The sequence below is a fragment of the Bufo gargarizans genome, unplaced genomic scaffold (assembly GCF_014858855.1).
Source record: "Bufo gargarizans isolate SCDJY-AF-19 unplaced genomic scaffold, ASM1485885v1 original_scaffold_909_pilon, whole genome shotgun sequence".
In the NCBI taxonomy this organism is placed as follows: Eukaryota; Metazoa; Chordata; class Amphibia; order Anura; family Bufonidae; genus Bufo; species Bufo gargarizans.
The window spans coordinates 87668-231846 of NW_025334753.1; the positions used below are offsets into that span (position 1 = coordinate 87668).

Below are 144179 nucleotides of genomic sequence, written 5' to 3' on the forward strand. Positions count from 1 at the left end.
GGACGAGCATTTCTAAGGCTCAAAATGGGCCACTTTATAGCTTTTTTTTAATAGAAATGTGCGATTTCAGTAATTTAGTTATATTACAAAAGATGGTCAGTATCACTGCCCCTATACATTACAAAAGTAAAAAAAAAGAATGACAGTTACACTTTACATTTTAGTCACCACTAGATGATGCTACAATATCTTATATGAGGAACAGGCCATTCACAGGAAGTTAATTAATAAGTTGAGGAGTTAGGTGGAGGACAGGAGAGTGTAAGATCAACATGTAGCTGCTGATTTGTGTCTCCTTGGCCTTTGCCAGCCTGGCAAAGCTTCTAAAGGAACTAAGATCTTTGTAGCACAGACCCAGGGTATAAGAATACTGCTTTACAGTACCACAGTCTAACATTGATGCCTGCCGCTAAGGAGACTGCCCTGTAGGTTGCAGAAACAAGCAAGGATTTGCTAGAGGTTCAAGTACCTGGAAGTCTAGTGTGATCAAATGAAGCAGGTTAAATATGATTAAAGATGTCTCTTATAATGAGAAGCTTAAAAAATTTGTCTTGTTCACCTTGGATGCCTTAGAAGTGATCTCATTACATATATAAATGCACATGTGGTCAGGACAAAGAACTGGGACATGATTTATTAATTCCTAGAACTTTGTAAAGGACCACGGGACACTGATTTTATGTGGACCCAATCCCCTAGAGAACACCACCTGAAGGAGCACTGCTGGACCCGTCCTTCACCTTTGCAGACAGTACTCATAACTGCAAAAGCCTGTTGTGCATGTACAGGTCCTTCTAAAAAAATTAGCATATTGTGATAAAGTTCATTATTTTCTGTAATGTACTGATAAACATTAGACTTCCATATATTTTAGATTCATTAAACACACAACTGAAGTAGTTCAAGCCTTTTATTGTTTTAATATTGATGATTTTGGCATACAGCTCATGAAAACCCAAATTTCCTATCTAAAAAAATTAGCATATCATGAAAAGGTTCTCTAAACGAGCTATTAACCTAATCATCTGAATCAACTAATTAACTCTAAACACCTGCAAAAGATTCCTGAGGCTTTTAAAAACTCCCAGCCTGGTTCATTACTGAAAACCGCAATCATGGGTAAGACTGCCGACCTGACTGCTGTCCAGAAGGCCATCATTGACACCCTCAAGCAAGAGGGTAAGACACAGAAAGACATTTCTGAAGGAATAGGCTGTTCCCAGAGCGCTGTATCAAGGCACCTCAGTGGGAAGTCTGTGGGAAGGAAAAAGTGTGGCAGAAAACGCTGCACAACGAGAAGAGGTGACCGGACCCTGAGGAAGATTGTGGAGAAGGACCGATTCCAGACCTTGGGGGACCTGCGGAAGCAGTGGACTGAGTCTGGAGTAGAAACATCCAGAGTCACTGTGTACAGGTGTGTGCAGGAAATGGGCTACAGGTGCCGCATTCCCCAGGTCAAGCCTCTTTTGAACCAGAAACAGCGGCAGAAGCGCCTGACCTGGGCTACAGAGAAGCAGCACTGGACTGTTGCTCAGTGGTCCAAAGTAATTTTTTCGGATGAAAGCAAATTTTGCATGTCATTCGGAAATCAAGGTGCCAGAGTCTGGAGGAAGACTGGGGAGAGGGAAATGCCAAAATGCCTGAAGTTCAGTGTCAAGTACCCACAGTCAGTGATGGTCTGGGGTGCCATGTCAGCTGCTGGTGTTGGTCCACTGTGTTTTATCAAGGGCAGGGTCAATGCAGCCGCCATCAGGAGATTTTGGAGCACTTCATGCTTCCATCTGCTGAAAAGCTTTATGGAGATGAAGATTTCATTTTTCAGCACGACCTGGCACCTGCTCACAGTGCCAAAACCACTGGTAAATGGTTTACTGACCATGGTATTACTGTACTCAATTGGCCTGCCAACTCTCCTGACCTGAACCCCATAGAGAATCTGTGGGATATTGGGAAGAGAAAGTTGAGAGACGCAAGACCCAACACTCTGGATGAGCTTAAGGCCGCTATAGAAGCCTCCTGGGCCTCCATAACACCTCAGCAGTGCCACAGGCTGATTGCCTCCATGCCACGCCGCATTGAAGCATCCTGGGCCTCCATAACACCTCAGCAGTGCCACAGGCTGATGGCCTCCATGCCACGCCGCATTGAAGCAGTCATTTCTGCAAAAGGATTCCCGACCAAGTATTGAGGGCATAACTGAACAAAATTATATAAAGGTTTACTTTTTTTGTATTAAAAACACTTTTCTTTTATTAGTCGGATGAAATATGCTAATTTTTTGAGATAGGAATTTTGGGTTTTCATGAGCTGTATGCCAAAATCATCAATATTAAAACAATAAAAGGCTTGAACTACTTCAGTTGTGTGTAATGAATCTAAAATATATGAAAGTCTAATGTTTATAAGTACATTACAGAAAATAATGAACTTTATCACAATATGCTAATTTTTGGAGAAGGACCTGTATAGTAAACTTAATGGCACCACTATCACTGAGGCTATGAAAATAATCAAAAGGGACCAAAAATTATGTTTGTGATACGTCACCTACAGGGCACCAGGAAATGTTTAATGCTTAAAAGCTGTTTTCAGAATAAAGATCTACTACTCTTCTGGAAACCATATGCCAGGCCTACAAAATAAACCATTATATCTGCTAAAGTGTTATATGCTGCTAGATGTGGATACAGGCAGCCTGTTCTTCTTCATATTGTGGTATCATTGTTCTGGATTTATCGTATGACATCACATGATCACATCATCTGCGTCTTCCCTCCAGTAATTGTGATCTTGCATTGAGTTCAGGTCTCCACAGGATAATGTAGCATTTTGGGAAGAATATACACCCTAAGACTCCAGCACTTGAGGTCAGTATGGCGAATATCTCCACAGCCACCACGTATTTACCTCTGGTGCTGAGATAAGCTGGGATCATGGCAATCCAGACACTGCAGAACACCAGCATGCTGAAGGTGATGTACTTGGCCTCATTAAAACTGTCCGGTAATGTCCGAGCTAAAAAAGCCATAATAAAACTAATAACTGCCAAGACCCCCATAAAACCCAGGACTGAGTAGAACCCAATAACGGAGCCTTCATTACACTGCACAATGTTCTTTCCCTGACTGGACTTAGTGTCCAGCTCTGAGAAGGGAGGTGCTAGAGTCAACCAAACCATACAGATTATTACTTGGATGGACGAGCAGAACACCACCAGAGAATTAGACCACTTGCTTCCAATCCAGCGTTTCCAGGAGCTGCCGGGCTTGGTGGCTATGAAAGCAATGCAAACCATGATGGTTTTGGCCAAGACACAAGAAACAGCTACTGAGAAGAGGATTCCAAATGAGACCTGACGTAGCATGCAAGTGAGATCCACTGGATGTCCGAGGAACAAGTAGACACAGAGGAAGCTCAGCATGATGGAGACCAGGAGAAGGAAGCTCAGGTTTCTGTTATTGGCCTTCACAATGGCCGTGTCTTGGTGCAAAATAAAAGTAATAAGAATCATGAATGTAAGGAAAGAAAGTATAGTAGAAACCAGAGAAATAACCAGGACGATTGTATCATCTGTGTAGGAGAGGAATTCCAGCAGCTTTGGAACACAACGATCCTTCTTCTCATTGGGCCAATCAAGGTCAGAACATTTCATGCATTTTTCACTGTCTGAAAATCATAAAAGCATACTTTCATGAGATATGGAACAAAGAACAACTCTTATCTATATAAATACATTGGGGGAGATTTATCAAACTGGTGTAAAGTAGAAGTGACTTGGTTGCCCATAGCAACCAATCAGATTCCACCTTTCATTTTTCACAGCTTCTCTGGGAAATGACAGTAGAAATCTGATTGGTTGCTATTGGCAACTAAGTCAGTTCTACTTTACACCAGTTTGATAACTCTCGCCCATTATTCTTGTAAATCTTATAAAATATTCTTCTGAATATCTCTATAAAAAACATTTTTATTATTTGTCATTGCCATTAGAGGGGTTTCCTGGTATTTTTATACTGATGGCCTATCCTCAGGACACGGATAAAGACCAGGTTCAGCAGATTTTCACCAATTCACTCATCTCTATCCACACAGCCAACATAGTCAAAGTCAACATTACTTTTTGAGAGACCAGTAGAGCGTAGAATTTACAGGAATGGGGTGGGTTGAGGAGGATTAATTGTTTAAGAACGTAGGTTAAGCTGCTTTGGTTTTCCCACAATGTGGAAACTTCTAGGATAGAGACTTTAAAATTTGTCTTCTCAGAAACATAGCAGAGCAAATCTCTGCAGCTGAATGATGATAAGACAGCAAAACCAACAAAATAATTGCTTAATTTGTCTAAATGGAATAAAACTTGAAGCAGATGAAAGAGTACTAATGTCTTTATACCGGTGGAGTTAGAGATTTCTCCTGAGGAGCACTGGACACAATCATAGCAGCAGGAATAGATTCTGGACTTTGAGACTTTCCGGGTTCCTGGTAAACAGTTCTCTGAACACTGAGATCTAGGGATCTAAGAAAACAACAGTGACAACATGTTGGTGAGTGAGCTTCTGGAATGATCCACAACTCTGATCTACGACCTACTGTCTCATTTCTAGTAGCCCATAGTGTTGAGCATAAATATTCGAATAGCAAATTTTTATCGCGAATATCGCCACTTCAAGAATTTGCAAATATTTTGAATATAGTGCCATGTATTCGTTATATCGAATATTTAGCATTTTTTTTCATCTGAACACATAATTCCTCTCTGCTTCTTGTTTGTGGGCCAATGAGAAGGAAGCAATGTCAAGTTCACAACAATACTTAGTCCGATAAAATATTCTAATCACTGCCGATTAGCACAATCGCAAATATATTGAAGCACTTGACTCTATCTGCATATAAAGTTCTGCCGTGCCAACCATTTTCTTCAGTCTCAGGAAACGTCTAGAAACTTGAAAAATGTAGCCAAAGTGACCCACGCCTGTATTTCGCGTTATGAATTTGCATTACACGATTTTTACATTGCTGATTTTTCGCATTCAATAAAATAATCTTGAATTCTCAAAATTTGCTAATATATGACGAATATTCTACAAAATATTTGTGAAATATCGCGAATTCGAATATAGCCCCTGCCACTCATCACTGGTAGCTCACTAGATAGGTAAGTACAGTATTTTTGTCAATAGAAATCAAGACTCGAGAAACTCATTTATCCCCTTCCTGACCAAACCTAATTTTGCAAAAAAAAAATTTCATGACACAATGTATATCATGTTAATGGTAAATTTGAGTCAATATGTTTTACCTTTATTTGTAAAAAAAATCACAAATTTACTGAAAAATCCATTCTTTTCTAAATTTGAATCTCTCTGCTTTTCAAACAGAAAGTGATATAATAAAAAAAACTTATTAATTAACATTCATCATATGTCTAATTTTTGTTAGCATTGTGTTGGTAATGTTATTTTATTTTTTTAGCACTTTAAAAGGTTTATAATTTTAGAAACAATTTTTGAAATTTTCAAGAGAATTTCTAAAATCAACTTTTTTAAAGACCAATTCAGTTCTGAAGTCGCTTTGAGGAGCTTACATAATAGAAACCACCCATAAATTACCCATTTTACAAACTACACCCCCAAACTATTAAAAACTGATTTTAGAAATGTTAACCCTTTAACCTCTTAAGGACACAGGTCGTACAGGTACGCCATGATGTCCTGGTACTTAAGGACACAGGGAGTACCTGTACCTGCTCGCTCAAATCATTCAGCAGGCACCTTGGTACAGTCCCAAGGGGGGTCCTGTGACCCCCCCCCCCCCGTGTCGGCGATCGCAGCAAACCGCCGGTCAATTCAGACCTGCGGTTTTCTGCGTTTCCGCCTCTGGTGACCCGATAACCCGGAATAAGACGGTGATCGGTGGTGTGATAATACACCACCAATCACCGTCCTTAGATTCTGAGAGGTGGCCATCACGCCACCTCTGAGGATCGCTTCTGATTGGTTGGCTGGGCAGGTGGGCGGAGCGGCAGATTTGAATTGCTGGAGCTCCTCTCCCTGCTCATACACGTACCGTGGAGCGGGTAGAGAGAGGAGCCTTCGGCTGCAGAAAACAGCATTTTAGGGACAGTGAGGGAAAGGTAGGGGGAGGTAGATTAGGCAGGGATAGTGAGGGAGAGTTAGGGGGAAAAAAATGTTTTATTTTGTAGTTTAGCACCTGGGTCGGGTTTCTGGGGTCCACAGCACTCAGCTGTGTGACCCTAGACCCCCCCAGGGGTGCTGCAGCTTGCTCCCCCACTGTCATGGTCTTACCTTCTTGCTGTTCTCCTTCGTTTGACATGTGCTGGCGGCCATCTTGGTTTCTGGGTTTCTTGTAGCCTCCCACCCTGCGGCTTCTCCTTCCCACTGGGAGGAGCTGGATGCCCAGCTCATATATATAGGAGGTCTGTGTCTTCAGTTCCCTGCTTGGTCCTCCTGTGTTCACATGCTTCTAAGACTGCTGCTGCTTCTGGTTCCTGATCCTGGCTTCGTCTGACTACCCTTCTGGTTCCTGATCCTGGCTTCGTCTGACTACCCTTCTGGTTCCTGACTTCTGGCTTGGCAAGACCCTGCTTCGGTTTAGCCATCCGCTTGGACTTTTGCCTTACAGCTTGAGTTTCAATAAAGCCTTCTTATTTCCACCTATCTCTTGTTGTACGTCTGGTTCATGGTTCCATGACATTAGGACCAAGCCATGAATTCTGACGGTACAGGGCCATCCTCGCTACCTACGCTGGTTGCCAGACTTGATCAGCAGGATCACCTGTTGGGTCGGTTCGCTGTGGCGTTGCAAACCCTGCTTGAACGCACGGCTCATTTAGCTTCCGTTGCCGATGGGTCGGTTATCGCTCCTGGGCCCGCTCCTACTGCCGCTCCGGTTGTTGCGCCAGAGTCTACCCCGACACCTGTTGCTGCGCCTGCGGTGTTTCGGGGTATGACCGGTTCTGCCCCCCTTCCACAGCACTTTGGGGGAGAGCCAACTCAGTGCCGAGGTTTCCTTAACCAGGTGGGCATTTATTTCGAGTTGCTGCCACATGCCTTTCCTACTGAGAGATCAAAGGTGGGCTTCTTGATCTCGCTGCTCTCGGACAAGGCCTTGGCCTGGGCCAGCCCTTTATGGGAGAACAACAATCCGGTGGTTGCCGAGTTTTCCGGTTTTGTTGCTTCTCTTCGGAAGGTATTCGATGTGCCGGCTCGTGCTGCCTCTGCTGCGAAGCTCCTTATGTCCATCAGACAGGGTTCACGATCCGTAGCTGAATACGCCATTGAGTTTCGTACCCTGGCAGCAGAGGTGGGCTGGAATAATGAGGCTCTGGTCGCTGCTTTCTCTCATGGTCTCTCGGATGCTTTGAAGGATGAGGTTGCAGCTAAGGACCTACCAGTGGAGCTCGAGTCCCTTATTTCTTTCCTGATTTTGATTGACACCAGACTCAGGGAGAGACCTTCCTTTAAGGAGAGCCTGCGGAGGTCTTCTAACAGATTGGCGCCTACGTTTGCTGTCCCACCCGTGCCTCCCTCTCCTCCCACGCCTCCTGGGGATGACTTGTCTGGGGGTGAACCCATGCAGCTGGGGTTTGCTCGCCTGTCCGAGGGGGAGAGGGTACTCCAGAAGCATAATCCGACTTTCGATTGGAGATCGGCCGAGATCCTCTCGTGGTCACCGCAGTGTGGGGCTAGTTGCATCCATGGGCCTGTCAAGTTGCTGTGTACTTCCTCGGACTCTCTGTTGCCTCCTGAATACGAGGAGTACCGGGATGTATTCGATAAGGTGCGTGCGGTTGCCCTACCTCCGCACCGCCCATACGATTGTGCCATAGAGTTACAATCTGGTGCCGTTCCTCCTCGTGGCAAAGTCTATCCACTGTCGGTAGCGGAGAATGAGGCCATGGAGGAGTACGTGAGGGAGGCGCTTTCACGCGGACACATTCGCAAATCCTCGTCCCCGGCAGGGGCTGGATTTTTCTTTGTGAAAAAGAAGGGCGGTGAGTTGAGGCCTTGCATCGACTACAGGGGTCTCAATCGCATCACGATCAAGAACGCTTACCCGATACCCTTGATTTCCGAGCTGTTCGATCGCCTCAAAGGGGCCACGGTCTTTACCAAACTCGACCTGAGGGCGGCATATAACCTGGTAAGGGTCAAGGCGGGCGATGAGTGGAAGACCGCGTTTAACACCAGGACCGGTCATTATGAATCCTTGGTTATGCCCTTTGGGTTGTGCAATGCGCCCGCAGTCTTCCAGGAATTCATCAACGATGTTTTCCGTGACCTGTTGCAGCAGTGTGTGGTGGTCTATTTGGATGACATCTTGGTATATTCTGAATCCATGGAGGCCCACATTCTGGATGTCAGACGAGTGTTGCAACGCTTACGAGAGAACAAGCTGTTCGGTAAGCTTGAGAAATGCGAATTTCACCGATCCCAGGTAACCTTCTTAGGTTACATCATTTCCGCTGAGGGGTTCTCCATGGATCCTGAGAAGGTTTCAGCTGTCTTACAGTGGCCCCAGCCCAGTGGGCTTCGTGCCCTGCAGCGCTTTTTGGGCTTCGCCAATTATTATCGGAAGTTCATCAGGGACTTTTCCATGCTAGCCAAGCCTCTCACGGATCTGACCAGGAAGGGCAGTAATCCCCAGGTCTGGCCGCTCGAGGCCATCCGAGCTTTTGAGGCTCTAAAGTCCGCCTTTGTGTCGGCTCCAATTCTGTCGCATCCCAACCCTGGGTTGCCTTTTGTCCTCGAGGTGGACGCGTCTGAGACGGGAGTAGGCGCCCTCCTGTCTCAGCGTAGAACACCAGAGGGTCCTCTGCTTCCTTGTGGGTTTTACTCCCGGAAACTGTCTTCCGCGGAGTGCAACTATCAGATTGGTGACAGGGAGTTATTGGCCATCGTGCAGGCCCTTAAAGAATGGAGGCACTTGCTCGAGGGCTCGGTGGTTCCGGTTCTCATCCTGACGGACCACAAGAATCTGACCTACCTCTCTGAGGCCAAGAGATTGACACCACGTCAGGCCAGATGGGCTCTGTTCTTGTCACGTTTTAATTACGTGGTCTCCTACCTACCCGGTTCCAAGAACATCAGAGCGGATGCTTTATCACGGCAGTACTCCGAGCTGTCCGGGGAGGAGTCGATTCCGACTTCGGTCATACCTCCGAATCAGATCCTGGCCGCTATTCGCACCAGCCTGACCTCTCCCCTGGGTGAGCAGATTTTGGCGGCTCAATCTGGTGCTCCCTCTGGGAGACCCAACGGCAGATGTTTTGTGCCTGAGGAGTTGCGCACTCGGTTGTTGCGAACCTACCATAACTCCAAGGCCGCGGGGCATCCTGGAAAGAATCAGCTGTCCTGGGCTGTTTCACGTCTGTTCTGGTGGCCTTCTCTACGTTCCGACATCGCTGCATATGTAGCGGCATGCTCCGTTTGTGCCCAGAGTAAGTCCCCTCGGCACCTTCCGTTGGGCCTTTTGCAACCCATAGCCACCGGGGAGCGTCCATGGTCACACCTGGGGATGGATTTCATTGTGGACCTCCCTGCATCCCGAGGCCATACGGTCATTCTCATGATTGTGGATCGGTTTTCCAAAATGTGCCACTGTGTTCCTCTCAAGAAGTTACCCTCTGCACAAGAGTTGGCCTCGATTTTTGCCAGGGAGGTCTTCCGGTTGCACGGTTTGCCCAAGGAGATTGTGTCGGATCGGGGGAGTCAGTTTGTGTCCAGGTTCTGGCGCGCCTTTTGCTCCCAGTTGGGGATTCATCTCTCTTTCTCCTCGGCCTACCACCCTCAGTCCAATGGGGCCGCAGAACGATCCAATCAGGCCTTGGAGCAATTCCTTCGTTGCTATGTCTCCGATCACCAAGACAATTGGGTTGACCTCCTGCCTTGGGCTGAGTTTGCCAGGAACACGGCGGTGAACTCTTCCTCTGGGACGTCTCCCTTCATGGCCAATTATGGGTTCCAACCTGCCGTGTTACCGGAGGTATTCTCTCCCCAGGATATTCCGGCTGTGGAGGATCACCTTTCCGTCCTACGTGCTTCTTGGGTACAGATCCAGAGGTCCCTTGAGGTCTCTGCGCAGCGCCAGAGACTCCAGGCTTATCGCAGACGAGCGCCCGCTCCTTCCTACCAGGTCGGAGACCGCGTATGGTTGTCCACCCGCAACCTCAACCTTCGAGTGCCCACTCCCAAGCTGGCGCCTCGCTTTGTTGGTCCCTTCCGAGTGCTTCGCAGGGTAAACCCGGTAGCCTATGCCCTCGCGCTTCCTCCTGGCATGCGGATCTCCAACGTGTTTCATGTCTCCCTGTTGAAGCCACTGGTGTGTAATCGTTTCACTTCCTCGGTTCCTCGGCCTCGTCCGGTCCAAGTGGGCAATCGTGAGGAGTATGAGGTGAGCAATATCCTGGACTCACGCCTGGTCCGCGGTCGGGTGCAGTTTTTGGTCCATTGGCGTGGTTATGGTCCAGAGGAGCGTTCCTGGGTTCCCTCCGCAGATGTCCATGCTCCTGCTTTGCTCCGAGCCTTCCACGCACGCTTCCCTCAGAAACCGTTCCTTACTCCGCGGAGGAGGGGCCCTTGAGGGGGAGGTACTGTCATGGTCTTACCTTCTTGCTGTTCTCCTTCGTTTGACATGTGCTGGCGGCCATCTTGGTTTCTGGGTTTCTTGTAGCCTCCCACCCTGCGGCTTCTCCTTCCCACTGGGAGGAGCTGGATGCCCAGCTCATATATATAGGAGGTCTGTGGCTTCAGTTCCCTGCTTGGTCCTCCTGTGTTCACATGCTTCTAAGACTGCTGCTGCTTCTGGTTCCTGATCCTGGCTTCGTCTGACTACCCTTCTGGTTCCTGATCCTGGCTTCGTCTGACTACCCTTCTGGTTCCTGATCCTGGCTTCGTCTGACTACCCTGCTGGTTCCTGATCCAGGCTTCGTCTGACTACCCTGCTGGTTCCTGATCCAGGCTTCGTCTGACTACCCTTCTGGTTCCTGACTTCTGGCTTCGCAAGACCCTGCTTCGGTTTAGCCATCCGCTTGGACTTTTGCCTTACAGCTTGAGTTTCAATAAAGCCTTCTTATTTCCACCTATCTCTTGTTGTACGTCTGGTTCATGGTTCCATGACACCCACCCCCACACACAAATTTTTGAGGGCACAATTTATTTTTATTTTTTGCATGCGCTGACTGTGGCTGGCACTCTTAGCATCCGGCCACTGCATATCGCCCACCCCACCGCTGATTAGCTTCGTACCGCTGATCAGCGCGTTTGAATTGTTTTATTATTTTATTTTTTATTACACTTTTTGGGGCTTTCAATTTTTTTTGTTAGTTTTTATTTTTTTTCTGTTAGGTGTAGGGCAAAGTACGCGAACACCCATCCCCCCACACACACGCACACTAAATAAAGATTTCCACACATGCACACACACACGCACACAGACTCCCCTATGGCCCGCTGAACGTTCTCGGCCAAGGAGGCATACGCCCTGCTTGCCTCCGAATCCGAGAGCTCTAGTGAGGACGGGGATGACCCCACTTTCCTCTTGTCATCCGCGTCCTCCTCATCATCTAGGGATGTGATGAGCCCCCAAGGCGGCAGAGACGCCGCCAGGCGGAGCAAGGGGACCGCCATGCCAGGGACCCTGTGGCCCACACTAATACGAGCAGCTCTGGGGCTCGTACTAGTTTTCCGGCTCACTAGATAAGTCCACCTGAGCCCCCTACCGGTAAACTTGCATGGTGTACCCCAGAGGATTTTGAGCCTGTGATTCCTAATTTTGTTGGACAACCAGGAATCCAGATTCACACAGTGGGCTTCACTGAATATGACTATTTTAGTTTTTTTTCAGTGACCACTTTGTGAATCTGATGGTGGAGCAAACGAACTTGTACGCCCAACAGTTCATTGCTCAACACCGGGCACCTTTTTGGCTAGGGCCGGTGGCTGGACTCCGGTCAGTGCAGCCGAGATGAGGACATTTTGGAATCTCGTGCTGCATATGGGCCTAGTAAAAAAAAAACAGTTTCAGGCATTACTGGAGTGAGGACGTCCTCTACCTGACCCCACTTTATAGTACGGCCATGACACGTACCCGGTTTGAGGCCATTCGGAAGTGCCTGCACAAAATCAGGCCGGTCTGAAAAAGCTTTTATGCAGACAGATCTTCGGATCCGTCTGTATGAAAGTAACCTACGGACACGGATCACGGACACGGATGCCAATCTTGTGTGCATCCGTGTTCTTTCACGGACCCATTGACTTGAATGGGTCCGTGAACCGTTGTCCGTCAAAAAAATAGGATAGGTCATAGTTTTTTGACGGACAGGATACACGGATCGCGGTCTCGGCTGCAAAACGGTGCATTTTCCGATTTTTCCACGGACCCATTGAAAGTCAATGGGTCAGCGAAAAAAAACGGAAAACGGCACAACGGCCACGGATGCACACAACGGTCGTGTGCATGAGGCCTAAGGCAGATTTTGATGGCCTTTTTTTTCGGCACCATGTCCCTTTTGAAGAACCCCTGATGCATCCCTAGAGTAGAAACTCCATAAAAGTGAGCCCATCTAAGAAAGCAAAATGGAGGTCAAATTTTGAACATTTCACTTTTTATTTTTTTACAGATTTGCCATAAATTTTTTTCCCTGTAACGCATCACGGGTTAACAGCAAAACAAACCTTAATATTTATTACCCTGATTCTGCAGTTTATAGAAACGCCCCATATGTGGTCAAAAAAACTTCTGTATGGTCACACAGCAGGGCTCAGAAGGGAAGGAGCCCTATATGGATTTTCTAACATGGAATTCGCTGAAAGAGCCATAATTTTTGTTGTTGTTGACTTTGCTGTGTGAGGGCTTTGTTTTTCTGGGACAAGCTGTAGTTTTTATTGGCACTATTTTCAGGTATATTTTCCTTTCTGATAGCTTTTTATCTCATTTTTTGGGTGGTGAGGTGGGCCAAAATTTTAATTCTGTCGGATTTTTATTTTTTATTAGGTTCACTATGTGATTTATATGATATAATAACTTTATTCTGCAGGTTGATATGATTATGGCAATACCAAATGTATATCTTTTTTTCATGTTTTACTACTTTTGTATAAAAAATCCATTGTTATATTTTGTATTGGCATATACTAACATCCATAAATTTTTCATTTTTTTGCCAACGTAGATGTCCAAGGGCTTGCCTTTTGCAGGTTAGTCTGTACTTTCTATCGGTACAATTTTTGGGTACATTAGACTTTTTGGTGACTTGATATTTTGTTTTTAGGAGGTTAGAAAAATGTATTTTGGTATTTTTTTATTTTATTAGGGCGTTCACCTGATGGTGTAAATCATGTGATATTTTTATAGAGCCGGTTGTTACACACACGGTAATGCCAAATATGTCTATTTTTTATTCATTTATTAAAGTAAAACATTTTTTATTTGAGAGACATGTTTTTTAAATTATTCTGGCTACGGTCTTGTGTGAGATCTCATTTTATGCAGGATGAGTTGACGTTTTTGATATTACCATTTTAGGTGCATACTTTTTTTGACGCTTGTTTTTTGGGTAGTGAGATGACAAAAAAAATAGCTGTTTTGGCATAATTATTATTTTTTTTTTTTAAACACCGTTTACCTGATGGGATAGATCATGTGATATTTTTATAGAGCCGATTGTTATGGAGGCAGCAATACCAAATATGTCTATTTTTTTTATTTTCTTTCAATTTTTTTTTGTAATTGTAATTTTTTTTTTATGTGAAACTTTTTTTTATTTTTTATTTTACACTTTGCTTCCCCCATAAGGTCATACCAGATCTCTCGGGGACATTTAAATGACATTTATTTATATTTTATTACTATTCATTCCTCCTGTCATTGGAGCTGACATAGTAGCCTCAGTTACAGGGGAGATACACCCCCAGAGAGACTGTACAGGAGTATACAGCACTGTACAGCCTCAGTGCAGGCCTGATTGAGGTCTATGAAAGACCCTACAGCCCATGTACATTGCTTCCTCAGCTGAATACACAACACTCATTCGGTGCTGTGTATTCAGTAGTCTAGAAGGGGTGCCCTTCTGTCTTCTCTATGGGGTGCCCTGCTGTCACTGGCAGTGGGCCCCCCCGCTCAGTAGCTACATGATTAGTGTGCAGCTGCAATCTCTAAATGGCCAAATGGCCATTCAGAGATAAATCCCGACCCCAGGACGTTTATAGTCTATGGGCAGTCACAAAGTCGCAGAGTTTTATGCTTTTTAATTTGAACTATTGAATAGTAACATCTTTCAGAAATAACATATTTGAGTTCCAAAGTAATAGAATGAGCTGAACCTGGTTTAGAAGGAAGAACATTGTTAGAATGGTTGTATCCCCGAGACTGGGACTAGCCGGTTTGATGCACATCACTTGATTGGTGCTTGTGCTGAATTTGGTGGTGCAGAGATTCCTTAAAAAATACCCCGATATGTCAGAGCTGCTGCATAAAGTCTGTGCACACTTTCGGTGTTCTCACCCTGCTGCTGCTCGCCTGTCAGCGCTGCAGCGTAACTTCGGCCTTCCCGCTCACCGCTTCATATGCGACTTGCCCACAAGGTGGAACTCCACCTTGCACATGCTGGCCAGACTGTGCGAGCAGCAGAAGGCGATAGTGGAGTTTCAGCTGCAGCACACATGGGTGAGTCGCTCTGCGGAACAGCACCACTTCACCACCAATGACTGGGCCTCCATGCAAGACCTGTGTTCCTTGTTGCGCTGTTTCGAGTACTCCACTAACATGGCCAGTGCCGATAACGCCATTCTCAGCGTAACTTTCCCACTTCTATGTCTCCTTGAAAAAATGCTGCTGCCAATGATGGAAGAAGATGTGGCACAGGAGGAGGAAGAGGGATCATTTCGTAGGGTTTCCGGCTAGTCATTCACAAGTGGCTCCGAGGGTGGGTTCCTGCACCCACAAACGCCAGGTACACAATTGTCCAGCCAGGGCACAGTTCTGGAGGATGATGAGGTGGAGTATAAGGAGGAGGAGATTGAGGAGGAGTAACCATGTTCACAGTAGGGTGGCACCCAGACCAGCTTATGGCCATCACTGGTGTGTGGCTGGGGGGATACAGAGAATACAGATGATCCACCTCCCACAGAGGGCAGCTTTTCGTTGCCTCTGGGTAGCCTGGCACACATGAGCGATAACATGCTGCAGTGTGTCCGCAGCACAGTGGAAGCTCAAGGCAAAGGCAGAGGACGAGGAAGAGGTCACCAATGCAGCTGGGGCACTGCCAGCACCTTTAGAAGGCAGGATTAGCATGTCCGAAATCTGGAAAAGCTTTGTCAGCACGCCACAACAACCAGCACCACCAGCTGATATGGAACGTCTTAGCAGGAGGCAGCATTTCACCAATATGGTGGATCAGTATGTGTGCACATGCCTACACATACGGAATGACGGGTCTGCCCCCTTCAACTTCTGGGTCTCCAAATTGGGCACATGGCCTGAGCTTGCCCTTTACCCCTTGGAAGTGCTGGCCTTCCCTGCAGCCAGTGTATTGTCTGAATGTGTGTTTAGCACGACTGCAGGGGGTTATCACAGGTTATATTTCCCAATGTTTTGGGGTGTACTCTAATTTAAAAAAATGTAAATAAATTTAAAACCAAAAAGCAGTGTAGGCTACCTCCTCCTCCTCCACCGCCGTTTCCACCGCCACCGCCACACCCACCCCCTCCTCAACCTCCTACTCCATATGGACCTCGTCCTCCTAGATCAAGATTTTTTATTTATTTTTTTACGTATTTTATGTTATTTAAAGTCATTTCTCTATCCACATTTATTTGCAGAGCACTTGCCCTTTCCTCTAGCCCTTTCCATGACATTTTTACAGCCATTTTAGTGCTCCAAAGTTCGGGTCCCCATTGACTTCAATAGGGTTCGGGTTCGGGGTCAAGTTCGGGTCCCGAACTCAAACTTTTTTCCGAAGTTCGGCCGAACCCGTCAAACCCAAACATCCAGGTGTCCGCTCAACTCTAACCCTGATGCGTGGCCTAGTGTCACAAAGAGGGAAAATTTTTGCCAGATGGTGAAGGAGTACGTAGCAGACCGTGTCAGCGTCCTCAATGACCTCTCTGTGCCTTACAACTACTGGGTGTCCAAGCTGGACACGTGGCATGAACTGGCACTCTACGTCTTGGAGGTGCTGGTCAGCCCTGCCACCAGTGTTTTGTCAGAGTGGGTATTTAGTGCTGCTGGGGGCATAATAACTGATAAGCGCATCCGCCTGTCAACTAAAAATGCTGACAGGTTTATAAAAATGAACAAGGCCTGGAATGCCCCTGACTTCTCTACTCCACCAGAGGAAAGCGGCTGAACATAAAGGCACTCTAAATGTGTTTTTTATAATGTACTGAATACATTGTATTCCCATGCACCCCTTCCACCACAAAAAAGGGTATATAGTTAAATCTTCCTTTTCTCATCCTCCTCCATCTCCTCTTCCATCATATCAACATGCTTATTAGTCTGCCCTCGCTTCTAATGTTTTAGAGGGTAATAGCTCACCATAGGCCCTCACCTACAATCTTTTAGAGGGTCAGCTTCCCAGCAGGTCCTCGCATATAATGTTTTAGAGGGTCAGATCACCAGCAGACCCTTAACCATAATGTTTTACAGGGTCAGCACGCCAGCAGGCACTCACCTACAATCTTTTAGAGGGTCAGATCACCTGCAGTCCTTTGCATATACATTTTTTGAGGGTCCGTTCACCAGCAGGCCCTCAACCATAATGTTTTACAGGGTCAGCTCACCAGCAGGCCCTCACCTACAATCATTTAGAGGGTCATCTCACCTGCAGGCCCTCACATATAAGGTTTTAGGGGGTCAGCTTACCAGCAGGCCCTCACCTACAATCTTTTAGAGGGTCAGCTCACCTGCAGGCCCTCAACCATAATGTTTTACAGGATAAGCTCACCAGCAGGCCCTCACCTACAATCTTTTAGAGGGTCAGCTCACCAGCAGGCACTCGACCCTAATGTTTTAGATAGTCAGCTCTGTAGCAGACACTCACCCCTAATGTTTTAGATGGTCAGCTCACCAACAGATCCTCGCCCGTAATGTTTTAGAGGGTCACCAGCAGGCCATTGCTCCTAATGTTTTTGAGGGTCACCAGCAGGCCATCAATCATAATTTTTCAAGGGTGTATGATGCCTTCCTTTATGTGTATTAAAGGGTGTATTGGAGTGCTGGTTCCTTGTAATTTTGGAGTCCTTTTCACTTAGTGAATAGGCTTTATGAGTGTAGGAGTCCCACTACCTGAACAATTGTACCGCAATGAGGCCCTCCATTATGTGATATACAGGTTGTATCTCAGTGCCTCTTACTTGAAATTTTTGGCAGCACTTGCACTTTATGTACAAGTAAATATACAGGAAAGAATGTTTCCTAACAATTTTTCCTCTGTCTAAAATCGATTTTATCTTCGGTTTTGTGCGTATTATTGTCAGTCTGTAAAAGTGGCGTACTATTCAGACACCATCGTTCCTAGCAGCGACCTGGGAGTTCAAGATGCCTCCAGACATCCTGCCCATGCTGTTCCCTAACCATTTCGGTGGTGTTTCCATCAATTTCTGACCTTTTCCTATGAACCAGACACCCTCCCCTCTTCAGAGCAGGGGGTGCCTGGTTTAATGATTGGGTTCTCCCATTGACTTCCATTGTGCTCGGGTGCTCGGTGCCCTCAACCATAATGTTTTACAGGGTTAGCTCACCAGCAGGCCCTCATCTACAATCTTTTAGAGGGTCAGCTCACCAGCAGGCCCTCGCATATAATGTTGTCACGATCAGTTAGGGGTGGAAACTTCACACTAAACACAGGAGGGAAGGGGAACAGTAACTGGGCCTGGAAACTAGGAAAGGAACAGGTCACCTCCTAAACAACCCTAATCCTGGCCCTAACTACCTATTAATATGAATAGACCTTAAAGGTAGGAATATTCATATGCTGTATACTTAGGTCCTTATATCCCTATAAGGCCCTGGAATGAGGTTAGGACCAGAGACAACCCATTCCTCCTCAGATAGATGAATGGAAGTCTCTGTCTCAGGCCCAGATACAAACAACAGGGAATATAACAAACACAATACAATAAGAAAAGACAAACTTAGCTGAAAGTAGAAAACTGGCAACCCCAGAAACACCACAGGATACAACTGACCAGCTAGTTAGAAGTCAGTAAGAAAATCTATAAACCGTACCTTCAAGAGTAAGAAGTTGCTACCTATGGGAAAGGTGATTTACCAACAAGCAACACCTATAGCAAGGGGTGTGGCATTCACCAAAACACAGACACAGCAAGATCCACAGGGAACTTGTCAATGTAACCCATGAGTTGCCAGTCTCTCCCATCTCCTGGTACCTGCCACGGGAACGTCCGTGGCAAATGTTTTTGAGGGTCAGCTCACCAGCAGGCCCTCACCCACAATCTTTTAGAGGAGCAGCTCACCAGCAGGCCCTGGTATATAATGTTTTTGAGGGTCAGCTCACCAGCAGGCCCTCAACCATAATGTTTTACAGGGTCAGCTCACTAGCAGGCCCTGACCCACAAACTTTTAGAGGGGCAGCTCACCAGCAGGCCCTTGTATATAACGTTTTTGAGGGTCAGCTCACGAGCATGCCTTCAACCATAATGTTTTACAGGGTCAGTTCACCAGCAGGCCCTCACCTACAATCTTTTAGAGGGTCAGCTCACCTGCAGGCCCTCGCCTATAATGTTGTCACGATCAGTTAGGGGTGGAAACTTCACACTAAACACAGGAGGGAAGGGGAACAGTAACTGGGCCTGGAAACTAGGAAAGGAACAGGTCACCTCCTAAACAACCCTAATCCTGGCCCTAACTACCTATTAATATGAATAGACCTTAAAGGTAGGAATATTCATATGCTGTATACTTAGGTCCTTATATACCTATAAGGCCCTGGAATGAGGTTAGGACCAGAGACAACCCATTCCTCCCCAGAGGGATGAATGGAAGTCTCTGTCTCAGGCCCAGATACAAACAACAGGGAATATAACACAATACAATAAGAAAATACAAACTTAGCTGAAAGTAGAAAACTGGCAACTCCAGAAACACCACAGGATACAACTTACCAGCTAGTTAGAAGTCAGGAAGAAAATCTATAAACTGCACCTCCAAGAGTAAGAAGTTGCTACCTATGGGAAAGGTGATTTACCAACAAGCAACACCTGTAGCAAGGGGTGTGGCATTCACCAAAACACATACACAGCAAGATCCACAGGGAACTTGTCAATTTAACCCATGAGTTGCCAGTCTCTCCCATCTCCTGGTACCTGCCACGGGAACGTCCGTGACAAATGTTTTTGAGGGTCAGCTCACCATCAGGCCCTCACCTACAATCTTTTAGAGGAGCAGCTCACCAGCAGGCCCTCGTATATAATGTTTTTGAGGGTCAGCTCACCAGCAGGCCCTCAACCATAATGTTTTACAGGGTCAGCTCACCAGCAGGCCCTGACCCACAAACTTTTAGAGGAGCAGCTCACCAGCAGGCCCTTGTATATAACGTTTTTGAGGGTCAGCTCACCAGCATGCCTTCAACCATAATGTTTTACAGGGTCAGTTCACCAGCAGGCCCTCACCTACAATCTTTTAGAGGGTCAGCTCACCAGCAGGCCCTCATGTATAATGTTTTTGAAGGTCAGCTCACTAGCAGGCCCTCAACCATGTTTTACAGGGTCAGCTCACCTGCAGGCCCTCACCTACAATCTTTTAGAGGGTCAGCTCACCAGCAGGCCCTCACCTACAATCTTTTAGAGGGTCAGCTCACCTGCAGGCCCTCGCATAAAATGATTTTGAGTGTCAGCTCACCAGCAGGCCCTCAGCCATAATGTTTTACAGGGTCAGCTCACCAGCAGGTCCTCACCTACAATCTTTTAGAGGGTCAGCTCACGAGCAGGCACTTTCCCCTAATGTTTTAGAGAGTCGGCTCTGCAGCAGACTCTCATCACTAATGTTTTAGATGGTCAGATCAGCAGCAGGCCTTCGACTGTAATGTTTTAGAGGGTCACCAGCAGGCACTTGCTCCTATTGTTTTTGAGAGTCACCAGCAGGCCATCAATCATAAGTTTTAATGGGTGTATGATGCCCTCATTTGAAAGGGTGTATTGGAGTGCCGGTTCATTGTAATTTTTGGAAGCCCTTTCACTTAGTGCATAGGCTTTATGATTGTAGGAGTCCCACTACCTGAACAATTGTACCGCAATGTGGCTGAGGCCCTCCTTTATGTGATATACAGGTTGTATCGGAGTGCCTCTTCCTTGTAATTTTTGGCAGCACTTGCACTTTATATACAAGTAAATATACAGGAAAGAATGTTTCCTAACAATTTTTCCTCTGTCTAAAATTGATTTTATCTTCGGCTTAGTGCGTATTATTGTCAGTCTGTAAAAGTGGCTTACTACTCAGACACCATCGTTCCCAGCAGCGACCTGGAAGTCCAAGATGCATCCAGACATCCTCCCCATGCTCTTCCCTAACCATTGTGGTGGTGTTTGCATGAATTTCTGACCTTTTCCTATGAACCAGACACCCTCCTCTCTTCAGAGCAGGGGGTGCCTGGTTTAATGCTCTGGTTCTTCCATTGACTTCCATTGAGCTCGGGTGCTCGGTAGAGCACCTGAGCATCCCGAGGTGTTCGACCCAAGCACCCAAACTCCCAAACACACTACTTTCTTCCTCTTTCTATATTCTCAAGATCCTCCAATTTGACCCAGAGCAGACTCCATTTTACCTTGTTGATGCTGTTCTTCCATATGATCCCCTCAACTTTAATATTAAATATAGGAAGATTTTGTACTGTTTTTGTGGATCCAATATAATTTAAGGCAAGAGATTCATTCTGTAAAATGACCCAATTCACTATGTAATATTGAGTGATGAAATCTCCATTTTTATAGAAGAGGTGATTTCCAGCAATATCCTTCTGGTTTTCCAGGAATCGGTGAAGCTGGAAGAAAGAAAGAAGGAAATTTGTCTAGTTATTTCCAAGAAACCTGTCATGGTGGGGAGTGGGTGAAACCCCCCACCGTACAATGCAAAGGGATAAAGGGTAGCTGCTAGGCCAGGACTCCGGGATCAGGGAGCAGGTCACCTCCTATTGCATCCCTAATCCTCACCCAAGCTCCTAACTGTATGAGCGGACCCTGATGGTGGGACGGCTCATACCCTGGATACCTAAAATCCTGAGTCGCCCTGGAAATCCCTCACTTTGAAGCAGGGGAGAGACAACCTGTTCATCAACAACACGGAGGAACAGGAGTCTCTAAAAGCCGAGAAGCAGGCAAAGGGAAGCCCATACACAGCATAAGGAGATGGCAGGTAAGCGAAACCAATAACACACTTACCTGCCACAGATACACTGACTGGAACCCGTGCACTAGTGCTGCTGTCCAGACCAACATTAAAGGACACAGCACACACCACAAACCACACAGGAACCCAGGACAACCATAGCTGCAATAAACATGAGACAGGGGAATGTCTAGCAACCATGCTGGACACCAAACACCACCAGACATGTAACACCAAACTAGACATACAAACACCCTGAACATAACCCACTCCATACAAATAGGGACAGGAAGGGAAGGAGACACCTGGATGACATTGATGACCACAAGGGTGGCCCTCACTGGACAGATGGAACAACCAGACAGAGCATAACTCCAGCACACACCAAGGCTGGAGTACAACTGACTCCTGGACAAAAGCCACAGGTATAAGAAGCACAAGTGACCACACCCAGTCAGGGAGTTAACCCTTACAGCACCAGACAGAGGGAGGCTACAACTTAAAGGGGAAGTGCATACACAAGCATACAAAACCATACGTTACCACCTGCAACAGCATGCGTGGCAACCATGTCACGGCAATCAACTAGAAGGCCGAGACACTGCCACCGCATGCTCTCACAGCAACACGTTGCCGCGGGCAACCGCAAGTCTTGCAACAGTGTCACAGCGTACACCATAGGCCGTGACAAAACCATTCACATATGGTAATGTCTACTGGAGAAGTACAAGAGCAGTACCCCAGACTTCGGGGTATCTGCAAAGTTTGTGTTTGTAATGTAATGTTTTTGACATGCTATGCCAGAAGCCTGACTAATAAAACTGGGGAGCTGGAATTAGTGATGTGTGAGGAGAACTATGACATAGTGGGAATAACTGAGACATGGCTGGATGATGGCTATGACTGGGCAGTTAATGTACAAGGTTACAGTCTGTTTAGAAAGGATCGTCAAAACCGGGGAGGGGGTGTGCCTTTATGTAGAGTCATGTCTAAAGCCCACACTCCGCGAAGATATAAGTGAGGGACATGAACATGTGGAGTCACTGTGGGTAGAGATACATGGAGCTAAAAACAATAATAAATTACCAATAGGAGTTTACTATAAACCACTTAATATACCAGAGTCCACAGAAAGTCTACTACTAAACGAGATAGACGAGGTGGCAAATCATAATGAGGTGGTTATTATGGGGGACTTCAACTACCCAGATATAGACTGGGAAACTGAAACTTGTATATCTCATAAAGGAAACAGGTTCTTGGCAATAACCAAAGACAATTACCTCTCCCAACTGGTTCAGGACCCGACTAGAGGGACGGACATACTCAACTTAGTATTAACCAATAGGCCTGACAGAACAACAGACATGCAGGTTGGGGGGCACCTGGGAAATAGTGACCATAAAGTAATAACCTTCCAATTATCATTCAAAAGAGCGTTTCTACAGGGAGGAACAAAAATACCAATCTTCAAAAAAGCTAAATTTAGCCAACTAAGAGATGTCATAGGCCTAACTAACTGTGACAGTTAGTTAAAAATAGAAATACAGCCACAAAATGGGATATCTTTAAAAGCATCCTAAAATCTCTTTGTGAGAGGTACATACCTTATGGGAATAAAAGGTTAAGGAACAAAAGGAAACCAATGTGAATAAATAGAACTGTAAAGAAAGCAATAAATGACAAAAAGAGGCAAAAAATAGAACATGTAAAAAACAAATAAAAGCGGCCAAACTAGAGACTGAGAGATTAATTGCCAAACAGAGTAAAACTAAACCTAAAATGTTCTTCAATTATATAAATGTTAAAAAGTATAAATCTGAAGGTGTCGGCCCTTTAAATGAGGGGGGAGTCGCAGAGAGCGACGAGGAGAAATCAAAGCTGTTAAATATTTTTTTCTCCAATGTATTCACTGAGGAAAATTTAACTGTCAGATGACATGCAGAATGTAAAAATAAATTCCCCATTAAAAGTGTCCTGTCTGACCCAGGAAGAAGTACAACAGCGACTTAAAAAGATTAAAATAGACAAATCGCCAGGACCGGATGGCATACACCCCTGTATCCTAAGGGAATTAACTAGGCCCAAAAGCTAGGGAGAAAAGGGTCACCTCCTAGCGATCCCTAAGGCTTTCCCTATACTGCTGTGCACATGTGCATACCCTAATGGTGGATATGCATATGCTCTTGTGACTAAGTCTATACACCCTGGGAAAACCCTGAGCCGTAGGGAAAAGGGAAGAGGTCATCTGCTTCTTCAAACAGGAGGAAGCAAGCGTCTCCCTAGAGGCCTAGATAAAAGACACCAAGGGAAGAAACAGAGAGGACTTCTCTTGAGCTGAGCTGGAGCAGACAATCCACAACACATCCAAAGCCCACAGGAATGAACTATAACCCGCACAGACCACTGGGAGAAGGAGGAATAAATAGCCTCGCTAACAATCAACCCAGTACACCTGAGGGAAGGTGGATCCAGCTCAAACCCAAACCAAAACAAAGAGAAGAGTCAGACATATGCAGCCAGTCTGACAGATCTCCGCACATTCACAGGGCAAGGCGTGACAGCGGGTTAAGAAAGCTGCTCATCATCGACTAGACTCAGTCTGCTGCTGATGGAGCTGGTACTGCTCCTACCACCCCACCCTTCCCCAGCAGCCATGGCAGTGGAACATGAGCGCAGAGGGCCCCCCGGGTCAGACCTGCAAGAGGATAAATATTGGTCCAGATAGGCAGTGGCCATCTGACTACATAGAATGTCTCTATAGTAGTTCAATTTGTCCTCTCTCTCAGTGGGTGTAAAAAAGTTCCCCATTTTGGACCGGTAGCGAGGGTCCAACAAGGTGGAGAGCCAGAAGTCATCCCTTTACCGAATGGTGACAATTTGGCTGTTACTATGCAAGCAAGTAAGCATGCAGCGGGCCATTTGCGCAAGTGACTTGGAGGGACTCACTGCCTCCATCTCCACTGCATAGTGCCACTGTGTTCCTGGGTCATCTGCTTTGTCTTCCTCATCTCCCTCTGTGTAGACAAAACACCTATTTCGCTACACATTGCTTGTGCTCTAATGTCCTTCTCCTCCTTCAGTTCAGCCCCCACAGGGCTCATGTGGCTGGGAGATGTAGGTGCCAAGTCTCCATTCCCCTGACCAGCCAGATTTACCAGCATCTGTTCCAGGACATGAAGCAGTGGAATGATGTTGTTCATCTCGCAGTCCTGGTGACTGACAAATAACATGGCCTCCTCAAAGGGCCTGAGCAAACGGCAGGTGTCACACATGAGCTGCCTCTGGCTCACATCAAAGTTACACAGGGGAGTACTCCTGTCCGCTTGGATCATCAAGAAATCGTTTACGGCCTTTCTTTGTTCGTACAGTCGGTCCAAAATATGGAGGGTGGAATTCCAATGGGTGAAAACGTCGCATATCAGACTATGTTGCGGGATGCAGTTCTGCTGCTGCAGCTCAAGGAGGGTGTGCTTTGTGGTGTACGAATGGCTGAAGTGCATGCAAAGTTTCCTGGCCATTTTTAGGTTGTCTTGCAGATGGGTGAAAGACTTCAGGAACCGCTTGACAACCAGTTTGAACACATGTGCCAGACAAGGTCATTAGCTCAGCCCTCCTTGACGCAGAGCCGACACCTTGTTCTTCCCGTTGTCGGTCACCATGGTTCCGATTTTCAGTTGTCGAGGAGAAAACCAGGATTCAATTTCTTTATGAAGGACACGGAGCAGTTCCTTCACTGTGTGACTCCTTTCGCCCATGTAAACGAGGTGCAGAACAGCATGACACCGCAGTGTTCTGCACATGTGGTATTCTGGAGGAGCACTGTGAATTGTCCCTGCAGTGAAGGCTGAGGACACGGTGGAGGACAATGTCGCAGGACCAACGGCGGGAGAACGTGGAGGCGGGAGCGGGGTCAACTGGCCAAGTTGCTGGTGTGGGTGTGCAGGAACCATATTCACACAGTTGGCCGTAAAGAACATGTATTGTCCCTGACCGTAGTTACTAGTGTATAATGGAAGTCAATGGGGAGAACCCGAGCATTAAACCATGCACCTCCTGCTCTGAAAAAGGGAGGGTGCCTGGTTCAAAGAAAAAGGTCAGAAATTGATAGAAACACCACTGAAATGGTTCGAGAACAGCATGGGAAGGATGTTTGGATACATCTTGGACTCCCAGGTCGCTGCTGGGAATGATGTTGTCCGAGTAGTACGCCACTTTTACAGACTGACAATAATATGCACAAAACCGAAGATGAAATCGATTTTAGAAGAAAAATTGTTAGGAAACATTCTTTCCTGCATAGTTACTTGTTTATAAAGTGCAAGTGCTGCCAAAAATTACAAGGAAGAGGCACTCCAATACAACCTGTATATCACATAAAGGAGGACCTCATTCACATTGTGGTACAATTGTTAATGTAGTGGGACACCTACACTCATAAAGCCTATGCATTAAGTGAAAGGGCTGCCAAAAATTAGAAAAGGAGCGCATCATACACAGCCTTGAAAAATTTTGATTGATGGCCTGCTGGGGACCCTCAAAAACATTTGGAGCAAGGGCCTGCTGATCTGACCCTCTAAAACATTATGTGCAAGGGCCTGCTGCCACTTTGGTTACTCTAGATAACTTGGGGCCGGTCGCATGTGACCGTGACGGCGACGATCCATCAACTTTCGATGTTATTTTCAGCCCAAACCATGTAGACCATGGGTAACGGGGGAATCATGGTTCGATTCCGGAGAAGAAGCATGAGAAAAAGCTACGGCTACCACATCCAAGCAAGGCAGCATACATGCAAATTACCTTTTAGGTATAATTAGATGATCTAACACTGTAAAAGATTTTAGGTGCGGGCCTGCAGGTGAGCTGAACCTGTAAAAGATTGTAGGTGAAGGGCTGCTGGTGAGCTGACCCTGTAAAAATGATATGCAATGGCCTGCTGGTGAGCTGACCCTGTAAAATATTTTAGGTGCGGGCCTGCAGATGAGCTGACCCTCTAAAACATTATATGCAAGGCCCTTCAGCTGAGCTGAACCTATAAAAGATTGCAGGGGAAGGCCTGCTGGTGAGCTGACCTTGTAAAAAAGCTGCCTTTATGTTCATCAGCTTTCCTCTGGTGGAGTTGAGAAGTCATGGTCAATCCAGGCCTTATTCATTTTTATAAGAGTCAACCTGTCAGCATTTTCAGTTGACAGGTGGATACGCTTATCTGTTATAATGCCACCAGCAGCTCTAAATACACGCTCAGACAAAACGCTGGCGGCAGGGCAGGCCAGCACCTCCAAGGCGTAGAGCGCCAGTTCGTGCCATGTGTCCAGCTTGGACACTCAGTAGTTTTAAGGCACTGAGGGATCATTGAGGACACTGACATGGTCTGCTATATATTCCTTCACCATCTTCCCAAATTTTTTTTCCTTGTGACAGTAGGCTGCGCATCAGGGTGAGGTTGCTGGTGGGGTGTCATGAAACGGCCCCAGGCTTTGGAGAGTGTTGCCCTGCCTCTGTTGGAACTGCTGTGTGTTCCCCTTGTCTTCCCTCCTCGGTTAGCCAAGGAACTATGAACTCTGCCGCCAGTGTTGTCAGATGGAAATTTTTGGAGCAATCTTTCAACAAGGATGTTCTGGTATTGCACCATTTTGCTCATCCTTTCCACCAGAGGAATGAGAGATGAGAAGTTCTCTTTTTAGCATGGGTTGAGAAGGGTGAACAACCATTAATTCGTGTTGTCTAAAATGCGTATAACGCGCGTGTTGCTTGAAAGGCAGCCTAACACGAAGTCAGCCATGTGTGCCAGAGTACCAACACGCAAGACTTCGCTGTCTTCATGAGGAGGATCACTCTCAATCTCCTCATCCTCTATCTCCTCTTACTACCCTCTGTAGCTGAGGCAACCGTCTCCTGCTCCTTCTCCTCCTCTTCATCGTCCAATTTGCGCTGAGAAGACGTACTGAAGGTGAGCTGGCTATCACCGTGTGTACTGTCTTCCTATATTTCCACCTCTTCCACATGCAAAGCGTCGTCCTTAATTGTGAGCAGCGAGCGTTTAAGTAGACACAGAAGTGGGATGGTTACGCTGATAATAGCGTTATCGCCGATCACCGTCTGTGTTGATTCCACAAAGTTTCTTAAAACCTCACAGAGGTCAGTCATCCATGCCCACTCCTCGCTTGTGAATAGTGGAAGCTGACTGCCCTCTGCTGCTCACAAAGCCTGGCCAACATGTGGAACGTGGAGTTCCAGCTCGTGCTCACATTGCACAACAGCCAGTGAGCTGGCAATTTCAAGCGCTGCTGCAGCGTTGACAGACCGGCTGAAGCTGTCGATCACTTGCGGAAATGTGCGCACACGTGGTGCACCTTCAACAGTAGCTCAGGCAAATTGAGGTAGGTTTTGAGAAACAGCTGAACAGCAAGGTTTAACACATGGGCTAGGCATAGGATGTGTCTGAGCTTGCCGAGCTCCAAAGCCACCACCAAGTTACAGACATTATCAGACACAACCATGCCTGGTTGTAGGTTGAGTGGTGAGAGCCACAGCTCAGTCTGGTCTCTTATCCACTGCCACAGCTCTGCGGCGGTGTGCTGTTTGTGCCCTAAGCATATCAGCTTCAGCGATGCCTATTGCCGCTTCCCCACTTCAGTGTTACACTGCTTCCAGCTACCAACTGATGACTGACTGGTACTGCACGCAGATAAATCGGAGGTGGAAGTGGAGGAGGACGCAGAGAACGTAGGTGCTGGTGGAAACCCTGATCGACGTAGGGCCCGCAATCCTTGGCACCTGTGCCATCCCAGGGAACGACTCTCTCCCGGCCTCCACAATATTCACCCAGTGTGCCGTCAGGATAATGTAGCGTCCCTGGCCGAATGCACTTGTCCATGTGTCCATGATTAAGTGGACCTTCCCAGTAACTGCGTTGGTCAGGGCACGTGTGATGTTACGAGACCCATGTTGGTGTTAGGCGGGGACGGCGCACCGGGAAAAATAGTGGTGGCTGAGGACTGAGTAACGAGGGATGGCTGCCGACAACAGGCTGCAAAAGGCCTCAGTGTCCACAAGCCTAAATGGCAACTTTTCCAGGGCCAGTAATTTGGAAAGCTGCACATTAAGTGCCATTGCCTGTGGGTGGGTGGGTGGCTGGGTATTTTCTCTTGCATTCAAAGGCCTGGGGTAAGGACATTCGGACGCTGCTCTGGGACACGGAAGTGGATGTGGTTGCCGATGGTGCTTGCGAAGGTCCGGGTGCAGGGCGGGAGGTATCCGGGCCTGTGCCTTCGACAGGTGAATGGCCAACACGTAGCATAGGGAAAGAGGAGGCATTGGTGTGACCCACAAACACAGATTGTGGACCCAGTTGTTTGTCCCACTTATTACGGTGCTTGGATGCCATGTGGTGGACCATGCTGGTGGTTGTGCAGTTGGTAGTGTTCACGCTCCAGCTCATTTTCGTATGGCACAGGTTGCAAACTACTATTCTTTTGTCGTCCGCACTTTCCTAAAAAAAGCACCATACTGTGGAACATCTACCCCTTGGCAAGGGAGATTTCCGCAAGGGGGTGTCCAGGGAACAGTTGTGTGCCTGTTTCGTGTGGCCCGCCTTATCCCTTTTGCCATCCCACTGCCTCTTCCAGCCTGTTGCGGTGCTACAGATCCCTCCCCCTCTGTACTGCTGTCCTTGCTCGGCTTTCCACCTTCCCAGGCTGGGTCAGTGACTTCATCATCCACCACCTCCTCTTCCACTTCCTCACTCTGTTCATCCTCCTGATTTGTTGATCTAACCACAACCTCAGTGATTGACAACTGTGTCTCATCCTTGTCATCAACCTCTTGAAACAGTAATTGCGGTTAACTCATTGGCAACTGTGTCTCATCATCATCCACCTCATTAAACACTAATTGCCGTTCCCCACCGTCATGTTCTTGTGACTGTGGATGCTCAAGAAGTTGGGAATCAGGGCACAAGATCTCATGTCCCTCTTCAAGCGTGCTTGGCCAGAGGGCCAAATCAAGTAATGGCGATAAAAAGAGGTCCTCAAAATATCCGAGTGTGGGATCACTTGTTTGGCCAGAGTGTTTATGGTGGGAGGAAGGAAGATTAGGGTGAGGATTCGGTTGACCAGACTCCTGGCTACTGAGACTGGACTTGGTGGAAGACAGGGTGGTGCCTAACCGACTGGAAGCATTATTTGCTGCAATCCAACCAACCACCTGGTCGCACTGGTCTGACTACAAGAGTGGTGTCCTGCGCCGCCCTGCAAACTGGGACATGAAGCTAGGTATCATGGATGATTGTTTTTCTTGTGCTCTGGCAGCAGGCACAGTTTATCAGCGCCCAGGGCCACGACCTCTGTGTTCACCATCAGCATCACGGCCACTTCCCCGTCCCTTAATGCTCGCCTTCTTCATTTTAAATGTGATATATGCTTGAAAGTTTGTCACAGTACAGTAGCGTAGGATTTGGAAGTCTATGCGCAAAATAATTTACAAAGATATTTGTGTTTAGGAAACGTTATACAGGACAGGAACCACAGGTAATGTCATTGTTTGCAGTGTCTACGGAAAAAGGTACGCTGGATGTCACTGATATTTTAGGGATGTGCACACTTTAAATATTAGATGTGGCACGGATAATTTAACTGTCCGTAGCGGACACTGTCTAAGGAAAAAGTGCACTGGATGTCACTGATATTTTAGGGATGCGCTTACTTTAAACAGGAGATGTGGTGCGAATAATTTACCTGTCCGCAGCAGCCTATTTCATGGTATTTAGTGCAGGATGCGCTAAAAATATATATTGCTGCTGTCACACACAATAGTCCTTAAAAGGACTTTTGGGTCTCTTGGGCTTTTTGCATAAAAATCTTCTCATTACACTCCCTACACTGTCTGTCCCTTCCTATGCACAGCTCTCCTTAATACTGAGAAATTTAGCGCAGGTTGCACTACAAGCATATATTGCTGCTGTCACTTACAATAGTTCTCACAAGGACTTTTGGGGGTCTTAAACTTTTTTGTACAAAATAAATATTCATTTACACTCCCTACACTCTCTGTCCCTTCTAATGCTCAGCTCTCCCTGACTACGAATGAGCCAAACATGCATCACTGTAACATGGCTACTGGCATTACAGTGAGGGCAGTGCTTACCGCCACGTTTATTGGCTGTGTAGCAGCCAAGAAACGTGCGGGAAAGAGACTCGAGCATGTCGCTTGAGCACATGAAGTACTCGGCCGAGCACTGCCATGTGCTGAGCATTGAGATGCTTGAGCTGAACAGGTGTTCGGCCGGACATGCTCGATCATCACTAGTAATTACAGCTCCACTTTTCGGCACTGCAGTGCACTTTGGCAGACACCGACAGGCTCAAGGACTGGCCCACCTTCTTTTCTACATGTGTGTTCTGGGCTGGTACTGCTTTTTTGTCAAAGGACTCTCCACCTTGGCTCGACACAAGCCATCAGTTCTCTGAAAGGTGCAGAGTCCACCACTTGGAAAGGGAGAGACTGCAGAAGCAGCAACTTGGACAGGAGCACGTTCAGCTTCTGGGCCGTTGGATGAGTGCACGCAGACTGCTGTCTCTTGGCAATTGCTTCGGTGATCGATTGCTGACGGAATGACTGACGACAAGTAGGAGGATGGGGAGCAGGAGCATCAGGACCGGTAGATGATGGGAAGGACAGACATCTCCCTTTGGCTGAGGTGGTGGAGCCTTGACTGCCTGAAATAGGCTGCGCGCCACTGGGTGATGCAGCAGTTGCTGCGGCAGGCTAGACTACCACATCAGAGCCACGGTTCTCCCAGGCCACTTTATGGTGACGCTGCATATGTTAACACAGGGCCGTGGTGCCAAAATTGGCACCCTTGCCACGCTTCACCTTCTGCCACAGATACTACATTTGGCCATGTTCACCTCCTCCGGCGGCTTAACAAAAAACTGCCACACCGCCGAGTAGGTGATTTTACCCCCAACACTACGCACTGACTGACTGCCACTGCCGCTGCAAACCGGTGCACCGCTACTTCCCGGGCAGGTAGGCTCCTGCGAAGCGGATGGTCTACCCCGGGCACGTCTGGCTACCAACCTCCCACTGCTGCCACCTTGCTGACTCCCGGCCACGCTAGCGACTTGCTGGCTCCGCTGCTCCCTTATGGGCATGCTGCCACCCTCTTCTCCCGATGATGATGAAGCCCCTAATATTCCCGGCTCCCAAGTGCGATCAGCTACATCATCATAATCGAATACTGTCTGCACGTCACTGATGTCCACCTCAACTGTCTCTGTGCCTAACCACTCGCAACTCCAGCTCCCACACCACTCTCCTCATCACTACTTTCCCGCTTAGTGGAGGAAGCGGTGGATGTCTACTCCAGATCTTGGTTTGCCAGAAGCTGCTGAATGTCTTCTAGTATAGTGTAGTGGAGCTGAGCACACAGCATACAATACCTCTCTGGCTGAGGGAACAGAAAAGGACAGAGGCAGGTTGAGGACAGGTGAGGGCACAGGGCCTGCTCCCGGGCCATGCCAACTAAGGGTTGTGTCTGACGAACCAATCGACTTTTGGCTGGGGGTGTCTAATGCACCTGCGACGAGGTTGAAGATCAACTCAAACCATTCAAGAACCGCTGGATTGCTGGTCAAGACACCACCACTAGCGGACACTGGGTGCTCGGGCTACCATGGCCCCTTACTCTGCTGCGACCTCTGCCTGTGCCCGAAACATTTAGTCCTTTGCCACTCCCCTATGCAGGGCCTGGCACTACTCTGTCTGACATACTGTTAGATCAAATAAATAAATAAAACGGCAATTAAAGCACTCCAAAAAAGCCTGTAATTTTCTCACTTCACCACACAACGGCTAATAAGCCCTTTTTTTCCCACTAATACACACAAAAAAAGGTTTTAGAACATATAACTGCACCGCTGAACGGCAAATATATTGTATTTTTCTTCTGCCATTTATACGTGACAAAAAGGGCTTTAGAATTTATAACTGCACTTCTGAACCTCAAATATATATTTCTTTTGCCACTAATACACAACAAAAAGGGCTTTAGAACTTATATCTGCACCGCTGAACGGCAAATAGGCCCTTATTTTTTTCCATTTATACACGCCACAAAAGGATTTAGAACATATAACTGCACTGCTGAACGGGAAATATATTTTACTTTTTCCACTAATACACAGCAAAAAGGGCTTTAGAACAAATAACTGCACCGGTGAACGGCAAATATATATATTTTTGCCACTAATACACGAAAAAAAGGGCTTTAGAACATATAACTGCACCGCTGAACGGCAAAAAGGCCCTTATTGTTTTCCACTTATACACGCCACAAAAGGATTTAGAACATATAACTGCACTGCTGAACGGGAAATATATTTTACTTTTTCCACTAATAGATGGCAAAAAGGGCTTTAGAACATATAACTGCACCGCTGAACGGCAAATATATATTTTTTTGCCACTAATACGCAACAAAAAGGGCTTTAGAACATATAACTGCACTGCTGAATGGCAAATATATTTTTCTTTTGCCACTAATACGCAACAAAATCGGCTTTGGAACATATAACTGCACCGCTGAAGGGCAAATATATTTTTCTTTTGCTGCTAACACATGACAAAAAGCACTGTAATTTATGCACTTCACCACACAACGGCTAATAAGCCCTTTTTTCCTACTAATACAAGCCAAAAAATCATTTAGAACATATAACTGCATCTCATAAGGGCAACTAAGATGTAAAAATATTTCCCTTTAACAAACCCTGTTAATGGCTGTATCAAACAGCACTTACACCCCAATAACAAGAACAGTTTGCTAGAATTACAGAACTGTATAATGGCAATTTGGGTCCCCAGTCAGTGCAGCAAGGTGTAATAGGATTGATCCTATTACCTAGGCTGTAACATTCCCTACTGAACCCTGTTCTACATAAATGCTGTAGAATAATTCCTCCCTATCCTTTCCCTACACCTTGAATAATCTTACCCTGAACTTGTAAATCGTTTTTTTAGCACAATGAAGTTTTTTTGTTATCACTGCTTGCTGATGTCTCTCCCGGCACTAAGTACACTGAGTTATTTGCTCCATGTCCTCACACTTGCTGCAGCCATTTTAGTAAAAATGCAATTCGTTACCACGAAGCGTGAGAAAATTCGGATTCGGTGCAAATGGAATTTTTCTTGAAATTCGGATCGAATTCCACTTCGTCAACTTCGATTTGCTCATCTCTAGAGTTGAGCGAACCCGAACTGTAAAGTTCGGTTTCGTACTAAACTTTAGGGTTTTCGGCACCCGGACATGAACCCGAACAGTTACGTAAAAGTTCGGGTTCGGTGTTCGGCGATTTTTATGGCGCTTTTTGAAAGGCTGAAATCAACAAGCGTCATACTACTTGCCCCAAAAGGCCATCACAGCCATGCCTACTATCGGCATGGCTGTGATTGGCCAACTGCAGCATGTGACCCAGCCTCTATTTAAGCTGGAGTCACGTAGTGCCGCACGTCACTCTGCTCTGATTAGTGTAGGGAGAGGTTGCAGCTGCTGTGAGGAGAGATCAGGGAGAAATCTTATCAAGAACTGCTTCTTTACTCAGCGATCTACAGCATATGTGTTTTGTGGGTGCAGTGCACAATTTTTTTTAAGCCTGCCCTGAGCCAACTACTACTGAAAACGAACTTTTTTTCCTTCAGTTAGTCAATATCAATACATAATCGGCAGCCATTTTATGCAACGATAGTGCACCAGCACAGGCTATCTGCATGTCTGCAAGTCCAGAAATACAGCTTTTTGCTTACTGGGGTGAAAAAAATACATCTGTTTCATATAGTGCACATCTGGGATTAGACATGCATAAGTGAGTGTCACATTTAGGCCAGAAATACGGCTTTTTGCTTACTGGGATTATAAAAATCATCTGATATACTGCACATCTGGGATTCGATGTGCATAAGTTACTGTGAAATTTAGGCCACAAATACCGCTGTCATATAGAGTTTCAATAAAATAAAATGAATGCAATACCCTACATCAGGGTTTTTATTGGCGGTTAATTATTTTTAACAGACTTTACCACTTTTTACTTTGCTTTGTGAACGCTAACTATGAGGCAAACATCTAATAAGGGACGCGGTCATGGTGGTGGTGTTGGTGGAGCCTCTGGTGCAGGGAGAGGACATGGCCATTCTGCCACAGCTACACGTCCTACTTAACCTACTACCTCAGGTCCCAGTAGCCGCCAGAATCTACAGCGATATTTGGTCGGGCCTAATGCCGTTATAAGGATGGTAAGGCCTGAGCAAGTACAGGCGCTAGTCAATTGGGTGTCCGACAGTGGATCCAGCACGTTCACATTATCTTCCACCCAGTCTTCTGCAGAAAGTGCACAGGCGGTGCCTGAAACCCATGCCCATCAGTCTGTCAAATCACTCCCGTGCATATCGGGGAACCTGTCTGAGCCTCAAGTCATGCAGCAGTCTCTTATGCTGTTTGAAGACTCTGCTGGCAGGGTTTCCCAAGGGCATCCACCTAGCCCTTCCCCAGGGGTGGAAGACATAGAATGCACTGACGCACAACCACTTATGTTTCCTGATGAGGACATGGGAATACCACCTCAGCACGTCTCTGATGATGACGAAACACAGGTGCCAACTGCTGCGTCTTTCTGCAGTGTGCAGACCGAAAAGGAGGTAAGGGAGGAAGACTGGGTGGAAGACGATGAATTCTGACATTGAATTCGACTTATACTTCTTTCCTACATGTTAGGTCTGCTAATGTGAGCTTCCACCTGTGTTCTGTGGCTTTACTCCATTGATCTATAACCACCAAGGGCCTTGCAGCTGGTGCTGGTGAACACCTAGATCTACTAACCAGAGTAATGAAGGAAACTGTAACGGATCATCCCTGTAGGGCCAGTGGTGAGACCTCGGTCCCATCTCCACCTGCCATATGGGTTCCCCCCCAGGACTAGTCTATGAGGTCCCCTACCTGAGCCAGGTCTTTCTCTACCTTGTGGGGGTCATCCCAATCCTGCCTAGCCTCCCTCTCGTAGAAAATGTTCTGAAGTCTGGACTGTGTAGGGCTCCCGAAGTCAGGCTCTGCAAAGGACTCCCAAACTCCTCTCCCTCTGGCTTGTCATGCTCAGCTGTCCAGGGTATATACTGTGCCATTTACCATCGGAGCGCCTGGTAGGCCTCCTCCAAACATAGCTCCTGCCATACCCGGTGCTCTAGTTCCTTCACCCATTCCTCCAGGGGCTGCTCTCCCAGGAAGGGCATCCACAGGGCCACTTGCTTCTGCAATCGCTGCTCTCCACTGGGGAGACTCTCACCTCACTGGTATTGTACATTAACCAGGGCCTGTTACCAGATGCCTTTCCTTAATGCATCCCGGCCATCCAGGTCTTCCTCATCGTATGCCACTGCTGGTTCCATCCTGCTGCTGTAGCTAGGGGCGCAGTAGCAAATCTTCAGCGTATAGCAATCCCCAGTGTCGATCAGTTACCCAAACACCAGCCTCAACATGATGAAGGGTAAAACAGGAACTCTTTATTGAACACACAGCATTGACTTATATACACATGACATACTGAGGACATGACATAGTAGCCAATCCTGTACAGTTTAAACACAAAACTAACCCTTTTCAATAAACACAATGGCATTGTCTGTGACGCAATTAACAAACACACTGGCATTGTCTTTGACACAATCAACAATACACATGCAAACAGTCACCCCCTCCATAAGGAATGAATGGGAAGAGGAGACACATGTGATGGGATTATCTCCTGAGTGTATCATAGGAGTCGGCTGCTATTATAATCAACTATCTTAATCCCATCACTAACACAATCAGTGGGAGTCTTGATGCTGAGTTAACCCTTTTTGTGTTGCTGAATCCACACCATGCCTTTTTAATGGGCCATAGGTAATATGTGGCATATAAATTACACACATAAATCAGGGTTCATAGTTCCTTGTAACCCAAAAGGTCTTAGGGTGTCTCCATAGTTCTGGGTCCATAGTCTGTAGGAAGGAGGCTGGCCCGCAGGCTCCTCCAGCAGCCCCAGTGACGGTTCAGTCCGTCACAGAAACTATGTAGTAAATTTAGAGTTTGCTGGCAGAGGTCTTGGATGGTAACCTTTGTAATCTTCCTCACCTCTGTCTCTTACATTTTTATTGGATTAAATAAAAAATGTGACAGAACATAAAAGAACTTAACATTAGAATACAAAATGAATAACACACCTTTGTGAAGCTCTTGTTACCAGAAGCAGTGTGAATATAAAGTTTTATTCTACCAGCCATCTAGTGTAGTGAAGCAGTATAGTGTAGAGCGTTGTAGATATCTACACTGTGTCTGTTATCCTCCAGAGATACATGAAAAGCTCGTTCATAAGCTTCTAAATAGAGATGAGTGAATCAAAGCTGACAAAGTGGAATTCGATCCGAATTTCAGGAAAAATTTGATTTGCACCAAAGCCGAATTTCCTCACGCTTCGTGGTAACGAATCACATTTTACCTACAATGGCTGCTGCACGTGTGAGGACATGGAGAAAAGAACTCTGGGAAGGCGGGATCACCCATAATTCCATGCATGCTGTCAATCAGCAGCCAGCCAGCCCTGTGATGTCACAGATATATGAATAGCCTCAGCCATTTTGGATTCTGCCATTTACCAGGGTACTTAGTGCAGGGAGAGACATCAGCAGGCGCTAGGAAAAGGAAAACTTCATTGTGCTAAAAAAAAACGATTTACACATGCAGGGAAAAGATAGGGAGGCATCATTCCACAGCATTGATGTCGAGCAGGGTTCAGTCGGGGAGGTTACAGCCTGGGTAATAGGAACAATCCTATTACACCTTGCTGCACTGACTAGGGACCCAAATTGCCATTATACAGCTCTGTAATTGCAGCAAACCGTTTTTGTTATTGGGGTGCAAGTGCTGTTTGATACAGCCATTAACAGGGTTTATTACAAGGAAATATTTCTATGTCTTATTTACCCTTGTGTGGTGCAGTTATATGTTCTAAAGCTTTTTTTGGCTTATATTAGTGGGAAAAAAGGGCTTATTAGCTGCTGTGTGGTGAAGTGCGAAAATTACAGCCCTTTTTGTCGTGTATTAGTGGCAAAAGAAAAATATATTTTCCGTTCAGCGGTGCAGTTATATGTTCTAAAGCCCTTTTTGCCATCTATTAGTGGAAAAAGTAAAATATATTTGCCGTTCAGCGGTGCAGTTATATGTTCTAAATCCTTTTGTGTCGTGTATAAGTGGAAAAAATAAGGGCTTATTTGTCGTTCAGAGGTGCAGTTATATGTTCTAAAGCCCTTTTTTTGTGTATTAGTGGCAAAATAAAAATATGTTTGCCGTTCAGTGGTGCAGTTATATATTCTAAAACCCTTTTTTCCATGTATTAGTGGCAAAATAAAAATATATATGCCGTTCAGCGGTGCAGTTATATGTTCTAAAACCTTCTGTGGCGTGTATACTTGAAAAAAAATAAGGACCTATTTGCCATTTTAGCGATGCAGTTATGTGTTCTAAAAAGTCCTTTTTGTTGTGCAATAGTGGCAAAATAAAAATATATTTGCCACTCAGCGGTGCAGTTATATGCTGTAAAGCCCTTTTTGTCGTGTATTAGTGGCAAAAGAAAAAAATATTTGCCGTTCAGCGGTGCAGTTATATGTTCTAAAGCCCTTTTGTGTGTGTATTAGTGGCACAAAAAAGTAATTGCCATTCAGCTGTTCAGTTACGTGTTCTAAAGCCCTTTTTAGAGTGTATTAGTGGGGAAAAGGGGCTTATTGGCCGCTGTGTGGTGAAGGGCGAAAATTATAGCCTTTTTGGTTAGTTTTAATGGCAAAAAAAATATTTGCTGCTCAGCGATAAAGTTTCATCGTACTACAGCCATCTACAGGGTGTATTAATAGGAAAAAGATTAAGTCTTATTAACCGGTCTGCAGTAAACCAAAATTTTTATACTGCCATTGTTAGGGTGTATTAATGGGAAAAATAAGTACATGTTATGAGCCGTTCTTCGGTGAATTGTTTGGGTTTGAGCTGGATCCACCTTCCCTCAGGTGTACTGGGTTTGATTGTTAGTGAGGCTATTTATCCCTCCTTCCCCCAGTGGCCTGTGCGGGTTATAGTTCTTTCCTGTGAGCTCTGGATGTGTGGTGGATGCTTGCTTCCTCCAGGTTTGAAGAAGCAGGTTGCCTCTTCCCTTTTCCCTACAACTTAGCATTTGCCCAGGGTGTATAGGTTTAGGCACGAGGGCATGTGCATATACACAATTAGTGAATTCACATGAGCATATCAATTTAGGGAAAACTTTTAGGGATCACTAGGAGGTGACCCTTTTCTTCCTAGCTTTTGGGCCTAGTCATTTATTTTTTATTTTTTTCGTGTGTGTGGTTATTTCCCCGCTTACCTACCTATCGTGACACTGAGCCACTATTTTGCCTTTTGCTGTTGCTGCCATCTCCCTACTATGTCACTGGGCCACTCTGTGGTATCCTCATGCTGCTGGTACCTCAACACTATGTCTTGGGAAACTATGTGGACTTCTCAAGCTGTTCTCCCATCTTCCCCACTCCATGACTCTGCCACTATTTTGCCTTTTTGGCCTGGCTGACAACATCATTTATTTGACCCTTCTTCTGATCTGTCGGAAGGAAGGAAAATTTGACGCACAATGGATCCTGTCTGTGTAGCAGCTGTAAGGCCTGTATGGTCCCATCAGAATTGGACTGTGATTTTGGCAGCCAAAAGCAGGAGTGAGTACAAAACACAGAAGACATGCAAATATTTTATATACGTGTCATCTCTGTTTTGGATCCCCTCCTGTTTTATTGGCGTTAGCAATACTGATGGATTACTTACCAAATGCTGACCGAGTGAAGGCGGATGCTCCACAGACAAGATCCATTTTTTGGGGGGTTATTGTTCTGACGGATCAGAGGAAGGGAAAAATAATCAGTGATGTCAACACAAACTTACTGCTGACCCCCTCTCCACCCTGTTGGGAGCTCTACTTGTATAAGTGTGTAATAGAACAGGTTCTGTAGACATCTATGTGGAATCAGCTGACGACAGTGTAAAAGGAGTGCGCTTCTTCTTGGCGCTAACATCGACCTGTAAGGCTGAGTTCATACTTGAGTTATTTGGTCAGTTTTGGCCCCGTGACTGCCCAAATAAGTGAAGTGTGCAGTGATTCTAAGAGCGACCCCTGTCATCTGCATGTCATACGGACTCACAGTTTTATTTCACTACCCCAGCAGACTCCCTATGTGTGTTACTGCAATACACAGTGTTCTACACCACTATAAAGGATATCTGCAGCCAGGAAATAGCTTTTTTTAAATGAGATTCACCGCGAACAAATTCGGATCGAACCACATTTTTTCCAAAAAGTCGGCTAACCAGCCGAATCAAATTTTTTCAAAATTCGCTCATCTCTACTTCTAAACAATGTCAAAGACTACTAGAAAAGGATGGATTTTCTGAACTAGGACTGAGATCTGTGTTTAACACTGTTCATTGCACTTAACACTCATTAACCCTTACATGGACAATAAAATATTTTCCTTTTGCTAAATACATCATAAATAGGGATGAGTGAACTCGTGGAAGTTCGGGCTTGCAGAGTTCGGCCAAACTTTAGGTTAAAGTTCGGGTTTGGGACCCGAACTTGACCCTGAACCCGAACCCTTTTGAAGTCATTGGGGACTCGAACTTCACTTTTTTATTTTCGGTTATAACATGGTTAACGGAAGATGATAGCATTCTTAAGAGAGAATGCAAAAGAATATGGCAATTTAGGGGTTAAAAAAAGACTCACCTCATCCATTTAATCGCGCTGACTTCGTGTCTTCTATCTTCTTTCAGCAGGACCTGCAAATGGACCTGTGATGATGTCACAGGGCTCACCACATGGTGAACGCAGTGACATCATTGCAGGTCCGTTTATCTTCATTCACCAGTACCTGCCATATAACCTGTGATCAAAAAAAGATATAGCGACACAACATCTCACATATAGTTACATAGTTACATAGTTAATACAGTTGAAAAAAGACAAACGTCCATCAAGTTCAACCAAGGGATAGGAGGGGACGCGAATCACAGTAGGAAGTGAGACTCAGATTTCTACACGTTTTCATAAGCATTTATGTTTTTTACTTTTAAGAATTCGTCTAAATCCTTTTTGAAACTATCCACTGTTCCTGCTGTGACCACGTCCTGAGGAGTCTATTCCACAGATTCACAGTTCTTACAGTAAAGAAGCTTCTGGAGACTGAACTTTTTCTACTTCAGTCGGAGGCAGCGCCCCCTTGTCTTTTGAGCACATTTTACAAGGAACAGCTTTTCGCAGTATTTTTTGTTTGGCCCATTTATGTACTTTAATTATGTCCCCCCTTAGACATCTCTTCTTAAAACTAAATAAATTCAATTATTTAAATCTTTCTTCATAACTAAGACCCTCCATGCCCCTTATCAGTTTAGTCGCTCTCCTCTGTACTTTTTCCAGCTGCAGTGCATCCTTTCTATGTACTGGTGCCCAGAACTGCACTGCGTATTCCAGATGAGGCCGCACCAGCGCTTTGTAAAGTGGTAATATTACATCCCTACCCCGCGAGTCCATGCCTCGTTTAATGCATGACGATATCCTGGTGGCCTTAGAAGCAGCTGATTGACATTGTATACTATAATTTAATCTACTATCCACAAGGACACCCAAATCCTTCTCTATAAGTGACTCTCCCAGTGCTACATCACCTAGGGCATATGAAACACAGAGATTATTACTACCAAGATGCATAACTTTTCATTTGTCCACATTGAACCTCATTTGCCAAGTTGATGCCCAATCACTCAGATTGTTCAAGTCAGCTTGTAGTTTGTGAACATCTTCCATAGACCGTACAGTTCTACACAGCTTAGTGTCATCTGCAAAAATAGATATGGTGGTATTAATCCCGTCCTCAATATCATTAAAAAATAAATTAAATAATAAAGGGCCCAGCACTGAACCTTGGGGTCACCGCTTATAACCTGGGACCATCTGAATAGGAATCATTAACCACAACTCTCTGGACACGGTCCTTAAGCCAGTGCTCAATCCAATTTTTTTGTTTGCTTTCTGCATGCTAGCTTGATTGATGTGCACCTGTGACTATGAATGTGCTTGTCAAAATTTTCTTGTAGTATATATTGAGGGTAGCGGCCACTTTTAGATTGAGCACTCCCCGCCCATCTGCCTGGGGCTTCTGAGCAGGGTATATATGTAGCTGGTTCCTACACTGCCCTGAATATTGTAGGCTTAGGTCAAGCCCAGGTGAGGCAGTTCTGTTAGTGTTAGGTACCCATCTGCAGAAGCCACCTTGACACCTGGTAGATGGGCCCGACACACCTTTGATCAAAAATGTGCACAAAGAGCTTCAATTTTTTTCATTTATAGTAGGTATTATACCACTTTAATTTAGAATAATCCAGATGTACCAGTTTTATTGTTGTGAGATGTTGTGCAGCCATACCTGTTTTTGTTTGCTTTCTGCATGCTAGCTTTATGGATGTGCATCTGCGACTATGAATGTGCTTGTCTAAATTTTCTTATAGTACCTGTGATGAAGTAACCACGCTTACCACCTAGTGAGTGCGGTGATGTCATCGCAGGTCCTTTAGCAGGTCCTCCTGAAAGTAGATAGAAGACACTGTGGCAGCGCGATCAAGTGACAAGGTAAGTTTTGCTTGTTTTTTTTACCCCTAAATTGCCATACTCTTTTGCATTCTGTCTTAAGAATGCTATTATTTTCCACTATAACCATGTTATAACGGAAAATAATAAAATTACCCGAACACTGAACCCGGACTTCAGTGAAACAGTTTGCAGATCGGGTTCGCTCATCCCTACTTATGAACCATTATCAGGGTAGTGGTACCACACACTTAGACTATACACTCCTGTTCTCCAAACAGATGGTATAGAAATTGTGGACCTAAGAGCTTCCATCCATGAGGTAACTAGTAACATTTATTTCTAAAAATGATTCACAAGACAGAAGGTTCACCCACAGACATAAGCACCAACCACTATACAACATAACATAGTAACATAGAATATAAGGCCAAAAAAAAGACATCTGTCCATCCAGTTCGGCCTGTCATCCTGCAAGTTGATCCAGAGGAAGGCAAAAAAAAAAAAAACTGTGAGGTAGAAGCCAATTTTCCCCACTTAAGGGGAAAAAAATTATTTCCCGACTACAATCAGGCATCAGATAACTCCCTGGATCAACGACCCCTCTCTAGTAGCTATAGCCTGTAATATTATTACACTCCAGAAATACATCCAGGCCCCTCTTGAACTCTTTTAGTGAATTCACCATCACCACCTCCTCAGGCAGAGAGCTCCATAGTCTCACTGCTCTTACCGTAAAGAATCCTCTTCTATGTTTGTGTACAAACCTTCTTTCCTCCAGACGCAGAGGATGTCCCCTCGTCACAGTCACAGTCCTGGGGATAAATAGATGGTGGGAGTGATCTCTGTACTGACCCCTGATATATTTATACATAGTAATTAGATCTCCCCTCAGTCGTCTTTTTACTAAAGTGAATAACCCTAATGCTGATAATCTTTCAGGGCACTGTAGTTGCCCCATTACAGTTATTACTTTCGTTGCCCTCCTCTGGACCCTCTCCAGCTTTCTAGGCACTCTAAGCTCCATGATGTTGAGGTCCTTGTTTACTGACTAGGGACTGAACAACATGACTTATTGTATAGTTATACCTTGTTTGTGGAACCTTTATTCTACTGTGCCATGTATAGATGTATAGTAAACAATCATGCAGATTCATTAGTTCAGTTGTCGGTAGTTTACTCATTTTAACTCACAATCCTTTGTTGGTACAATTCAGTGTGAATTGGAATTTGTTCTTCACAGCTCTTACCTGGTGCCTGTGTCTATGGAGAAAGCTCATCTTCTCAGCAGATTGTCTAGTCTTGGACATGTATAGATCATGTAGAGCCCGAGCCATTAAATGAACAGCTTTGTACACTTGCTCAGTAAGTCCTTCGCCATGAAAGTTATAAAACTCTGTGACCCGTTCTGTCCCGGTACAGTTATGTAGAGATATCTTGTATGTCTTCTGATAGATTTCATTTTTTTGAGGATCTCTTGATAAGCAGTGCAGGTTTACCAACCAGATGTGAGCCAGTAACATGTCTTCTGGATGATTTATGGTCTGGAAACTTTCATAGTAGCTTCTCATATCTGGTATACGCATTCTAGAAGATTCAAGAGTCAGACTGCCATTAAATGCTTCTCTGTGATGCTCCACAAGACTCATGACTGAATTAAATGTAGGACCAAACACAAAAGTCTTATCATGGAAAACACCTCGCATTGCATTTAACCAATCTGCAAAAGATTGAGAATACGTCCCACAGAGCATTATAACTTCGGCTGAGGACTTTCTGATAATCTCCATGGTTTTTCTTTCAACATCATCTATAATACTTAAGCTCTCAGATTTCACTTTGATGGTGTAGGCCACACAGATTTCATGGATGGTCAGATATCGTGTCAGAATCTGAATCTCCTCATTACCACTGTCATCATCTGAAGATACAATCCCAATCCATGTCCATCCAAAGAACTTGATCATCTTAGATAACACCAAATAACAGATCTGGGCACTTTGACTAGTTCGATAAAAAGTTGGATAGTAGTTTCGATCACTTAGAACAGTACTTGTTGCACCATAGCTGATCTGCAAAAAATGATATAATAGCAGTTTCTGACTAATACAAACAGTGACATAATGTATAAATGACAATACTGGTCAATATGAAACCTGCCCTCCATATCCCAGCAATTCAGCAGCCAATATGCCAGATGTGAAAAAGTGGAATAGACGGCTCTACCGCTCAGGAGAATGATCAGAGTGGTGCAGAGCTACTAAAACTGACTCACCCAGTCAGGAGTAGATAATGTGAAAGGAAAAAGAGTAAGCAGGCACACTCTGATTTGGGTCAATATATTAATTTATTTATATATAAAGTGACTGTAAAATATGTTCCAAAAATCCTCTGCTCCTTAAACGCGTTTCGGGAGTCTCTCCCTTCATCAGTAAGAACTACTGATGAAGGGAGATACTCCCGAAACACGTTTAAGGAGCAGAGGATTGTTGGAATACCTATCACTCGTAACGGAGCTAGAGGATTACCCAAAACAAGCCGGGACCATTCAGTACAAGCCGCGACCACGTGACAACCTACGTCACCTTACAGACGCGCGAACCACGCCTCCCGTCGTCCCTAGCAACACGAGCTACACCGCCGACTCCCGGATCCAAGACAGCCGCCCAGGGAGGACAGATAACCGCTAGAAGACCGAAGACAGCAACGCCGGGTGAAGGGTAAGTGACCTCTGCAGCCAGAGAAAGTGCGGGACGCCGCACCCAGGCACAGAGCACCCCTTCCTCCCACAGTAACCGCATGAGAATTACAACATCATCTTATGATATAATGTACTAATGCACATGTCTGCGGCTCTATGAAACTTAACTGACCTACAACATTTAGTCGCATCACGTACCCTCCATTGAACAGCACGGATCATAAAAGGAGTCCTAAGGCGCAATACCCATTCATTTATTCATTTACCTCCTATCTAGAGAATATCATCATAAAAGAATAAGACTACCTTACATAAGGAGCAATACGTATTATTCTGAGACTATTATTTCATGAATAGACGATTCTACTCATAAGGACATTTATTATTTTTTACCCTCTTCGTTTTTCTAGCGCATCATTTTTCTAGCGCACATTTTATATCCATATATTCATATTTTTCCAGCGCATCATCTTTCTAGCGCACATTTTATATCTATATATATTCATATAGATTTTATTCCTATAACCTCTTCAATACCAGCTGGTGACCATTGAATGATAATCCACCCATCTCTACAAAAAGGACAGCTAGCTCAATCCCCCAATACGATATTTTATTGAACCTATTTTAATACACCTTACAGTCACTTTATATATAAATAAATTAATATATTGACCCAAATCAGAGTGTGCCTGCTTACTCTTTTTCCTTTCACAATATGCCAGATGTATTTCTAAAATGTACTTAAGATGGCTGCCTATAGTGGTAAAATAGAGCTGAGAAACTGTTATGCAGCAGGTGCTGTGTCAATTGAACTTACTTCCAAGGACGTTATCTAAATAGACCCCTGGTTTTCACACTTTATAGGGTGAATAAAGGCATCTGGACTTCATTGCAGGGGAAACACCAGACTGCTACCTCTTGGAGTATTCTCTGTTTAAGTGACTACTGAGCCACAGGGGCTAACAATCACCTGTGTCGAACACCAAAGAATCAACCAAACCTAGTCAGGAAGAGGGCAGTCAACTCAAGGTCAGTATGGAGGTCAGGACAGGCAGTGAAGGGTCAAATCCAGGAAACAGGCTGGAGTTGGTACACAAGCAAACATAAATAGCACATCGTTGTAGGAACGAACAAACTGGACAGCTCAGACACATACCTTCAGAGGAAGGTGCCTTAAGTATCCCTAGGTGACCATTCATTGGCTGGTGAAGATTCGGGTGCCCTATGGGCAGCAAGAGATGGTGCTGGCAGAAAGCGGGCTGCAAGACGAAGAAGGGAGCTGTTCCACTGGCTGAGCCTGCCAGGAAGGAGGAGGAGAAGTCTGGTTGGTCCGGGCTGCCAGAATACAGGAGTAGGTGAGTGGGTGAATAGTGTGATGGCCATGTCTGCCAGGGAGTGCTGGACAGTGGTTGGTATGGGCCTCCTCTCTAACACTCTTTTTTTTTATTACTAATGATTTTGAGAAGTTGCCATTTTTAATGGCAATACATCTTATGGCTTTTTTTTCCAGTCTGTCGGCCCCGTGCACCCTGCTGAATGCAGCTCTGCTGTCATTATGAAGTGCATTAAGAAAAAGATTTTTCGTGCACTAGAGTAGTGCACCAATTGATACCTTCTGGCGCAAAGACACGACCTCAGTGGATAGGTAAAAGGGTCTTTTATTGATAAATGACAACGTGTTTTGGAGTCAATATACTCCTTTTTCAAGTCAGTCGGGTCCTTGCTGGTGTTTGAAGCCCTGCACCGGCCATCTAGAATTATACAAATGGAATCAAAACCAAGAAGTCTATTGCTGTGCTCGAATATGGGAGCCTAGAAAGCGCCAATCAGTGTGTAAGTGATAGGAAATGAGTGAATTTCCGGTTCGCCGAATTTTCAGAAAAGATTTGTTTTGATCCAAATTAATTCGCTGTGAATTGCGTTAAAAAAACGGCTATTTCCTGGCTGAAGAGAGCTGGTATGGGGGTATAGTACACTGTTCCTTGCAGTAACAGGCATAGGGAGTCTTCTGTGGTAGTGAAACAATACTGTGAGTCAGAATGACACGCACATGACAGGCGTCGCTCTTAGAATCACTGCACACTTCATTTATTTGGGCAGTTACATGGCCAAAACTGACCAAATAACTCAAGTGTGAACTCAGCCTTACAGGTCGATGTTAGCACCAGGTATAAAGAACTCTGCAGAGGCCCAAGATCCTACTGTAAGAGCACACACCTTTTACACAATCGTCAGCTGATTCCACATAGATGTCTACAGAACCTGTTCTAATCAACACTTATACAAGTAGAGCCCCATGACAGAGTGGAGAGGGGGTCAGCATTAAGTTTGTATCGACGTAACTGATTATTTTGCCCTTCCTCTGATCCATCAGAACAATAACCCCCCAAAAAAATGCATCCTATCTGTTGAGCATTAACTTTACTCGGTCAGCATGTGGTCAGTAATCCATCAGTATTGCTTAAGCCCCCCCCAAAAAAGGAGAGGATCCAAAACAGAGATGACACGTGAATGGAATATTTGCATTGTATTCTATGTTTTGTAACCACTTCTGCTTTTGGCTACCAAACAATAAACCAATTCTGATGGGACCATACAAGCCTTACAGCTACACATACAGGATCCGTTGTGCATCAGATTTTTCCTTCCTTCTGACAGATCATAAAAAGGGTCAAATAAATGATGATATCAGCCAGGCCAAAAAGGCAAAATAGCGGCCCTGTCATGGAGTAGGGAGGATGGGAGAACAGCTTAAGAAGTCCACAGAGTTTCCCAAAACATAGTGTTGAGGTAGGAGCAGCATGAGGAGACCACAGAGTGGCCCAGTGACATAGTAGGGAGATGGCAGCAACAGCATGAGGAGACCACAGAGTGGCCTATTTACATAATGTTTAGGTGGTGGCAGCAGCATGAGGAAGCCTCACAGTGGCCACATGACTTAGTATTGAGTTAGCAGCAGCATGAGGAGGCCACCGACTAGCAAGGTGACATAGTGTGGAGGTGGCAGCAGCATGAGCAGGCCACAGAGAGGCCTAGTGGCATAGTGCTGAGTTAGCAGCAGCATGTGGAGAACACAGAGCGACAAGGTAATATAGTGTGGAGGTGGCAGCAGCATGAGGAGGGTACAGACTGGCAAGGTAACATAGTTTGGAGGTGGCAGCAGCAGCATGAGGAGGCCACAGAGTAGCCTTAAGACAGAGTTGTGAGTTTAAAGCAGCATGAGGAAACCACAGAGTGGCCCAGTGACATAGTGTTGAGGTAGCAGCAGCATGAGGAGACCACAGAGTGGTGATCTGAAAGCAGCTTGAGGAGACCACAGAGTGGTGTAGCAGCAGCATGAGGAGACCACAGAATGAAACAATGACAGAGTGTACGCCCCTGATGAAGCTTTAGGAGCGAAACCTGGGACGGGCTGCATGAGGACGCGGGACCGTTGTTTTACACGCTTGTTTTTAAAGATGCTTGTAAGTACAATAAACCCTTTTATTGCATGGTACTGATGGTATTTCACTATGGAAGGACTTCATTCCTAGGATTATAGTACGGAAGCAGACATTGAAGATTAAAGGAGACTCGATTTCACTTGATGTGCCTTTACCCTGCATGCGCTTGTGAGTATATGAGCGCATTTTTACTTGACATCAAAATAGCTGTGCTTCACTATTTGGCACAATTTGATGTTCCACAGGATGTTCTAAAGTAGAGGATGTCTGTGGGGACCTGGCTTCTCTTTCACGCAGTGGGAGTGGTTATACCTGTATTTGGGAGAACTGAAACATGCGCAGTCTCATTAATCTACTAACAGAGTGTAGTGTTGGCAGCAGCAGCATGAGGTAGACCACATAGTGGCCCAGAGAGTTGTAACTTGGTAGCAGCATGAGGAGAACACATAGTGGCAAGGTGACATAGTGTGGAGGTGGCATCAGCATGAGGAGGCCACAGAGACAAAGTTGTGAGTAGTCAGTAGCATGAGGAGACCACAGAGTGGCCCAGAGACAGAGTTGTTAGTAGGCAGCAGCATTAGGAGATCACAGAGTGGCCCAGAGACAGAGTGTGAGTTTACAGCAGCATGAGGAGACAACAGAGTGGTGAAGAAGCAGCAGCATTAGGAGGGCACAGAGTGGCCCAGAGACAGAGTTGTGAGTTTGCAGCATCATGAAGAGACCACAAAGTGGCCCAGTGACATAGTGTTAAGGTAGCAGCAGCATGAGGAGACCACAGATTGGTGATTTGGCAGTGACATGAGGAGATCGCAAAGTGGCAAGGTAATATAGTGTGGAGGTGGCAGCAGCATGAGGAGGCCACAGACTGGCAAGGTGACATAGTGTGGAGGTGGCAGCAGCAGCATGAGGAGACCACAAAGTGGTCCAGAGACAGAGTTGTGAAATGTCAGCAGCATGACAGAATGGCCCAGTGACATAGTGTTTAGGTAGCAGCAGCATGAGGAGACCACAGAGAGGTGATTTGGCAACAGCATGAGGGGACCACAGAGTGGCACAATGACAGAGAGTGAAGGTGGCAGCAGCAGCATAAGGAGGCCACAGAGTGGCAAGTTGATATAGTGTTTAGGTAGCAGCAGCATGAGTAGACCACAGAGTGGAGATTTGGCAGCAGCGTGAGGAAACCACAAAGTGGTAAGGTGACAAAGCGTAGAGGTGGCAGCAGCATGAGTAGGCCACAGAGTGGCCCAGAGACAGAGTTGTGATTTGGCAGCAGCATGAGGAGACCACAGAGTGGTTCAATGACATAGTGTTGAGGTAGCAGCAGCATGAGGAGACCACAGAGTGGTGATTTGGCAGCAGCATGAGGCGATCACAGAATGGCCCAGTGACATAGAGTTCAGGTAGCGGCAGCATGAAGAGACCACAGAGTGGTGATTTAGCAGCAGCCTGAGGAGACCACAGAGTGGTGAAGTGGCAGCAGCATGAGAAGACCACAGAGTGACAAGGTGACACAATGTAGATGTGGCAGCAGCATTAGAAGGCCACAGAGTCACCCAGAGACAGAGTTGTGAGTTTGAAGCATCATGAAGAGACCACAGAGTGGCCCAGTGACATATTGTTCAGGTAGCAGCAGCATAAAGAGACCACAGAGTGGTGATTTGGCAGTTGCATTAGGAGACAACAGAGTGGCAAGGTAAAATAGTGGGGAGGTGGCATTTCACAACTCTGTCTCTGGGCCACTTTGTCTATGGGCCACTGCTGCTGCCACCTCCACACTCTGCTTATGTGCCGCTCTGTGGCCTATTCATGCTGCTTCCACCTCCACACTATGTCACCTTGCCAGTCTGTGACCTCTTCATGTTGCTGATGCCACCTCCACACTCTGTCATTGTGCCACTCTGTGGTCTCTACATGCTGCTGCCGCTTCACCACTCTGTAGTCTCCTCATGCTGCTGCCAAATCACCGACTCTGTGGTCTCCTCATGCTGCTGCTTGGCATGGTGACACAGTGTAGATGTGGCAACAGCATGAGGAGGCCACAGAGTCGCCCAGAGACAGAGTTGTGAGTTTGCAGCATCATGAAGAGACCACAGAGTGGCCAATATTGTTCAGGTAGCCTCAGAATAAGGAGACCACAGAGTGGTGATTTGGCAGTGGCATTAGGAGTTGACAGAGTGGCAAGGTAATATAGTGTGGAGGTGGCAGCAGCATAAGGAGGCCACAGACTGGCAAGGTGACATAGTGTGGAGGTGGCAGCAGCAGCATGAGACCACAAAGTGGCCCAGAGACAGAGTTGTGAAATGTCAGCAGCATGAGTAAACAACTGAATGGCCCAGTGACATAGTCTTTAGGTAGCAGCAGCATGAGGAGACCACAGAGAGGTGATTTGGCAGCAGCATGAGGGGACCACAGAGTGGCACAATGACAGAGTGGTGATTTGGCAGTGGCATTAGGAGTCGACAGAGTGGCAAGGTAATATAGTGTGGAGGTGGCAGCAGCATAAGGAGGCCACAGACTGGCAAGGTGACATAGTGTGGAGGTGGCAGCAGCAGAATGAGGAGACCACAAAGTGGCCCAGAGACAGAGTTGTGAAATGTCAGCAGCATGAGTAAACGACAGAATGGCCCTGTGACATAGTGTTGAGGTAGCAGCAGCATGAGGAGACCAAAGAGTGGGTGATTTGGCAGCAGCATGAGGAGACTACAGAGTGGTGAAGCGGCAGCAGCATGAAGAGACCACAGAGTGGCACAATGACAGAGTGTGGAGGTGGCATCAGCAACATGAAGAGGCCACAGACTGGCAAGGTGACATAGTGCGGAGGTGGCAGCAGCATGAATAGGCCACAGAGCGGCACAATAGCAGAGTGTGGAGGTGGCAGCAGCAGCATGACAAGACCATAGAGTGGCCTAGAGATAGATTTGTCAGTTAGCAGAAGCATGAGAAGACCACAGAGTGACAAGGTGACATAGTGTAGAGATGGCAGTAGTATAAATAGGCCACAGAGTAGCCTAGATACAGAGTTGTGAGTTTGAAGCAGCATAAGGAGACCACAGAGTGGCCCAGTGACATAGATTTGAGGTAGTGGCAGCATGAGGAGAGCACAGAGTGGTGTTTTAGCAGCAGGATGAGGAGACCACAGAGTGGCAAGGTGACATAGTGTGGAGGTAGCAACAGCAGCATGAGGAGGCCACAGACTGGCAAGCATTCGGAGACCACAGAGTGGCCCAGAGATAGAGTTGTGAGTTGGCATCAGCATAAGGACACCACAGAGTAGCCCAGAGACAGAGTTGTGAGTTGGTAGCAGCATGAGTAGACCACAGAGTGGCAAGGTGATATAGTATGGAGGTGCAGCAGCAGCATGAGGAGGCCACAGACTCTAAAGGTGATATAGTGTGGAGGTGGCGGCAGCATGAGGAGACCACAGAGTGGCCCAGAGACATAGATGTAAGTTGGCAGCAGCATGAGGAGACCACAGAGTGGCAAGGTGGCATAGTGTGGAGGTGGCAGCAGCAGGATGAGGAGGCCAAAGAGCGGCCCAGAGACATAGTTGTGAGTTGACAGCAGCATGAGAAGACCACAGAGTGGCCGAGTGACATAGTGTTGAGGTAGCAGCAGCATGAGGAGACCAATGAGTGGTGATTTGGCAGCAGCATGAGGAGACCACAGAGTGGCCCAGTGACATAGAGTTGAGGTAGCGGTAGCATGAAGTCCACAGGGTGGTGATTTGGCAGCAGCCTGAGGAGAAGTCAGAGTGGCAAGGTGACACAGTGTAGAAGTAGCAGCATCATTAGGAGGCCACAGAGTGGCCCACAGACCAGAGTTGTGAGTTTCCAGCATCATGAAGAGACCACAGAGTGGCCCAGTGACATAGTGTTAAGGGAGCAGCAGCATGAGGAGACCACAGAGTGGTGATTTGGCAGTGGCATAAGAAGACCACAGAGTGGCAAGGTAATATAGTGTGGAGGTGGCAGCAGCATGAGGAGGCCACAGACTGGCAAAGTGACATAGTGTGGAGGTGGCAGTAGCAGCAGAATGAGAAGACCACATAGTGGCCCAGTGACATAGTGTTAAGGTAGCAGCAGCATGAGGAGAAAACAGAGTGGGTGATTTGGCAGCAACATGAGGAGACTACAGAGTGTTGATGTGGCAGCAGCATGAGGAGACCACAGAGTGGCAAGGTGACATAGTGTGGAGGTGGCAGCAGAATGAGTAGGCCACAGAGAGGCACAACCGCAGAGTGTGGAGGTTGCAGCAGCAGCATGAGAAGACCATAGAGTGCCCCTGAGATAGATTTGTGAGTTAGCAGAAGCATGGGAGACCACAGAGTGACAAGGTGACATAGTGTAGAGGTGGCAGCAGCATGAGTAGGCCACAGAGTGCCCCAATGATATAGATTTGAGGTAGTGGCAGCATGAGGAGACTACAGAGTGGCAAGGTGACATAGTGTAGAGGTGGCAGCAGCATGAGGAGGCCATAGAGTGGCCCAGAGACAGAGTTGTGAGTTTGCAGCATCATGAAGAGACCACAGACTGGCCCAGTGACATAGTGTTAAGGGAGCAGCATCATGAGGAGACCACAAAGTGGTGAGTTGGCAGTGGCATAAGAAGATCACAGAGTGGCAAGGTAATATATTGTGGAGGTGGCAGCAGTATGAGGAGGCCACAGACTGGCAAAGTGACATAGTGTGGAGGCGGTAGTATCAGCAGAATGAGGAGACCACAGAGTGGCCCAGCGACATAGTGTTGAGGTAGCAGCATCATGAGGAGACCACAGAGTGGTGATTTGGCAACAGCATGAGGAGACCACAGAGTGGTGATTTAGCAGTGGCATTAGGAGACCACAGAGTGGCAAGGTGACATAGTGTAGAGGTGGCAGCAGCATGAGGAGTCCACAGAGTGGCCCAGAAGCAGAGTTGTAATTTGGCAGCAGCATGAGGAGACCACAGAGTGGCCCAGTGACATAATGTTGAGGTAGCAGTAGCATGAGGAGTCCACAGAGTGTTGATTTGGCAGCAGCATGAGGAGACCACAGAGTGGCACATTATAGAGTTTGATGATGGCAGCAGCATGAAGAGGACACGCTGGGATGGTGACATAGTGTGGAGGTGGCATCAGCATGAGGAGGTCACAGAGTGGCAAAATGACAGAATGTGAAGGTGGCAGCAGCTGCATGAGGAAACTACAGAGTAACCCAGAGACAGAGTTGAGAGTTGTCAGCAGCATGAGGAGTCCACAGAATGGCCCAGAGACAGAGTTGTGATTTGGCAGCAGCATGAGTAGAACACAGAGTGGAACAATTACAGAGTGTGGAGGTGGCAGCAGCAGCATGAGGAGACCACAGAGTGACCCAGAGACAGAGTTGTGAGTTGGCAGCAACATGAGGAGACCACACAGTGGCACAATGATATAGTGTGGAGGTGACAACAGCAGCATGTGGAGACCTGAGTGATGAGGTAGAGGCAGCTTTAGGAGACCCGGTGACAAAGTGACCTGGTAACAGAGTGGGGCATAACTCTGCCGAATGGTGACAATTCTGCTGTCACTACTCAAGCAAATGAGCATGCAGCGGGCCATTTGTGCAAGTGACTCAGACGGACTCTCTGCCTCTATCTCCACTGCATACTGCCACGGTGTGCCTGGGTCATCTTCCTCATCTTGCTCAACTCCCTCTTGCTCCTCCTCTCCTGTCACCTACGCGTATGTAGAAAAATCACCAGCCATGAGATATAGGCACCTCTTTTCCAGTCCCCCGACCAGCCAGATTTACCAGCATCTGTTCCAGGATATGAACAGTGGAATGATGTTGTTCATCCCATAGTCCTGCTTAGTGTTGAGCGAGCATTCTCGGCCGAATACCTGTTTGGCTCGAGCAGTGCTATGCTCGGCACATGGCGGTACTAGGCCGAGTACCACCATGTTGGCTACTGGCATTAAAGTGATTGGCTGGCCGGAACGCATCATCGGGTGCTATATAGCACCCAATGACGTGGGTTTGGCTTATTGCGAGTCAGGGAGAACTGAGGTTAGGAAGGGACAGATAGTGTAGGGAGTTTGTGATCGCAATTTATTCAATTTTAAAATGTTTCAAAGACCCTAAAGTCCTTTTAAGGACTATTGTGTGTGGTGGCGGCAATTTAATCTTGCAAAGTAGTCAGATTTTATTTTTTTCATAATTTGCGATTTTTTTTCTATAGAGGGTGTCTGCAGTGACATCTGTTCACTAATACCTTCTCTGTGTCAGGGGCAGAGATAGGAAGAAAATTATTGAAAACAATTATATTTTTTCCATAATTTATACACATTTTTCCTATAAAGGGTCCCTGCAGTGAATTGTCACATCTGTGCTGCAATAGGGTGTGTGTATGTCAGGGCCAGATATTGGGAAAAATATTACTGACAACAAATACAGTTTTCCATAATTTATCCACACTTTGCCTATAAACGGTGTCTGCAGTGAATTGTCACATCTGTGCTGCAATAACGTGTTTCAGCAAAAGTATTCCCCCTTATTAATCTGAGTTTTATGTGATGGATCAAAACACAATAGTCTAAGTCGATGAAGTAAAATGAGAAAAATATATAAATAAGACTATTATTTAGAAATAGAAAACAGAAAATTGTCCTGTGCGTATGTATTCACCCCCTTTGTTATCAAGCCCATAACAAGCTCTGGTGCAACCAATTACCTTCAGAAGTCACATAATTAGTGAAATGTCACCTGTGTGCAATCTAAGTGTCACATGATCTGTCTTTACATATACACACCTTTTTTGAAAGGCCCCAGAGGCTGCAACACCTAAGCAAGAGGCATCACTAACCAAACACTGCCATGAAGACCAAGGAACTCACCAAACAAGTAGAGGACAATGTTGTTGAGAAGTACAAGTCAGGGTTAGGTTATGAAAAAATATCCACATTTTTGATGATGCCCAGGAGCACCATCAAATCTATCATAACCAAATGAAAAGAACATGGCACAACAGCAAACCTTCCAAGAAACAGCCGCCCACCAAAACTCACGGACCTGGCAAGGAGGGCATTAATCAGAGAGGCAGCACAGAGACCTAAGGTAACCCTGGAGGAGCTGCAGAGTTCCACAGCAGAGACTGGAGTATCTATTCATATACTCCCTCTGAAGAAGCAAGGCGAAACGCGCGTCAGGCTTGGAGCCATCACCTCATCCTCTCCTGGTTAGTATAGGCTGCTCCACTGTCAGTTGTTTTTTGTATTGCTTGTTGCAGGCGGGTCAGCAACTGGTCACAGCACTGTGATCACATTATCCTTGCTGACCTCCTTGCAATATTATTGCGACTTATGTATACCTTTCTGTGACATGCGGTGGCGTATAGAGACTGTGTGTCTTCTGTGTGGTTATTTATAGGTATTAATTACCATCTATCACATCAGCATAGACAATACTTTGTCTCATCCAGCCTTATGTACTATCTGACTTACCAGTTTAGGACTTTTGGTGGCTCCGTGCACTTGTCACTTTATCCTCCTGCATTTTTTACCACTTATTGTAACTGCTGTATTTGTATTACTCATTATTTTTGTCTTTCTATTAATAAAGATAAATTAATTATATATGTGTGAGACTTCGTAGGTTTTCTATAAGATGACAATAAGCCGTACACTCCATAGAGTTGGGCTTTATGGCAGAGTGGCCAAAAGAAAGCCTCCCAAAATGTATGGAGGAAGGTGCTCTGGTCTGATGAGACTAACGTTTCACTTTTCCTCCATTAAAGAAAGCGCTATGTCTGGCGCAAACCCAACACATCACATCACCCAAAGAACACCATCCCCACAGTGAGACATGGTGGTGGCAGCATCATGCTCTGGGGTTGTTTTTGAACAGCTGGGACTGGGAAACTGTTCAGAGTTCAGGAAAAGATGGATGGTGCAAAATGCAGGGATATTCTTGAGCAAAACCTATCCCACTCTGTGCATTATTTGATGGAGGTTCACCTTCAAGCAAGACAATGACCCCAAACATACTGCTAAAGCAACACTTGAGTGGTTTAAGGAGAAACATGTAAATGTGTTGAAATGGCCTAGTCAAAGCCCATATCTCAATCCAATGGAAATCTGTGGTCAGACTTAAAGATTGCTGTTCACAAGCGCAAACCATCCAACTTGAAGGAGCTGGAGCAGTTTTGCAAGGAGGAATGGGCAAAATTCCCAGTGGTAAGATGTGGCAAGCTCATAGAGACTTATCAAATGCGACTTGGAGCTGTGATTGCCGCAAAAGTTGGCTCTACAAAGTATTGACTTTAGGGGGTGAATAGATATGCACATTGACTTTTTCTGTTATTTTGTCCTATTTGTTGTTTGCTTCACAAAAAAAAAAAAAACATCTTCAAAGTTGTGGGCATGTTCTGTAAATTAAATGATGCAAATCCTCAAACAATCCATGTTAATTCCAGGTTGTGAGGCACCAAAACACAAAAAAGTCAAGAGGGTGTATGCTTTTGCAAGGCACTGTAGCTTCATGTCCCAGTTTGCAGGGCGGCACACGACACCACTCTTGAAGTCAGCCCAGTGCGAGCAGGTGGTCGGATGGATTGCAGCAGATAGTGCTTCCAGTCGGTTAAGCACCACCCTGTCTTCTACCAAGTCCAGTCTCAGTAGCCAGAAGTTTGGTCCACACAATCCTCACCCTGATCCTCCTTCCTCCCACCATTTACAGTCTAGCCAAACAAATGATCCCACACTCGGATATTCAGAGGACCTCTTTGCATCTCCATTAATTGATTTGGCCCTCTCGCCAAGCACGCTTGAAGAGGGACCTGAGATCTTGTGCCCCGATTCCCAACCTCTTGAGCATCCAGAGTCACAAGAACATGAAGCTGGGGAATGGCAATTAGTGTTTAATGAGGTGCATGATGATGAGACACAGTTGCCAATGACTCAACCACAATTACTGTCTCAAGAGGTTGAGGAAGAGGATGACACACAGTTGTCAATCACTGAGGTTGTGGTTAGGTCAACAAATCAGGAGGATAATCAGAGTGAGGAAGTGGAAGAGGAGGTGCTGGACAACGAGGTCACTGACTCAACCTGGGAAGGTTGCAACAAGCCAAGAAAGGAGAGAAATACAGAGGTGGAAGGATCAGCAGCACTGCAACAGGCTGGGAGAGGCAGTGTGGTGGCAAAAGGTAGAAGGTGAGCACCACCAAACAGGCGGTAGGTGTTCGGCAGTATGCCGCTTTTTTGAGGAACGTGCAGACGACAAAAGAATAGTAGTTTGCAACCTGTACCACACCAAAATGAGCCAGGGAGTAAACAGTAGCAACCTAACTACCACCAGCAGCAAAGGAAAAAGGGGGTCAGTCAGCACATCCCAAAGCGCAGGAGCACGTTGCTATGGCTGAGAACAAGACCGTTAAACAAGACATACAATGCAACAGCTCACTGCAAACCAAATAAAGTACAAAATTGCGTCACAGTTGCAAATGCTATACTAATAAGTTAGAGATGCTTGGCAAATCATTTTGTACAAAATTTTTTGAGCCCGTCTGCCGCACGTCAAGGCGATCTCTAGTTAGACGGGTTCCTAACACTAAATTCTATCTGTTATGTGCCATAACGGCTATAATATAATTCAGCGAGTGTAGGTTCCACATGCATGCTGGGCCCGCTTCAATTTCTGTCATTTTCTGGTGCCAAAAAAGCCTATATTATATCCTAGGAAAGCAGGTACCAACATGCATGCCGGGCCCACTCCACACCACTCCAAGCGCCAAATGGCAACCAAGGACTGCAATGAGAGTCCACACACTATCTCTCTCCTGGTGCCAGATGGCTTCAGTGAGTGAGAGGAAGCAGGCCAAGCTATATACTCACACTAGTTAAAATCAGCCTATGGGGCAGACGAGCTGATCAGCATGATCCACCACATGGCATCAAAACACCCTAATAGGTGGGCCAAACGCCTGGGTCCACAATCTGTGTCTGCGGGTCACACTACTGCCTCCTCTTCCCCTGTGTTACGTGCTGGCCAATCCCCTGTCAACGACGCAGGCCCGGATGCCTCCCGCCCTGCATCTGGACTTTTGCAAGCACCTTCAGCGAACACATCCACTTCCCTGTCCCAGCACAGCGTCCAAATGTCTTTACCCTGCGAATTTGAACACAAGCGCAAATACCCAGCCACCCACCCACAGGCCATAGCACTAAATGCACAGCTTTCCAAATTACTGGCCCTGGAAATGTTGCCATTTAGGCTTGTGGACACTGAGGCCTTCCGCAGCCTGATGTTGGTGACCGTCCCTCTTTACACAGTCCCCAGCCGCCACTATTTTTTAAGGTGTGCCGTGACAGCCTTACACCAACATGTGTCCCTTAACTTTAGACATGCCCTGACCAACGCAGTAACTGGGAAGGTCCACTTAACCACGGACACATGGACAAGTGCTTTCGGCTAGGGATGCTACATTTCCCTGACGGCACACTGGGTGAATGTTGTGGAGGCCGGGAGCGACTCCTACCCTGGGAAGGCACAGGTGCTACCTTCGACAAGGATTGCGGGCCCCAATTCCATCAGGGTTTCCGCCACCACCTACGTTAGTGGCTCCAACTCCCACTTCTCCTCCTCCGCCTCCTCCTCCTCTTCCACCTCAGAAGTATCCACATGCAGCACCAGTCAGTCATCAGTCGGTAGCTGCAAGCAGTGTAGCACTGCATTGGGGACGCGGTAACAGGCCGAGCTGAAGCTGATCTGCCTAGTTGACAAACAGCACACCACCGCAGAGCTTTGGCAGGGGATAAGAGACCAGACTGAGCTGGGGCTCTCTCCACTCAACCTAGAACCAGGCATGGTTGTGTCTGATAATGGCCGTAACTTGGTGGCGGCTTTGGAGATGGGCAACTTTAGACACATCCCATGCCTTGCCCACGTTTTCAACCTTGTGTTTCAGCGGTTTCTAAAAACATACTCCAATTTGCCTTAGCTACGGGTGAAGGTGCGCAGTGTGTGTTCGCAAGTCACTGACAGCTTCAGCCAGTCTGTCAACACTGCAGCAGCTCTTGAAATTGCCAGCTCACTGGCTGTTATGCAACGTGAGCATTCGCTGGAACTCGACGTTACAAATGTTGGCCAGGCTTTGTGAGCAGCAGAGGGCAGTTGTGGAGTACCGGATGCAACATGGTCATCGCCTTTCCAATCAGCTTCCGCTAATCAGAAGCGAGGAGTGGGCATGGATGTCTGACCTCTGTGAGGTTTTACGCAACTTTACGGAATCAACACAGATGGTGAGAGGCGATAATGCTATTCCCACTTCTGTGTCTTCTCAAATGCTCGCTGCTCACAATTAAGGATGACACTGTGCATGTGGAAGAGGTGGAAATTGGGGAAGACATTACACAGGTTAATGATAGCCAGACCATCCTCAGTTCGTCTTCTCACCACGAATTGGAGGCTGAAGAGATGGAGGAGCAAGAAACGGTTGCCTCAGCTACAGAGGGTAGTACCCATGGAAGTTTAATTCCCTCTGTTCTGCATGGGTGGGCAGAAGAGGAGGAAGAGGATGAGGAGATTGGGAGTGATCCTCCTGATGATGACAGCGAAGTCTCGCCTGTTGGTACTCTGGCATACATGGCTGACTTCATGTTAGGCTGCCTTTCCTGCGACCCCCGTGTTATTTGGATTTTAAATAACATGGATTACTGGTTGTTCACCCTTCTCGACCCACGCTACAAAGAGAACTTCTCATCTCTCATTCCTCTGGTGGATAGGATGAGCAAAATGATGCAATACCAGAAGATCTTTGTTGAAAAATTGCTCCAAACCATCTGACAACGCTGGCGGCAGAGTCCGTACTTTCTTGGCCAACCGAGGAGGGGAGACAAGGGGAACACACAGCAGTTCCAACAGAGGCAAGGCAACACTCTCCAAAGCCTGGGACAGTTTCACAACACCCCGCTAGCACCCTCACCCTGATGTGCAGCTTACTGCCACAAGGGGATAAAAATTTTGTAAAATGGTGAAGGAGTACATAGCAGACCGTGTCATCATCCTTAATGATCCCTCAGTGTCTTACAACTACTGGGTGTCCAAGCTGGACACGTGGCACGAAATTGTGCTCTATGCTTTGGAGGTGTTGGCCTGCCCTGCCGCCAGCGTTTTGTCTTAGCGTGTATTTAGTGCTGCTGGTGGCATTATAACAGATAAGCGTATCTGCCTGTCAACTGAAAATGCTGACAGTTTGACTCATATAAAAATGAACAAGGCCTGAATTGATCATGACTTCTCGACTCCACCAGAGGAAAGCAACTGAACATAAAGGCACTTTACATGTGTTGTTTTTAATGTAGTTAACAGACTGTATTCCCATGCACACCTTCCACCACAAACAAGGGTATATGGTTGAATCTTCCTTTTCTTATCCTCATCCTCCTCTCCAGTCATATCAACATGCATTGCTTATTCATCACAAATAATGCTCTCACATATATGGCCTCACATATATGGCCTCCGCTCACCAGCAGGCCCTCACATTTAATTTTTTAGAGGGTCCGCTCACCAGCAGGGCCTCACATCTAATTTTTTACAGGGTCTGCTCACCAGCAGGCCCTCACATAGAATTTTTTAGAGGGTCAGCTCACCAGCAGTCCCTCGCATTAAATTTGTTACAGGGTCCGCTCACAAGCAGGCCCTCACTTCTAATTTTTTACAGGGTACGCTCATCAGCAGGCCCGCAACTCAAATGTTTCACAGGGTCAGTTTACCTGCAGGCCCAAACCTTAAATCTTTTACAGCTTCAGCTCACCTGCAAGACCCGCAATTCAAATCTTTTACAGGGTCAGCTGACCTGCAGACCTGCAACTCAATGTGAATGATGCCCTTCTTTATGTGATATACAGGTTGAATCAGAGTGCCTCTTTCTTAAAAATTTTGGCAGCACTAGCACTTTATATACAAGTAAATATACAGGGAAGAATGTTTTCAATAAATGTTTCCTAAAAAAAATGATTTTTTACTTTGGTTTTGACCTTAATTAGATTGTGGGCCTGGTGATCAGTTTAAGGCCTTTTAAGCAGCATCAGCAGCATCATGGTGATAAAAATGAGTGGCAGGGTGACATGGTGTGGAGATGGCAGCATGAGGAGGCCACATAGTGGCACAATGACTGAGTCTGGATAAAATACTAAGTCCACAGATTGTTTAGAAAGATGCAGATGGAAAGAAATCTGTGGAGCTGTATCACGGTCACCTGCACATTAATGCAGACCAGGGGCGTAGCTATAGGGGAAGCAGAGGCCCATCCAGGAGGAGAAGGACTAAAGAATTTGGTCAGGACTCCCTCAACAATATTGAAATGAAATTATATACAGTGACAGTATATACAGTGTAGAAAACGGAGGGAACAGCTGCCGGCCTTGGTCTGAGAGAACGATCTTTACTAGCCACAGAAATGGGGGCGGCATGAAAGGAAGGGGTCGCTAAAAAATTGCTGTGGGATGGAGCCCCATTCAAAAATTTGCTGTGGGGCCCAGTAATTTCTAGCTACGCCACTGATACAGCCCAAGCAAGTTGGGTTTATCGATTCCAAAACCTTAATAAAATTGTGGGCCTGGTGATCACTTTAAGGCCTTTTAAGCAGCAGCAGCATAATGATAAAAATGGCAAGGTGACATGGTGTGGAGATGGTAGCATGAGGAGGGCACATGGTGGCACGATGACAGAGTCTGGATAAAAGACTGAGGCGACAGATTGTTGAGAAAGATGCAGGTGGAAAGCAATCTGTAGAGCTGTATGACGGTCACCTGCAGATTAATACAGCCATCAAAATCAAGTTGGGTTTGTCGGTTCCACCTCAGCTCACCAGCAGGCCCGCACCTAAAATCTTTTACTGGGCCAGCTCACCTGCAGGCCCGCAATGCAAATCTTTTACTGGGTCAGCTCACATGCAGGCCCTCGCATAGAATTTTTTAGAGGGTCAGATCACCCTCAGGCACTCGCAAATACTGTTTTACAGGGTCAGCTCACCAGCAGGCCTGCACCTAAAATCTTTTACAGGGTCATCTCACCTGCAGACCCACAACTCAAATCTTTTACAGGGTCAGCTCACCTGCAGGCCCGCAACTCATGTTGCCTTGCTTTGAAGTAGTAGCCGTAGCTCTTTATCAGACTCCCTCTCCGAAATCGAACAATGATTCCCCATTACTGGTGGTTACCATGTTAGGCGCATAAAAGAACATTGAAAGTTAATAAGGAAGATATCCAAATGGATTGTGGATGTCACGGGGGCGTGCGATCAGGCAGAAGTTATCGAGAGTCATCAAAGTGGCAGCAGGGCCTCTCCTGTATAATGTTTCCTCATCCAAAATACTGCAGTGACATTCCCTATATTTTTTTATTACTCATTCCAATAACAGGGCATCTAAGAGTCCTGTATTGTTATTTATCGTCACTACCTCCACGAGTCGAGAGTGTGTTTTTAGTGGCACCCGCTTGCCTTCCTTGGATGTGGTAGCCATTTCTCAGGCTCCCTCTCCAGAATCAAACACTGATTCCCCGTTACCCGTAGTTAACAATGGTTTTGAGCTGACAATTACATTGAAAGTTGATAGGCCAGACATCCAAATGGATCGTCGCCGTCACGGGGACCTTTCATCGGCCCCAGGTTAACTAGAGTCACCAAAGTGGCAGCAGGCCACCGCCCATAATGTTTTAGATGGTCATATCAGCAGGCCCTTGTTCCTAATGTTTTTGAGGGTCACCAACAGGCGATCAATCATAATTTTTATGTAACTAAGGGTGTATCGGAGAGCCTCTTCCTTGTCATTTTTGGCAGCACTTGCACTTTACATACAAGTAAATATTCAGGAAAGAATGTTTTCTATAAATTTTTCCTCTAAAATCTAAATTTTTTCCTTGGTTTTGTGCATATTATTGTCATTATGTAAAAGTGTTGTACTATTTGGATAACATAGTTCCCAGCAGCGACCAGCGAGCCCGACCCCCCGAGCACTATGGTGCTCGATCAACACTAGTCCTGACAAAATAATGTGGCATCCTCAAAGGGCCTGAGCAAACGGCAGGTGTCACGCATAAGCTTCCACTGGCTGACATCAAAGTTACACAGGGGAGTACTCCTGTCCGCTTGGATCATCAAGAAATCGTTTATGACTAGAGTTGAGCGAACACTCAATATTCGGCCGAACTTCGGGTTCGAGAAGTTCGGCCGAACTTCCCGGAAATGTTCGGGTTCGGGATCCGAACCCGACCCGAACTTCGTCCCGAACCCGAACCCCATTGAAGTCAATGGGGACCCGAACTTTTCGGCACTAAATAGGCTGTAAAACAGCCCAGGAAAGGGCTAGAGGGCTGCAAAAGGCAGCTACATGTAGGTAAACCCCCTGCAAACAAATGTGGATAGGGAAATGAATAAAAATAAAAATAAAATAAATAAAAATTAACCAATATCAATTGGAGAGAGGTCCCATAGCAGAGAATCTGGCTTCATGTCACCCACCACTGTAACAGTCCATTGTCAGATATTTAGTCCCAGGCACCCAGGCAGAGGAGAGAGGTCCCTTAACAGAGAATCTGGCTTCATGTCAGCAGAGAATCAGTCTGCATGTCATAGCAGAGAATCAGGCTTCACGTCAGCCACCACTGTAACAGTCCATTGTCATATATTTAGGCCCAGGCACCCAGGCAGAGGAGAGAGGTCCCGTAACAGAGAATCTGGCTTCATGTCAGCAGAGAATCAGTCTGCATGTCATAGCAGAGAATCAGGTTTCACGTCAGCCACCACTGTAACAGAACATTGTCATATATTTAGGCCCAGGCACCCAGGCAGAGGAGAGAGGTCCCGTAACAGAGAATCTGGCTTAATGTCAGCAGAGAATCAGTCTGCATGTCATAGCAGAGAATCAGGCTTCACGTCACCCACCACTGTAACAGTCCATTGTCATATATTTAGGCCCAGCACCCAGGCAGAGGAGAGAGGTCCCGTAACAGAGAATCTGGCTTCATGTCAGCAGAGAATCAATCTGCATGTCATAGCAGAGAATCAGGCTTCACGTCAGCCACCACTGTAACAGTCCATTGTCATATATTTAGGCCCAGCACCCAGGCAGAGGAGAGAGGTCCCGTAACAGAGAATCTGGCTTCATGTCAGCAGAGAATCAGTCTGCATGTCATAGCAGAGAATCAGGCTTCACGTCACCCAACATTGGAACAGTCCATTGGCATATATTTAGCCCGGCACCCAGGCAGAGGAGAGAGGTCCCGTAACAGAGAATCTGGCTTCATGTCAGCAGAGAATCAGGCTTCACGTCACCCAACATTGGAACAGTCCATTGGCATATATTTAGGCCCCGGCACCCAGACAGAGGAGAGGTTCATTCAACTTTGGGTTGACTCGCAATATAATGGTAAAATGAAAATAAAAATAGGATTGAATGAGGAAGTGCCCTGGAGTACAATAATATATGGTTAAGGGGAGGTAGTTAATGTCTAATCTGCACAAGGGATGGAAAGGTCCTGTGGGATCCATGCCTGGTTCATTTTTATGAACGTCAGCTTGTCCACATTGGCTGTAGACAGGCGGCTGCGTTTGTCGGTAATGAAGCCCCCTGCCGTGCTGAATACACGTTCAGACAAAACGCTGGCCGCCGGGCAGGCCAGCACCTCCAAGGCATAAAAGGCTAGCTCTGGCCACGTGGACAATTTAGAGACCCAGAAGTTGAATGGGGCCGAACCATCAGTCAGTACGGGGAGGGGTGTGCACACGTACTGTTCCACCATGTTAGTGAAATGTTGCCTCCTGCTAACACGTTGCGTATCAGGTGGTGGTGCAGTTAGCTGTGGCGTGTTGACAAAACTTTTCCACATCTCTGCCATGCTAACCCTGCCTTCAGAGGAGCTGGCCGTGACACAGCTGCCTTGGCGACCTCTTGCTCCTCCTCTGCCTTGGCCTTGGGCTTCCACTTGTTCCCCTGTGACATTTGGGAATGCTCTCAGTAGCGCGTCTACCAACGTGCGCTTGTACTTGCGCATCTTCCTATCATGCTCCAGTGCAGGAAGTAAGGTGGGCACATTGTCTTTGTACCGTGGATCCAGCAGGGTGGCAACCCAGTAGTCCGCACACATTAAAATGTGGGCAACTCTGCTGTCGTTGCGCAGGCACTGCAGCATGTAGTCGCTCATGTGTGCCAGGCTGCCCAGGGGTAAGGACAAGCTGTCCTCTGTGGGAGGCGTATCGTCATCGTCCTGCGTTTCCCCCCAGCCACGCACCAGTGATGGGCCCGAGCTGCGTTGGGTGCCACCCCACTGTGACCATGCTTCATCCTCATCCTCCTCCACCTCCTCCTCATCCTCGTCCTCCTCGTCCTCCAGTAGTGGGCCCTGGCTGGTCACATTTGTACCTGGCCTCTGCTGTGGCAAAAAACCTCCCTCTGAGTCACTTCGAAGAGACTGGCCTGAAAGTGCTAAAAATGACCCCTCTTCCTCCTCCTCCTCCTCCTGGGCCACCTCCTCTTCCATCATCGCCCTAAGTGTTTTCTCAAGGAGACATAGAAGTGGTATTGTAACGCTGATAACGGCGTCATCGCCACTGGCCATGTTGGTGGAGTACTCGAAACAGCGCAACAGGGCACACAGGTCTCGCATGGAGGCCCAGTCATTGGTGGTGAAGTGGTGCTGTTCCGCAGTGCGACTGACCCGTGCGTGCTGCAGCTGAAACTCCACTATGGCCTGCTGCTGCTCGCAAAGTCTGTCCAGCATGTGCAAGATGGAGTTCCACCTGGTGGGCACGTCGCATATGAGGCGGTGAGCGGGAAGGCCGAAGTTACGTACTTCTGCACCACCAAATTCAGCACATGCGCCAAGCAAGGGATGTGCGTCAAACCGGCTAGTCCCAGAGCTGCAACGAGATTTTGCCTATTATCGCACACCACCAGGCCGGGCTTGAGGCTCACCGGCAGCAACCACTCGTCGGTCTGTTGTTCTATACCACGCCACATCTCCTGTGCGGTGTAGGGCCTGTCCCCCAAACATATGAGTTTCAGAATGGCCTGCTGATGTTTACCCCGGGCTGTGCTGAAGTTGGTGGTGAAGGTGTGTGGCTGACTGGATGAGCAGGTGGAAGAAGAGGAGGAGGAAGCTGAGTAGGAGGAGGTGGCAACAGGAGGCAAAGAATGTTGCCCTGCGATCCTTGGCGGCGGAAGGACGTGCGCCAAACAGCTCTCCGCCTGGGGCCCAGCCGCCACTACATTTACCCAGTGTGCAGTTAGGGAGATATAGCGTCCCTGGCCGTGCTTACTGGTCCACGTATCTGTGGTTAGGTGGACCTTGCCACAGATGGCGTTGCGCAGTGCACACTTGATTTTATCGGATACTTGGTTGTGCAGGGAAGGCACGGCTCTCTTGGAGAAGTAGTGCCGGCTGGGAACAACATACTGTGGGACAGCAAGCGACATGAGCTGTTTGAAGCTGTCTGTGTCCACCAGCCTAAATGACAGCATTTCATAGGCCAGTAGTTTAGAAATGCTGGCATTCAGGGCCAGGGATGGAGGGTGGCTAGGTGGGAATTTACGCTTTCTCTCAAATGTTTGTGAGATGTAGAGCTGAACGCTGCCGCGTGACATGGTTGAGATGCTTGGTGACGGAGGTGGTGGTGTTGGTGGTACATCCCCTGTTTGCTGGGCGGCAGGTGCCAACGTTCCTCCAGAGGCGGAGGAAGAGGCCGAGGCGGCAGCAGCAGAAGAGGAAGCAGGGGGAGCCTGAGTGACTTCCTTGTTTTTAAGGTGTTTACTCCACTGCAGTTCATGCTTTGCATGCAGGTGCCTGGTCATGCGGGTTGTGCTAAGGTTCAGAACGTTAATGCCTCGCTTCAGGCTCTGATGGCACAGCGTGCAAACCACTCGGGTCTTGTCGTCAGCACATTGTTTGAAGAAGTGCCATGCCAGGGAACTCCTTGAAGCTGCCTTTGGGGTGCTCGGTCCCAGATGGCGGCGGTCAGTAGCAGGCGGAGTCTCTTGGCGGCGGGTGTTCTGCTTTTGCCCACTGCTCCCTCTTTTGCTACGCTGTTGGCTCGGTCTCACCACTGCCTCTTCCTCAGAACTGTGAAAGTCAGTGGCACGACCTTCATTCCATGTGGGGTCTAGGACCTCATCGTCCCCTGCATCGTCTTCCACCCAGTCTTGATCCCTGACCTCCTGTTCAGTCTGCACACTGCAGAAAGACGCAGCAGTTGGCACCTGTGTTTCGTCATCATCAGAGACATGCTGAAGTGGTATTCCCATGTCCTCCTCATCAGGAAACATAAGTGGTGGTGCGTCAGTGCATTTTATGTCTTCCACCGCTGGGGAAGGGCTAGGTGGATGCCCTTGGGAAACCCTGCCAGCGGAGTCTTCAAACAGCATAAGAGACTGCTGCATAACTTGAGGCTCAGACAGTTTCCCTGGTATTCATGGGGGTGATGTGACAGACTGATGGGCTTGGTTTTCAGGCGCCATCTGTGCGCTTTCTGCAGAAGACTGGGTGGGAGATAATGTGAACGTGCTGGATCCACTGTCGGCCACCCAATTGACTAATGCCTGTACCTGCTCAGGCCTTACCATCCTTAGAACGGCATTGGGCCCCACCAAATATCGCTGTAAATTATGGCGGCTACTGGGACCTGAGGTAGTTGGTACACTAGGACGTGTGGCTGTGGCAGAATGGCCATGTCCTCTCCCAGCACCAGAGGGTCCACAAACACCACCACGACCATGTCCGCGTCCTTTACTAGATGTTTTCCTCATTGTTATCGTTCACCACAACAACAAAAATATTATTTGGTCCAATGTATTGAATTCAAATTCAGGCCTTTTTTTTACAGACACCTAACACTATCTGGCTATCTATTTAGGTACCGTATTACACTAATACAGGCACAGCAGTAACCACAGATTTAGCTGAATATAATATTTGAGGCCTATTATTTAGGCGCTGTGTGACAGGTATACGTTTACAGACAGAAGTAGACTGGGATATGCACAGTAGCGTGTGTGTCAAGTTATTGAGAATGACCCTATCAGCACCTTGATTCTGATATACCCTTTTAGGGATGTATTTAAAGTAGGCCTGATACAGCAGAAACCACTAATTTAGAGAATTGCTAAATTGGGAATTGTATTTCAACCCAGAACAAAAACTGTGCTTTGACGGACACTAAATAACTTGCCCAGCCACAGCAATAACCACAGATTTAGCTGACTATAAATTTGAGGCCTATTATTTAGGCGCTGGGTGATAGGTATACGTTTACAGTCAGAATTAGACTGGGATATGGCCAAAAAATAACCACACTATTGATGGTTAAATGCACTTGGTGTGACAGCTTGACCCTGATGTAGGATATAGCCAAAAAACAACCACACTATTGAGGGTTAAATGCACTTGGTGACAGCTTGCCCCTGATGTAGTATATGGCCACAAAATAACCACACTATTGATGGTTAAATGCACTTGGTGTGACAGCTTCACTCTGATGTAGGATATAGCCAAAAAACAACCACACTATTGAGGGTTAAATGCACTTGGTGACAGCTTGCCCCTGATGTAGTATATGGCCAAGAAATAACCACACTATTGATGGCTAAATGTACTTGGTGTGACAGCTTCACCCTGATGTAGGATATAGCCAAAAAATAACCACACTATTGAGGGTTAAATGCACTTGGTGACAGGCTCAGCTTGCCCCTGATGCAGTATATGGCCAAAAAATAACCACACTATTGATGGTTAAATGCACTTGGTGTGACAGCTTCACCCTGATGTAGGATATAGCCAAAAAACAACCACACTATTGAGGGTTAAATGCACTTGGTGACAGGCTCAGCTTGCCCCTGATGTAGTATATGGCCAAAAAATAACCACACTATTGATGGTTAAATGCACTTGTGTGACAGCTTCACCCTGATGTAGGATATAGCCAAAAAACAACCACACTATTGAGGGTTAAATGCACTTGGTGACAGCTTGCCCCTGATGTAGTATATGGCCAAAAAATAACCACACTATTGATGGTTAAATGCACTTGGTGTGACAGCTTCACCCTGATGTAGGATATAGCCAAAAAACAACCACACTATTGAGTGTTAAATGCACTTGGTGACAGCTTGCCCCTGATGTAGTATATGGCCAAAAAATAACCACACTATTGATGGTTAAATGCACTTGGTGTGACAGCTTGACCCTGATGTAGGATATAGCCAAAAAACAACCACACTATTGAGGGTTAAATGCACTTGGTGACAGCTTGCCCCTGATGTAGTATATGGCCAAAAAATAACCACACTATTGATGGTTAAATGCACTTGGTGTGACAGCTTCACCCTGATGTAGGATATAGCCAAAAAACAACCACACTATTGAGGGTTAAATGCACTTGGTGACAGCTTGCCCCTGATGTAGTATATGGCCAAGAAATAACCACACTATTGATGGTTAAATGCACTTGGTGTGACAGCTTCACCCTGATGTAGGATATAGCCAAAAAACAACCACACTATTGAGGGTTAAATGCACTTGGTGACAGCTTGTGTTGGCGCACCACAAGACACAAAATGGCCGCCGATCACCTCAGAAAAAAGTGAATGAAAAACGCTCTGGGCAGCCTAAAAACAGTGAGCAATTGAATAGCAGCAGTTCAATCATCCACAGCTGCAGATCGATCACTGAATTAAGTCTTTTGGAGGAGTTAATCACTGCCTAATCTCGCCCTAACGTCGCAGCTGCAACCTCTCCCTATACTGATCAGAGCAGAGTGACGGGCAGCGCTACGTGACTCCAGCTTAAATAGAAGCTGGGTCACATGCTGCACTGGCCAATCACAGCCATGCCAATAGTAGGCATGGCTGTGATAGCCTCTTGGGGCAAGTAGTATGATGCTTGTTGATTGGCTGCTTTGCAGCCTTTCAAAAAGCGCCAAGAAAGCGCCGAACACCGAACCCGAACCCGGACTTTTAATTAAAATGTCCAGGTTCGGGTCCGTGTCACGGACACCCCAAAATTCGGTACGAACCCGAACTATACAGTTCGGGTTCGCTCTTCCCTATTTATGACCTTTTTCTGTTAGTATAGTCTGTCCAACATATGGAGGGTGGAATTCCAACAGGTGGAAACGTCGCATATCAGCCTATGTTGAGGGTTGCCGTTCTGACGCTGAAGCTCAAGGTGGGTGTGCTTTGCGGTGTACGAGTGGCTGAAGTGCATGCAAAGTTTTGTGGCCATTTTTAGGATGTCTTGCAGATGGGTGGAAGATTCAGATTCAGGAAACTCTTGACAACCAGATTGAACATGTGTGCCATGCAGGGCACATGACTCAGCCCTCCTTGACGTAGCACTGACACCAGCACCATGGTTCTGATTTAGAGTTGTCGCGGAGAAAGCCAGGATTCAACTTCTTGATGATGGACACAGAGCAGTTCCTCCAATGTGTGACTCCGTTCACCCAGGCAAACTATGTGCAGAGCAGCTTGACACCGCCATGCCATGCACATGTGGTATGCAGGAGGGGAACTGTGAATTGTCCCTGCAGTGGAGGCTGAGAACATGGTGGAGGATGAGGAGGCAGAGGCGGACATTGTTGCAGGACCAACGGTGTGAAAACGTGGAGGCAGAAGCGGCGCCACCTGGCTAAGTTCCTGGCTTTGCTGTGCAGGAACCATATTTTCCCAGTGGCCCCTAAAGGACATATATTGTCACTATGGCAGACATCGACAGTCTCAAGGACTGGCCCACCTTCTGTTCTACATATTCGTGCAGGGCTGGTACTGCCTTTTTGGCAAAGAAATGATGCCTTGGGACTCTCCACCTTGGCTCGGCACAAGCCATCAGTTCTCTGAAAGGTGCAGAGTCCATCACTTGGAAAGGGAGTAACTGCAGAACCAGCAACTTGGCCAGGAGCACGTTCAGCTTCTGCGCCATTGGATGAGTGCACGCATACTGTTGTCTCTTTGATATCGCTTAGGTGATCAATTGCTAACGGAATGACTGATGACGAGTAGGAGGGCGAAGAGCAGGAGCATCAGGACCAGTAGATGATGGGAAGGACAAACAGCTCTGTTGGCTGAGGTGGTGGAGCCTTGACTGCCTAAAATCGGGTGCGTTCCACTGGGTGATGCAGCGGTTGCTGCGGCAGGCTGGACCACCATATTGGAGCCACGGTTCTTCCAGGCCAATTTATGGTGACTCTGCATATGTTGACGCAGGGCCGTGGTGCCAACATTGGCACCCTGCCACGCTTCACCTTCTGCCCACATATACTACATATGGCCATGTTCACCACCTCCGGCGGCTTAACAAAAAACTGCCACACCGCCGAGTAGGTGATTTTACCCCCAACACTTCGAACTGACTGACTGCTACTGCAGCTGCCTCCATGAACCCCTGCACCACTACTTTCCAAGCAGGTATGCGCCTGCGAAGCGGGTGATCTATGCCGGGCACGTTTGGCTACAGACCTCACCCTGCTGACTCCCGGCCATGCTACCGAATTGCTGACTCACGATCAAGCTGCCACCCTCTTCTCCCGATGGTGATGAGGCCCCTTTATCACCCGACTCCCAATTGCGATCGGCTACATCATCGAGTACTGTCTGCATGTCACTGATGTCCTCCTCAATGGTCTCTGAGCCAGGAGCCTGACCGCTCACAACACCAGCTCCCATGCCACTCTCCTCATCACTAGTTGCCCGTCTAACAGAGGAAGCGGCAGATGTCTCCTCCAGATTTTGTCTGGGCAGTAGCTGCTGACTTTCCTCTAGTAGCTCGTCCTCGCTGTATAGTGGAGCTGAGCCCACAGCGTATAATACCGCACTTCTCTGGCTAAGGGAACCGAAAAGGACAGAGGCAGTTTGAGGACAGGTGAGGGCACAGGGCCTGCTCCCAGGTCATGCCAACTAAGGCTTCTTTACCCACGGGCGAGATTTCCGCGCGGGTGCAAAGCGTGAGGTGAACGCATTGCACCCACACTGAATCCAGACCTATTAATTTGTATGGGGCTGTGCACATGAGCAGTGATTTTCACGCATCACTTGTGCGTTGCGTGAAAATCGCAGCAAGCTCTATATTGTGCGTTTATCACGCAACACAGGCCTCATAGAAGCAAATAGGGCTGAGTGAAAATCGCAAGCATCCGCAAGCAAGTGCAGATGCGGTGCGATTTTTACGCATGGTTGCTAGGAGATGATCAGGATGGGGACCCGATCGTTATTATTTTCCCTTATAACATGGTTATAAGGGAAAATAATAGCATTTTCAATACAGAATGCTAAATAAAATGTGGATTAAGGGATTAAAAATAAAATTAACTCAACTCCTCCTCTTGATCGCGTAGTTGCCAATCTCTTCTTACTTCTTTAATCATGAGCTGCCGGCTAAAGGACCTATGGTGACGTCACATCACATGGTCCAATCACATGGTCCATCACCGTAGTGATGGACCATGTGATTGGACAATGTGATGAGCTCAGTAACGTCACCACAGGTCCTGAAGAAAGGGCAGAAATCGGCAGCTATGGAGTAAGTGAGTTAATTATTATTATTATTTTTTTAACCCTCAATTGACGTTCTACTAAGCATTTTGTATTAAAGAATGCTATTATTTTCCATTATAACCATGTTATAAGGGAAAATAATAAAATCTACACTACAACTAACCCAAACGCATTGCACTCACGCGGAAAAAACTGATCCTATCCGGCCCCAATCCGTAACATCCGTGTGAAAGAGGCCTAAGGGTTGTGTCTGACGAGCCCACCGACTCTTGGCTGGGGGTGTCTGATGTCACTTGGGATGAAGTGGATGACCGAGCCAACCATTCAAGAACCGCTAAGTTGCTGGTTAAGACACAACTGCTAGATGACCCTCGGAGCTCAGGCCTCTCGAAGTGACCCCTGCTGCCACACCCCCTTACTCTGCTGCGACCTCTTCCTGCCCTAGAAACATTTAGGCCTCTGCCCCTCCCCTGTGCAGGGCCTGGAACTTCTCTGTCTGACATACTGTTAGATCAAATAAATAAATAAAAAGGAAATTAATACAACCCCAAAAAAGGCTGCAATTTCTCACTTCACCACAAAACGGCTAATAAGCCCCCCATTTTTTTTTTTGCACTAATATACCCCAAAACGGCTTTAGAACTTATAACTGCACTGCTGAACGGCTAATAATCCCTAATGTTTTTCCACTTATACACCCCAAAAAAGTATTTAGAACAGGCATCCTCAAACTGCGACCCTCCAGCTGTTGTAAAACTACAACTCCCACAATGCCCTGCTGTAGGCTGATACATGTAGGCTGTTCGGGCATGCTGGCAGTTGTAGTTTTGCAACAGCTGGAGGGCCACAGTTTGAGGATTCCTGCTTTAGAACATATAACTGCACTGCACATGGGCTAATAAGACATAGAAATATTTTCTAGTAATAAACTAAGAAAGGTTTCCTGGAATTACAGAGGTATCCTCTATTGCAAACCTGAAAGCAGCAGTATAATGGCAACTTGGATCCGCAGTCAGTGCAGCAAGGTGTAATAGGATTGTTCCTATTACCCAGGCTGTAACCTCCCCTACTGAACCCTGTTCTGCTTTAATACTGTGCAATAATTCCTCCCTATCCTTTCCCTGAACTTCTATTGAGCAAAATATAAGTTTTCAAGTCTTTCCTAGTAGTGTCCCCAATGCCTGCTAATGTCTCTACCTGCACTAAATACACTGGAAAATGGCTGAATCCAACATGGCTGAGGCTATTTATAGGGCTGTGACATCACATGGCTGGCTGGCTGCTGATTGGCTGCATGTATGGCATTGTGGGTGATCCCTTGTTCCCAAAGTTCTTTGCTCCATGTGCAGCAGCCATTTTAGGAAAAATGTGATTCGATACCACGAAGCAGGGCCAGCGTCAGCACCCGGCACACCCGGACAAGTACTGGGGCCCACTGCTCCTGGGGGGACCCACTGTGCTCCCTCACTCCTGCAGCTGTGCTTGTTCTGAATTCTACGACAGCTTACCCCAGCAATGCAGACAATTTTTGCCATGTGCACTGCCGGGGTGAGCGGCCCCAGGACTCAGAACAGGGTAGCTAGAGTTTCTTACCGGGCTAAAGGACCTTCCTGATGTCATCCGCCCATGTGACCAGTGGGGGAGGAGCCGGAGAAGCAGAGGCTGGAATGTGGTGAGGCCTAGCTGTATGTGTCTATCCCTGTGTGTGTGTGTGCCCCTGTGTATGTGTCTGTCCCTGTGTGTGAACCCCTGTGTGTATGTGTGCCCCTGTGTATGTGTCTGTCCCTGTGTGTGTACCCCTGTGTGTATGTGTACCCCTGTGTGTATGTGTCTGTCCCTGTGTGTGCATGTGCCCCTGTGTATGTGTCTGTCCCTGTGTGTGTACCCCTGTGTATGTGTCTGTCCCTGTGTGTGTACCCCTGTGTGTATGTGTCTGTCCCTGTGTATATGTCTGTCCCTATGTGTGCTTGTGCCCCTGTGTATGTGTCTGTCCCTGTGTGTGTACCCCTGTGTGTATGTGTGCCCCTGTGTATGTGTCTGTCCCTGTGTGTGTACCCCTGTGTGTATGTGTCTGTCCCTGTGTATATGTCTGTCCCTATGTGTGTACCCCTGTGTGTATGTGTGCCCCTGTGTATGTGTGTATCCCTGTGTGTGTGTGTGTGCCCCTGTGTATGTGTCTGTCCCTGTGTGTGCTTGTGCCCCTGTGTATGTGTCTGTCCCTGTGTGTGTACCCCTGTGTGTATGTGTGCCCCTGTGTATGTGTCTGTCCTTGTGTGTGTACCCCTGTGTGTGTGTGTGCCCCTGTGTATGTGTCTGTCCTTGTGTGTGCTTGTGCCCCTGTGTATGTGTCTGTCCCTGTGTGTGCTTGTGCCCCTGTGTATGTGTCTGTCCCTGTGTGTGTACCCCTGTGTGTATGTGTGCCCCTGTGTATGTGTCTGTCCTTGTGTGTGTACCCCTGTGTGTATGTGTGCCCCTGTGTATGTGTCTGTCCTTGTGTGTGCTTGTGCCCCTGTGTGTGTGTCTGTCCCTGTGTGTGCCCCTGTGTGTATGTGTGCCCCTGTGTATGTGTCTGTCCCTGTGTGTGTACCCCTGTGTGTATGTGTGCCCCTGTGTATGTGTCTGTCCCTGTGTGTGTACCCCTGTGTGTATGTGTGCCCCTGTGTATGTGTCTGTCCTTGTGTGTATACCTCTGTGTGTGCCCCTGTGTATGTGTCTGTCCCTGTGTATGTGTCTGTTCTTGTGTGTATACCTCTGTGTGTACCCCTGTGTATGTGTCTGTCCCTGTGTGTGTACCCCTGTGTATGTGTCTGTCCCTGTGTATATGTCTGTCCCTATGTGTGCTTGTGCCCCTGTGTATGTGTCTGTCCCTGTGTGTGTACCCCTGTGTGTATGTGTGCCCCTGTGTATGTGTCTGTCCCTGTGTGTACCCCTGTGTATGTGTCTGTCCCTGTGTGTGCGTGTGCCCCTGTGTATGTGTCTGTCCCTGTGTGTGTACCCCTGTGTGTATGTGTCTGTCCCTGTGTATATGTCTGTCCCTATGTGTGCTTGTGCCCCTGTGTATGTGTCTATCCCTGTGTGTGTACCCCTGTGTATGTGTCTGTCCCTGTGTGTGTACCCCTGTGTGTATGTGTGCCCCTGTGTATGTGTCTGTCCCTGTATGTGTGCCCCTGTGTATGTGTCTGACCCTGTGTATGTGCCCCTGTGTATGTGTCTGTCCCTATGTGTGCTTGTGCCCCTGTGTATGTGTCTGACCCTGTGTGTGTACCCCCGTGTATACAGGTATACTGTATATTGTGGGGCACAGTGTAGAGGTATACTGTATATTGTGTGGCACAGTGTAGAGGTATACTGTATATTGTGGGGCACAGTGTAGCGGTATACTGTATATTGTGTGGCACAGTGTAGAGTTATACTGTATATTGTGGGGCACAGTGTAGCGGTATACTGTATATTGTGTGGCACAGTGTAGAGGTATACTGTATATTGTGGGGCACAGTGTAGCGGTATACTGTATATTGTGGGGCACAGTGTAGAGGTATACTGTATATTGTGTGGCACAGTGTAGAGGTATACTGTATATTGTGGGGCACAGTGTAGCGGTATACTGTATATTGTGTGGCACAGTGTAGAGGTATACTGTATATTGTGGGGCACAGTGTAGCGGTATACTGTATATTGTGGGGCACAGTGTAGAGGTATACTGTATATTGTGGGGCACAGTGTAGAGGTATACTGTATATTGTGTGGCACAGTGTAGAGGTATACTGTATATTGTGGGGCACAGTGTAGAGGTATACTGTATATTATGTGGCACAGTGTAGAGGTATACTGTATATTGTGCGGCACAGTGTAGAGGTATACTGTATATTGTGTGGCACAGTGTAGAGGTATACTGTATATTGTGCGGCACAGTGTAGAGGTATACTGTATATTGTGCGGCACAGTGTAGAGGTATACTGTATATTGTGCGGCACAGTGTAGAGGTATACTGTATATTGTGTGGCACAGTGTAGGCTATATGTCTATAACATAAACATATTTCACATGAAAACTTCCAGTTACTTGGCTTGGCCCTTGGGGATCTCGGACGCCACTTCCACACTTTGGCCGGGGGCTCGGCGGAGCTGATGTTGTGTTTTATCCTAATAAGAAAGATTTCATAATAAGGATTTGGAGAAGAGGCAGAGGGATAGCAGAGTAGGGAGAGGCTGGTGCTGCTACTAGGGGGTCATACCATGGGGGAGTAATAATGCCCACCATAATGCCCCCCAGTAGAAATAATTATCCTTATAATGTGACAGTGCAAATAAATACCTCCTTGTAATGCCCCCAGTTGAGCTAATGTCCCCATAGTGCCCCCATAATGTGCCAGTATAAAATACCCCTATATAGTGCCTCCAGTAAATGCCCCTATAGTGCTCCTCTCCCCTCTTCCCCCTAGTGGCCCCCATTATGTACCAGTAAAAAATGCCCCATATATAGTGCCTGAGTAGATGCCCTCAGTGTTCCCCATAATTTGCAAGTATAAAATACCCCTTCTTAGTGCCCCGTAGATGACCCATAGTACTCCTCTCCCCAACAGTACCCACCCTAATGTGCCCCAGTATAAAATGCTACTGTACAGAGCCCCCCCATATAAAATACCCCTTTTTTGTGGCTTCAGTAGATGCCCCTATAGTGCCCACCAAGAATGTGCCAGTAAAATGTGCCCCCAATAATGTGCCTGTAATAAGATGCCCCTCAATAAGGGGCCAGTAAAATGTGCCCCCATTGATGCCCCCAAATCATGTGCCGGTAACAAGAGCCCCCCACCCAATCATGTGCCAGTAACAAGAGCCCCCCCCCCCAATCATGTGCCAGGAACAAGAGCACCCCCCAGGCCCCCAATCATGTGGCAGGAACAAGAGCACCCCCCTGACCCAAACATATGCCAGTAACAAGAGGCCCCCAATCATGTGCCAGTAACAAGAGGGCCCCCCATCATGTGCCAGTAACAAGAGGGCCCCCCATCATGTGCCAATAACAAGAGGGCCCCCCATTATGTGCCAGTAACAAGAGGTCCCCCCTATCATGTGCCAGTAACAAGAGGGCCCCCCATCATGTGCCAGTAACAAGAGGGCCCCCCTATCATGTGCCAGTAACAAGAGGTCCCCCCATCATGTGCCAGTAACAAGAGGGCCCCCCCATCATGTGCCAGTAACAAGAGGGCCCCCCATTATGTGCCAGTAACAAGAGGGCCCCCCCATCATGTGCCAGTAACAAGAGGGCCCCCATCATGTGCCAGTAAAAGGAGGGCCCCCCATCATGTGCCAGTAACAAGAGGGCCCCCCTATCATGTGCTAGTAACAAGAGGGCCCCCATCATGTGCCAGTAACAAGAGGTCCCCATCATGTGCCAGTAAAAAGAGGCGACCCCCCCATCATGTGCCAGTAAAAGTATTGTAATACATATAAAAAATAAAAAAAAGCACTTATACTTACCTCCATGTCAGCCATGCGATGCAGGCCTCTTCCGGCCTGTGTCCCGCGCTGTACAGCTCAGGCGACGCGATGACGCACTAGGTCGGCAGCCTATCAGAGACACAGGGAAGGGACACGCCTCTCCCTCCCCTTCCACAGCACAGCCATGAGCCATCTGTATCGCTGTCCTGAGGACAGCACTACAAATGACTATGGAGAAGGAGATGAGCGCTTCCACAATGGAAGCACTCATCTCCCTGTGCCCTGCCGCCACCCCCTACTTTAAGTTTTCACCAGGGTCCTGGGCTGTGCTGGGCCGCCAGCTCAGGGGAGGTGGGGCAATTGCGGTCTACTGCTGGGAATATTTTCATCCAGGGTCCTGGAGCTGCAGCTCCATCCGCCCCTACGTTAATCCGGCCCTGTCTATAAGTGATAAATAAGGACCAATAACTTAATTTTTCAATGAGATTGAGGGCATGAAGCTACCACCTACTTGTGAGTATTGGTATAATGCCAGTAGCTGAGCCATGGGCACTGTAGTTGATGAACCCTGATCTCCAATAAAACCAGCCACGTTCCTCTTTTCTCTACAGGAATAATTGGGGGCGGTGACTCCTGGTCCTGATAGAATCTGTAGGACACTTTTCACAGCTTTCTTACTGTTGGAACATGAGTCAAATACGTGATATCCCAGAGAGATATTAGGCAAAATTGTCTGATCTTGGTTAATTTCCTCAATGGCGAAACGGAAAGTCAGAAGATACTTGTAGTACTGAGGCACCGGTCTGTAGAGAGGAGATAAAATGTCAGTTGTGAGTGGTGACTGCTGGTTACAACATGAGCAGTGTCATGAACTGTAGGGTTGATGCTGCTGACCTTGTCTCTACTCTGGTTATGTCATGGATGAGGTATAAGAGGAACACTACACTGACAGCCAGGAGGGAATGGGAAAGCCACTAGGCCTCAACTCTAGGGAAAGGAAAAGGTCACCTCCTAGAGAACCCTACTCCTGACCCTGACTCCTAACCGTATGGGCACCCCTTGAAGGTAGGAATGCCCATACCCTGGAACCTGGGGCCCTGGAGATCCTAAAGGTCCCTATGGATATTTGTAGGGCTGAGACAACCCATTCCTTCCCAGATGAAGAAACAAGAGTCTCCCTGAGGCCTAGTAACAACCAACAAGGAAGGGAAAACAAAACACAAATAAAACGCGACACTTAACTTCTGTAGTGAGATGGACAAGCAGGAACTCCAGAAAGGACCACACACCAGCTCTTTTAAAACCAAATGAAGCTATCTTACTGCACAGTCAGAAGGGTGGGGTAAGACTAAATAGGGTAGAACTAATGACTACTAAGCTACACCTGAAACAAGGGATGTGGTCATTAACAACAACAACACTGAATCAAGAGTAATCAAAGAGGCTGTTAGATTCCGCCGCGCTCCGCCAGTCTCCTTGATCTTCTGACATCTGTCACAGGAGGGATTGTGGCAGGTAACTTGGCTACACATCCAGCACTACTATATTCAGTCATTGCTCGGCCACACACCCTGTGTACAGGAGAGCAATGGTTAAACTCTTTCCTGGTACTGAGTTCTGCTGCAATGCTGAGTCTAATGTGAAAATCAAGATCTGCTATACAGATACTTCAACCTGCGTCTGTGCACGGGGCTAACATAGTATGACAATGCCGTTTGTATGGGTTGACTTTGTATCGAAAAGACAGCGCTATGCAAATTGCGTACAAAGGTCCATGTCACAAACGTTTAATAAATAGACGTTCCTGGGATGACAATCATTCATTTCATAACTGTTGCATCTATATACGGTACACCCAGCTGGCTCTCTCAGTGAGTTCTGCCGTTCAGCTGCCTGGGGATCAATATTAATTTCACATTTGTATTCTTGAAAAGATCCATCCAGTCTGTGGGGTGTTGCCTCAAATAAAGGGGAATAGTTGAGTTAAGGGATAAAGAATAACTTGACTCCAGATCTTGGTAAACTTTCTGTATAAATCTTTTTATTGAACATTAAAGTATAAACATTTTGATTGCACATGTACATTACTTTTTATTTTTATTTTTTTCTTCAGTGCAATAAAGTTTATTGATCATAAATGTTGAAGATATGTCTTACATTATTTTATGATAATAAAAAGTGACCTAAAATACTTTACCACTGTATATATAAATTTTAGTTTGCCAAGAAGATAGGATAAATCATTTTCACACATGGAATATTATTGATATTTTTTGACATTTGCGAAATGGCACAAAAAATTTCTTCTGACATTGAATATTGTATCTAGATCACTTTAAATTTGGGTCTTTTTGATACAATTTTCCAAACAGAGTTGCACTCAAAAGTGGATGTGAATTTTTTTCTTATATTTTTTTAATTTTTTAATTTTTTTATTTCAATTATATAAAACAACATATACAAAATCCAGAAAACTCCGAAAATCCACATTACATAAATCAGGAATATATCAATATTTTGCCCCACGTGCCCACCCCCACCCTTTAGAGAAGAGAGAGAGGGGGAAAAAAAAAATCACATATCCGGCCCTAGTTCAACAATTTTTTCCATATTTTACCTATTTTTTCTGATCTCTCAGTATATCTCTCAGAGGCCTTTTCCAATTGAATCAAGTTGGCGACTGATTCTTGCCACTGTCCCACTGTAGAAGGATTTCGATTAACCCATTTCCGGAGAATGAGAAGTCTGGCTTGAAATAATACTTTACTTAAAACCAATCGTATCTCTCTATTTAGTTTAAGATGTTCTGTAGCCCCTAATATACAAACTACTGGGTCTTGAAACACTTGTAGACAAAAATTTGGTCTAGTTGTTCTTTACCCTGTTTTGGAATTAATGTAATAATTGCTTCTTTCATTGAGTCTGATAAGTCACCTATTTTTTGGGCCTCACACAGTGTCGCTCTTAACTCTGGTATTAACACCTGCGCAAAGGTCTTGTATATTTCAAAGGGAAGTCCATCACATCCTGGTGTTTTTTACGGGTTTCACCGTACCTAAAACCTCTTCTATTTCTAAAAATAGATATTTCTTTTTCCAGGTATTCCCTTTGAACCCTGGATATCTCTCTCAGGCCAATCTGATCTAGATATTGATCCAAATCTTTTTTGGAGTATTGTACCCTAGACTTATAGGGCCAGATTTATCACGACTCTGACCGCTCACTCCACTTTAACATATGGCTAAAGTCAGTTTTAGCCAAGTCAGATTTATTATCGGCCCTTTAAGACTGTAATAAATGTGGTTTGACGGTAGCAGTTTATCCGTCAGTAAGCAGCTTTACAAAAGTCGCACATCTTTACGAAAAAGTTGCACGTTTTTATGAAAAAGTCGCATGTTCTATTAAAAAAGTCTCATAAGATAAGCATGGTCCTCACTTGAGTGAAATTGCGCAATTTTTTGCAACTTTTCTGCGACTTTTTTGCAACTTTTTTGCGACTTTTTTGCGACTTTTTAAATAGTCCCAATAGTAAATCTGTCTAGAGATTTATTTACATAAGAAAACACGCCCACTTTCAGAAAACTGGCGAGCATAGTGCAGAGCAGAAAAAAGTCGCAAATTTTTGCGCAGTTTAAGCGATTGCGCAAAAATTTGCGACTTTTTCACTCCATTATTCTGACTTGAGCTAATGATAAATCTGGCCCATAGAGTTCCTGAAAATAATCCACAAAAACTTTTTTAATTCCTTCAGGTGAACTGACTATTACATCCTTATTATCTCTGATCGCCCCTATCCATGATTTCCCTTTTTGGTTTTTAACTATCCCTGCTAAAATGTTCCCATTTTATTCCCTCTGAGGCTAGCTGGAAACCTTGGAAGAATCGTTAATTTCTAACGATAATTTGTTTTCCCTTAGTCCTAACAGCAGCACAGATGGGGTTAACTGCCCCTGTGGACTGGTAGGACCGGCGGAATTTTAATGAGCCCAAGAACCAATAAACGATCTTCAGCTCTCTGAAAGGGAGGAGATCACCCCCCAGCCCACCGTGTTTTTTAACAAGCATAATGTATTTAGGGTGGGATATTTGTGTGCTGCTGTTAGGTACTAAGGGAAAACAAATTATCGTTAGAAATTAACGATTCCCTTACGTCCTCAACAGCAGCACAGATGGGGAGATAGCAAGAAGAATCCCCTAGGGAGGGTCCTCATGCCTGGCAGAACTAAGAATAGTCTGCCCAAAAGCCGAAAACTCTGCCATCCTAGCATCTATCCTATAATGGGAGATGAAGGTTGACTCAGAGCTCCAGGAGGCCGCCTTACAGATCAACTCTAAGGGGAGGAGTCTTCTCTCCGCAACCGAGGTGGAGACCGCCCTAGTAGAATGGGCCCTCACAAACTCGGGAGGATCTAAGGATTGGGAGACGAAAGCTTCCATAATGGCCTCCTTGATCCAGCTACTAATGGTGGCTTTAGACGCTTTACGGCCTTTAGACTTACCGGCAAACAGGATAAGAAGATTCTCATCTATCCTGAACTCACTAGATCTATCCACATAGATCTGGAGGCATCTTGAAATATCCAGCGGGTCTCTAGCTGGAGTATCAGAGGAGGAGGCTGTAAACAAAACTGGTAAAGATATTACCTGATTGATGTTCTGGAAAGTAGGCACCTTAGGCCTGACGTAAGGTAAAAACTTCAGGAGTACTCTATCCTGTAGAAAAATAATGTACGGGTGATTTGCGGAGAAAGCCTGCAATTCAGAAACTCTTTTGGCTGAAGCTATAGCCAGAAGAAAGACCATCTTTAAAGTCAAAAATTAAAAATTTACCTCCTCCAAGGTCTCGAAGGGGGGAGATGCTAGCCCCCTGAGCACTACTGAAAGATCCCACTGGGGGATAGGTTTCAGTATAGTAGGCTTTAGTCTTTCAGCTCCCTTTCAGGAAGCGTTTGATGAGTGGGTCCCGAGAATGTGGCCTTTTGAGACAGGCCGAGATGGCATAAACCTGTACCTTCAAGGTAGCTGGAGATAGGCCTCTATCTAATCCATCCTGAAGAAATTGAAGTATCGCAGGAAGGGGCGGATCTGCAGACGCCACCTGTCTGGAATCACACCATGCCTCGAAGATTCTCATGATCCTGGAGTAGGCCTTCTTTGTAGACTCTGCTCGGGAATGCGACAAAGTTCTCAGGACCGACTCGGAAAGCCCTTCTATATTGGGAAGGGACTGATCAACCTCCATGCTGTCAGGTTGAACCTGTGCAGATCTGGGCAGAGGTGAGTGTCCCACGACACCAGGGTCTGCTCCGGGGGGAGTCTCCAGTATTGTCCCTGACTCATCTGAATGAGCTGGGTAAACCAGGATCTTCTGGGCCAAAACGGTATGATGGCTATTACCGAGGCCTGATCCTGACGGATTTTCATCAATACCCTCGGTATCATGGAAAAGGGAGGGAAGATGTAAGCCAGCCTGAACCTCCACGGTATTGACAGAGCATCTATCGCCAGGGGGTTGTCTTCCCTGTAGAGGGAACAGAACCTCATCACCTTGGCGTTGAACCTGGTTGCCATGAGATCCACTTCTGGCATACCCCATCTGTGAACTAGCTGCCTGAAGATCTCCGGATGCAGAGACCACTCCATGGTCAGTAATCCTCGACTTAAGCGGTCCGCTATCATATTGAGGGAGCCTCGAATATGAACGGCAGATAGATGGGAAAGGTTCAGCTCTGCCCACCGAAGAATTACCCCGATCTCTCACAGAAGGGGCAATGATCTTGTGCCTCCCTGTTTGTTTATATAGAGGACTGCAGTCATATTGTCTGACTGGACTTTCACTGCTTTGCCCCGGATCTGAGGCGCAAAGTGAAGGAGGGCTAGCCGGATAGCTCGCATCTCGCGAAGATTGGAGGAAAGATGCCGCTCCAGAGGAGACCAAGATCCCTGAATTGGGGATCCGTCCAGGTGAGCGCCCCAGCCTACAAGGGACGCGTCTGTAGTCAATATGACCCAAGCTGGTTGGGTCATAGACTTCCCTGCTGGTAGCTGAAACCACCATCTGAGGGAATTTCGGGTTTGACCGGACAGGGAGCACAGGGAATCTAGCCCTGCAGGGCTGCCGTTCCATAGGTATAAGACCTCCGACTGAAGAGGACGGAGGTGCCATAACGCCCAAGGGACCGCATCCGCAGCCGCTGACATGAGCCCCAGCATCTTCATGAGAGTCCGGATAGAGACTCGACGAGGGACATAAAGGACCTTTGCCAGGTCCTGAATCCGCGCTCTCCTTTCTGGAGTCAACCGGAGGGACATCTCCACAGAGTCGACCACGAATCCTAAATAATGGATTGAAGTCGATGGGCTCACATTCGACTTCTGCCAGTTGATAATCCAGCCTAGGCGGAAGAGAAAGGAGACTGCGACCTGAAGATGGTGGGTAAGGATCGGAACTGAAGAGGCTATGAAAAGCCAATCGTCCAGATAAGGAATAATAGTCAGACCTAGGAGTCTCAAAGCTGCCACCACCGAGACCACCACCTTGGTGAAGATGAGGGGGGCAGAAGAGATTCCGAAGGGAAGCACGGCGAACTGAAAGTGCCTGCAAACCCCTGAGATCTGGACCGCGATCCTGAGGAGTTTCCGGGAAGCGGAATGGATCGGAATGTGAAGGTACGCATCCTTGAGGTCCAGAGTAGCCATGACGTCCCCAAGATTGAGGATATGGCTGACTGACCTTATGGTTTCCATGCGAAACCTTGTTTTCCTTATAAATCGATTGAGGAATCTCAAATCGATGATCATCCGGAGATCTCCTGTCTTCTTGGGAACCAGGAACACTGGTGAATAAATCCCTAGGCCCCTCTCCCCTGCTGGTACCTCCTCCAGGGCTCCCTTGGAAATATAGTCCTGAATGTAAGATTCTAGGACCACCTGTTTGGCAGACCCGAAGCTTCGTGTGGCGATGAATCTCTCTGGGGGGAGAGAGATAAGATCTACCCGGTACCCGGCGGAAACTATGTCCTGGACCCAGGGGTCTGCAATCAACCGGCTCCAAGAGTCTTTGAAGTGGGTAAGACGGCCCCCCACGGGAATCTGGGTGAGGGGTACGGGAAAATCTAGAGGAGACACTGCAGGGGCAGCAGGGCTTATCCAAGAGCCTCGAGGAGGCCCATAGTCAGGAGGGTTTTGCCTCCCTGGTGGGTTTGCGGGGGCGTCTCGGATATTTACGAGACGGCCCCCCCCAATCTCTGCGCCTAGTCTGCTGCCCAGAACGACCTCCGCCCTTCCTTTCCTGTCTGGGGCGTCCCCGAAAGGGCTGCTGGGGGAGGCTCTTCCCTTTTTTATCGGAGAGCCCCTCCATTATTTTGTCCAATTCGGACCCGAATAACCTATCTGGTTCGAAGGGGAGCCCACAAAGGTTAAACTTGGATGCGTTATCCGCGATCCACGGTTTCAGCCAAAGTGGTCTGCGGGCAGCTAAAACTAGGGCCATAGTTTTGGCGGCCAGCTTTAGCTGCATCTGAGAGGAATCAACTAAAAAGTCCATAGCCAGGTTGGCTGACTTGAAGGCTGCCAGGATGTCGTCTCTTGATATGCTCTGGTCCACATCCGTCTGGATTTGATTAAGCCTAGAGCGTAGATAGGTGGCTACCTCAGTGGCCGCAATGGAAGTAGATGCGGAGGCAGCGGCCGCCGCGTAACCCCTCCTAAGGGTGCACTCTGCCCTCCGGTCTAGAGGGTCCTGCAGGCTAGACCCATCGTCTGCAGGGACTAGAGTGCGCCGGGACAACTTGGCTATAGCCATGTCCACCTTGGGAACGGAACCCCACGATTCCACCAAGGGTTTAGCCATTGGGTACATGAGTCTGAATTTTCTGGTAAGCACTGGACCCTTCTCAGGCTTTTTCCACTCTGTGCGCATCACAGAGAGGAGGGTCTCATCCGCTCTAAAGACACGCTGTGTCCGACCGGCGGGATCGGAGGACTCCCCCATGTCAACATCCTGGTCCCCCGACCTGATGGACTTGAGTAACTTCTGCGTCTTTTCTGGAGGAAAAAAGCAAGAAGTAGATTCTTCTTCCTCAGAAGAAGAAGACCCCACTGAACAGGGGGTAGGTCTTTCGACTGGTGCGACCACCTCCATGGGAGTCTGAGAGGGACCTGGTAGCCTCTCATTAAGTAGCTGAACTACTCCCTTGATGGAATCATCCACGTATGTCTTGGTCCATTGGAACATCTCCTGCATCGTGGGTTCCGTGGATGCCGTGCGACAACTCTCACATCTGGAGTAAGGACAGCTGTCAACTAGGGGTGTGTTACATTCGTAACATGCCAAATGCTTCCTCTTGGCCCCAGCCTTCCGCTGATGCACCTTAGGGGAAGCCATAGTCTGTAATGGAAGAAACAAAACAGGTCATAACACCTACAACATCAGGAGGTGGAGAAAACCAGACCTTAAGGGGGCCCACCAGCACTAGAAGAAATAGAGCTGAAAGAAGAGGAAGTACAAAAAGCAAAGCAATACTGCAGGAATATCACAAAGCACAGGAGAGCTCTGGAGCTAACTTGTGAAAGCAACGCAACCAGAGCACTGACTGATGGGCTCTGGGTGCTTAAAAGGAGGAAGCCCCGCCCAATGGGCGGGTTCCTGAAACGAGATCAGCACCACTCCCTTTTTTATTTTTTATTTTTTGTATATGTGCTGCCAAAGCAAGCACTCAGAAAACCCAGAGCCTATACTGGCTCTACCTAAACGAAAAATTGTCTCCCCAGACTAATTCCTAAGTCCAGGATGTCATTCTAGGGAGTCAGTTTAAAGAAAGGTGAGTTTTATACATCACTGCATCTCTTCGGAAAACCGGAAGTGACGTAGCGCACCTAGGGCGCGTCACTTCCGGAAAATGGCGGCGCCCATAGCGCCGCACACATGCGGTAACGGAGGAACGGAGGACCGTCTGCAGATGATCAAAGAAGAGGGGAGGGGACGCCCCCCTCCCCAACGGTACCCCAGACCGAAATCGCCATGATCAGGCCTAAAATAAAGGCACTGAGATCCATAGAAAGCGAGCTAAGCTTTAAGGAACCCTTAAGCACTCTTCAGCTCCCACAGAGGGAGCGACACGCCAGTCCAACTGTCCAGAGGACAGAAAAAAACACGGTGGGCTGGGGGGTGATCTCCTCCCTTTCAGGGAGCTGAAGATCGTTTATTGGTTCTTGGGCTCATTAAAATTCCGCCGCTCCTACCAGTCCACAGGGGCAGTTAACCCCATCTGTGCTGCTGTTGAGGACGTAAGGGAACAATTCTTTTCTAGTTCTCTCTATCTGAAATTTATTTAGCTTTTCATATTCCTCCTCCCATTTTTTCTTGTTATTTCCAGTAGGATTCAGTATACATGCTAATCTTGCTTCTTCTAGGTTTTCTTTCAACTGAATTCCATTTTTCTTTAGTAATTTTTTTCCCAATAATTCACTTTTTTAAACAGAAGTCCTCTTAGATATGCCTTGGCAGTATCCCAAACTATAAATTTTTTAGCAGAGTTATTATTCTTCTGAAAAATTTTTTTTAGCACCACCAATATACTTTCTATATCTGGGATTAATGATAACTAATGAGGATTGAACTTAAACATTGGCAAATTTTGTTTTCTGTTCAAGTCCAGTTCCATTACCACAGCACTATGATCGGATAGTGCCATTGGCAAGTACTTTATCTTAATCCTATTTTGGGACATCAAATGTGTATTTCCCAAAACCATGTCTATTCTTGACCATGTTTGATATGATTTAGAATAACAGGAATACATGGTTTCTTCCGGGTTCAGATAATGCCAAACATCAGTCCAGTTAAACTCCAAGGCCAGTTTGAACAAATCTACATTTTGTGGTCTTCTCCCTCTGCCAGACATTCTATCCCTGAGTGGATCCATTACAGCATTGTAATCTCCGATCGCAATCATTATACATTCTTGTCTATTCAACATAAATCTATGCAACTCATACAACACATCTGGCTTATATGGTGGTGGAATATATATATATATATATATTTGTGATTACCATTTTAACCCCTTCTATGTTACATTGTAAGAAGAGGCACCTACCATAGTCGTCTGCCCTTATATGCAACACACTCAAATTTAATCTTATTATGTATCAAAATTGAGACCCCTCTGGAATAAGTAGTGTATACCGAATGGTACCCTTCCGCTACCCATCTCTTCTCTAACCACCTTAACAAATCTTTAAAGAGGACCTTTCACCGATTATGACACTGTGAACTAAGAATACAGACATGGAGAGCGGCGCCCGGGGATCTCACTGCACTTACTATTATCCCCGGGCGCCGCTCCGTTCTCCTGCTATGCCCTCCGGTATCTCCGGTCACTAAGTTATAGTAGGCGGAGTCTGCCCTGGTTCTTCTTTATCGCTGGCCAATCGCATTGCAGAGCTCACAGCCTGGGAGAAAAGAACCTCCCAGGCTGTGAGCTCTGCGCTGCGATTGGCCAGCGCTAGAGCAGAACAAGGGCAGACTCCACCTACCATAACTTAGTGACTGAAATCTCCGCCTACTATAACTTAGTGGCTGGAGATACCGGAGGGCATAGCGGGAGAACGGAGCTGCGCCCTGGGATAATAGTAAGTGCAGTGATATCCCCGGGCGCCGCTCTCCGTGTCTGTATTCTTAGTTCACAGTGTAATAATCAGTGAAAGGTCCTCTTTAACTAAATGTGTCTCTTGGAGGCAAAGGATGGCTGGCAAAAACCTCTTCATCCACTCAAGGATAGCGTATCTCTTTACCCTCTCTCGCAAACCTCTCACATTTAACGAAAGAATCTTAATCATCTAGCAGAGAGGGAAGACAAAAAAATAAAATAAAATAAATAAACACAACCCCTCTCTCTTCTCCAAGATACCACCCTCGCCACCCCCCCCCTCCCCTCTAAGTAGCTCCCCCTCTGCTGCTCAGCAGTCGAGGCAGCTCCATTGCTTAGCATAATGGCTCACTATTCCCCCTCCTCCTTCCTACCCCACCCCCTCAGAAACCCATTCTATCTGCCCATTCGTTAGCTTCCATAGGAGTCTGAAAGAATGCAGTCCTTCCTTTATATTCCACCCATAACTTTGCAGGAAAGAGCTAACTATACTTCAGGCCTGCATTCCTTAATCTCTTTTTTACCATTATATACTCCTTCCTGCGTGCGTTAGTATCTGCTGAGTAATCTGGAAACAATCTTATCTTTACACCCTGTATCTGATATTTTTCAGAGGTTCTAGCATCAGACAATATTGTATCTCGATCTTTGGAAAGTAAACATTTCACCAACATGTGTCTAGGGTGATCCCCAGGAAGCCTCTTTTTTATGGGGACCCTATGTGCTCTTTCAATAACGAACAGGGGAGAAAGGGTACCCTCCTTACAGTTCTCCTTTATCCATCGCTCAATAAATTCTATACAATTATCCCCTTCTTCCCCTTCCGGGATCCCTACGCATCTTATATTTGTTCTACGTGATCTATCTTCTTGATTTATTAATTTTTGTTCCATTTTATTATTTATCTGTTTTAGAGCTACCACCTCCTTTTCTAATTTTTGAAATGAATGCTCCAGGGACGGGATCCTTTTTTCCATCTCATGTAATCTCTGTCTGATTTTCTCCAACTCATCGCATATTATACTAACGTCAGTTTGAACACCCCCAATCTGTGTCACTATACCCCCCATTACATTTTTCATTCTAGCTACGGTGTGAAATATATCTCTCATCCATCTCTGCAGCTACCACAGGGGCTCCATGTTCTCCATTAATACCCGCAGTCCCATTTTCCTGTGTCAAAATATGTGTCTCAAAATCTGTAGTTTTTTCTTTCTGTGGAAAGCTGGAAACTGATGAGTTAAGGATCAGGAATTTGTTTAAACTATGCTGTTTTTGCCCACTCTCTAACCCTGTTACTGATCTCCTACTACTGGTGCCAGTAAGACCACGCTGTTCTTCGTTTTTCTTTGGAGGTATTTTTCTACTTTCTTTTTCCTTCTCCCTTCCTCCTCTCCTTTCTCCCCTTATATGTAATACCTAACACTCATTTCCAGACTGTAAATATCCCGGTCCTCCACATATACTGTTAGTATATTATCAACAATTAATAGATTATCAATAGTTAGTCCAATTAAACAAGGCCATAGACTACGCCTTAGGCCTTAGTCCTGCTACTATTATTATTATTAGAGGGGGGGGGGGGAAGAGAAAAAATGAAAAATATAAAATAAAAGTCCAGCCAACAGGTGATTAGCAAGTAGTTAATGTGTTTCCAAATATTCAAAATAGGGCACCGCCGAAGAGAATTCCTTGGTTTACAAAGAAGACAAAAAAAAATAATAAGTTCACTGTAGTTAAATCAGCAGGAGAGGTACAGCATAATACCGTTAGGGGGAGGGTTAGGAGTGGTTAGTCACTGATTAATTCAAGGGGTTAGAAAGAGTTAGTCGAACCAGCAACGTTTCCGGAGAGATCTAAGTCGGGACTGCACCAATTGAATATGTATAAATCAGTCCATAAGAAAGAAAAAAAACCTCTCCAAGGGGTTAGAAGGAGTTAGTCAAACCATCAAAGTTTCCGGAGAGATCTAAGTCGGGACTGCACCAATTGAATATGTATAAATCAGTCCAGAAGAAAGAAAAAAAAACTCTCCAAGGGGTTAGAAGGAGTTATTCAAACCATCAAAGTCTCCACATCTATATATCTTCACCCGCTATTTTTTCTCCTTCCTCTCCCTCACCTTCATTCAACAAGGGGGCTAACAGCCTCCTCAAATATATCAAAGCTGCAAAATGTCCACACAGCCTGTAAATTCGGATCTCCAACTCCCATCCCCTCTCGTACCTCTCAGCCACGATTATATCGCGGCTTCCCTACTGTGAGAGAAATCCCACCGTCCAGGAGAAAAAAACAACATAAATTTCTCTCCTCTGAACCGTCTCTCATTAACACTCAGGCATCAAACAGCGCAGAGATGTCTTTACAGGCGCTTGCCCTCTCCTCACATCCAACCAGGACCCCGGCCACCAACCACACATCATCACATAGGGAGAACAGCAGCGCCGTTCCTCACACAGAGGAATCTCACCCCTCCAGGGCAAAATGTCGACATCCGACCAGCGTCCAGCAGCGGCAGGGCAGCAGGCAAGCAGGGGAGGAAGAGAGGCGGTCACGATCCAGGCGTCTAGGGTATCGGTGTCCGCAGCGGCGGAGAGACGGGCTGGTGAGTGAGCAGGAGGAGGAGGGGCGGAGCCTAGCATCTGTCGTCAGACACTCACATGCTCTCCGTCAGCTGAAATTCCGCACATGTACATTACAATGTATAAATCATCCAGCTTACTGACGAAAATGAGAAGCATGACACATGCAATTAAGAGCTAAAGTACAATAACATGAAATATGAATAATTAAATAGATAAGGATTAGTGTTGGGCGAGCACGCTCGGCCGAACACCAGTTTGGCTCGAGCATTGCTATGCTCGGCACAACGCAGTGTGTGGCTGAATATTGCACGTACTAGTAGTAAGCATTCCTATACAGCAGAAGTCTCTTACTAATGATACTTCTGAACTACTACTGATGTTTTAGCAGTAATATATTATACATTCTAAATATATAATAATATATGTAAATATATTATGGCTAAAAACTTATACTGTATATATGTTTAAATTAAATTTAGCCTTTATTTCTGAAAAGATTCTGACGATATTTGAACTCACAACCTTCTACATTACAGCCCAGAATGTTAACCACTACACCATAGAGCCGCATTGCCAGTTACTTAAAAAAAAAAAAAAGGATTCCTATACAGAAGTCTCATTATTAGGGATGAGCGAACCCGAACTGTACAGTTCGGGTTCGTACCAAATTTTGGGGTGTCCGTGACACGGACCCGAACATGAACATTTTCGTAAAAGTCTGGGTTCGGTGTTCGTTGCTTTCTTCGCAAAGCAGCCAATCAACAAGCGTCATACTATTTGCCCCAAGAGGCCGTCACAGCCATGCCTACTATTGGCATGGCTGTGATTGGCCAGTGCAGCATGTGACCCAGCCTCTATTTAAGCTGGAGTCACGTAGCGCCGCACGTCACTCTGCTCTGAACAGTGTAGGGAGGGGTTGCAGCTGCGACGTTAGTGCGAGATTAGGCAGTGATTAACTCCTCAAAAAGACTTAATTCAGTGATCGATCTACAGCTGTGGATCATTGAACTGCTGCTATTCAATTGCTCACTGTTTTTAGGCTGCCCAGAGCGTTTTTCAGTCACTTTTTTTCTGGGGTGATCGGCGGCCATTTTCGTGTCTTGTGGTGCGCCAGCACAAGCTGCCACCAAGTGCATTTAACCATCAATAGTGTGGTTATTTTTTGGCTATATCCTACATCAGGGGCAAGCTGTCACCAAGTGCATTTAACTATCAATAGTGTGGTTATTTTTTGGGCTATATCCTACATCAGGGGCAAGCTGTCACCAAGTGCATTTAACCATCAATAGTGTGGTTATTTTTTTGCTATATCCTACATCAGGGGCTTGGCTGTGCTTGCTATTTTATTGAGGGGTGAAATACAATTGCCAAAATAGCAGTACCCTAAATCTGGTGTTTCAGCTGTGGCCAGCCAATTGTAATACTGTCTGCTGTCTGGCAAAGGATATATTTTTGTTCAGGGTTGAAATACAATTCCCAAATTAGCAATTTCCTAAATTAGTGGTTTCTGCTGTATCAGGCCTACTTTAAATCTATTCATTAAAAGGGTATATTAGATTCAAGGTGCTGATAGGGTCATTCTCAATAACTTCACACACACGCTACTGTGCAATTCCAAGTCTAATTCTGTCTGTAAACGTATACCTGTCACCCAGCGCCTAAATACTAGGCCTCAAATTTATAGTCAGCTAAATCTGTGGTTATTGCTGTAGCTGGGCAAGTTATTTTGTGTCCGTCAAAGCACAGTTTTTGTTCTGGGTTGAAATACAATTCCCAACTTAGCAATTCCCTAAATCAGTGGTTTCTGCTGTATCAGGCCTACTTTAAATCTATCTATAAAAGGGTATATTAGATTCACGGTGCGGATAGTGTCATTCTCAATAACTTCACACACTACCGTGCATTTCCAAGTCTAATTCTGTCTGTAAACCTATACCTGTCATCCAGCGCCTAAATACTAGGCCTCAAATTTATAGTCAGCTAAATCTGTCGTTACTGCTGTACCTGTATTAGTGTAATACGGTACCTAAATAGATAGCCAGATAGTGTTAGGTGTCTGTAAAAAAAGGCCTGAATTTGAATTCAATACATTGGGCCAAATGATATTTTTGTTGTTGTGGTGAACGATAACAATGAGGAAAACATCTAGTAAGGGACGCGGACATGGTCGTGGTGGTGTTAGTGGACCCTCTGGTGCTGGGAGAGGACGTGGCCGTTCTGCCACATCCACACGTCCTAGTGTACCAACTACCTCAGGTCCCAGTAGCCGCCATAATTTACAGCGATATTTGGTGGGGCCCAATGCCGTTCTAAGGATGGTAAGGCCTGAGCAGGTACAGGCATTAGTCAATAGGGTGGCCGACAGTGGATCCAGCACGTTCACATTATCTCCCACCCAGTCTTCTGCAGAAAGCGCACAGATGGCGCCTAAAAACCAAGCCCATCAGTCTGTCACATCACCCCCATGCATACGAGGGAAACTGTCTGAGCCTCAAGTTATGCAGCAGTCTCTTATGCTGTTTGAAGACTCCGCTGGCAGGGTTTCCCAAGGGCATCCACCCAGCCCTTCCCCAGCGGTGGAAGACATAGAATGCACTGACGCACAACCACTTATGTTTCCTGATGATGAGGACATGGGAATACCACCTCAGCACGTCTCTGATGATGACGAAACACAGTTGCCAACTGCTGCGTCTTTCTGCAGTGTGCAGACTGAACAGGAGGTCAGGGATCAAGACTGGGTGGAAGACGATGCAGGGGACGATGAGGTCCTAGACTCCACATGGAATGAAGGTCGTGCCACTGACTTTCACAGTTCGGAGGAAGAGGCAGTGGTGAGACCGAGCCAACAGCGTAGCAAAAGAAGGAGCAGTGGGCAAAAGCAGAACACCCACCGCCAAGAGACTCCGCCTGCTACTGACCGCCGCCATCTGGGACCGAGCACCCCAAAGGCAGCTTCAAGGAGTTCCCTGGCATGGCACTTCTTCAAACAATGTGCTGACGACAAGACCCGAGTGGTTTGCACGCTGTGCCATCAGAGCCTGAAGCGAGGCATTAACGTTCTGAACCTTAGCACAACCTGCATGACCAGGCACCTGCATGCAAAGCATGAACTGCAGTGGAGTAAACACCTTAAAAACAAGGAAGTCACTCAGGCTCTCCCTGCTACCTCTTCTGCTGCTGCCGCCTCGGCCTCTTCTGCTGCTGCCGCCTCGGCCTCTCCTGCTGCTGCCGCCTCGGCCTCTTCTGCTGCTGCCGCCTCGGCCTCTTCCTCTTCCTCTGGAGGAACGTTGGCATCTGCCGCCCAGCAAACAGAGGATGTACCACCAACACCACCACCTCCGTCACCAAGCATCTCAACCATGTCACACGGCAGCGTTCAGCTCTCCATCTCACAAACATTTGAGAGAAAGCGTAAATTCCCACCTAGCCACTCTCGATCCCTGGCCCTGAATGCCAGCATTTCTAAACTACTGGCCTATGAAATGCTGTCATTTAGGCTGGTGGACACAGACAGCTTCAAACAGCTCATGTCGCTTGCTGTCCCACAGTATGTTGTTCCCAAACGCCACTACTTCTCCAAGAAAGCCGTGCCTTCCCTGCACAACAAAGTATCCGATAAAATCAAGTGTGCACTGCGCAACGCCATCTGTGGCAAGGTCCACCTAACCACAGATACGTAGACCAGTAAGCACGACCAGGGACGTTATATCTCCCTAACTGCACACTGGGTAAATGTAGTGGCGGCTGGGCCCCAGGCGGAGAGCTGTTTGGCGCACGTCCTTCCGCCGCCAAGGATCGCAGGGCAACATTCTTTGCCTCCTGTAGCCACCTCCTCCTACTCGGCTTCCTCCTCCTCTTCTTTCACCTGCTCATCCAGTCAGCCACACACCTTCACCACCAACTTCAGCACAGCCCAGGGTAAACGTCAGCAGGCCATTCTGAAACTCATATGTTTGAAGGACAGGCCCCACACTGCACAGGAGTTGTGGCGGGGTATAGAACAACAGACCGACGAGTGGTTGCTGCCGGTGAGCGTCAAGCCCGGCCTGGTGGTGTGCGATAATGGGCGAAATCTCGTTGCAGCTCTGGGACTAGCCGGTTTGACGCACATCCCTTGCCTGGCGCATGTGCTGAATTTGGTGGTGCAGAAGTTCATTCAAAACTACTCCGACATGTCAGAGCTGCAGCATAATGTGCGGGCCGTCTGTTCGCGCTTCCGGCGTTCACATCCTGCCGCTGCTCGCCTGTCTGCGCTACAGCGTAACTTCGGCCTTCCCGCTCACCGCCTCATATGCGACGTGCCCACCAGGTGGAACTCCACCTTGCACATGCTGGACAGACTGTGCGAGCAGCAGCACGCACGGGTCAGTCGCACTGCGGAACAGCACCACTTCACCACCAATGACTGGGCCTCCATGCGAGACCTGTGTGCCTTGTTGCGCTGTTTCGAGTACTCCACCAACATGGCCAGTGGCGATGACGCCATTATCAGCGTTACAATACCACTTCTATGTCTCCTTGAGAAAACACTTAGGGTGATGATGGAAGAGGAGGTGGCCCAGGAGGAGGAGGAAGAGGGGTCATTTTTAGCACTTTCGGGCCAGTCTCTTCGAAGTGACTCAGAGGGAGGTTTTTTGCTACAGCAGAGGCCAGGTACAAATGTGGCCAGCCAGGGCCCACTACTGGAGTACGAGGAGGATGAGGATGAGGAGGAGGTGGAGGAGGATGAGGATGAAGCATGGTCACAGCGGGGTGGCACCCAACGCAGCTCGGGCCCATCACTGGTGCGTGGCTGGGGGGAAATGCAGGACGATGACGATACGCCTCCCACAGAGGACAGCTTGTCCTTACCTCTGGGCAGCCTGGCACACATGAGCGACTACATGCTGCAGTGCCTGCGCAACGACAGCAGAGTTGCCCACATTTTGTCCACGTGTGCGGACTACTGGGTTGCCACCCTGCTGGATCCACGGTACAAAGACAATGTGCCCACCTTACTTCCTGCACTGGAGCGTGATCGAAAGATGCGCGAGTACAAGCGCACATTGGTAGACGCACTACTGAGAGCATTCCCAAATGTCACAGGGGAACAAGTGGAAGCCCAAGGCAGAGGAGGAGCAAGAGGTCGCCAAGGCAGCTGTGTCACGTCCAGCTCCTCTGAGGGCAGGGTTAGCATGGCAGAGATGTGGAAAAGTTTTGTCAACACGCCACAGCTAACTGCACCACCACCTGATATGCAACGTGTTAGCAGGAGGCAACATTTCACTAACATGGTGGAACAGTAAGTGTGCACACCACTCCACGTACTGACTGATGGTTTGGCCTCATTCAACTTCTGGGTCTCTAAATTGTTCACGTGGCCAGAGCTAGCCTTTTATGCCTTGGAGGTGCTGGCCTGCCCGGCGGCCAGCGTTTTGTCTGAACGTGTATTCAGCACGGCAGGGGGCGTCATTACAGACAAACGCAGCCGCCTGTCTACAGCCAATATGGACAAGCTGACGTTCATAAAAATGAACCAGGCATGGATCCCACAGGACCTGTCCATCCCTTGTACAGATTAGACATTAACTACCTCTCCTTAACTACCTCCCCTTAACCATATATTATTGTACTCCAGGGCACTTCCTCATTCAATCCTATTTTTATTTTCATTTTACCATTATATTGCGGGGCAACCCAAAGTTGAATGAACCTCTCCTTTGTCTGGGTACCGGGGCCTAAATATATGACAATGGACTGTTCCAATGTTGGGTGACGTGAAGCCTGATTCTCTGCTATGACATGAAGACTGATTCTCTGCTGACATGAAGCCAGATTCTCTGCTATGGGACCTCTCTCCTCTGCCTGGGTGCCTGGGCCTAAATATCTGACAATGGACTGTTCCAGTGTTGGGTGACGTAAAGCATGATTTTCTGCTATGACATGAAGACTGATTCTCTGCTGACATGAAGCCAGATTCTCTGTTAAAGGACTTCTCTCCTCTGCCTGGGTGCCTGGGGCTAAATATCTGACAATGGACTGTTCCAGTGTTGGGTGACGTAAAGCATGATTCTCTGCTATGACATGAAGACTGATTCTCTGCTGACATGAAGCCAGATTCTCTGTTACGGGACCTCTCTCCTCTGCCTGGGGGCCGGGGCCTAAATATATGACAATGGACTGTTCCAGTGTTGGGTGACGTGAAGCCTGATTCTCTGCTATGACATGAAGACTGATTCTCTGCTGACATGAAGCCTGAATCTCTGTTATGGGACCTCTCTCCTCTGTCTGGGTGCCGGGGCCTAAATTATATGACAATGGACTGTTCCAATGTTGGGTGACGTGAAGCATGATTCTCTGCTATGACATGAAGACTAATTCTCTGCTGACATGAAGCCAGATTCTCTGTTACTGGACCTCTCTCCTCTGCCTGGGTGCCGGGGCCTAAATATCTGACAATGGACTGTTCCAGTGTTGGGTGACGTGAAGCCTGATTCTCTGCTATGACATGAAGACTGATTCTCTGCTTACATGAAGCCTGAATCTCTGTTATGGGACCTCTCTCCTCTGTCTGGGTGCCGGGGCCTAAATATATGACAATGGACTGTTACAGTGGTGGGTGACGTGAAGCCAGATTCTCTGCTATGGGACCTCTCTCCAATTGATATTGGTTAATTTTTATTTATTTTATTTTTATTTTTATTCATTTCCCTATCCACATTTGTTTGCAGGGGATTTACCTACATGTTGCTGCCTTTTGCAGCCCTCTAGCCCTTTCCTGGGCTGTTTTACAGCCTTTTTAGTGCCGAAAAGTTCGGGTCCCCATTGACTTCAATGTGGTTTGGGTTCGGGACGAAGTTCTGGTCGGGTTCGGATCCCGAACCCGAACATTTCCAGGAAGTTCGGCCGAACTTCTCGAACCCGAACATCCAGGTGTTCGCTCAACTCTATTAAAGACAAAAGAAGAGTTATTTACTGTGACATCATGTTTTGGATGTCATATAACGGTTATATTTTGTGTTTACAGAAGCAGAATAAGATACAGTCCTGATCAAAAGTTTAAGACCACTTAAAAAATAGCAAAAAATCATATTTTACATTGTTGGATCTTAACAAGGTTCCAAGTAGAGCTTTAACATGCAACAAGAAGAAATGAGAGTGAGACAAAAAAAATTTTGAACATTCAATTATTTGAAAATAACGATTAAACTGAAACAGGCTGTTTTTCAGCTGATCATAATTTTAGGACCACATGCCATTAAAAGGCCAAATCTGTGCAAAGATGTTGATTTATTGTCATTTTATGTCAGGTAGTCACATGTTGTGATGGCAAAGGCAAAAAAAACTCTCCCTTTTTAAACGTGGTCGGGTTGTTGAACTGCATAAGCAGGGTCTCTCACAGCGCGCCATCGCTGCTGAGGTGGGACGCAGTAAGACAGTCATTTGGAATTTCTTAAATGATCTTGAGGGTTATGGAACAAAAAAGTTAAGTGGAAGACCCAAAAAAATAAACATCAACTTCATCAACACTGAGCCAATTGGCTGTCCGTCAAGACACTGGACGACCCTCAACCCAAATTAAGGCCCTTACTGGTGCTGACTGCAGCCCCATAACCATCAGATGGCATCTGAGACTGAAGGGCTTCAGAAACAAAAAACGTCTTCAAAGACCTTGTCTCCTTGAACGCCACAGAACTGTTCGTTTGGACTTTGCAAGAGAGCACCAAACATGGGACATTCAAAGGTGGAAGAAAGTGAGATTCTCTGATGAGAAAAAAATTAACCTTGATGGTCCTGATGGTTTCCAACATTACTGGCATGACAAGCAGATCCCACCTGAGATGTTTTCTACGCGCCACAGTGGAGAGGCGCCATAATGGTCTGGGGTGCTTTTTCCTTCAGTGGAACAATGGAGCTTCAGGAAGTGCAGGGGCGGCCTCTGGCTATGTCCAGATGTTGCAGAGAGCATTCCTCATGACTGAGGGCCCTTGTCTGTGTGGTAACGACTGGGTTTTTCAACAGGACAACGCTACAGTACACAATGCCCGCAGGACAAGGGACTTCTTCCAGAGAATAACATCACTCTTTTGGCCCATCTTGCGTGTTCCCCTAATCTAAATCCAATTGAGAACCTTTGGGGATGGATGACAACAAGGGAAGTTTACAAAAATGGACAACAGTGCCAGACAGTAGATGGCCTTCGTGCGGCCGTCTTCACCACTTGGAGAAATGTTCCCACTCACCTCATGGAAACGCTTGCATCAAGCATGCCAAAACTAATTTTGGAAGTGATAAACAATAACGGCGGAGCTACTCAGTACTGAGTTCATGTTTGGAAGTTGGATTTCTGTTTTGGGGGGGGTTTAGTTTTTTTTGGGAGGTGTGATCCTAAACTTTTGATCAGCTGAAAAACAGCCCGTTTCAGTTTATTAGTTGTTTTCATTAAATTGAATGCTCAAAAAATCTTTTGTCTCACTCCCATTTCTTCTTGTTGCATGTTGAAGCTCTACTTGGAACCTTGTTAAGATCCAGTTCTTGCCATTTTTCAAGTGGTCTTAAACTTTTGATCAGGGCTGTAATATGCCTTTAACCCCTTAAGTAATCAGCCCTATTTCACCTTAAGGACTTGGCAATTTTTTGCAAATCTGACCAGTGTCACTTTAAGTGCTGATAACTTTAAAACACTTTGACTTATCCAGGCCATTCTGAGATTGTTTTTTCGTCACATATTGTACTTCATGACACTGGTAAAATGAAGTCAAAATTTTTAATTTTTTTGCATAATAAAATACCTAATTTACCAAAAAGTTGGAAAAATTTGCAAATTTCAAAGTTTCAGTTTCTCTACTTCTGTAATACATAGTAATACCCCCAAAAATTGTGATGACTTAACATTCCCCATATGTCTACTTCATGTTTGAATTATTTTGGGAATTATATTTTATTTTTGGGGATGTTACAAGGCTTAGAAGTTTAGAAGCAAATCTTGAAATTTTTCAGAAATTTACAAAAACCCAATTTTTAGGGACCACTACAGGTCTGAAGTCACTTTGCAAGGCTTACATAATAGAAACCGCCCAGAAATGACCCATTCTATAAACTACACCCCTCTAGGTATTCAAAACAGATTTTACAAACTTCGTTAACCCTTTAGGTGTTGCACAAGAGTTATTGGCAAATGGGGATGAAATTTGAGAATTTCATTTTTTTGCCTAATCTTCCATTTTAACCCATTTTTTCCACTAACAAAGCAAGGGTTAACAGCCAAACAAGACTTTATATTTATTGCCCTGACTCTGCCATTTACAGAAACACCCCATATGTGGCCGTAAACTACTGTACGGGCACACAGTAGGGCGTAGAGGGAAAGGTGCGCCGTATGGTTTTTGGAAGCCAGATTTTGCTGGACTGTTTTTTTGACACCATGTCCCATTTGAAGCCCCCTGATGCACCCCTAGAGTAGAAACTCCATAAAAGTGACCCCATCTAAGAAACTACACCCCTCAAGGTATTCAAAACTGATTTTACAAACTTTGTTAACCGTTTAGGTGTTGTACTAGATAATGGAATATAGAGATACAATTTCTAAATTTCACTTTTTTGGCAGATTTTCCATTTTAATATTTTTTTTTCCAGTTAAAAAGCAAGGGTTAACAGCCAATCAAAACTTATTATTTATGGCCCTGATTCTGTAGTTTACAGAAACACCCCATATGTGGTCGTAAACTGCTGTACCGGCACACGGCAGGGCGCAGAAGCAAAGGAATGCCATACGGTTTTTGGAAGGCAGATTTTGCTGGACTGTTTTTTTTTGACACCATGTCCCATTTGAAGCCCCCCTGATGCACCCCTAGAGTAGAAACTCCAAAAGTGACCCCAAGTACGGAATAGGGTGGCAGTATTGTTGGTACTAGTTTAGGGTACATATGATTTTTGGTTGCTCTATATTACACTTTTTGTGCGGTAAGGTAACAAGAAATAGCTTTTTTGGCACGTTTTTTTTTTGTTATTTACAACATTCATCTGACAGGTTAGATCATGTGGTAATTTGATAGAGCAGGTTGTCACGGACGCGGCGATACCTAATATGTATAAAAAAAATTTAATTTATGTAAATTTTATACAATAACTTCATTTTTAAAACCCAAAAAATATTTTAGTGTCTCCATAGTCTAAGAGCCATATTTTTTTCAGCTTTTGGGCGATTATCTTGAGTAAGGTCTCATTTTTTTGCGGGATGAGATAACGGTTTGATTGGAACGATTTTGGGGTGCATATGACTTTTTGATCGCTTGCTATTACACTTTTTGTGACGTAAGATGACAAAAAATTGCTTTTTTTACACCGTTTTTTTTTTTTTTTACGGTTGTCATCTGAGGGGTTAGGTCATGTGATATTTTTATAGAGACAGTCGATACGGACACGGAGATACCTAATATGTATACTTTATTTTTATTTATGTAAGTTTTACACAATGATTTCATTTTTGAAACAAAAAAAATCATGTTTTAGTGTTTCCATAGTCTAAGAGCCATAGTTTTTTCAGTTTTTGGGCGATTATCTTGAGTAGGGTCTAATTTTTTGCGGGATGAGATTGACGGTTTGATTGGTACTATTTTGGCGTACATGCGACTTTTTTGATCACTTTTATTACCTTTTTTGGGAAGTAAGGTGGTCAAAATTTCAATTTTCTCATAGTTTTTATTTTTTTTTATTTTTATGGCGTTCACCGTGCAGGGAAAGTAACATGATCATTTTATATATGAGATCGTTATGGACGCGGCGATACCTAATATGTCTAGTGTATTTGATTTTTTTAATTTTTATTCAGTGATAAATGTTTTTTTTTTATCTTAACTTTTTTCACTTTTTTTTACATTTTTTTGACCCAGACCAACTTGGTTCTTGAAGATCCAGTGGGTCTGATGTCTGTATAATACAGTACAGTACAATATATAGCGTATTGTACTGTATTTTACTTACACTTTGTCTGAACAGATCTATGCCTTTAGCATAGATCTGTTCAGCACCATGGACAGCAGGACGCCTGAGAAGGCGTCCTGTTGCCATGGGAACCTTCTCCGTCTGCTCAGTAGTGGCCAGAACTGCGCAGACGGGGAAGGGTAAGGACGGGGGCTCCCTCTCTCTGTGACCCCATCCTGTCTGGGGGCTGCAAAGGAGCCCCTTGACCCTGACAGTTAACCTTTTCCATACCGCGGTCCGTACGGACCGCGGTATGGAAATGGTTAAACGGCTGACATCTGCACAGATGTCAGCCGTTTATACCAGAGTGTCAGCAATGTGCTGACACTGTGGTATAACCACTGTACACCAACGAATTTTCAAGGGGAGACGGGGGGGGGATCGCGATCCCGCCTGCCGCACCGCCCGCCTCCGGCAACGCATACACCGCCTGCGATACCCCCCCATGCACCACCCGCCGGCATAAAATCGTGCAGGGGTGCAGGGGGGGGGTTCAAAATCTTTATTTTAGGCACTCTAAAGTTTCTGATCCCCGCGGTCAGGGACCGCGGGGATCATAAACTGCAAAAAGCGCAGCAAACCGCAGGTCTGAATTGACCTGTGGTTTGCTGCGATCGTCGACACGGGGGGGTCACATGACCCCCCTGGCATTGTGACAGGATGCCGGCTGAATGATTTAATCCGGCATCCTGTTCAGATTAACCCCCGGGGCGCCGCAATCAATATTTAAACTTAGGACGTACCGGTACGCCCTGAGTCCTTAAGGGGTTAAGATTCATTTTGTTATGTAAGGTAAGCTCAGTGGCATAGCAGAAACGGAAAGTATAGTGTTATCCTGTTGTTGCTGGGCAGAAGTCTAGACCAATCACAACCAGCTTCTCATACAACAAGAGTTTTCACCAATCATAGCCAGCCTCACAAACAGCCTGTCTGGGAATTCCCCTAGCAGGAGCTGCTAGAATCATTATTTACCAGAGACAGGGGCTGAAGAGACATTCACTTCACTGAGAGCTGTGTTTTTATGGAAGCAGCGAGGCCAAAATAGGTATTTAACCCCTTAAGGACCCTACCATTTTTAACCTTAAGAACCTGGCCTTTTTTTGCAAATCTGACATGTGTCACTTTATATGGTAATAACTTTGGAACGCTTTTACTTATCCAAGCCATTCTGAGATTGTTTTCTTGTCACATATTGTACTTCATGACAGTGGTAAATTTGACTCAAAATATTTTTTTTTTTTCTATTTATAAAAAAAATACCAAATTTACAAAAAAAATGGAAAATTCATATTTTTCAAAATTTCAATTTCTCTGCTTTTAATAGTAATAGTAATACCTCCTAAAATAGTTTACTTTACATTTCCCATATGTCTACATCATGTTTGGATAATTTTGTAAATGACATTCACTGGTCACACAGCTCCACAAACATAGCACTAAGGAATGGCTATGGATGTTTGAGGAGTACTAAAGGAGTTAACTCTGCAGCTGAGGAGGAAGGGCAGGCTAATCCACAGCTTGATCTCCTCATCTCTAGAGAAAGAGAATTACAAGTAGCTCAGTTCTTATCCACTGTGTGTTTACTCACAGTGACAGATTTACTGCAGGACGAAATTGTTCGTCCTAGTGCGTTAAGTACCTGCAATTCTCGTCAAAGGTCCTGAACATGTTAAAACAGTTATAGGATGTTCATATTGTTAGTATTCTGTTTAGAACTGTATACTGAACTAGATATTGTTTTACTTACAGTTCCACTAATTGCAAAGAACAAATTCAAATTTCCAGATACAAATTGCAAACTACAATTACAACCATACCAGATCATACTCAACCAATCTGCAAATAGTCACTGCTAACTGCATACTGCAAGTAAACTTTTAGTTAGACCTTTTAGATAGAGAGATCATAAAGTGCTTAAATAACTTAAAGTGAGAGTACAGATACTCAAGAGAGAAATATAGCCATCATTTTATGTTGAATGACAAGATTGAACAGTTGAACCACCATCTTATGCATACCGCCATTTTGTGATATCTTTTCAACACGTGTTATGTACATGGACTATTTGCTGCGGAGGCGGCAATGTTATATCTGAAGAAAAGCTAAAGTTAATAAAGAAGTTATTTGAAGCATTTGGTGTAGTCTTTAAACCTACTGTTTCCATAGAACGGCGCTAGAGGAATTGCAGAGTAATAGACAGCCTGGTTAGACTAAAAGTCAGAGATACCAAAATTCTTCTAATGCCACAGGCCAAAAGGCACTTCATAGTGCTGCGCCTGCCACAGAGTGCCCTGGCTCCTGCTCATCGCCCAGGAGAATGTCGTCCTCGGTCTCCTCCCCCCATCCACGGACAACATCAGGGATCCCAGAAAAGTTTAAAGCCTGCTCTTCTTGCTCCTCTCCCTCCCCCCAGGCACCATCCTCCTCTGACTCATCTTCAGACTCCTGCTGACTTGTCTGAGAAGGAGTAGCCCCCCTTGGGAATTCATTAAGCATTGCAACTTCCTCATCTTCCAGATCCTGCTCCTCGACGACTTGATGAATGACACAACGCAATGCACTCTCCAGAAAGAAGGCTTAAGGTACGATGTCACTGATGGCGTCCCTGGCTGCGACTGACCAGTTCGGTGATCTCATCAAATAGCTGCAGAAGTCTGCATGTGTCGCGCATGAGCAGCCACTGACGCAGTGAAAATAAACCTAAGCTCCCCAGAACCTGTCCTGCCACAGAGTTCGTACAGGTAGTCGTTAATAGCACATTTCTGCTGGAGCAGCCTATCAAGCATATACATGGTGGATTTCCAGCGTGTCAGGAAGTCACAAATCAGACGTCTGACGGGTAGGTTGGGTCGCCACTGAACGTCAGCAAGTCGAGCCATGGCCGTGTAAGATCTAAAATGGTCAGAGATTTTCCTGGCCTGCCGCAAGATGTCCAGGACCCCGGGATATTTGGCAATGTGTGCCATGCACGGCACGTGTGTCATTTGCCCTGTTTCAGCACGCTCAGCAGATTGGCACCATTGTCGCACACGACTTTATCAACTGTCAAATTCAGCGGGGTTAGCCACTGATCGGCCTGTGACCGCAGAGCTGAAAGCAGTGCAGGACCGGTGTGGCTCTTGGCTTCAAGGCACAACAGCCGCAGCACAGCATGGCAACGTCTCACCTGGCACGTCGAATAGGTTCTGTAGAGCTTGGGGGGTGCAGCTGAAGAGGCGGTAGCAGTGGAAAATGAGGAGCCAGCCGAGGAGGAGACAGAGGATGTAGTAGGAGGAGGAGAAGAGGCAGGCCTACATGCAATCCGTGGTGGTAACACCAAGTCCACACGGGTGCCATGAGTTGCATGCTTAACAGCCGTCAGAAGGTTCACCCAGTGGGCAGTAAAAGTTATATACCTTCTCTGACCGTGTTTGCTAGACCACGTGTCTGTGGTCAGATATATCTTGGCACCGTCACTGTGTGCCAGAGATACATTCACTTGCTGCTGAACATGACCATAAAGCTCTGCGCTGCACTTCTGGGAAAAATATTTCCTTCCGGGGACCTTCTATTGCGGTGTGCCAATGGCCACAAATTTTCTGAAGGCCTCCGAGTCCACCAGCTTATATGGCAGTAGTTGGAGGTCTAGAAGCTCCGACAAGCCAGCGATTAGCCGTTGGACAAGAGGGTTATCCGGCGTCATCAACTTTTTATATTTGAATTAAATAAGGAGAGAAAAGAAGAAATGAATCACACATCCACTGCTAATGCTATGATCTCATCCCTGCAATCCTGCAGGAGACAGCACTAAATAGCGCATGTGTACTACCTCCATGCTACATGCTAAATGAGGCATTTGTGTACATTTTGATCAAAAAGGCAATAAGCCCACTCACCACGCCAAGGTTGCCTCTATGAGTAAGCCTAACCTAAAATTGGCGCGGCGCTGCACGGTGACCACCAGCGCTGTGGCGCCATCCCGGCCGGCGGCGGGACCCAGTGGCCAAACAGCACTCCTGCTGCCTGACCATGCCAAATGTACATAAATGCCTCATTTAGCATGTAGCATGGAGGTGGTACACATGCGCTATTCAGTGCTGTCTCCTGGAGGAATGCAGGGATGAGATCATAGCATTAGCAGTGGATGTGCGATTCATTTCTTCTTTCCTCTCATTATTTAATACATTTTTTACATTTAAACATCTGGGTAATGGAAGCATGTCTTTTGCCAGATGAACGTGACGACGGCACGGTGGAAGGTGGAGGGGAGGAAAAATGGGAGGCGAGAGGAGAAGAGGCAGGATGTGGAGCACCAGGAGTGTGGCTTTGTGGGTTCTGATGGTGTTGCTCCAACTGGGCTCAGTGATGGGAGGCCAGGTGCCTTCTTAAAGGGGTTGTCCGGGTTCAGAGCTGAACCCGGATCATACCGTTATTTTCACCCCGGCAGCCCCCCTGAGCCTAGCATCGGAGCATCTCATGCTCCGATGCGCTCCAGTGCCCTGTGCTAGATCGCGCAGCGCACTGGCTCTTTTGTTTTTAATAACACACTGCCGGGCGGTAACTTCCGCCCAGCAGTGTGTTCGGTGACGTCACCGGCTCTGAGGGGCGGGCTTTAGCTCTGCCCTAGCCATTTTACTGGCTAGGGCAGCGCTAAATCCCGCCCATCAGTGCCGGTGACGTCACCGGGGTTCCTGTCAGCCCCATGGAGAGCCCGGTACGTCACCGGAACTGTGAAAAATGCCTTTGCCCTGCGCGATTTAGCGCAGGGCAAAGGAGAGCATCGGAGCATGAACTGCTCCGATGCTCATGTCAGGGGGGCTGCTGGGGTGAAAATGGAGGGCTGTCCAGGTTCAGCTCTGAACCTGGACAACCCCTTTAAGGCGGTCGTCCCTAGGTGAGTTTTGGGCTTATCGCGACTTATGCATTGACAGCACAGGCTGCAGATGGCAACACTATTGTCAGCAGTTAACACGTTAAAAAAAGCCCACACTGCGACACCATGTGTCGGCGTCCTGGGAGCACCAGATGTGACCTATGCATGGTAAATGGCTCCCTCCAGATACATTTTGTTGTGCATTTTCATACGTATACAATATTATCTAATGACATTACAGGGAGTGCAGAATTATTAGGCAAATTAGTATTTTGACCACATCATCCTCTTTATGCATGTTGTCTTACTCCAAGCTGTATAGGCTCGAAAGCCTACTACCAATTAGGCATATTAGGTGATGTGCATCTCTGTAATGAGAAGGGGTGTGGTCTAATGACATCAACACCCTATATCAGGTGTGCATAATTATTAGGCAACTTCCTTTCCTTTGGCAAAATGGGTCAAAAGAAGGACTTGACAGGCTCAGAAAAGTCAAAAATAGTGAGATATCTTGCAGAGGGATGCAGCACTCTTAAAATTGCAAAGCTTCTGAAGCGTGATCATCGAACAATCAAGCGTTTCATTCTAAATAGTCAACAGGGTCGCAAGAAGCGTGTGGAAAAACCAAGGCGCAAAATAACTGCCCATGAACTGAGAAAAGTCAAGCGTGCAGCTGCCAAGATGCCACTTGCCACCAGTTTGGCCATATTTCAGAGCTGCAACATCACTGGAGTGCCCAAAAGCACAAGGTGTGCAATACTCAGAGACATGGCCAAGGTAAGAAAGGCTGAAAGACGACCACCACTGAACAAGACACACAAGCTGAAACGTCAAGACTGGGCCAAGAAATATCTCAAGACTGATTTTTCTAAGGTTTTATGGACTGATGAAATGAGAGTGAGTCTTGATGGGCCAGATGGATGGGCCTGTGGCTGGATTGGTAAAGGGCAGAGAGCTCCAGTCCGACTCAGACGCCAACAAGGTGGAGGTGGAGTACTGGTTTGGGCTGGTATCATCAAAGATGAGCTTGTGGGGCCTTTTCGGGTTGAGGATAGAGTCAAGCTCAACTCACAGTCCTACTGCCAGTTTCTGGAAGACACCTTCTTCAAGCAGTGGTACAGGAAGAAGTCTGCATCCTTCAAGAAAAACATGATTTTCATGCAGGACAATGCTCCATCACACGCGTCCAAGTACTCCACAGCGTGGCTGGCAAGAAAGGGTATAAAAGAAGAAAATCTAATGACATGGCCTCCTTGTTGACCTGATCTGAACCCCATTGAGAACCTGTGGTCCATCATCAAATGTGAGATTTACAAGGAGGGAAACCAGTACACCTCTCTGAACAGTGTCTGGGAGGCTGTGGTTGCTGCTGCACGCAATGTTGATGGTGAACAGATCAAAACACTGACAGAATCCATGGATGGCAGGCTTTTGAGTGTCCTTGCAAAGAAAGGTGGCTATATTGGTCACTGATTTGTTTTTGTTTTGTTTTTGAATGTCAGAAATGTATATTTGTGAATGTTGAGATGTTATATTGGTTTTACTGGTAAAAATAAATAATTGAAATGGGTATATATTTGTTTTTTGTTAAGTTGCCTAATAATTATGCACAGTAATAGTCACCTGCACACACAGATATCCCCCTAAAATAGCTAAAACTAAAAACAAACTAAAAACTACTTCCAAAAATATTCAGCTTTGATATTAATACGTTTTTTGGGTTCATTGAGAACATGGTTGTTGTTCAATAATAAAATTAATCCTCAAAAATACAACTTGCCTAATAATTCTGCACTCCCTGTATAACCCAAATTGCTCATTGCCTTTAAGAATAAAATCAGCCTGAACCAAAGTTCTATTATGTGGCTGAGGAAGCCAAGATGACATTGTATTTAAAAGTTATTGCTAAAGATATGGGTTTATCTATGGGGAGTAAACTAGATTCCTCAGACATGTCTGTCTGAAAGGAACAAGGTTGTTTCATGGAAAAGCCATGACGAGATAAGGATTCATATCTAGAGTTGAGCGAACACCTGGATGTTCGGGTTCGAGAAGTTCGGCTGAACTTCCCGGAAATGTTCGGGTTCGGGATCCGAACTCGACCCGAACTCCTCCCCGAACCCCATTGAAGTCAATGGGGACCCGAACTTTTCGGCACTAAAAAGGCTGTAAAATAGCTCAGGAAAGGGCCAGAAGGCTGCAAAAGGCAGCAAAATGTAGGTAAATCCCCTGCAAACAAATGTGGATAGTGAAATGAATTAAAATTAAATAAATTAAAATTAACCAATATCAATTGGAGAGAGGTCTCATGGCAGAGAATCAGGCTTCATGTCACCCACCACTTGTCACGGCTGTAAGTGAGCAACAAGAGCCAACACAGTGAATAGCAACTGACTGGACCCAAACTAGGGAGGATAAAGGGTGACCCCTGCCAGACCCTAAAAGCTCTCCCTAAGCTGCTATGCACATGTCCAGATCCAGATGGTGGATCGAGACATGCCCGCGTACCTAAGGCTGAAGACCACTGAAACCCCTACAATAGTGGAAGGGGCACGGCCACCGGTGCCCTGCTCAGTATATGGACGGAACCGGGGTCGCCTCGGATCCAGTCAGCAAAGAAACAGAAACACACAATGTCTGAACACTTAACTGAAGGAGCTGCAGCTGCAGTGAAAACAGATCCAAAGTCAGCCGACAATATCCGAAGTACTTGCTTCAGCAGAACACAGATCCAGTGAAAAGATATCACACAGGTGAAGATACTCAAGCGAGAGATACAGCTCAAATGAAAAGTATAATCCGCACCTCTACAAAGGAGGAGGGGTGATTTAAAGGCAGCGAAATCAAACACAGGAGGGACAGCTGGGAGGAAGGAAACAGAAAGTAAAGACCTCATCACAGGGGCGGAGAAACAGGGCAGAGGGAACTCCTCCAAGCTCTAGTAGTGACATCATCACAGGGGTGTGGAAACAGAGCTGTGAGAACGTCTCAAAGCTCTGGTAGTGACACCACTGGAACAGGCCACTGTCAGATATTTAGGCCCCGGCACCCAGACAGAGGAGAGAGGTCCCATAGTAGAGTATCAGGCTTCATGTCATAGCAGAGAATCAGGCTTCACCTCACCCAAAACTGGAACAGGCCATTGTCAGATATTTAGGCCCCGGCACCCAGACAGAGGAGAGAGGTCCCATAGCAGAGAATCAGGCTTCATGTCATAGCAGAGAATCAGGCTTCATGTCATAGCAGAGAATCAGGCTTCATGTCATAGCAGAGAATCAGGCTTCAAGTAATAGCAGAGAATTTGGCTTCATGTCATAGCAGAGAATCAGGCTTCATGTCATAGCAGAGAATCAGGCTTCACGTCACCCAAAACTGGAACAGGCCATTGTCAGATATTTAGGCCCCGGCACCCAGACAGAGGAGAGAGGTCCCATAGCAGAGAATCAGGCTTCATGTCATAGCAGAGAATCAGGCTTCAAGTCATAGCAGAGAATCAGGCTTCATGTCATAGCAGAGAATCAGGCTTCATGTAACCCAACACTGGAACAGGCCACTGTCAGATATTTTTAGGCCCCGGCACCCAGACAGAGGAGAGGTTCATTCAACTTTGGGTTGCCCCGCAATATAATGGTAAAATGAAAATAAAGAGAGGATTGAATGAGGAAGTGCCCTGGAGTACAATAATATATGGTTAAGGGGAGGTAGTTATAAATGTCTAATCTGCACAAGGGATGGACAGGTCCTGTGGGATCCATGCCTGGTTCATTTTTATGAACGTCAGCTTGTCCACATTGGCTGTAGACAGGCGGCTGCGTTTGTCTGTAATAACGCCTCCTGCCGTGCTGAATACACGTTCAGACAAAACGCTGGCCGCCGGGCAGGCCAGCACCTCCAAGGCATAAAAGGCTAGCTCTGGCCACGTGGACAATTTGGAGACCCAGAAGTTGAATGGGGCCGAACCATCAGTCAGTACGTGGAGGGGTGTGCACACATACTGTTCCACCATTTTAGTGAAATGTTGCCTCCTGCTAACACGTTCCGTATCAGGTGGTGGAGCAGTTAGCTGTGGCGTGTTGACAAAACTTTTCCACATCTCTGCCATGCTAACCCTGCCCTCAGAGGCGCTGGCCGTGACACAGCTGCGTTGACGACCTCTTGCTCCTCCTCTGCCTTCGCCTTGGGCTTCCACTTGTTCCCCTGTGACATTTGGGAATGCTCTCAGTAGCGCGTCTACCAATGTGCGCTTGTACTCGCGCATCTTCCCATCACGCTCCAGTGCAGGAAGTAAGGTGGGCACATTGTCTTTGTACCGTGGATCCAGCAGGGTGGCAACCCAGTAGTCCGCACACGTTAAAATGTGGGCAACTCTGCTGTCGTTGCGCAGGCACTGCAGCATGTAGTCGCTCATGTGTGCCAGGCTGCCCAGAGGTAAGGACAAGCTGTCCTCTGTGGGAGGCGTATCGTCATCGTCCTGCGTTTCCCCCCAGCCACGCACCAGTGATGGGCCCGAGCTGCGTTGGGTGCCACCCCGCTGTGAACATGCTTCATCCTCATCCTCCTCCACCTCCTCCTCATCCTCGTCCTCCTCGTCCTCCAGTAGTGGGCCCTGTCTGGCCACATTTGTACCTGGCCTCTGCTGTTGCAAAAAACCTCCCTCTGAGTCACTTCGAAGAGACTGGCCTGAAAGTGCTAAAAATGACCCCTCTTCCGCCTCCTCCTCCTCCTGGGCCACCTCCTCTTCCTTCATCACCCTAAGTGTTTTCTCAAGGAGACATAGAAGTGGTATTGTAACGCTGATAACGGCATTATCGCCACTGGCCATGTTGGTGGAGTACTCGAAACAGCGCAACAGGGCACACAGGTCTTGCATGGAGGCCCAGTCATTGGTTGTGAAGTGGTGCTGTTCCGCAGTGCGACTGACCCGTGCGTGCTGCAGCTGAAACTCCACTATGGCATGCTGCTGCTCGCACAGTCTGTCCAGCATGTGCAAGGTGGAGTTCCACCTGGTGGGCACGTCGCATATGAGGCGGTGAGCGGGAAGGCCGAAGTTACGCTGTAGCGCAGACAGGCGAGCAGCGGCAGGATGTGAATGCCGGAAGCGCGAACAGACGGCCCGCACTTTATGCAGCAGCTCTGACATGTCGGGGTAGTTGTGAATGAACTTCTGCACCCCCAAATTCAGCACATGCGCCAACAAGGGATGTGCGTCAAACCGGCTAAACCCAGAGCTGTAATGAGATTTCGCCCATTATCGCACACCACCAGGCCGGGCTTGAGGCTCACCGGCAGCAACCACTCGTCGGTCTGTTGTTCTATACCCCGCCACAACTCCTGTGCGGTGTGGGGCCTGTCCCCCAAACATATGAGTTTCAGAATGGCCTGCTGACGTTTACCCCGGGCTGTGCTGAAGTTGGTGGTGAAGGTGTGTGGCTGACTGGATGAGCTGGTGGAAGAAGAGGAGGAGGAAGCCGAGTAGGAGGAGGAGACAACAGGAGGCAAAGAATGTTGCCCTGCGATCCTTGGCGGCGGAAGGACGTGCGCCAAACAGCTCTCCGCCTGGGGCCCAGCCACCACTACATTTACCCAGTGTGCAGTTAGGGAGATATAGCGTCCCTGGCCGTGCTTACTGGTCCACGTATCTGTGGTTAGGTGGACCTTGCCACAGATGGCGTTGCGCAGTGAACACTTGATTTTATCGGATACTTGGTTGTGCAGGGAAGGCACGGCTCTCTTGGAGAAGTAGTGGCGGCTGGGAACAACATACTGTGGGACAGCAAGCGACATGAGCTGTTTGAAGTTCGACTTAAAGGGATGGAAGAACTATTACAGGGCTAACCGTCACTAAACCTGCCCCTTATCCCAATACCCACAAATGACACGGAGACCTTCTGTGGTAAAACAGGCTGTAGCATAACTTTATTAACCCAACATGCTCACATGTTTCTTTTAATCAAACAATTATGCATTTCCATAATAACATATATATACCATATATATATATATTTACCCAACATAACATGACCACGGCCAACCAACCCGACACTGCAACCCCTTGCATTGTAGAAGGACCCCGGAAGGCAACCAATCAAGCTGTATTCTTACTCATCACTTTCACTTGTATCGCCACCTTACCCCTGGCCGCGCTCACCGACCTAAGGGCACCAATATTTCCTAATACCAGTAAATAACCCTGTAGGGCCAGTTTCCCAAACAGGGGCACCCAGCGTACAGCTTCAAAAACACATGAGTTGCACATTTTCACATGCAGTGCACCATTTTCACCCTTGAATTACCTTCCAGGATCCTTCCCCCTGCCTGCCACAGATGACCAGAGGTGACACCTCACCTATGGGCGTCTCGCCGAAACCCTCAGGGCTGTCTCCAAACCCTCCTGAACACCTAACGCCCACAAATCAGATCCCACATCATTGAGGTGAACACCATCGGACCGTAGGAATTGAGGCGAAGCCGCCTCCAGATCCCGATGACGCACCACAAAACCTCCCAGACGCTTCACAAAACGTCCCACCTCCTTATTCAGCTTAGCACGGGCCTTATTAACCCTATCCACAGATCTCACAAGCCGCCAATTTCGTCTGGCAACCACATCGGACCACACAAGCAACAAACCCGGGAAATCGGACAATAACCGCAACAGGTCCAATTTAATATCACAAATTACATCTTGTGAACTTCGAAAACCTAAGTCGTTGCCACCAACATGCAACACCAATATGTCCGGCGGTCTATCCAACGCCACATTAGCCTGCAACTCGGGCAAAACCCTCCCCCACATAAGACCCCGCAAGCCAATCCACCTAACCTGCAACACGTCCGGATCAAAACCCAACTGTCTTCCATTCCGCCGCACATCCGCCCGACAAGCCCCCCAATACACGTATGAATGACCGAATATCCAAGCCAGGCAACCGTCGGACCCTATAAGAAAAACAGAACAAAACCACATTAACAAACCGCCTTAAGAACCCCATGCCACAATACCAACTTACACAAGATGAGGGCGAATATATGACCGGAAGCAAGACGACTCCCAGCGACCTATTCGCTTTATAACATCCTCCCCCAAACCCCACCTGGCCGCTTCCGTCGCAGCACCTATGCGAAACGAATGGGCCGCATAATCCAGAGCTGGTAAACCCACAGCCGCCAAGCATTTCCTAAAAACCGCCACAAACTGAAATCTTGTCAGCACAGACCCATCCTGATGAACCAACAGAGATCCAACGACATCAGGCCGCAACCGCAAAAATTCCTCCAAACAACGCACAGGGCAAAGCACCGACCCCACCAATGGACGCAACCACACACGAACACCCTTACCCAGTTGATCAGTCTTAGACCGGCGTATCAAACAACACAAACCATCCTCACTCAAACACACATCCTCCCGCAGCAAACCCCCCCCACAAGTCTTGCTGCGAGCCAACAATTCGGAGATCCGAAAAGCTCCAAAAAAGGCCAGCGAAAAGGCAACCCGGAACAAGCACACCTCAAAACTAGAAAAACACACCAACGCGGCCCCATCCCATAATTCTTGCAGTACCTGAAAGGAAACCGGGCTGCCGCGTGTCACGACGCACAGCCCCGCGGCGATAACCCTTCAAAGCCTGCCGCACCAAGAAACTCCTGGACACATCCGGCAGCCCACGGAGTCGCAACCAAAACCCCACAGCCGCAACGCGTTTAGAAAGAAACCTGGGAAGAAAAAGACTCACCCAACCAATAGCCCAACAACGTCTGAAAATCACCACACAGATCACTCCCACCAACCTGATCCAGCAACCACTCCCACAAGACCCATACGGCCGAATAAGCAGACCACGTGCTGGTACTCACGGACCGCTGGATCAACCCCGAGGACAACCCAAGGCCACGCGCCAGAGCCACTGGGGACAAGGCAACCCCCGGACCTCCGTTTCTGGAACCAGCTGCCGAAAACGATCCCACTGGAAACGAGAAAGGGAGTCCGCAATTGAATTATCCACCCCAGGCACAAGAACCGCCACAAAACAAGCATTCAACTCCAAACCCCTAAGAACAAAATGCCGCAGCAGCCGCAAAACCGGGGGAGAACTAGCCGTCTGTTTGTTGATCACTTGAACCACACCCAAATTATCACAATAAAACCTCACCCGTCTATTTCGCAACACGTCACCCCACAATTCAGTCGCCAAAACAATAGGGAACAGTTCCAACAACACAAGGTTACCCAACCAACCGGCCGATCTCCACTCCTCTGGCCATGACCCAGCACTCCACTGCCCTTGACAGAACACCCCATAACCGCAAGAGCCCGACGCATCCGACCAAAGCTCCAAGTCCACACTAGTAGCCGACTCCTCCATCCACACCGATTTTCCATTAAAACCAGTAAGAAAACCCCCCCACACAGCCAACTCCGCACGGACTTCAGCCGACAACCGAACATAGTGACTCGGAACCGTCACACCTGCTGTCGCCATTGCCAGACGCTGACAAAAAACCCACCCCATGCGCAATATGCGGCAGGCAAAATTCAACTTACCGAAAACAGATTGAACACGATGAAGCTGCACCTTCTTCAACCGTCCCAACAAAGCCACCTCATTACGCAAATCCTCAACCTTGTCAGCCGGAAGCCGACACTCCATCGCCATGCTATCAATCTCAATGCCCAAAAACCGAATCAACGTGGAAGGGCCCTCAGTCTTTTCGGGGGCCAAGGGAACCCCGAACCGAGCCGCAACCCGCTCCATAGTCTGCAACAAAATCGAACAAACACGTCACGGACCCAAAAACAAAAAATCGTCCAGGTAATGCAACACCGAATTCCACCCTGCCTCCTGTTTCACCACCCATTCCAAAAAGGAACTAAACGCCTCAAACAACGAACAAGAAATGGAGCAACCCATTGGCAAACAACAATCAACATAAAACTGATCTTCCCACTTAAAACCAAGCAAGTGAAAACTGTCCGGGTGAATGGGAAGCAAACGAAAAGCCGCTTCAATATCTGTCTAGGCCATCAAAGCTCCCTGCCCCATCAAACGCACCCACCTAACTGCCGCATCCTAGGAAGTGTAAGAAACCAAACACAAGCCCTCATCAATGCCATCATTCACCGACCCCCCATGCGGATAAGAGAGATGATGAATAAGCCTGAATTTATTGGGCTCCTTCTTGGGAACCAGTCCCAAAGGAGACACCCATAAACCCGTCAAAGGGCACTCAACAAAAGGAGCCACCTCCTTAGCAATCTTCACACTGACCACAACTGGGCATTGCAAGGCCGACCTCAAATTACGGGATGCCACCACCGGCCCCACCGCAGTGCATGGGATCCTAAAACCTTCCGTAAAACCGACGAACAACAAGTCCGCCGCCTCCCTATCTGGGTAGTTACTTAGAAAGGGGGCCATCTCGTCCACCTTCACCGGCGTCACCCCTCTTCTGCCCAATCTCAAAACTCTTTCCTCTACCCCGTTTAAAACATCGCATATACAAACTGTGGGCCCCGCCGCAGCCTGAGCACTCGTGCTTATACCGACAGTCTGCGAGGAACTTGCAATATCCCTCATTATATTGCCAGCAACAACCCCTCCTACTGCCACCCTGGGAGTCCGAGGCCGAGGAGCCCCCGGCCGCTCCACGAAAGGGCTGCTGCCCCACCTTTGGCGCCGACATCAGCCACATCCACAAACTAATGTCCTTGTGATCCCAACGAATGCTGGGTCGGACCGCCTTTCTCTGCCAAAATTGTTCATCATAGCGGAGCCACGCAGACCCACCATAGACCCTGTATGCCTCCCCAATCGCGTCCATGTAACAAAACAGGGCCGAACAATGCTCCGGCGCCTTTTCCCCAACAACACTCGCCAGAATCGCAAACGCCTGTAACCAGTTCATAATAGTACGAGGAATTAACCTGTATCGCCGTTTCTCCTCATCCTCCTTCCTGCTCTCTTCAACTCTACCCCTGTCCAAATTAAACTTCTTCAAAGGCAATAAAGAAAAAATCTCCACATACTCGCCCCTCCAGATTTTTTCCCTCACCTCCAGTTTCAAATGGGCCCCTAACGGCCCCTCAAAACATACATAAATTTCCCCTTTTGCCAAATCCGCCAGCCTCACATCCTCAACGACAGCCCCTTTATCAACGCCCACAGCGCCACCGCCAACCGCCCCTGCGGGCACGCACCGCTACCGCCAGGCCTGGCAAACCAACTCCCCCAGCCGCTTATGGCAAAAAAGGTGCAGAAGCCGAGGGCGCCCAGACCGCCGCCGGGGACGCCCCCGTTCCAGAACCCGCCGCCACCACTAGGGGACAAGATACTCGCCAACATTTCCCTAGCAAAATTCTCAGAACCCATACTAGGTAAACAAACCCCACCCCCCACCCCAGGAACACATAAAGCCCCAGTCGTCTCATTACCTGGCCGTCCCCGGGTGGTCAGCCCAGTGGCCGCAGATCCTCCGGAATGTAGCGCCTGACGATCCAGCAGAAGACGAAGCCGGCTCCACCGCAGGCCGCAGGCACCCGTCATCCTCAGGTCCAGAGCCCGGATCCACTTCACCCTCTTCCAGGGCCATCACCACAGGCACCTCATCACCAGTCCCGAGGAGAACAGAGGAAGAGTGCATTTCATAGGCCAGTAGTTTAGAAATGCTGGCATTCAGGGCCAGGGATTGAGGGTGGCTAGGTGGGAATTTACGCTTTCTCTCAAATGTTTGTGAGATGGAGAGCTGAACGCTGCCGTGTGACATGGTTGAGATGCTTGGTGACGGAGGTGGTGGTGTTGGTGGTACATCCTCTGTTTGCTGGGCGGCAGGTGCCAACGTTCCTCCAGAGGCGGAGGAAGAGGCCGATGCGGCAGCAGCAGAAGAGGCAGAGGCGGCAGCAGCAGAAGAGGTAGCATGGGGAGCCTGAGTGAGTTCCTTGTTTTTAAGGTGTTTACTCCACTGCAGTTCATGCTTTGCATGCAGGTGCCTAGTCATGCAGGTTGTGCTAAGGTTCAGAACGTTAATGCCTCGCTTCAGGCTCTGATGGCACAGCGTGCAAACCACTCGGGTCTTGTCGTCAGCACATTGTTTGAAGAAGTGCCATGCCAGGCAACTCCTTGAAGCTGCCTTTGGGGTGCTCGGTCCCAGATGGCGGCGGTCAGTAGCAGGTGGAGTCTCTTGGCGGCGGGTGTTCTGCTTTTGCCCACTGCTCCCTCTTTTGCTACGGTCGGTCTCACCACTGCCTCTTCCTCCGAACTGTGAAAGTCAGTGGCACGACCTTCATTCCATGTGGGGTCTAGGACCTCATCGTCCCCTGCGTCGTCTTCCGCCCAGTCTTCCTCCCTGACCTCCTGTTCAGTCTGCACACTGCAGAAAGACGCAGCAGTTGACACCTGTGTTTCGTCATCATCAGAGACGTGCTGAGGTGGTATTCCCATGTCCTCATCATCAGGAAACATAAGTGGTTGTGCGTCAGTGCATTCTATGTCTTCCACCGCTGGGGAAGGGCTAGGTGGATGCCCTTGGGAAACCCTGCCAGCGGAGTCTTCAAACAGCATAAGAGACTGCTGCATAACTTGAGGCTCAGACAGTTGATGTGACAGACTGATGGGCTTGGTTTTCAGGCGCCATCTGTGCTTTCTGCAGAAGACTGGGTGGGAGATAATGTGAACGTGCTGGATCCACTGTCGGCCACCCAATTGACTAATGCCTGTACCTGCTCAGGCCTTACCATCCTTAGAACGGCATTGGGCCCTACCAAATATCGCTGTAAATTCTGGCGGCTACTGGGACCTGAGGTAGTTGGTTTACTAGGACGTGTGGCAGAACGGCCACGTCCTCTCCCAGCACCAGAGGGTCCACTAACACCACCACGACCATGTCCGCGTCCCTTACTAGATGTTTTCCTCATTGTTACCGTTCACCACAATAAGAAAAATATTATTTGGCCCAATGTATTGAATTCAAATTCAGGCCTTTTTTTACAGACACCTAACACTATCTGGCTATCTATTTAGGTACCGTATTACACTAATACAGGCACAGCAGTAACCACAGATTTAGCTGAATATAAATTGTAGGCCTAGTATTTAGGCCCTGGATGACAGGTATAGGTTTACTGACAGAATTAGACTTGGAAATGCACGGTAGCGTGTGAAGTTATTGAGGATGACCCTATCCGCACCTTCAATCTAATATACCCTTTTATGGATAGATTTAAACTTGGCCTAATACAGCGGGAAAACACTGATTTAGGGAATTGCTAAGTTGGGAATTGTATTTCAACCCAGAACAAAAACTGTGCTTTGACGGACACCAAATAACTTGACCAGCCACAGCAATAACCACTGATTTAGGGAATTGCGAATTTGGGAATTGTATTTCAACCCAGAAAAAAATATATCCTTTGCCAGACAGCAGACAGTATTACAATTGGCTAGCCACAGCTGAAACACCAGATTTAGGGTACTGCTATTTTGGCAATTGTATTTCACCCCTCAATAAAATAGTAAGCACAGCCAAGCCCCTGATGTAGGATATAGCAACAAAAAAAAACACACTATTGATGGTTAAATGTATTTGGTGGCAGCTTGTGCTGGCGCACCACAAGACACAAAATGGCCGCCGATCTCCCAGAAAAAAAGTGACAGAAAAACGCTCTGGGCAGCCTAAAAACAGTGAGCAATTAAATAGCAGCAGTTGAATGATCCACAGCTGTAGATCGATTACTTCATTAAGTGTTTTTGCTGAGTAAATCACTGCCTAATCTCGCCCTAACAACAGCAGCTGCATCCTCTCTCTACACTGATCAGAGCAGAGTGACGGGCGGAGCTACGTGACTCCAGCTTAAATAGAGGCTGGGTCACATGCTGCACTGGCCAATCACAGCCATGCCAATAGTAGGCATGGCTGTGATGGCCTCTTGGGGCAAGTAGTATGACGCTTGTTGATTGGCTGCTTTGCAGCCTTTCAAAAAGCGCCAAGAAAGCGCCAAACACCGAACCCGGACTTTTACGAAAATGTTCGGGTTCGGGTCCGTGTCACAGACACCCCAAAATTCGGTACGAACCCGAACTATACATTTCGGGTTCGCTCATCCCTAGTTAGGATCTGCTGTATGTACGGATGAACAACAACATATTTGCCTTTATCCACCGTCTTCTTTCCCTCTGGAACCCCACCGACTCCCTGGTGTTGCCGGACACTGGCTGCATTACACACCTTGAGATCCCTGTAATACTCACCATAAACCTGGTCAATTGAGGACCATATGAACGGGCCCGATCACAAAGGACATTTACAGCAATAGAAGCCATCCGGAAAGGTAAAAGGCGTTTTCGGCAGTGCGGCATACGCCACACATACACCGCAAATCTTTCTGCCATATCGCCTATTTTACGATTGTTTTACAGATTACCTATGACCGCTTCATTTGTTACCAATCTGTCTTGGAATATCGAGGGTATATTCCTGCAGGTGGAGGAACACACCTGCCGATTAATCCATTAATGACACTGGCAAACTGAACTTGAGGTGTATACACACTCACCATTATAACCTGAGGTGGATACACACCAAACCTGCTGATTCTACTACTACATGCATTTAACCCCTTCATGTGAGAGGATCAACTGAGATTATATTGCATTATATCGTCACATTTATTTGGATCCATTTTATGCTGAATTTATCTTATGTCCGTAATTGCCATACATGTTAGTTTTATATTGTTTTTATTGTCTATGCTTTGCAGAGAATATATAATTTATGACCCTATACATGCAGTATTCCAGTATTTGAGTGCTCACCCCAATTTTTTACTTTCTACATATACTATTGTGTTGGTTTGGTGAAGCCACTATTACCTTTGTCTTTTCTATATTATAGGTATATCACACTCCTCAATAATTTATTTTTTTTTTTTGGGGGGGGGGGGGGGGGGGCAACTGGTATATCACACCAGTAGAAATTATTTGTTCAAATAGCATTTGTCGCTCTATATAGCTGCGGTATCGCAGCAGAACCGAACACAACTGCTGCACAATACAAATTGTATCTATGTTAGAAAGTATATTATTAGTATATCGCACCCCTCTGTGTATCATACCTATCGCTAGCACACCTATAACAGTCCTAAAAAGCACTTTTTTGGCCCTATTAGCTAGCGTTTGGTATCCCTAACAGCCTGTCCCTGCTCCACAAAGCAACCTCTCCCCTACACTTGCAAAACACAGAATGTAAAATGGCTGCCAGATCGGGTTCTTTGATAGGGTGGGTGTACGTCCATGTGCTGAAACTTCTCAATTGGCTGTCCAGTCCCACCTGATGGATGTGTCATAGGTAAAAGTTCTGCACAATGCAAAAGAATATGGCGCCGGCGGACATCGACATATGTTTGCCTGTTCGGCGAACCTGTGAACGAGCAAATTTAGCCGCGAAACGACCGCCGGGCAAACCGCAAGGCCATCTCTACTTCTCAACACTGAGACATTCACACTTACCTCAAGCAAATGTAACGATTAATCATTTTAAATCTATTCGTAAAATAATTGACGGTGAAAACACCTCCGATAATGACGTCTCCATCTTGGAAATATTTATAATCCTCAATGTACTTCACGAAGTTCAGATCACAGGCTGGTGATGGATTCTGAGTTCTACAAGGTGTCACAAAAAATCAGGAGAAGTATCAGGGCCATCCTGGTGTGTGCTAAGAGTGGAGGTCTGTGCCGGACTTCCCTAGATAAAGTCGTATGCCCCAATATAACACAGAGCAGGAGCAGGTGGCTGTAGAGCTCAGGGTCATGAGGCATGGTGTAGACAGAGGACAATGCACCAGATGTCAGCATCTCCCCCTCCTTTATACAGTTCAGTGTCATACATCTCAATATGGTCTGGATTTAGGTAGAGGCTCAGCTGTTCTCTGAATGACATGTTACTGGTTTTAAAATATGACACATTTCCAGTAAACCACCCTTGGCTCCATTCTAATTTACTACCAAAAATGAAATTTTCATTTTAACATCAACTATGTGCTGTTCCTATCAGGCTGCTGAAAACAGCAATTCCCATCTGATCTTCATCTATCCTGTACGTAATTTTGTATGTACTTAGTATTGATTGTGAAACCACAGTGTTAAAAACTTGTTGGACTTTGGGCTAGTGATAAAGGTTTTATCCTGCCAGTACCTTGCTATTCACCCTTTAACATCTATACAGGGATCTGGACTTCAATGCATGGGATCAACAGGCTGCTACCTCCTGAAGTAGTCCTGGTGTGGTTGCTGCCTAATGGAGGTCAGAAACATAGGTGCTGATCGCCAAGAGGTCAGGCAAACTCATAGCCAAGGATAAGTAGAGGTCAGGGTAGGCAGAGTCCATGCTGTATAGCAACCATTCCAAGGTTAGGGCAGGTAGTGTAAGGTCAATACGGAGGTCAGAAACAGGTCATGTCTGGCAGCAGAGGGTCAGAATACAGTAAAGGTGCATAAAGTCAGTACACAAAAAGGCAATAGAACATAAACTTTTGAAGGATACTAGAAAACTAGGAAACCTATTGCACAGGTACCCTCTACAGAGGAAGGTGCCTAAAAGGGGTTGGTCCATCTCACACATTTGTGGAATATCACTAGTATATGACAGCAATATCAGATAGGTGTGGGTCCCACCTCTAGAACGCACACCTATTTCTAGAACTTGGCAGCCAAAGTAAAGGAGAGTGTACTGCTCGTGCACTGTGCACTCGCGAGACACTTCTATAGGAGTTCCGGAAATAGTTGAGCTCACCCACTTAGCTCTTTTTGGAACTACCGTAGAAGTAAATAGATAGCAGGTATCTGATCTTCTTAACTTTGGGGGCCCATTCTAGAGATATGTGCAGGTCCCAGAAGTAGGAACTGCATTTATCTGACATTGGTGGCCTATCCCAGCAATATGCCCCAAATTTGTAAAATGGGCCAACCCCATTAAGTACCCCAGGCTTGCCAGCAAATGCTTGGTGAAGATTAGGGAGCATGTGCTGGTACTTCATGAGTAGGAGGGAGCTAGTGCGTCAGCCCCATGGGCAGATGAGGAAGAAAAATTGCCTGGAAGTAGGCCACAGCCTGTGTGAAGGGACAGAGAAGACCCAATGACTGGGGCAATATACAGTATCAAGTGCAGGTAAGTGGCCAAGAGTAGGGACAAGTGAACCCGTGGATGTTCGGGTTCAACGGGTTTTGGACGAACTTTGCTTCATAGTTCAGTACAGGTCCCAAACTTGACCCCAAACGCCGAACCCCATTGAAGTCAATGGGGACCCGAACTTTGGGGCTGAAAAATAGCTGTAAATAAGTCATAGAAAGGGCTAGAGGGCTGAAAATGGAACCAAAATATGGGTAAGAGCAGTACAATTGCCCTGTAAACAAAAGTGGATAGGGAAATGACTTAAAATATTATATAAAAAATTATCTTGAACAGGAGGCGGAGGTCCAAGTGGAGTAGGAGGTTGAGGAGGCTGTGGACGTGGTGAAAGAGTAGGCAGCCAAAACTGTTTTTGTGGGGGGGGGGGGTTTCTTTGAATTTTTTCTTTGATTTGTCTGTTAATTCTATATTTTTTTGTTTTTTGGTTTCTGCCTTGTTAGATTTGAGTGTGTTTGCCTTTACCTGGCATTCAAACACTCCTTTGCACCTGGTAACCTCCATCACATGGTCTGGTGTGGGTGTGGCTTGCAGCCTGGCTTCATTCACATTGCACAACCGCAGCATTCATGCTGGGCGTTTGTGGGAAGCTTTGCTGTGAGCTGAATTATATCACCCCCAGACCATGTTCACACCATAGTTAGAGCAGCGGTTAGGACCCCTTGCCATGCTGAGAACCGTGACGTGGTGCATGATGGGCTCCGATATCTCCATTACTGGAACATATTGGCAAAAGTCTCAGCTTTTAATACCTTCATTTGTGTCTTGCCAGCATAGTCAGTGTTACATCTGTTTGGTGCATTCTTTCTCTGTGTTTCATAATTCTGTCTGTGACCTATAGCCATCTGTTGGGGTGTGGTCGGTATACTTCTCTACTGGAGGAAGCAGAGGAGGTAGCCAACATTTTATTTTTTTATTTAGTTTTTTATTTTAGCAGAAGGACCCGGCTTCGCATGGGTATATTTAATTTATTTCATTTAATGTTTGTGTGTGTCGTTAAAACATATCGACAGAATCCCCCATAACAGCACCCTACCCCTTTAACAGTGAACTCCACAGTCCCCACTGTCAAAACTATTGGACAGAAAGGAATCCATATATTCGAAGGCCTATACAGGTCACATTGCAGATTCGTATATGAACATTATGATAACTAGGGTTGAGCGAACTTTAGGATTTTTGGACCACGGACCCGAACCCGAACATTTCCGTAAAAGTTTGGGTTCGGGTTCGGTGTTCAGCGCATTCTTGGCGCTTTTTTAAAGGCCTCAGAGCAGCCAAACAACAAGCGTTTAACTGTCTGACCTTAGAAGCCATCCCAGCCATGCCTACTAATGGCATGACTGTGATTGGCCAGAGCAGCATGTGACCCAGCCTCTATATAAGCTGGAGTCACGTAGCGCCGCCCGTCACTCTGCTGTTACAAGTGTAGGGAGAGGATGCTGCTGGACTGGTGATTTCAGGGAGAGAATAGGAGAGAATATAACTCAGCGATCTACAGAGAAATAGTTGTGTGGGTGCAGGGCACAATCGTTTTACCCTGCCCTGAGCCCATTGACCAAAAAACAGAAACTTTTATAATTCTGCTAGTTAGGTGGGTGGCGGCGGCCATTTAATGCAAGCTCAGTGCATAAGCACTGCATCTGAGCTTTTGGGACATTGCAAATCACCATTTTTTGGGGGCGAACTACAACATCTGGATTAGTCAGTGTGCAATTCAAGCTAGAAATGCACCCATCATTTTCTGGGGTTTGAAAAACACACTTTTTTTTTCAACAAACTGTATTTTCCAGATCTGCAAGTGTTGAATTCAAGTTTAATATATACAGCTTTCATATTCTGTTACCAAAAAAACACTATTTCCAGGCCTTGCAGCATCAGCACGTGTGAAATTACAGGCTTATATACTACTGTTAAATTCAGTTGTTAAACAAACACTCGTTTGGGCACAAAAAATTTAGTTGGCAGCCTTTGATGCAGATGTCATTGTGAGATACACCCTTAATACATTTTGGTTATATTCAGAGATTTTAAATACCTCCATTAGGTGCATCAATATTAAATTCAGGCCTGCCCTGTGAGATACTCACTCTACATACAGGGGTTTGATTCAGGCATTTGAAATGCAGCCATTTGAAATACAGCCATTTTGGGGAAATAAATCTTTAATTCAGGCCTACACTGGTTCAGGCCGTGTGAGATACTCAATCTACATACAGGGGTTTGATTCAGACATTTGAAATACAGCCATATGAAATACAGCTATTTGAAATACAGCCATTTTGGGGGAAAAAATCTTTAATTCAGGCCTACACTTGTTCAGGCCGTGTGATATACCCCCTCTACATACAGGGGTTTGATTCAGGCATTTGAAATACAGCCATTTTGGGCAAGGAAATATTGAATTGAGGCCTAGTCTGGTTCAGGCCGTGTGAGATACACCCTTTACATACTGTCGTTCTATTCTACTATTAATTAAACACCCATTTAGGGCAAGATCCTAAATTCGAAAAATATGAGGAGAGCGTCAAATAAGGGATGTGGCCCCGGTCGTGGTGCTGCTGGTGGAGCTCCTGTTACAGGGAGAGGACGTGGTCGATCTGTGCCAGCTACACGCACAAGTGAAACCCTTTCCTCAGGTGCGAGTAGGCGACAAAACCTGCAGCGGTACTTTGTCGGGCCTAATGCTGCTCTACGAATGGTGAGGCCTGAACAAGTACAGGCGATAGTAGATTGGATTGCTGACAGTGGATCCAGTTCCTTCACATTGTCTCCCACCTAGTCTCCTGCTGAAAGACCACAGTAGGCACCTGCGGCCGATGTCCATCAGTCTTTCACCTCACCCCCTTGCAAATAAGCCAAGCATTCTGAGCCCCAAGTCATGCAGCAGTCTCTTCTGCTTTTTGATGACTCTGTTAGCAGGGTTTCCCAGTGGCCATCCACCTAGCCCGATGCCCAACCACTTACCTTTCAAGATGAGTACATGGGAAGACCATCTCAGCATGTCTCGGATGATGACGAAACACAGGTGGCAACTGCTGGGGCTTTCGAAAGTGTGCAGAACGACAAGAAAGGCAGGGATAAAGGCTGGGTGGAAGATGATGTGTTGGACGATGAGGTCCTCGACCCCACATGCAATCAAGGTCATGCTAGTGACCTATGTAGTTCAGAGGAAGAGGCGGTGGTCGCACAGAGCCACCAGCACAGCAGAAGAGGGAGCAGGGTGCAAAAGCGGAGTGGCCATCCTCTAGACAGTACGCCTCCTACTGCCCAACGCAGCAAGAGACCGAGCACACCAAATCAGCTCCAAGGAGTTCCCTGGCGTGGCAGTTCTTCAGACAATGTGCTGATGACAAGACACGAGTGGTTTGCATGCTGTGCAATCAGAGCCTGAAGCGCGGCATAAACGTTCTCAACCTGAGCACAACCTGCATGACCAGGCATTTAAGTGCAAAGCACGAGCTGCAGTGGAGTAGACATCTCAAAAAACAAAAAAAGGTCTCTGGCTCCTCCTGCTTCCTCTTCTGCTGCAGTCGCGGCCTCTTCATCCACCTCTGGAGTGACAGTGCCACCTGCCGCCCTGCAAACAGAGGATCTGCCAGCAACACCAACACCTGGGTCAGCAAGCATCTCCACAATGTCCCACGGAAGCATTCAGCTCTCCATCTCCCAAATGTTGGAGAGGAAGAGGAAGTACCCCCCTACCCACCCACGATCCCTAGCCCTGAATGCCAGCATTTCTAAATTACTGGCCGTTGAAATGCTGTCATTCCGTCTGGTAGCGATGGATAGTTTTAAAGGCCTTATGGCGGCGGCTGTCCCACAGTACGTCGTGCCCAGCCGCCACTACTTTTCAAGGCGAGCCAACCCTTCCCTGCACAACCAAGTAGGTGACAAAATCAGGTGTGCACTGCGTAACGCAATCTGTGGCATGGTGCACCTGACTACGGATACGTGGACCAGTAAGCATGGTCAGGGCCGTTATATCTCCATAACAGCACACTGGGTAAATGCAGTGGCGGCTGGGCCTGAGGCGGATAGCAGTTTGGCGCATGTCCTTCCACCACCGAGGATTGCAGGGCGCTTCAGTTTGCCTCCTGTTGCTTCCTCCTCCTACACGGCTTCCTCATTCTCTACCAGCTCCTCATCCGGTCAGCGTAACACCTTAACCACCAACTTCAGCACAGCCAGGGGTAAACGACAGCAGGCACCTTTAAAACGTATCTGTTTGGGGGACAAACCCCACACCGCGCAGGAGCTGTGGACGGGCCTTGAACAACAGAGCGATGAGTGGTCTGTGCCAGTCAGCCTCAAGCCCGGCCTGGTGGTGTGCGTTAATGGGCAAAATCTCATAGCAGCTCAGGGACTAGACGTTTTGACGCACATCCCTTGCTTGGCGCATGTGCGGAATTTGGTGGTGCATAGATTCCTTAATACTTACCCAGATTTTTTAGAGCTGCTGCATAAAGTGCGGGCCGTTTGTGCGCGCTTTCGGCGTTCTCATCCTGCTGCTGCTCACCTGTCAGCGCTGCAGCGTAACTTTGGCCTTACATGCTGCAGTGTATCCGCATTGACCGCCGAGTTGCCCACATTCTAACTTGTGCTGATTACAAGGACAACGTACCATCCTTAATTCCGTCACTAGAGCGTGATCGTAAGATGCTCGAGTACAAGCGCACACTGGAAGACGCGCGCTGGTGGCATTACCACCTGACAGCGGGGGCACAGTGGAAGCACAAGACGAAAGCAGAGGACGAGGAAGAGGTCGCCAACGCAGCTGGGGCACCGCCAGCACCTCAGAAGGCAGGGGTTAGCATGGCAGAAATGTGGAAAAGCTTTGTCAGCACGCCACAACAACCAGCAGCGGCAGCTGATATGGAATGTCTTAGCAGGAGGCAGCATTTCACCAACATGGTGGAACAGTATGTGTGCACACGCCTACACGTACTGAATGGCGGGTCTGCTTTATTCAACTTCTGGGTTTCCAAATTGGGCACATGGCCTGAGCTTGCCCTTTACGCCTTGGAGGTGCTGGCCTGCCCTGCAGCCAGTGTATTATCTGAACGTGTGTTTAGCACGTCAGGGGGCGTCATCACAGACAAGCGCAGCCGTCTTTCCACAGCCAATAAAATGAACCAGGCATGGATCCCTCAGGACTTGTCCGTACCTTGTCCAGAATAGACATCTATACCGGCACTAACCAGCCATTGTTATACTGCAGCGCAATTGCTCATGTTTGTATTTTGGATATTTCACACTCTTTTGGAGTGTACCTTATTTTTTAAAAATTAAATTAAAACAAAAAACCTGTGTTGGGTATCTCGTCCTTCTCCACCGCCGCTTCTACCTACTCCGCTACGTCCACCGCCTCCTCAAACTCCTACTTCATATGGAACTCCACCTCATAAATCAAATTTTTTTTTTTTTTTCGTACATGTTTTATTTTATATCATTTCACTTATTTGTCATTTACATTTTCGGGTGAAATTCACCAATTTTTGGGTGTATAGTAACACTGCTATATCTAGTAGGCCGGTTAAAAAAATAAAATATATTGTCATTAACATTTTCGGATGAAATTAAACAATTTGTGGGTGTATAGTGCCACTGCTATACCTAGTAGGCCGGCAAAAAATAAAATAAAATTGTCATTAACATTTTTGGTTGAAATTCACCAATTTTTGAGGTGTATAGTACCACTGCTATACCTAGTAGGCCGGTTAACAAACAAAATTAATTTGTCAGTTACATTTTCAGTTGAAATTCAAAAAATTTTGGGTGTGAAGTACCACTGCTATACCTAATAGACACGTTAAAAAATTTAATAAAATTGTAAGTTACATTTTCGGGTGAAATTAACCAATTTTTGGGTGTATGGTACCACTGCTATACTTAGTAGGCCGATTAACAAAAAAAGGAAAAAAATTGTCAGTTACATTTTCTGGTGAAATTCTGCAATTTTTAGGTGTCATGTATCACTACTATACCTATTAGACCAGCAAAAAAATATATATATACATTTGTCAGTTACATTTTATGGTCAAATTCACCAATTTTTGAGTGTAATATACCCCTCCTCTACCTAGTTGACAGCTTAATATATTTCAATAGTTTTTATTTTACATTTTCGGGTGACAATAAACAATTGTTTTCTGTCATAGACCCCTGCTCTACCAAGTAGACAGGTTAATTAATTTCTGTAATTTTTCTGTTACATTCTTGGGTTGACATTGTACAATTTTAGATGTGAATAAACCCCATGCTCTGCACAGGTGACAGGGAATAACATTTCTGAAATGCTTCTTTAATTGATGCGCACCACCTACTTTGATTCAATGCTTAAACTTTAACAAGTTGTACCGCATTTAAGCTTCAATACTTTGTCCCACATTTCCGCTAAACTCTTTTGGACAACATTTGCGCCTCAATAGCTTTTCCCACAATTCCGCTTGACTCTTTTGGCCCACATTTGGGCTTCTGTAATTTGTCCCACATTTGCACCTAAATAGCTTTTCCCACATTTCTGCTCGATCCCATATTTTTTTTATACATTTATCTCCCTTAAATTTGGTCTCTTTTTCTCACGCTCCCTCTCAGGCCTGGAACCCTGATTCCCCGCCACCTGTGATCACCAAGGTAGGCGCATAAAAGAACATCGAAAGTTGATAGAGCAGATATCAAATTGGACGTGCGACATGGTGGGGCAGTAAGTATGCACACGCCTACAAGAAATGACTGACAGGGGTCATCCCTTGCAACTTCTGGGTCTCCAAATCGGGCACATGGCCTGAGCTTGCCCTTCACGGCTTGGAAGTGCTGGCCTGCCCTGCAGCCGGTGTAATGTCTGAACGTGTGTTTAGCACGACTGGAGGGTTATATTTCCCAATGTTTTGGGGTGTACCCTAATTTAGAAAATAAAAATAAAAATTTAAGCCATAAAGCAGTGTAGGCTACCTCCTCCTCCTCTACCGCCACTTCCACCTACACCGCCACATCCACCGCCTCCTCAACCTCCTACTCCATATGGTCCTGGTCCTCCTAGATCAAGATTTTTTTATTTATTTTTTTACCTATTTTATGTTATTTTAAGTCATTTCGATATCCACAGGGCACTTGCCATGCTCTTAATCACATTTTTACGACATTTGCAGCCCTCTAGCCCTTTCCATGACATTTTTACAGCCATTTTAGTGCTCAAAAGTTTGTGTCCCCATTGACTTCAATGGGGTTCGGGTTCGGGGGCAAGTTCGGGTCCCGAACTCAAACTTTTTTCCGAAGTTCTGCCGAACCCGTCGAACCCGAACATCCAGGTGTCCGCTCAACTCTAATGATAACCATCTTGTCTGGTTTCTAAAAGGTCAAAGTGGATTTCTCAAGACAGAAGATTGTAGGCAAAGAGTTAGGAATGTTTGCATAAACATTTCCCAGGTCGTAAATCGAGAGGGAAGGCAGAGACATGCCACAAAATTGCAAGCCCTTGAAAACAATGGACTGAATGTGCTAAAGTTTTTTTTTTTCTCCCAATAAATAGAAGGTGATAATTTAACTATTCATTGCATAATTACAGTAACCATAAAGTGAGTGATATTATATGATTTATTCTATATGTTGGTATTTTAGGAAACTAAAGTCAAATATAATCCTGAAGTCTATATATCCAATGAGTTTATAGAGTTAGGGGGGATACTGATGTATCTTGTTAAGTGGGAAAGAATCATGGTTGGAGTTAAATACCTCAGGTCAAGAATGTGGAGATAAGGAAATAAGTGCTGGGGTAGAGTTTGTTTAAAACTGGTATATATCTATATAGCAGACAAGATGTCTGACGGTTAATTTCATTAGTGTCTTTCTTATCTTATTTAAAGCTCTGTCTATGACTTTGGGTCAAACGCTATCTTTTTGTCAAAAAAATTGATTGTAATTGCACACAGTAGTGTCTCCTTGTGGTGGTGGTGAGTAAGAGAGCAGTGGTAAATTGATGCCCTATGATCTCATTAGTCATGTCAAAGACCAAACCAAGTCCACCTTCTGGGGGGGGGGATAAAAGTTAGCAGGAGCAAGCAAGGGTGATCACCCATCAGATCAATCCAGGAAAGCCAAGACAACAAAAGCACACAAGAGAGAGTAGAGATCAGAAGGCAAATAGGATCTAATCTTACTTCACATTTGAACCTTGACGCTGATTTCTTCCAGACAGATTATCTGGTCTTGTATCTGTATATTAGGCAACTGATTAGCCAAATATATATATATATATATATATATATATATATTCATCCAAATAGACCATATTGTTCTTTGTAGGATCTAGATTGATTTGAGATAATTGTTCCTGCAGCATCAATTGTGCCTTTTCAATCTAGGGAGATTAATCTATACAATTGATATATATCTGCAATTGTGTGATCTCCAGAGAACTGATTGTAGTTCTAGTCAGATGGTCTAATTGATATATATTACACCACATGGTGGAAGCTTAATTTTATTTGGATTGTAATCTAGAGTTATAACAAAACTCATGCATGATGAGATGAAGTCATCATGTACCGATACATTTTTAATTAAGAAAATCTGTTTGCTGGGAGAAATCAACTGTAAACTTTAAGTGTCAATTTTGTTTTCTGTTATTATTAAAATACCAGTTTAATTAATGATTATATCTATATCCTATAGTTTTTTTTGTCTACTTGATTGCATATAATTGATTCTTATTCTTGAGTTGCCACCGATTTTATATCGTCTTATATATATATATTTTTTTTTTATTGCACTGAAATATTATTAATAAATGTATACGGTATATATTTTGTACGCAACTGTCTTCCTTTTGTCTTCAACTTAGCGCAGATCATGAGCTCTCATTCGTTCTTGTTTTTATTTGTGGAAATAAGTCGGATCTTCTCTATTACAGATTCTAGATTGTTTTTCTATAAATAAATGAAAGTTTTTCAGAGCAGTATAAACATTCTGACACCACCCCATAACACTGACCTCCCCACAGTGCCCCGCCACTTTAAAATGGGACCTCCACAGCAGAGGTTAAAGGTTATAGTTTACATATGAATACTACTGTGAGCGGCGGGCCCGATGGGTGCTCTGTGTAGATAGGCAGAATAAAACTAGCCCCCTTCCCCTTACATAGGGTTATATAGGGCACAGCTCTGCACAGACACCACCCCATCGAGTGACCTCGTATCCGGCCTAGATCTGATATCCTTGGACAGACCCTCCAGGAAATTCTTGCTGATCCCAGTAGCTCTCTTTGGTCTAGTAAGACTGCTCGCACCTTTCACCGGGTGGAGCAGGTTCAATTACTTTTCTACCAGTGCTGGGGTATCAGGGTTGGACCCCATATAAAAAAAACGATAAGAATAAATCGATAAAATAATCGGTGAGGATTTCGATATGAACTTCGCCAATAAGATACTCGATATTCATGCAAATGGAGCTGTAAACAAATTCCGTACTCTATAAAGTCTATTCGATCGTTTGGAGTCAGTTCGATCATATGAATAGATTCGGCATATAGTCAGTTAGTGGATTACACCTCTTAATGTAATTCAATTGCCGTCTGACATGAGGTTACGGTGGCGTCCCACGTGGCTCACAATGTCAGATCCGGCGGTACCTGATTCCAGTCGATTTTTCGGAGTAGTTCGGGTAGTCATATAGTTCCCAATCCGAACAATCTCCCGATGATATTCACTGAATTTAGAGTCAGGACCTAGTTTAGAGATATCGAGGTGTTTGTTCCACGCTGAAAAGGTCGGATTTCGACGGAGTTTGAAGTCCAATTATCACGATGTTGGGGTCTTCTAAATGTCCATCAGCTGATGTACGGGTCTTGCAGTAACCAGACGCGTTTCGGGGTCCTTTCCTGGCCCCTTCCTCAGCCTGATGGACATTTAGAAATTTTTGATATTATTTTATGTTGTTTTAGACATTTTAAATAAATTTAATAAATTTGTTTTACTTATATTAAAGGAGTTGTTCCAATGAATCCAGATAGTGGTGCCCCCCATTGTTTATTGTAGGTGTAAAAAATAATGAATGAAATGGGCCTGCCGGCCCGTCCCTTTCCTCGCCCATGCCACGTCTAATATTTTAGACATATTGGAGATTAATAAGTGCCCCCCCCCCACATGTACACTACTTCTCTGGACATCATGCACATTACTAATCTGAACACTGTGTACACGATTTATCTGGACTGTATGTTTGTTAGTTATCTGGGCACTGTGTACATTAGTTATCTTGTCACCGTGTACATGATTTATCTGGACATTATGTACATTGGTTATTGCGGTATGCCAGACCGACAGGGGAAATTATATGTGAGGTCACGGTGTGAGCAATAGGTGGGCCGAGGTAATTACAGTTCTGGTTAGTCGGGGTTACGTCGTCCCTGGGCAGGCTCGCATAAGTGAAGAGGAGAACGGCACAGGAATTCTCTGGGGCACACTCTGGTGTAAGGGACACAGGCCAGATGGTGATTTGAGGTGCCCTTGATGGTCTGTATTAATGTGCCTATTGCAAGGTTCCTTGTGGTCATGACGCCAGTACCTTTTGTGGTGGTACAAACAATTTTTTGTAATGTTAATTGAGAAATTGGAGACTGAGACAAGGAGGATGAAATCCAGGGTGGAACTTTACTGAAGATAAATCCTGGTAACAGTACATCCAAGTAATGACAATCTCTTGGTACAGCCAGATATTAAATACAGTCTCCCATGCATATGGGGGAAAGAAAAATGCAAGTCCTTAGTGGAAACAGGCCCTTGTCCTAAATATATATACAAGAAAGCTACTTCTTCAGACTAGGCTTTGAAGAAATAAAAGTCTGGTAAAAACTCTTGTCTTATTCTAACCTTGGATGAAGGTGTTTTTCTGAATCCTTGAACCTCTATTCAAGTCACCCAGTGTTGTTCTGACAGTTGGCCTAAACTGTCCAGAAGGGTTTAAACTGGTGGTGAGGATGCATGAAGCTGTCTCCTACACCTGCTACAAAGGTGCCTAGTAAGCCCTCAAGTAATGGTCGTCTTGCTGATCCTTTGTCTTGAATAAATTGTAGTAATCCCTTGGATTGGATACTTGGCTGAATGCAGCTTGGACACTGGTGACTCCGGAGGAGCGATCTATAGGAGTGGATTGCTCACCTCTAGGTAGAATGGTTGCAGGCTTGAAACCCTGGACTGTGGAGCCAACAGGGACAGAGCAGAGAGGCTGTGAATAAGCCTCTCTCCAGCTATGCAGCTACATTTCTGCTGCTTTCTGACTAAGCTTCATGAGTGAACTGGACTGCTCTCAGCTCTACTCTGCACTGAACTGGTCTGTTCTAGAATGAACTGCCGAACCTGGGCCTGAGCTAAGCTATTTATACACACTGACACTACTCCATCTTGTGGAGAAAATAGTGTGGTGCACCCTATATATACCTGTGTAATGGATCTTGTATGTACAAATCACACAGTGAAATGGGAGAATATGACATGAGTACAAAAAAAGTACAAAATACAGGCATATTACATGACAATAAAACAAACTGTAGTTTGTGGTGCCCACGATCAGGAGTGGAATACTGCATAATATGGACACTGTGTACACAATATTTTGGATGATATGAACACAGTTTATCTGGATACTATATACACTTTATCTGGACAGTATGTACACTATTTATCTGGACACTGTGTACACTATTTATCTGGACACTGTGTACACTATTTATCTGGACAGTATGTACATTAGTTACCTAAACACTGTGTACACTATTTATCTGGACAGTATGTACATTAGTTATATGGGCACTGTGTACACTATTTATCTGGACACTGTGTACACTATTTATCTGGACACTGTGTACACTATTTATCTGGACAGTATGTACATTAGTTACCTGGACACTGTGTACACTATTTATTTGGACAGTATGTACATTAGTTACCTGGGCACTGTGTACACTATTTATCTGGACAGTATATACATTAGTTACCTGGGCACTGTGCACACTATTTATCTGGACCTTGTGTACAGTATTTATCTGGACACTGTGTACACTATTTATCTGGACAGTATGTACATTAGTTATCCAGGCACTGTGTACACTATTTATCTGGACAGTATGTACATTAGTTATCTGGGCACTGTGTACACTATTTATCTGGACAGTATGTACATTAGTTATCTGGACACTGTGTACACTATTTATCTGGACAGTAAGTACATTAGTTATCTGGGCACTGTGTACACTATTTATCTGGACAGTATGTACATTAGTTATCTGGACACTGTGTACACTATTTATCTGGACAGTATGTACATTAGTTATCTGGACACTGTGTACACTATTTATCTGGACAGTATGTACATTAGTTATCTGGACACTGTGTACACTATTTATCTGGACAGTATGTACATTAGTTATCTGGACACTGTGTACAATATTTATCTGGACAGTATTTACATTAGTTATCTGGACACTGTGTACACTATTTATCTGGACACTGTGTACATTAGTTATCTGGACACTGTGTACACTATTTATCTGGACAGTATGTACATTAGTTATCTGGACACTGTGTACACTATTTATCTGGACAGTATGTACATTAGTTATCTGGGCACTGTGTACACTATTTATCTGGACAGTATGTACATTAGTTATCTGGACACTGTGTACACTATTTATCTGGACACTGTGTACATTAGTTATCTGGACACTGTGTACACTATTTATCTGGACAGTATGTACATTAGTTATCTGGGCACTGTGTACACTATTTATCTGGACACTGTGTACACTATTTATCTGGACACTGTGTACACTATTTATCTGGACAGTATGTACATTAGTTATCTGGGCACTGTGTACACTATTTATCTGGACAGTATGTACATTAGTTATCTGGACACTGTGTACACTATTTATCTGGACAGTATGTACATTAGTTATCTGGGCACTGTGTACACTATTTATCTGGACAGTATGTACATTATTTATCTGGGCACTGTGTACACTATTTATCTGGACAGTATGTACATTAGTTATCTGGACACTGTGTACACTATTTATCTGGACAGTATGCACATTAGTTATCTGGGCACTGTGTACACTATTTATCTGGACAGTATGTACATTAGTTATCTGGACACTGTGTACACTATTTATCTGGACAGTATGTACATTAGTTATCTGGGCACTGTGTACACTATTTATCTGGACAGTATGTACATTAGTTATCTGGACACTGTGTACACTATTTATCTGGACAGTATGCACATTAGTTATCTGGACACTGTGTACACTATTTATCTGGACAGTATGTACATTAGTTATCTGGACACTGTGTACACTATTTATCTGGACAGTATGTACATTAGTTATCTGGGCACTGTGTACACTATTTATCTGGACAGTATGTACATTAGTTATCTGGGCACTGTGTACACTATTTATCTGGACCCTGTGTACAGTATTTATCTGGACACTGTGTACACTATTTATCTGGACACTGTGTACACTATTTATCTGGACACTGTGTACACTATTTATCTGGACTGTATGTACATCAGTTATCTGGACACTGTGTCACTGTGTACAATATTTATCTGTACAGTATGTACATTAGTTATCTGGACATTATGTGCACTTTTTATCTGGACACTCTGCACACTATTTATCTGGACAGTATGTACATTAGTTATCTGGACACTCTGTACACTATTTATCTGGACAGTATGCACGTTAGTTATATGGACACTGTGTACACTATTTATCTGGACAGTATGTACATTAGTTATCAGGACACTGTGCACACTATCTGGACAGTATTTACATCAGTTATCTGGACACTGTGTACAATATTTATCTGGACAGTATTTATATCAGTTATCTGGACACTGTGTACACTATTTATCTGGACACTGTGTACATTAGTTATCTGGACACTGTGTACATTAGTTATCTGGACAGTATGTACGTTAGTTATATGGACACTGTGTACACCATTTATCTGGACAGTATGTACATTAGTTATCTGGGCACTGTGTACACTATTTATCTGGACCCTGTGTACAGTATTTATCTGGACACTGTGTACACTATTTATCTGGACACTGTGTACACTATTTATCTGGACACTGTGTACACTATTTATCTGGACTGTATGTACATCAGTTATCTGGACACTGTGTCACTGTGTACAATATTTATCTGGACAGTATGTACATTAGCTATCTGGACATTATGTGCACTTTTTATCTGGACACTCTGCACACTATTTATCTGGACAGTATGTACATTAGTTATCTGGACACTCTGTACACTATTTGTCTGGACAGTATGCACGTTAGTTATATGGACACTGTGTACACTATTTATCTAGACAGTATGTACATTAGTTATCTGGACACTGTGCACACTATCGGGACAGTATTTACATCAGTTATCTGGACACTGTGTACAATATTTATCTGGACAGTATTTACATCAGTTATCTGGACACTGTGTACACTATTTATCTGGACACTGTGTACATTAGTTATCTGGACACTGTGTACATTAGTTATCTGGACAGTATGTATGTTAGTTATATGGACACTGTGTACACCATTTATCTGGACAGTATGTACATTAGTTATCTGGGCACTGTGTACACTATTTATCTGGACACTGTGTACACTATTTATCTGGACACTGTGTACACTATTTATCTGGACTGTATGTACATCAGTTATCTGGACACTGTGTCACTGTGTACAATATTTATCTGGACAGTATGTACATTAGCTATCTGGACATTATGTGCACTTTTTATCTGGACACTCTGCACACTATTTATCTGGACAGTATGTACATTAGTTATCTGGACACTCTGTACACTATTTATCTGGACAGTATGCACGTTAGTTATATGGACACTGTGTACACTATTTATCTGGACAGTATGTACATTAGTTATCTGGACACTGTGCACACTATCGGGACAGTATTTACATCAGTTATCTGGACACTGTGTACACTATTTATCTGGACAGTATTTACATCAGTTATCTGGACACTGTGTACACTATTTATCTGGACACTGTGTACATTAGTTATCTGGACAGTATGTACGTTAGTTATATAGACACTGTGTACACTATTTATCTGGACACTGTGTACATTAGTTATCCAGGCACTGTGTGCACTATTTATCTGGACAGTATGTACATTAGTTATCTGGACACTCTGTACACTATTTATCTGGACAGTATGTACATTAGTTATCTGGACATTATGTGCACTTTTTATCTGGACACTGTGTACACTATTTATCTGGACACTATTTATATTACTTATCTGTGTAGTATGTGCACTACTTATCTGGACAGTATGTACATTAGTTATCTAGGCACTGTGTGCACTATTTATCTGGACACTGTGTACATTAGTTATCTGGACACTGTGTACATTAGTTATCTGGACACTGTGTACACTATTTATCTGGACACTGTGTACATTAGTTATCCGGGCACTGTGTACAATATTTATCTGGACAGTATTTACATCAGTTATCTGGACACTCTGCACACTATTTATTTGGACAGTATGTACATTAGTTATCTGGACACTCTGTACACTATTTATCTGGACAGTATGTACATTAGTTATCTGGACACTGTGTACACTATTTATCTGGACACTGTGTACATTAGTTATCCGGGCACTGTGTGCACTATTTTACTGGACAGTATGTACATTAGTTATCTGGGCACTGTGTACATGATTTATCTGGACAGTATGTACATTAGTTATCTGGACACTGTGCACACTATTTATCTGGACAGTATTTACATCAGTTATCTGGACACTGTGAACATTATTTATCTGGACAGTATGTACATTAGTTATCTAGGCACTGTGTACATTAGTTATCCGGGCACTGTGTACAATATTTATCTGGATAGTATTTACATCAGTTATCTGGACACTCTGTACACTATTTATCTGGACAGTATTTACATCAGTTATCTGGACACTCTGCACACTATTTATCTGGACAGTATGTACATTAGTTATCCAGGCACTGTGTGCACTATTTATCTGGACAGTATGTACATTAGTTATCTGGACACTCTGTACACTATTTATCTGGACAGTATGTACATTAGTTATCTGGACACTGTGCACACTATTTATCTGGACAGTATTTACATCAGTTATCTGGACACTGTGTACATTATTTATCTGGACAGTATGTACATTAGTTATCTAGGCACTGTGTACATTAGTTATCCGGGCACTGTGTACAATATTTATCTGGATAGTATTTACATCAGTTATCTGGACACTCTGCACACTATTTATCTGGACAGTATGTACATTAGTTATCTGGACACTGTGTACACTATTTATCTGGACACTGTGTACATTAGTTATCCGGGCACTGTGTACACTATTTATCTGGACAGTATTTACATTAGTTATCTGGACACTGTGTACACTATTTATCTGGACACTGTGGACATTAGTTATCCAGGCACTGTGTGCACTATTTATCTGGACAGTATGTACATTAGTTATCTGGACACTGTGTACACTATTTATCTGGACAGTATGTACATTAGTTATCTGGACACTGTGTACACTATTTATCTGGACACTGTGTACATTAGTTATCCGGGCACTGTGTGCACTATTTATCTGGACAGTATGTACATCAGTTATCTGGACACTGTGCACACTATTTATCTGGACAGTATGTACATCAGTTATCTGGACACTGTGCACACTATTTATCTGGACAGTATTTACATCAGTTATCTGGACACTGTGTACACTATTTATCTGGACAGTATGTACATTAGTTATCCGGGCACTGTGTACAATATTTATCTGGACACTGTGTACCCTATTTATCTGGACAGTATGTACATTAGTTATCCGGGCACTGTGTACAATATTTATCTGGACACTGTGTACCCTATTTATCTGGACAGTATTTACATCAGTTATCTGGACTCTGTGTACACTATTTATCTGGACAGTATGTAAATTAGTTATCTGGACACTGTGTACACTATTTATCTGGACAGTATGTACATTAGTTATCTGGACACTGTGTCCACTATTTATCTGGACAGTATTTACATCAGTTATCTGGACACTGTGTACACTATTTATCTGGACAGTATTTACATCAGTTATCTGGACACTGTGTATATTACTTATCTGTGTAGTATGTGCACTATTTATCTGGACAGTATGTACATTAGTTATCCGGGCACTGTGTACACTATTTATCTGGACAGTATGTACATTAGTTATCTGGGCACTGTGTACACTATTTATCTGGATAGTATTTACATCAGTTATCTGGACACTCTGCACACTATTTATCTGGACAGTATGTACATTAGTTATCTGGACACTGTGTACACTATTTATCTGGACAATATGTACATTAGTTATCAGTGCACTGTGTACACTATTTATCTGGACACTGTGTACATTAGTTATCCGGGCACTGTTTACACTATTTATCTGGACAGTATGTACATTAGTTATCTGGACACTGTGTACACTATTTATCTGGACACTGTGGACATTAGTTATCCAGGCACTGTGTGCACTATTTATCTGGACAGTATGTACATTAGTTATCTGGACACTGTGTACACTATTTATCTGGACAGTATGTACATTAGTTATCTGGACACTGTGTACACTATTTATCTGGACACTGTGTACATTAGTTATCTGGACACTGTGCACACTATTTATCTGGACAGTATTTACATTAGTTATCTGGACACTGTGTAGACTATTTATCTGGACAGTATGTACATTAGTTATCTGGGCACTGTGTAGACTATTTATCTGGATAGTATGTAAATTAGTTATCTGGGCACTGTGTACACTATTTATCTGGACAGTATGTAAATTAGTTATCTGGGCACTGTGTACACTATTTATCTGGACAGTATTTACATCAGTTATCTGGACACTGTGTACACTATTTATCTGGACAGTATGTAAATTAGTTATCTGGGCACTGTGTACACTATTTATCTGGACAGTATTTACATTAGTTATCTGGACACTGTGTATACTATTTATCTGGACAGTATGTACATTAGTTATTTGGACACTGTGTACACTATTTATCTGGACAGTATTTACATCAGTTTTCTGGACACTGTGTACACTATTTATCTGGACAGTATTTACATCAGTTATCTAGACACTGTGTACACTATTTATCTGGACAGTATGTAAATTAGTTATCTGGACACTGTGTACACTATTTATCTGGACAGTATGTACATTAGTTATCTGGACACTGTGTACACTATTTATCTGGACAGTATTTACATCAGTTATCTGGACACTGTGTACACTATTTATCTGGACAGTATTTACATCAGTTATCTAGACACTGTGTACACTATTTATCTGGACAGTATGTACATTAGTTATATGGACACTGTGTACACTATTTATCTGGACAGTATTTACATCAGTTATCTGGACACTGTGTACACTATTTATCTGGACAGTATTTACATCAGTTATCTGGACACTGCGTATATTACTTATCTGTGTAGTATGTGCACTATTTATCTGGACAGTATGTACATTAGTTATCCGGGCACTGTGTACACTATTTATCTGGACATTATTTACATTAGTTATCTGGACACTGTGTACACTATTTATCTGGACAGTATGTACATTAGTTATCTGGGCACTGTGTACACTATTTATCTGGACAGTATTTACATCAGTTATCTGGACACTGTGTATATTACTTATCTGTGTATTATGTGCACTATTTATCTGGACACTGTGTACACTATTTATCTGGACAGTATGTACATTAGTTATCTGGACACTGTGCACACTATTTATCTGGACAGTATTTACATCAGTTATCTGGACACTGTGTATATTACTTATCTGTGTAGTATGTGCACTATTTATCTGGACAGTATGTACATTAGTTATCTGGACACTGTGTACACTATTTATCTGGACAGTATTTACATCAGTTATCTGGACACTGTGTACACTATTTATCTGGACAGTATTTACATCAGTTATCTGGACACTGTGTATATTACTTATCTGTGTAGTATGTGCACTATTTATCTGGACAGTATGTACATTAGTTATCCGGGCATTGTGTACACTATTTATCTGGACAGTATGTACATTAGTTATCTGGACACTGTGTACACTATTTATCTGGACAGTATTTACATCAGTTATCTGGACACTGTGTACACTATTTATCTGGACAGTATTTACATTAGTTATCTGGACACTGTGTACACTATTTTTATCTGGACTTTTTGTACATTAGTTATCTGGACAGTATGTACATTAGTTATCCGGGCACTGTGTACACTATTTATCTGGACAGTATTTACATTAGTTATCTGGACACTGTGTATACCATTTTCCTTATGATACTCTTTGTGTGGTTACACTATAATAATGCTACAAGAAGTTGCTCTGGAGGAACAGTCTTGTCTTGAATTACACAAACAAACCTATTGATTTGAATGAGCAATGAGTAAAGGTTAAGTACCCCTTGCTGGCTCTGTAGGGAAATTTAATATCTTACTTCCATGTTCTCCACAGATCTTTGCTGAACACTGGATGAAATTATTCTCTAGGGACTCTTCTGACAAGTACAAACTGCTCAAAATGTACCATCACTTTAGGCCTCCTGCACACGAACGTGTGAGCCCCATGGCCGTGCTGCGGCCCGCAAAATGCAGGCCACAATGCACGAACACCGGCCGTGGGACAGCCGCATAGGATCGCGGAGCCATTCACTTCAATGGGTCCGCAAATCCGGAGATGCGGAATGGTGCGGTCCGCAATATGGCAACGTGACACCCGTTGTCGTGTGCAAGAGGCCTTAATGGGTTTTCCAGGGTTTTAATATTGATGACCTATCCCCAGGATACATCATCAATATCTGATTGGTGGGGTTCTGACACCTTCTGCACCCCCTTTGATCAGCTGTTACTGTGTAGCTCTGGTGCTAGAAGTACTTTACTCTGTCCAATGTCTAGTATTTGGAGTTAGTAACTGCAGCGCTGGTCCCACTGAAGTGAATGCTGCAGTAGCAAACACTACTGTGCTATTTACTTCCAGCATGGTGACAGCTGATCGGCAGGGATGCTTGATGTTGGATCTCCACCAATCTGATATTAATAGCCAATCCTGAGAATGACATGAATTTTAAAATCCTGCACAGCCCTTTAAGGAGGAAAATTACAGCAGTGCTGGAGGGTGATATACAGCAGTAAATGGCGCTATAGGAACATACTGGACTTAGTACTAACCAATAGACCCGACAGAACAAAAGATGTGCAGGTCGGGGGACACCTGGGAAATACAGGGTGGGCCATTTTTATGGATACACCTTAATAAAATGGGAATGGTTGGTGATATTAACTTCCTGTTTGTGGCACATTAGAATATGTATGGGGGGAAACTTTTCAAGATGCGTGGTGACCATGGCGGCCATTTTGAAGTCGGCCATTTTGAATCCAACTTTTGTTTTTTCAATAGAAAGACGGTCATGTGACACATCAAACTTATTGGGAATTTCACAAGAAAAACAATGGTTGGTTTTAACGTAACTTTATTCTTTCATGAGTTATTTACAAGTTTCTGACCACTTATAAAATGTGTTCAATGTGCTGCCCATTGTGTTGGATTGTCAATGCAACCCTCTTCTCCCACTCTTCCTATTGGAAAAACAAAAGTTGGATTCAAAATGGCCGACTTCAAAA

The 144179-nt window shown here is 46.0% G+C and overlaps 1 protein-coding gene across 1 annotated transcript; it reads right to left on the reverse strand.

The window, feature by feature from the left end:
* Nucleotides 1–2758: 2758 nt before the first annotated feature.
* Nucleotides 2759–117848, reverse strand: LOC122924219 (vomeronasal type-2 receptor 26-like). The gene is made up of 6 exons (XM_044275140.1): nt 117640–117848; nt 78665–78956; nt 43319–44140; nt 20801–21016; nt 4390–4513; nt 2759–3666 (listed from the first exon to the last, which is right to left on the reverse strand). Exons 1-6 carry the CDS (start codon nt 117846–117848, stop codon nt 2759–2761), a joined length of 2571 nt encoding a protein of 856 aa, XP_044131075.1.
* Nucleotides 117849–144179: the final 26331 nt, after the last annotated feature.

Coding starts and splice junctions, on each gene's coding strand:
- LOC122924219 (XM_044275140.1), bottom strand. CDS start 117,848: ATGCACTCTTCCTCTGTTCTCCTCGGGACTGGTGATGAGGTGCCTGTG. Junction 21,017..43,318: donor TCCATAGACACAGGCACCAG/GTAAGAGCTGTG, acceptor TCTTTCTTCCAG/CTTCACCGATTCCTGGAAAA. Junction 4,514..20,800: donor GGAAGAACAGCATCAACAAG/GTAAAATGGAGT, acceptor TTGTTTTCTTAG/ATCCCTAGATCTCAGTGTTC.